The sequence below is a fragment of the Rhinolophus sinicus genome, linkage group LG06, assembly GCF_036562045.2.
Source record: "Rhinolophus sinicus isolate RSC01 linkage group LG06, ASM3656204v1, whole genome shotgun sequence".
NCBI classification, from domain to species: Eukaryota; Metazoa; Chordata; class Mammalia; order Chiroptera; family Rhinolophidae; genus Rhinolophus; species Rhinolophus sinicus.
In genome coordinates this window covers 135,505,363-135,642,660 of record NC_133756.1, presented here as the reverse complement: position 1 = coordinate 135,642,660, position 137,298 = coordinate 135,505,363, and the positions used below count along the sequence as shown (strand labels likewise).

General features: G+C 36.0%; 1 protein-coding gene across 4 annotated transcripts; it reads right to left on the bottom strand.

The window, feature by feature from the left end:
• Positions 1-17,407: 17,407 nt before the first annotated feature.
• ANO5 (anoctamin 5) lies at positions 17,408-91,254 on the bottom strand. Of its 4 annotated transcripts, XM_019742616.2 has the most exons (22): positions 90,606-91,254; positions 84,285-84,331; positions 73,007-73,057; positions 68,067-68,108; positions 65,484-65,597; positions 60,580-60,648; positions 58,876-59,160; positions 53,854-53,967; positions 51,162-51,277; positions 43,618-43,752; positions 43,159-43,264; positions 42,997-43,057; positions 39,474-39,625; positions 38,257-38,331; positions 36,433-36,655; positions 34,546-34,715; positions 33,775-33,872; positions 28,145-28,275; positions 25,729-25,934; positions 23,961-24,139; positions 22,430-22,535; positions 17,408-19,672 (listed from the first exon to the last, which is right to left on the bottom strand). In XM_019742616.2, the coding sequence occupies exons 1-22, from the start codon at positions 90,643-90,645 to the stop codon at positions 19,451-19,453; spliced, it is 2,742 nt and encodes a 913-aa protein (XP_019598175.2). In that variant the 5' UTR covers positions 90,646-91,254; the 3' UTR covers positions 17,408-19,450. The 4 variants fall into 4 exon arrangements, with proteins under 4 accessions (XP_019598175.2, XP_019598176.2, XP_074192241.1 ...); XM_019742617.2 differs by lacking the exon at positions 68,067-68,108; XM_074336140.1 differs by lacking the exons at positions 84,285-84,331; positions 90,606-91,254 and adding an exon at positions 65,686-65,704 and having other exon boundaries at positions 73,007-73,044.
• Between the last annotated feature and the right edge of the window lie 46,044 nt (positions 91,255-137,298).

Genomic DNA, 137,298 nt, shown 5'->3' with positions numbered 1-137,298 from the left:
ATTCTGGGGATCTTCAGAAATGGATGCTATGGAGACTAAGTGGGAAGATGTCATCATTGCCAGAGTTTGCAGAGAGAATTGTGCATTTGGCTCTGTGAGGAAGGAAGACTTTATTAAAAATTGACAAGTTACTTCTAGTCTCTCCTATGTTTTGCCCAGCACGCTGACATCAAATCTGACGGTGTTGCAGGGAAGGAAGATTACAACATATTTGACTTATGTTTGTGGTATTCTGGGGCACCCGGGCTCCCTTGGATATAAAATATATGTACACAAAATGCATAATTATATTGTCCATGTGTTTTGTTTTAGCCTTAATAAAAAAGAAAGGAAGGAAGGAAGGAAGGAAGGAAGGAAGGAAGGAAGGAAGGAAGGAAGGAAGGAAGAGGGGTGATGGAGAGAGAGAGAGGAGAGAAAGGGAAAGGAGAGAGAGAAAGAAAAGAATAACTGTAACCTCAGTATCCGTGGTTAAATAAAAGACAGGCAGTTTAATATATATTCCTCAGAATGTTATGATTCTTCACTAAACTAATTCAAAGCTCACTACTGAAATATCAATATGCTGATGAAATTAGTGGCTATATATTTTGCTTGTCAATAAATAATGATTGATGATATCTTCAAGATTGATTTTAAATTACTTATATTCCTTTAAAATGTGACGTTTTTCTTTGTACCATATTCTCCTAAGGCAGAACTATAGCGAGACATTCATGTATGACTTTTGTGTTCAATATATAGGTATACATCAATGAATGTATTTCATTAAGCAAAGCAATAAAACTATGCTAGCTTAATGTTAACTATTAATGCATTTTACACGAATCACAAATATCTTAGATGCAATTCAAGCAAATGATTACAAAACAGATTGCCCTTGAACCACATTCTCAAGGTTGAAATCCTTGGATTTCATTTAAACCAACAGGGAGAGTAGATTTTTTTTTCTAGGGTCCCCGAACCAAATCTTAGTAGTGTGGATCTAAAGGCAGAACCATGTAAGAATGTTCCATGAATAGGCCAAATAATACAATGGATATGTGTACACAGAATGGATAGCTTTAAAACATTATCAAAGGTAGCTAAAACTATCTGCTATTATTAAATTTGATAGTTGTCACATTATATTTCATTATGAGTTGTCATAAAAAAGAATACTAAAGGCATCTCTCTTATATTGACAAATATGTTATATATATATATATATATATGATACATATAATACCATATATGGATATATAGGTACATATATATATATACATATATCTATTTTATAAAACACTAAACCAGATTTTTTAAAAACTCTGGAATGCTTCAAAATAATATAAATCCCCAAAGGTGATCAAGCATGAGGACAGAAAAAAACAAAACAAAACAAAACCAGACAAAACAAAACAAAACATGGAATTACCTCCTTCCAAACAATGCTTCAAGAGAGTCAGGATATGGCTCATGTAGGTGTTTTTCAAAATATCTATGTTTTTAAAAAATCTTTAGTGACCAAATTCATTAAATGTATTTCATTTTGGCTATCCATAATTTTGAAATTCTTGAAAGTTATGCAAAAAAAAAAAAGAAAAAAAAAAGAAGTTAAATATCTTTGAAGCTGGTATAGTGATATAAAAATGTTTCTCCTAAGCACTTATGCTAAGGTCTCACCTCAAATGTCAAGTTCTAAACTACCTGATAACTAAGTCTGCATTATATATATCTGAAGGGGCATCAAGCAATAAAAATCCAACATGAATGCATTGTTTCTAGAGTAAAATAATTGCATTCACCTTTATGGAAATAAATGTCATCTGAATCTCTCCTCTATTCTCTTAATAACAGGGTGAGAGCTTCAGTAAGAATTACCGCTAATATTGATTTATTAGCTCTAAAAATATTCATTTAGTGTCAAGAGTTGCACTAAGTTCTGGGAATATTCCCTGAAAGGTCTCACAATCTACATGAGAAATAGACAGCTAAATACAATTACAAATAATTATGGGTGAAATTGGACAAGTTAAGTAACCCAGCCTGGGAGTAAAAGCGTACTGAAAAGATTTCAGGAGGTGACATTTCCTTGTCTGTCTAAACCCTTTAGCTCTATGAAGATGATGGCAGCCCAGTGGAACTGAGAGGGGATGAGTGATGGCACTTGGAGAGCATCCCAGCCAGAGGGGACATCTTCAGCAAAGTCATAAGCAAGGGGAAAAATGTTGTATGTGGAAAATTACAAGAATTGTTACTAGGCCATCTGAGACCAAAGAATGCCATTTAAGCTATTCTTAAATTAATAGCTACTCCCAATATAAAAGATATATTCAGACAGTCTTTACTAACCCAACAGATTTTCATCGTGTGTTTCCAAAATCCAAACACTGTGAATGAACTTTTGTGACTTAATTACACCAGATTCATCTTTTTGCAAGGAAATATTAGTAGTTATACACATGTTATTTATTTAGTGATATTGAAAAAAACCTTCCTTTCTCTGGACACTCTCTCTTACCACCAATATGTTCCCTCCAATTTTAACAGTGCCTTAAATTGAATTATTAAACATGTCTTCCTATAGGAGAATTGTTCCCTCATCCCAAGCACTCTTAAACATAAAATCAGAAAGTTTCATTGAATATAACTATTGTGTGTAGCATATTACAATTTATGAATGACTTTCACTTACATGACCTCATTTATACCTTATAATTATTCTTCAAAATAAACTGGTTTAATTTCCATTTTATTCAGGACGAAAATGAGATCTAATGAGTTGCCTACAGTCATGCAACTAGTGATGAAGAAGCAGCAAGCGTTAGTTTCTCACAATTTAAGATCTTGTTAAAATATAGATTTTTGATTCAACAGGTAACCCAAGATTCAGCAATTCTAACAAGCTTCCAAGGCTACTTGTCCATAGATCACACTTTGAATATCAATGGTCTAGAGTACAAAATGTTAAATCACCTGACCTGGGTTTGTTTCCTGGCTCTGATTATCATCCCTGTTAATTTGAATCAATCATGTAACTTTAATAAACGTGTTTCCTAATTTGTACAAATTAATGTTTGTAGTAAATGATCTCTATCATCACTTCCATTTGTAAAATTCAGAATTTGTCATTATTTATTCATTGATGTAAACCATTTTTTTCTTTGTTTCTTCTGCCCAAAGATTTTCAGATTGTATTTGAGCTAAATGGCTAATAATGAATTTAGAAAAATGCCAATAATATAGAGAAATATGCTCCTTTCTGAAAGTTCTGTCTTCTTACATATTTAAATTAAAATTATTGCTTGTGTTTATACTATGAGTAGATATTAAATTTTATATTAATTGTTTAAGTAATTATCTTCATATTTTTTAAATTTACATGAGATATTACCTAATAGCAATGTGATAGGTTTATATTTGTTTATATCCTTGAGTGAGGAAATATTTTTGAGATCACTTAAATGTCTTGCAAATGTTGCCCTCTGGTGGAAGGATACATTACTGTTTTAGAAGCAACTGTAGTCAATTATGTAATTAAAACTACTGTACTGCTTTCCTTCTTCTATTTTTCTTTTTCCACCTCTTCTACCACCTCTTCCACCCCCATATTCCTCCCTACTCCTTTTCTTTATATTCCCCTCTTCCTCCTTCTTTTTGGTACTTGCTAAATTAAAATCTATATAAATGAAGTATCTTTGTGGGCAAGATAGTACTTGCTATCGCCTGACCATGTACTAAATATCTTTTAGAAATAACTTGTTTGTCTGAGAATCCCTCAGTTCACCAAAAAGTTATTATAGGGAAACTTCACTCCAGTAAGATTTAGAAATGGCATGGTAATCATATGGGGAAAATAGGTTAAAGTTTCTCATTGCAATAGAATGAATTGTGATAATTTTATAAATATTTCAAAATAGCAATATGTTTGCTTTTCCATCACTGAGTATGTGTGTGTGTGCACACACACACGCACACACACACACACTACATATATATATATATATATATGTATATATATATATATATATATATATATATATGTGTGTGTGTGTATATATATACATATATATATATGACAAATAATATATAATATTCTTTGGGTCTGATAAAAAAGAAATATATATGTATTTAAGGGCATCGTATGTAATGCTATTCATAAACTATTGCTAAGGTGTTTTTAAGGAAAATTTATTTCAAAAATACTCCAAGTTGTCTAATTCTGAGGTTATTTTGTGTGCAAAAATTTCTATTTATTGCTTCAACAAATATTCACTCAACAGATATTTGCATCTACTGTGACTTAGGTCCTTTTTGGGGGTATAGTAAACCAATTACCTCAGTACAGTTTTATAGGTTTTTATAATAAATGTTGAGAGTGCACATTCCTACAGAGAAATCTGCTTTGAAAAGCTCTTTTACAATACGGCTTTATTTGACTTTGAATTTCTAAATCAATGTGCATGCTAATAATTATACACTTCTTTCACGTTGAGGCTATACAAATAAGCTCAAGGATTCATCTCTGATATTTTTCTTATCAAAGGTTTTTAAGTGGACAGTTTTCAGTTCAGCTTTATTTGACTTTACTTTGCAGTGTTAGCCTCAGAGACATTTCCAATAAATTATTGTTATACAATTTCTTGAGAGCCAGAAATAGAAGAAATAATTTAGTTTGTCTTACTCACATCTGTGTACATAACCTCCAATTCTCTGCACTGCTATATTTAGTGGCCTAGTATAAAATGTCTTTGGGTTTTTCTCTGGTCTGTCTGATTAAAAAAACTGGAAGCAGGGTAAATATACATTGCAGTCTTAAATATATATTTAACTACCAAAAATGTATGTATATAATCATATAGTCAATGTGTCCTTTTTGTGTGTATCTTACTATGTATAATTTATTGTTAGAAAGAGGTATACATCTAATTCCAGTCATTCCTTTCTGCACTCAAGGAAAAAAAAAGACCTATTCACCGCACGCCACTGTCCTTGGGAAAAGTCCAGGGTTTTAAAGTGAATGGAGACCAAATGCTGTTCTTTTAATGACAGAAAAATATTTCTATTTTTGAATCCCGCACTATATACATACACTAATGTGATAAATTAAAGAAGGACTTTGAAAGTATCAGCCTCTTTAAGTAAAGTCTCAAAAATACTTTCTTAAAGTAAAAAGTTTGATTGCATAAGGAAATACCTGGAAAAATTAAGACTAGAAAAGAGATGTAACTTGTTAAGAGAATAAAAGAAATACAAGAAATAAAAGAAATTCAATATGAAGGAGACCAAGGCAGAAATCATCAGGACTTCAGGTATTTAATAAACTAACTAACTAACTAACTAAGTGATAAATAATATATACTATTCTTTGGGTCTGATAAAATCTTGCCTAATTGAAATGTGTCTCTCTCTTTCTGGATCCTATAGGATCCTAATTAGTTTTCATCATCCTGGGTTACTGATTCCCTTCCTTTAGGTACCATATGTTTGTCATTCCAGATTGTGGAATACTGTATTCCTTGAAGAAAAGCATCTAACATTATTGAAATCTCCCATTTGGCTGCAAACACTACAGGTTTTCTGTTTTATTTCTTTACAGTATTTTCTAAGTTACTTAAGGTATCAGAGGCTGAAGGTGGGGATTTCACTTCTAGAATATTTAGAGTGACATTTTCCGGAGTAAAGATCCGATTACATAGTTTGGTAATAGGAAAGAATATTTAAAATACAGAATATGCTACTTTTGTAAGCATACTTTAATCATAATTTTGGAGAAGTAAAAACAACAACAAAAAAGGTAATGAAATACAGTGGTGGCTATAAATATTTCCTAACTGCTGCCCTCTAGTGGTGAAAAGAAGAAAAAGAGTTCTTTGAATTGAAAAGGCTGACCTAAGGCAGGTGGATTTGAATGATTTGAAAGCAAGCAGGTGAATATGTTTCAAACACTATTCATATTATATGTGTGGCTTCTTTCCTACCACAAAAAACCAAAGGGCACTGATTAATCGGTATTTAAAAATTGTGTCACAACTTGCACAATTTTTCGTGCCTGCCTGTGGGGTTATAATGGTAAAAGACTGCTTTATACTGTGGTGAGAACCATCGTGGGTAGGTTTTATTGTGTAAAATGGAGAGGCTGTAGTCGTTCACTGAGACTCTTTGGATGTTAAACGTCAATGCCTCCAGTCATTTATTGTAGAACAACAGAGTCGGAGATTTATCAAACCACACCTGAAACCTGCTCTCTGACTAGACTGATTTTCCAAAATTTTGAGCCAATGAATCCCTTGTGATTAATATTTAAGCCAATTTGAGTTGGCATTTCCATTACTCGCAACTGAGAGAATATTTATATATCACCTCAAAAGTATGTTATGGATGGGTAAATGTATGAGTGGAAAAAAATGGATGAACAGAATCAAGTTTTAGAATATAAATTAAAAACACTGGAAAAAGAGAAGGGTTATATAAGAGTAATCATAAAACAGAATATTAGAAAGATTGAAAGTATTAGCTTCTTTAAAGCCTCAACAGTACTCTTATAATATTTAATATTCTCTGAAATTTTCCCGGTTCTTCCTAACACCTGCTCATTGATCAACAACTGGTCTGAATCTTTCATTCCAATTTGATTTCCCACATTTCCTTCTTGGTGTTCTACATACTCCAACACACCAGAGCACTCTATTAATCACCAAAGCCCCAGTCCCTGCTCTTCTGCCTTTATGATCACCATGACTCTCCTCCCAAGGCTATTCCCCTTTCCCTCCACTCGCCAGTGTCCAATTTTACTTATCATTCAAGTCCAAGGTCAAATGCATTCTTCAATGCAGTTCCTTCCTTTATCCCTTCACATGAAATTGAAGTCCAGCCCTAATTGCCATTGGAAGAAACGTACAACCTTGGAGAAGGTAATTAAAAATCACTGTGCCTTAGTTTCTTTATATGTTAAATGGAATAGGTTATAGCTACCTTTAGCAGATTAAATTAAATAATGCATGTAAGCCACCTCTCACAGTGCCTGAAACATTAAGTACTTAATATATGAGAGCCATTATTATCATGATGGTTCATATTATTATTTTTTTCATATTATTATTTATCTAAACATCTCACATGACACTTGCCACTTCCTACCTTCCAGTCTTTGAAAATGGAGTCCATATGTGGGTCATGTGCATTTTCCATAACTCTTGCCAAAATATCTGACAAACATTATAAACAGTGAACAAGTTTGAATAAATCAACCCTCCTAAACTTTATGACTAGGCTCCCCTTGCAGCAAAAGGTATTTATTACATTAGTTTCCTAGGGCTTCCATAACAAATTACCACATTAAAATAACAGAAATTGATTCTTTCATAGGTTAGGAAGCTAGAAGTCCAAACTCAAGGTGTCAGCAGGACTGGTTCCTTCTGTGAGGGAGAAATCGTCTCATGATTCTCTCCTGGATTCTAGTAGTTGGTGGCAAGCCCTGGAGTTCTTTAACTCATAGATATGTCACTCAAATCCCTGCCTCCACCTCACATTGCTTTCTTCTCTGTCCCTGTGTCCCCTCTTCTCACAAGGACAGCAGCTGCTGGATCTAGTGTCCTCACTAAATCTGGAATGATTTCACCTCAAGGCACAAATTTCATCTCAAGGCCCATGTGAGGTTGCACGCTGAGGTTCTGGGTGCACATGAATTTTGGGGAGACAGTATGCTATGTATAAGGCTCCTTCCCACTAATAAAAAAAAATTATAATTAAGAATATAAATTCTACAGCTGGACTGCATAGGTTTAGGCCCTGCCCTACCCTTAGTGGATATGTGGCTTTGATTATGTTCCTAATTATACCCAGGAAACTGTTCCTAAGTTTCAGTTTCTGCATAAGTCAAATGAGGATTAGAATAATATGTACTTTAAAGAGTTTCCACGTGGATTACAAGAGCTAATCCTTATAAAAGGCTTAGGATAGCCTGGTTGTTATTCATCAATCAATAAATGCTGGCTTCTTATTGTTTTCTTTTTATAGGGCAGGTCTCTCTCTGCCTGGAAAACTCCCCATTCCTCCCACTTTTTACCTGACTCCTTCTCAATATTCGCGTCTCAGTCTAGGTGTAACTTCTTCAGCGAGGCATTCTCTGACATCCTTAAGAAAATCTAATAGTCCTCAATCCTTCTTTTCATTCCTTATCACAATTGTGTAATGACTGATGAATTATGACAACCAAATAATAATTGAATACATCTTAGGTAGTAACATTTAATATCTGGCTCCCTGTGGAGCTCTACACTCCATAGGGACAAGAACTCTGTTTAGTTGGATGAGGACTCTGATTGGGATTGAATCCTGGCTCCTTCTCTCCTCCTCCTTGGGTGAGAGCCTTAATCTGCTCAAGTCTGTTTTCTCCTATGAAACGGCTATAAGAACATGCTTACCTCAAGCAATTGTTGTGCAGATTAAATGAGATCTTGTATGTAAAACAGAGAGCTCACAGTGCCTGGCACATCCTAAGTGCTCAAAAAATTGCTAATTAATATTAATATATTCTTTTTAGTCTCTGGCATCTAGTTGGTTAAATGAAAGAAAGGGCCAGGTTGTTGGCCAAATCTAGGACTACAATCTGTGCCACAGTGTGGCAGTTCAGTAGGTTCCAGTGAGTGACCTTGTGCTCATTAGAGATTTTTCTCTAACCAAAGGAGCTAAAAAAAAACCCAAGGGAAGAGCTGCCTAACACCACTGCCCCCAAATAATTTCCTCTATTATAACCTTCACGATCCCATTTAGAACCAGAATTTAAAAAAAAAAAAAAAAAGTTCAGAGAATTCAATTTGTTTCTAGCTCTAGGGTGGTCTTTCAGAGATGGAGAAAGGCTTCTGGGAGGCAGTGAACAAGATCAAGCTAAGGCGAGTCTGGTTCCTTAACAGTTGAAGTGTGACTCCAGGCAACAATGCTTTAGTGTGAGGGGGATAGAAACTCATCCGGATTTTGTAGCTTTTAAAGGGCTTCTCTATAGTCTAGGGAGAAAACAATGTTGCATGAACATAAACAGGCAGCTTTAAAATTTATAAAGAAGGGGGTCGCCGGTTAGCTCAGCTGGTTGAAGCATGATGCTGATAACACCAAGGTTGCTGGTTCGATTCCCGCATGGGCCACTATGAGCTGTGCCCTCCTCAAAAAAAGAGAGAGAGAGAGAGAGAGAGAGAGAGAGAGAGAGAGAGAGAGAGAGAGTTATTCACTACCCTAAGAATAAACTGGTGTTATGGAGCAAATATGACCATTGATGACCATGCAATATTTATTTCTGCATTGCCTTTACAGCAGAAGTGACTAGTGGCACAGCTTTGCCATCAAGACTGACCCAGTTTAAAACACTGGTGGAAATGTCACTTTTCTTTTAAAGTGAGTCATGAATCACATAGGTTTTAAATTTACTGTTTTGGAGGAGCTGACAGATTCCCTCAGGCCTCAACACCCAGGGATTGTGACTTAGTATTTCAAGGGTGGGTCAAGGATACTAAATTTAAAATATCAGGGCTTTCTTTTTCTTTTCTTTCTTTTTTTTTTTTTTTAATCAGAGGCAATTCCAATGCTGCTGATCTGCAGACCTTACCTTGAAGAAAAAGAAAAAAAAAAGAAAAAAACAGCAAGAAAATTACTGCTATAGACAATTGTTGTCAATATAGAAAAGGGTCTACATGTGTCCTTGTGGTGGACAAGGCTAATTGACTTCTCCAGTGCCAGTTCCAACTCATTTCTCCCTGTGGCCTTCTCCTACAGGGATTTCCCTATGGCGGCCCTGTCTCCCCTGCAGCTACAGTTGGCAATGTGACCCAGTTTTGGCTTCTGGGAAATCTAATCTGTTTCCTGGCAGAACAGAAAGGTACAGGGGCAGACTAATTGCCACTGTCCCCTTACCCTTTGAAGTAGATATTTAACATATTTATGATTGCTGATTATCTTTTGAATGGCCTGCTATAAAGTTCTTGTAACTGGACACGTGTACAAACTTAAACCCCATCTATCAGACACCCTCATGAGAATGATTTGAAATTGGTCACTGTTGGGAAAACAGGTCTTGTAGAGTTTCCATTTGTGATCATAGGTGGTTGATGGTTTGAGGGGTCTGGGTTTTGGTATCGTCAGTGGCAATGGTGAGGTAGGGTGACCTCCCCATCCTGGTTTGCCCAGGGCTTTAACAGTTTGCTGCTGAAAGTCTTCTGTCCCCAGGAACCTGTTCAGTACCAGGCAAGCCTAGACAGCTGGTTACCCTAGAGCGAGGGTGATACAGTCAATGCATGTTTAGTAGTAAACTCAAGTTTCAATCAACCAAGTTGCTGGAATTTTGTGACAAGCACTCACTGAAGTTTCTGGTGTGTTTCGCCATTGGATTTGGGATTTTTTTTCTTGGAACCTGAAATGAAGGTCTTTTCCCCAATGGTTTCATGAGCTGCTGAATACACTGTAAATTACTTTTAAGCTTAAACTAGCAAGAGTAAATGTATTGTTTTCAAAAAAGGTCCCTGACTAATATACCCTCTTTCTGCTTCAAATATCACTATGACAGAGATATAGTAGCCATCTTATAACACGAAGTGATGAAAAGGAGGATGAAAACCACTAGTGATGGATGACAGAGTGGAAGGAAATAATAAGCTTGTGTTTTTGCTGGTATCATTAAAACAATGAGCAAATCTGGAACTACCTATCCATAAGATGTCTTATACCTGATAGAATACACGTCTAGTTTTAAGTCATTGCACTCCAGTTAAACAGCCATCTTAACTGATACAGGCTCATGCTAACTGTGCTAATATATAACCTGCTCTTGTCCTCACTTAAAATACTATGTGACTTCACATAGTATTAACCCTAAATTTCCTTGGATGTCCTCTTTTCCCACAAAGCTGTATGCATCTGTTTTGAACTGTTTTCTAATATTTTTTTGTGATTCTGTCTTGTTGTCACACAGCAGTCTAGCCAACTGTCCCCTCGTACCTTTCCCTAAGGAAAGAAGAGTCTGTGAGACTGTGCCTTCTTGGCACTTTGCTTCATCTTTATGTTTATACCTCATGTCTCTCTGTCCGGTCCCCAAAAGATGGTTTGCCAGCCAAGGACGGGTAAGATTTCTCACGTGAGAAACAACCTAAGACAGGCGGAACTGTGTGCCGAACCCCAATGAGCTACTATGGAAAATATGGGAAGGAGCATTGCCTCCCCTTCCCCCTGCTTAAAGGAAGCCACTGCTGACACTGGCTTTCCCTCTCACCTGATTATGAGAGAAGTTAGGAGAGCGATAATGTCAGCTCTCCCTGTTTAGCTCAACAACAAAGTTTTATCATGAGAGACTTATCCCCAGGAGGGTACACACCTTAAATGAGTCATCATAGGACTTTCTGTTCCGGCTCTTTGCAGACAGGAATAATTGGATTAAATAACCTTTGTGATATGATGGATGAATTTCACAGACCGTAGATCAGATAATTTTTACTCCCTTGTATAATCAATAAAAGCCACCAGTTGGTCTGATTTTGCGCTCCAGTCTTTCATGACTGTGAGACCCTTGGCCCTCTGAGATTCAACTGCATTAAGTCTCTGTTTCTTTCTTTCTTAAAACTTAACCTAAAGCCGCCCCTTCTCGTTCCCTCACTGCCCGTGTTGCGCTGGACGTGACAGTGTCTCACCTTAGTTGCTTGTTAAAACCTTAATAAAACACGAGAATAAAAATATAGTTATATTTGAATGTATTGATAAGCAATAGTTCTAAATTATTTAAAAAACTTGCTATTTAAAAGCTGGTGATAATTTCTGCTGCAGCACAGATTTCTGCACAACTAAGGAATTACTTCATGTCTTTTTTGTTCCTTCAAAACTTTATGTCCTGACTCTGAAGAATTAGTCCCAGAAGACACAGCTAAGAACATTTTATATCGGGGTGGATGGGTGGCTCACTTGGTTAGAATGCGAGCTCTGGGCAACGGGGCTGCTGGTTCGATTCCCACATGGGCCAGTGAGCTGCACCCTCCACAACTAGAATGAAGTCAATGAGGTGCCGCTGAGCTCCCGGATGGCTCAGTTGATTGGAATGCATCCTCTCAACCACAAAGTTGCTGGTCCCCTGCAAGGGATGGTGGGCTGTGCCCCCTGCAACTAACAAAGGCAACTAGACCTGGAGCTGAGCTGCGCTCTCCACAACTAAGACTGAAAGGACAACAACTTGACTTGGAAAAGTCCCGGAAGTACACACTGTTCTCCAATAAAGTCCTGTTCCCCTTCCCCAATAAAATCTTAAAACAAACAAACAAACAAACAACAACAAAAAAAACATTTTATATCTCTTCCAAACAAGGATTGAGACAGTTTTCAGTTATGAGAAGTTGTACTGGGTTGCTCTGATCAGAGGATTAAAAGAGAAGAGAAATAAAAAAAATAATAAAATCAAATTTTAAAAAGGGTGGGGGAGGAAGGAAAGGGAAGGAGGAAGAGTAAGACAAAAAGTAAAGGAACAAAAATAATGAAGGATGTAAGGAAAAAAAAGTACCCCAACTTGAAGGTCCAGTATGAAAAGCAAGTGACTATAAACATACATGACCTGACTTGTTTATAAGCTAAACCCTCACTGTCATCTTATTTAAAACCTCTTTCAGTTACCCTTGTAATTTTTTCCCTGTTCAGTATGTCAGTGATTTCCTAAGAACCAAGGTGACCTCTATCTTCCCAGAAAGAACATTATGCCAAGACAAGAACCTATCAGCAAGCACAGTGCTTCCAGCCCAGGTCTCCCTTTACTCTGGAACCTTCCCGTTGCAAGGACAGTGGTGCTACAGACATCTCATTCCCACATATCAAGCCCTGCTCTCTCAGGATCCATGATTCATCAGAGACTCGTGAAAGGCACTCGCTGCTGACATACTGGAGTTGTGTCTCTGGTACCTGGAACCAGAAGCCACCCTGACCATAGCCCATTAGTATCTTTGCTTCCCCTCAACTTATTCTCCAGCATCCTGCCTCTGCTTTCACATTATTTGTGAGGATAAATATTGATCATTTCTGACCCATAAATCTTCCAGGGAAGCCTTCACAGATTGTTCCATTACAACTAAAATCCCCAACTATGTACACTACTTATTTAGCAGATAACTAGTTCACTTCACCTTTGAGCAGGTTTTAAAAAGGAACAGTGGCTCCATTGTTACATATTTGAGAAGATACTTTATCCCTCTGAACCTCAGTTTTTCTACATGTGACATAAAAGATAGCAATCCCTGTTTTACAAAACAGTATTCACAAAAAAGAAATAGTACATAATATGTAAAGTGCTTAATTTAATGTAGTGCCCAGCAAATAATCAAATGCCGATTTTACCATTCTGATCCCAACTATCCTAGCATTGATGTTTCTAAGAGAGGCTAGGTTTTGCCAGAGTGGAGGAGTACACCTAGAAGTATTCTTAGAACATGTTGTGACAAATAGAGTAGCGATGAAAGACTCAAAGCGTCTGAGCCTGGGCACAAAGAAAATTTCCAGGGCTAGGAGGTGCCATCCCTTAAAATAGCCAACTCTATCAGCAGATAACATTGGAATTTTATCACAGATTCTTATTCTTCAGAAATTCCTCCAACAAAAATTCATGAAAGTGGGCACATAGTGGAAAATACTACATAGTAATTAAGAACCAGTCTTACTTAGCCCTGAATCTAAATCCTGTTTTTGGCATTTATTAGCAATACCTAGCTAGGTTAGTTTACTTCCGTGACTAAATTCCCCCATTAGTTCAATGGGATCATAAGCTATAAAACACAAGCCAGATATGGTGAAGGACACAAAGAAAGACATCCCATCCAGTGGGCTCGAGCTTGCTCTCACTTTTTTTCACTCCAAGGCCAGATCTTCCTGACCAGAAGTGACCCCAAGCCCATAAGTGAGGCTTGGCTGCAAATTCTCAGAAGTGGTAGCTAAACAGAAGTGACGATTTTCCATAGACTTCTCCACTAGCCAGCCTTCCAGTTTCATGCCAGCACTTGTATATCTGTACATGCTCCTATTTGTCCATCTATGGCCGTGTTTCAGGAGAGCCAAATGGTGTCTTTTCTCCAAATCGTCCTTCCAGACCTTTACTTCCCACTTCCTGCTACAATTTCAAAAGGCTTATTTTCTATAATAAGTCCTATATTCTACAGCATTCATAGTACTTTTATTATCCTGATTAAATCCTATGTAAGCATCTATTTGTTTTTTCAAATATTTAGAATGTGATGTTTTTACCTTAATTTCTGGCCAGTATGCACTTTTCTTGAATATATTGATAAAAGCAAGTACATTTTATCTTTTCCTGCCCCCATCTTTCACATTAAGTAGAAACTACAGGGCTAAGGCTTTTAGGGTATAAGATTTAAATTACTTCTGCATACTGCAGAATTAGAACAGTTCTACAGCTTTGGAAATCTTGAGTCTCGGTGACTTGACATACTTCCCTAATGGGTTGGAATGATAAATGAATGTTTGAGAGTTATTACAAAAAATGCTTTAGTCTTATACCCCCAAAGGTAACTCTGAAGATTTTTGTTTAAAGCTCCTTTCCCAGAGGCTCTGTTCCTAGAGATCTAGGATAAGACCAAGGGATATACACTTCTCACAAGTAGCACAGGAAGGTAGTTGTGGATTTATTTTGGGGAAAGATGGGACTAGAAAAACATTCAGAAAATATCTCAACATACTAGTTATTTACTTGGGACTTTCTATTCACCTGTATCACTTCCCAAAGTAGAAAAAATAATGAGGCAAAACAACAAAAACTACTATCATCTTCAAGTTTTCTGGACCATGTGATCCTTGTTTCAAGAAATTTACATCTCTAAATATGATAAACGTAATTTCATGAATTAAACATGTTACATGTAATGCATTTTAATGTTCCTAAACAAAAAAGGATTTAAAAACCTCTTAGATACAGAGAACAAACTGATGGTTGCTAGATGGGAGGGGGGCGGGAATGGGTGAGAAAGGTGAAGGGATTAGGAAGTACAAATTGATAGCTACAAAGTAATCACGGGAATGGGAAATACAGTGTGGGAAATATAATCACTAACGTATGCAGTATAGGGAATATAATCAATAATGTTGTAAAGACAATGTAGGGTGTCAGATGGGTACTAGACTTATCGGGGGATCATTTCATAGATTATATAAATGCCTAACCGCTGTGCTGTACACCTGAAACTAATGTAAAATTAAAAAAACAAACAAATAAGTCATGGATATGTAAGGTACAGCAGTCAATAGAGTCAATAATACTATGATAACGTTGTACAGTGTCAGATGGTTGCTGGACTTATGGTGATCACTTCCTTAGGTATATAACTGTTGAATAACTATTGTGCACACCTGAAACTAATACAATATTGTGCGTTAGCTATATTTTAATAAAAAATCTTAAAATAAACCTCTTGGAACACTAAAATTCAGAAAAATTACATCAATATTTTATTATAAGAACAAATTGAGTTCATATCAAAATAGATGTTAAAATTAATATTACTTTATTCACTGCATGAATTTAAATCTCTCGAGATTCATGTTACTTAAGAGCAACTTTCCCTGCAAACCTGCATACACACCTCCTCACGTGCATGCGTGCACACTCACATTCAAACACACACACATACTCACACACATACAGAAAAAAGAAAGAAAAGAAAAAGCAGAACTCATTTTCTTGGTTAACAGCCTGGCACATAATCACTAATAGGAAAGATATACTTAGTTGAATATTTTGGGGGGATGAGAGCAGGTATCTCACGCAATTGAACCACACTATTCTTTTTAATCTCCTCGTGAATTTTTACATAATGCTGGAAAGACTGACATACTTAAATTATTACACATCAAATAGAAGAATAATAGTCTAGAAAAGGATTAATATAATACTTACATTGAATCATAGTAGCCAACTTCTAAGCCTGGCCAATGGTACTTCTCACGATGATTTTCCTTAATAACATTATTTGACACTATAACAACTAGTTAAGAACAAATTGATGAGGTTTTTTTCAAAACAATATACTCCTCTTTTGAATGAGCCGTACAAATTCCTCACCCTCAACTGGAGTCAATCAATAGAGATCCAGGGCTACACATAACATTTGACACTATAAAATCACTTCGGAATCAGTTTTACTTTTGACACAATAGTTTCCAACTTGAAATCTCTGGCTTTTCTCTCACCCTCATTAGGTGGCTTAGGAAAGAGACATTTCTTTTACACACCCCCCTTACCCCCACGGCTGCACAGAGAGGCTGCCTCACATCTCTCTCCCCAAGGAAATAGGCACATTTGTAAGGTGAGAACTCATTTATCTCCTTCCTCTGTCCCTTCTCTCCTTTATCATCATCTTTCCCTTTTTCCCCTGATAACTTGCTCCACGGCTTACCGTATTTCCCTGAAAATAAGACCTAGCCGGCCAATCAGCTCTAAATGTGTCTTTTGGAGCAAAATTAATATAAGACCCAAAAATAAGACCTAGTCAGACAATCAGCTCTAATACGTCTTTTGGAGCAAAAATTAATACAAGACCCAGTCTTATTTTACTATAATACCAGACTGGATGTTATCTAACATAAGACTGGGTCTTATATTAATTTTTGCTCCAAAAGATGCACTAGAGCCGATTGTCCGGCTATGTCTTATTTTCAGGGAAACAGGTAGATAAAAGAAGAATGCTAAATCCAGGAGGAGTGATGAGATACAGCATTCCATTTCATTAAGATATTTCCTTCTTGATGGATTCCTCTAAAATAAATGTTTTGAAGTGGATTCTGCTTCTTGTGCTCAAAGAAAAACTCATGAAGGCAAGGATTAGAGATGACATTTGCAAAGAGTTATGTATTTTTCGGCTCTTGCACTTAAAATTATTTTTTTTTAAAAATCTCAAATGCTTTCTGAACATTTCTGAAAAAATAACTATGGGTTTGATTGGATGATAAAAACATCTGCCATGCTGATAAATACCAACTTACATGTGGTAGTCAAGTGCTCTTAATTCAGCCCTCTCATAATAGCCAATGGGTTTAATTAGATAAAACAAATCTATCTGGGTCAATTTGGCTTCAGATTTTGGCTACAAGCTTTTAGGAAAGGGATGGATACTTCTATTTCATTTTAAAATCTGTGAAACAAGGAGAAAGTTCTTGGTAGAATATCGAAACATAAATACAAAATATGTATTGATAATATTTTAAAGGGAGACTATCTACCAATCATAGGAACTATTAACTGATCTTAAAAATTATTTCCTCTCTTGTTCTCTCCATGCATCCTAGAAATCCGACATTTGAGTTGGTTTAAGATTGCAGTGTACAGATAACTTTGTGAGATTGTATATTCTTACAATCTAGCTCTATAAATACTGTTAGGCTATACAAATTAAAAGCTGTAAGAAACCAATTTCCACACTCTTATTTTTATTAGCACCCAGGAAGAAAGCAATATGAGCCGTGTACAATGTGCAACATCGTAGTAATGCAGAGTTTAACAAGCCAAAGATACTGCATCTGTGTAATAGTAATACTGACAGGTTTTCTCAACCAAGAAATATATCTCTTCCACAGGTGAAATCATGCTTCAATAATGAAATCATCCCAAATTACACAAGGACATTCATAAAATCTACCCAATGGAGTGCAAATCATTACTGCCAATATTGGGGAAACTGTCTCATAGTTTTAAAAATTCATAATCCTCAGTTCTTTTCCACAAAAATATGTTAGCATCAAATAATGAAACACTGCTTTAAAAAAACAAAATCATGTGATAAAGTTTCTTCTTTCATGTGCAATTAAGAACACTATTCTTTTGGAACCGAAGTGTAATTTGAAACTAGAGATTTAAATAATATATAAATGAAGTGTATCTCTCACTCTATAGTGTTAAAAATATAAATTTTAAAGCCATTTTTTAAAGCAAAGAAAAACAAGAACTAGCGTACATGTAACATAGGACTAAGTATGAGAGAAACTATTCAACAAAAATGTTTTTCATTTAGCTATCAAATTCACCACCTTCTTCTTACTTAGTTGATCCATTTTTGGTATTAAACTCTGTGATTGATGTTAAACTGCCAACTTCTCTAAAGCCGGCTCCCATTGGAGATTTTACATCACATCAAATCAACAACCACAATACCACTTGTGTGTCAAAGGCATAGGGACAAGGCACTAAAACATGTAATACAGAAATTCCAGTTGAACGTGGTTTTTGAATATACTCTTTATGCTCCCTCCTGAAAACCTAATGAAATATTTGCAAAGGAATTTTAAAAAATGGTATAACTCACAAAGGCAAAAATAAAAGGGAGGGAATAGTGATAACAAACTCAAGAGAGTAAAGAAAGGCGGCACTTAAACTTGCAATTGGTGATATGGTGATGGTAGAAACCAACAAGACAAAAGCCAATTTTGAAGGGATGAATCAATAGGAAAGATTGTAAATTCATTAAAAGATTTGAGATTGCTTTAAACAAAGAGATCAGATTTCATAAACAACTTGTACCTAACTTATAAGAAGAGCTAATGCTCAAACAGGCTTTATGATGTAAAACAGGCATTGCAGAAGAAAAATAATTTCTTAAAATAATTCAAAGACTTTTTTATATTAAGGTCAATAAATTAATCAATATACATTGTCTTGCATTCCTTAGCTACTAAGAAGAGACATTCACTCTTCTATAATGTGAAGACCTGAAGCAATCTAATAACTTAATGCTCTGTTCCAGACAAGACAGTCTAGTTTTGAAACTACTGTTACCAAAATGTTATCTTTAAATTACTGACTTGGTCTTTTGTTGAAACCCAAATGTTTGAAACCCAAACTCTCTTGAAAAATCAATTCTGTATTTACCCAGAAGGACCACCTGGAATTCTGATGGAAGTTTAATTTATTCAGGACATTTTCAGAAACAAACCCTCGCTATGATATTTACCCAGTGTTTTAAATATGTGCATTTCTTATGTCATCTGATTTTGGTTTTTCATTTGTGTAGTGTAAAATGGCAGGAAAAAGTGGCTCATTAGGTCCCTTCACTTCTTTACTTTTTGTCCCAACATTTTTCTTGATGGAAAAAGAGACCTAAAACAACCCACTAAAAGACCACGAAAATGTGCAGATGCACTAGAAGGTGGTGATAGGACAGCCCACGTCCAGCGTTTAACTATAAACTGCAACATTCGATGATTTTCCAATATTCTGATTCCACATGCACTTTTAAGAATCATTTACAGAATCCCAGGAAATAATCTCTAGGGAGGGCCCAGCCAATGGAGCAGACAAGTGGTATTCTTCCAACCTCAAAGCTGGCCTCTATAAAAGTGTACAAAAACTTTAAGAAAAAGAAGACGAAGGGATAAAATTGACACATGGCTCTGGCCTCTGGCCCCAACCCAGGGAAAACTGAAGCCAGACAGGCAACCAGCTGCGTACTCATCGTGTTGACTAAATTGTTGATTTAGCCAGCTGTACTTTGTTTTCCTGAATCATGACTTCCTTGGCAAATTCATTAGAATCCATTTGCAAGTTCTCTTTTAATTTGTTAAGCTCAAAGTCATGGATAATCTTGACAGTCATTAACTTTTCTCGCTTGATTCTCTCCAGAACATCTTTTGGAACATCAGGGATCATCCAGGCCAACAAAAATTTAACTAAAAACACAATGTGCTAGAGGGAAACATAACAGAAAATCAGAGACACTGTTAGAATTGTCAAATGTTCAGCAAGAAGTTCTTTCAAATCATTTAATTCATTCAATAAAATGTGCTCAACACAGGAGGTACAAGAAAAAGCAAAATATAGGGTCCCTGTTCTGGAACTTTCCTACAGAGACCAACAAATATTAAATAAATAAATATATACTAAAACATGTAATACAGAAATTCCAGTTGAACATGGTTATTGAATATACTCTTTATTCTCCCTCCTGAAAACCTAATGAAATATTTGCAAAGGAATTGAAAACAATGGTATAACTCACAAGGACAAAAAGAAAAGGGAGGGAATAGTGATAACAGACTCAAGAAAGTAAAGTGGCACTTAAACTTGCAATTGGTGATATGGTGATGGTAGGAATAAAGATATTAAAGGCTCTGAAGGCGTAAGTGTGCGTGGAGTTGATAACAAGAGGATTAGCTAAAAATGTGTATGAAAAGCAGTTGAATTTTCAGAACCTCTTTCCCATCCATTCCCAGGTATTACTTCTCTCCAGTCCTACCCTGGGAGAAACTGAAATTAAAACAGAAACTGTGGATTCAAAAGCACCAGAGATGGTAAAGGACAGATACGTGGCACCATATTGAAAACAGGGCAACTAAGTGAAATTCAGCCTACTGAATTTTGAGATCCTTAGTCCCTTCTGCCTTGCTCAGCTCTCAGAACATAGGCAGCAATGAAACAGTTCGACAGACAGGAGGTTGGAGGATTTTTCCCTGGGGAAAATAACTAGTCTGTGAAATTAGAACTATAGATATCAAAATTTTGTAGGTCTCAAATGAAAAGGTCCTATCTCTACCTTATCACACTACAGTGAAACTCACCCAGCAGCATTCCTCATGTGTGTACACAACGCTTATAATCAGCTTTCATTGCTTCACTCTTAACTATAAGCCGATGGCTAAGAACCACTGAATAAGTAAAAAGTATCTAACATGAAAGAAAAAGACTGAAACACAAAAACAGGAACAAAGAGGAAACAGAGATAACAAAGAGAGCAAATGAACAGTAAAATAGAAAAAAAACAAAGATATAAATCTGTCTGTTTGTAGAAGAGAATATAAATGATAATTAAAATTTCAAAAAAGGAAGTGTAACATCTGAATAACAGAACTTCCAGAAAGATAGAACAGAAAATAGAAGGAAATTATCGGAGAAACAATACAAGCAAGTTTTCTCAACTTGAAGGATTAAGTATGTTTTCAGATCTACAGGGTTTCGTGAGGGTCCAGAACAATCAATATTGTCCACTATAGAGGAACTGCTTTGTGAAGTTTCATAAAAGAAGGACTAGTGAGAGAATTCTCAAAGAGTACGGTATATGAAAGATCATAAACAAAAGACTGGGGAATCAGAATGGTATTGCATTTTATAACAACACTGGAAGCTGACAGAAAATAGAGCAATGTCTTCAAAAGTTTCAGGAATAACATAAATAAAGATTGCTGAGAAATTTTCAGGTTAAAATAACTATCAATCTTGAATTGTATAGCAATTAATCATCTATAAGGAAAGAAAAGAAATTTTCAATATTCAAGATCTCAAAAACTGACCACCTATATTTTCCTCACAAAATTACTGAAAGATATGCTTTCTTAAAATAAGCTAGCAATCTAAGAATGGGAGAAACATAGATTGCAGAAAAAATAGTGTTTAATATAAAAGAAGGTGAAGAGAAGTCTCAGAATGAGGGTGAATCAGAGCCTGGGATGATTAAAAAATTAGTAATAATAATAAATAAACAAGAACAAAACATCAAGATATTCCTAGTGCAATTTACCAGACTGAAAGGTGATCTAAACTTGTGATGAAAAATGTGCGAATGAAAGAGTGATAAATTCATAAAGAACTGAGAGAGAGAGAGAGAGAGAGAGAGAGAGAGAGAGAGAGAGAGAGAGGAAAAACATGGAGAGGAATATTACGTAAGACTGCTTTCTTTTTCATCATGTAGAATTATTTGACTTCTTAAAATTAGTTACATGTATAACCTTAATAAAAATAAAATAAGTTAAACGAAAACTGATTGGAATTTGTGTGTGCTTGCACAGACTTGTCCATTACTGGGCTTTACTGTACAGAGAAAAAGTGTCTTACATTGATTTATCTCTTTCTTATTGGACTTCATGTAGCATTCAATTTGCAGCTTAGTCAAATACCACCTCTTTATTTTAGTATTTGTGCTGCCGAAGTGAGCACTGTATTAAATTTTTTATTGCATGTCTTATATCCATAATAGTACTCGATATTCCACAAGGGAGGAAACATAATATATAGTGGACAGAGCAGAAGCTTGGGAGTGAGTCATCTGGCATTGAAACCCAGGTCTACTATTAGCGGATTATCATTAAACCAAATACCTAATTTTGCTGAGTCTCAGATTCATTTTTTCAAGGCTGAGTCACAAAGTCTAACTTACAAAGTTATTATTATAGCCTCTGGAATCAGTATATAACAGGTATTCAGTAAAATCAGTGGGTCCTCTGCCCTTTTCCTGACCTCAAGGAATGAGGATATCACCCTGATATCCTCCACAACAGTAAGTGAAAAATCAGGCAATCCATTGTACTGAAAATATCCCTAAGCACTTTTTATGACAACAAATCCTTCTGTCAAAACAATTTAAAGATAATGTTAACTTTCTGTTGAGCAGGTACTTTTAGAAACATCTGATGACAGGGAGACGAACTGGAATGAAAGTTAAAGGCTCACCTCCATAACTATGATGAAAGTCATCTTGGCGGCAAGGACGTGCCAGTACTGCATATTATGAGAGTACTTCTGATCATGCTCGGGAGGATATCTGTAATCTCTATACCTGAAAAACAGAAATGCAAAAAATTAGCTATTGCTTCAAACAGAGAGACCTAGCATAAATTCTTATCATTCCTCAAGAGACCCTATTAGTTGACAACAGAAGTCAAGTCACAGTAAGATAATGATTCTAATTATAGTATTATCATAATACTATTATTAAACATTTATCTTTCCTGTATAGATAAAAATCATGGCCAAATGTTTCTTTTGTATAGTGTAGATGTAGCAGGAGACACAGTGGAAACTCCTTTCCTGACCTTCAAAGATAAATCTTGCTATCTCCATTCCCTCTCTTCTTACTCCTTAACATGCTTAGTTCTACCCATCACCCCAGCATAACAGATTGTGTCCTGTCATTAAATTGAAGGGACATTTTAATCCTCATCTTATTTGATCTTTCAAGAATAGAACTCAATATCGTTGACCTTTTCTATTTTCTTGAAATATATATTCTCTTGGCTTATCTGACACTGCATTGTTTTTGTTTTCCCTACCATCTTTCCGGAGTTTTCCTAGTACTCAACTTTGTAAGCTCATTATTTTCTACAAAGTTGCTAGACGTTGATGTTCTTCAAGGCTTTAGTCCAGTCAGGAAGTGATGACACCAAGAAATCTGACACAAGTCTCCATGCTCTTAAAGACTATGCTGACGGCTCTACATGCAAATATGTAACATAACCAGGCTCTATCTACCTGTGTTGCAACATTCTACTGTTTCTTTGTTGGAATCTAACACGAAGGCCTTGGTTTAAGATTTAAGGGACTTTGATGTCCTATCTATCTATCTATCTATCTATCTATCTATCTATCTATCATCTATCTATCTATCTTCCTATGTAATAAAATATAGTAAAATAATTATATCTATATTACATAAACATTATATACATATATTCTTTAAAACTTAGAGTGAAAAGATCCTCACAATACATGAGACACTAAGTGTGGAAACAGTAGGTTCACAAATCTATTTTCACACTCCCTATACAGAAGAAACCCTTCAAGTGGGATGGGTGGTGAACTAATCATGTTTTTACTTCTTTCTCACTCTATCTTTTCTTGAGGACCTATAGTTAAATTCAAGTAGGTTAAATGCATATAGAATACAATCATGCTGTATCCCCTATAGATATTACAACTTGGGATCAACTGGCACTTACTGGTGAGAAATCTTTCCAATCATTTTAGGAAATAAGAAACAATTCAAAGTGATATTATTTACCCTTAATATTCTCTTACTTTCGGACATTTGACTTTTCCAAATCAAAATGACACAATGTGTGAATTCTAGAATTGATGCACTTTATTTATCCACGATTTTTATTACCCAAAGGAAATCTCTTACATTGTAAGTCATGAAGGATATAGAGAACTTAAGGAGTACATTTAAATGGCAAAATGAAAATCTAAGAAAACAAGATGTAACCTGCAAGTGGTGAAGTCTCTTTTCTCCGAAGGCGCAGTGTAGTTTGGTAAATCAGCTACCAGAAATACTGACAGGCTGTTATTGACGTATCCTTTCAAAGGGTCACTGGTATTTGTTGAGTAGGCATATAAGTAAACTAAACGGGGAATGATGTCTGATGTAAATGCAACAATAAAAGCCTAAAGGACAAAGCAAGAGGGAGATTATGAGCTAATAATCTAGGTTTTAGAAATGTCTGATTTGTATTTCTCTCAGTTCTATGTGCGATATGGATGCAAAATGACTAAAACGTTATTACAAATCATGTTAATATATAAGTCTTTGGCCTAAAACATGAAATAGCTCATTTACAGTATACGACAAGTATTCTAAGATTTCATAGCTAGAAAGTGACTAAGTTTAAAATTGAACCTCCAAAAACCATGCTCTTTTCACCATGCCTTTCTATTTCTTACATTTCTTATTATTTCAGAGCAATTATACTGTCTTTAACCAAATTCACTTGCGTAGACGAACTCTAGAGGCTAAGACAGTGTGTATGTGTGTGTGTTTGTGGGGGGCGTTGGTGGGGAGGGAATGGAGAGACAGACCATGTATACTTCCTACAGTTCAGTGCAATTAATTTCGGTATTTGTTCATAGGAATGGTATTTCCCTATCCTTTCCTAAGCTCTAAATAGTATAAATAACATGTTTCCTTCAGGTAGATAAGTCAATTTAAAATCATCTGGCTCTGCCATCTACATTTTCAATGGTAGATTTTAAAAACTTTTAATTTACTTCTATAACTACCAGTCCATTCAGGTTTTCTATCACTCGCTGAATACACTTTGACAGTTTTTATTTTCTAAAAAAGTGACAATTTCAAATAGATTTTAAAATTTATTGGAATAAATACATACATAACAGTCTCTCAATTTTCTCACTTGTATCTTGCTACTCTTTTTACTTTGTTTGAGAGTTTTGGAGTTTTGCTTATTTTATTTGTCTTTTCAATGAGCCAACTCTTGATTTACTTAACAATTATATTGTTTTTGTTTGTCTTCTAATTTGATTATTCTTGATTATATTTTTATTAATTTTTACTACTTTCTACTGATTAGTTTTATGTTTCCTTAGTTTTTAAGTTACATGCTCAGCTCATGTTTTCCAGGCTTCTTTTTTAATAATAAGAGAATTTATTGCTATAAATTTTCTCTTCCTGTGATTTTAGCTGATTCCTATAGGTTTTCATTTTAATTAAGTGCTCTCCATAATTTCCATTTTGTTTCCTCTTTATATAATAATGTTGACTCAGAATTGTGAATGTTAAGTAGTTACTTATTCTTTTTTTTATTCTTATTATCAACTTTAATTTTCATACTATTACGGAGGTGAATATGCATTGTACATTGTCTGCTTTTGGGAATTCAGTTTTATTTTCATTTTTCAGTAAGTGTTCCACAGACATAACATGTCAATGCTGTGTATTCTCTGTTTGTAGTATACAACGATACATATGAGTATAATCAAGCTTTAATATTATGATCCAAATCCTTTATACCATTTTTCATTTCCTGTCTATTTTGTCACATGTCATGAAACTGTATGGTGGTATTTTGATGAGAGTGGTTTTACAATTTTACTTGCATTTCTAAGAGCTTACATGTCACAGATTTCTCTATGTTGTTTAGTGAATAAAAGTTTAGGGGTGTTTTATCTTTATGAATGCTCCCCATCCCCAAGAAAACGAAACAAAATAGTCACCTCACCGAAATAGGTCTACTTACATTAGAGGCAACAGAAAGGACGGCCATTCCATAAAGAATGTCTTGCCAGACACCTATGCTGTGAGCTTTCGCAGCGACAGGTCTCCTGTACTGAGTAGTAAGTTTCCAGGCATCCACACGGATCTCTATAGCATTATTCAAGAAAGCAAGAAGAGGAGCCAAAGGAAAAGAGGCCACGAATAAGGTCACAAATCCAAACTGGATAACTGTAGGGAAAAAAGAAAAATCCGTAAGTTCATTATTGGGGAGGGGAAAAGGGGGAACATTCTGTGCAACTCTTGCCACTTCCTTCCTTTTGGAAGGATTTGCATAAGCAAAACACTCCAGTCCTCTTTCCATGTGTTCACTTCCTCCTTCCCGTAAGAAGCAGAGTGACTTACTTGTTTGCTAGAATAGGAAGGAGAAACAGGGCATGCATAACTCACTTCCGTCATTGGTGTTTCTTTTGAGTTCTGCTTGTCTGAGGAAAGCATCTGTTCTTGTTAGATAAGATAGTCTTCTTAAAGCATAGTCTTTTTTCATAGGCTATGTTTAGGTCTATGCTGGTCTAGCCTTTACATCGTATTGCCCCGTTAGTGGGGTAATCACGATTTCCTGTCTTGCTAATCTAGGTACTTTTTTGAGATCATGGATAATGACTGATTTATTTGCATACTTCCATTGCCGTCCTGTGCTGGGTATGGAAAAGTACCCAACTACAAGCCTTATGAATGAATGTATTATGTAAGATTTGAAGAAACTAACACATAAAACGGTGGCACAAAACAAGATATTTGAAAATAAACCAGAAAATGAATCATCTAAAGTCTCAGAAATATATATAAATTTCACATGGGCAAAGGAAAGAGACGGTTTCTGGAATTTGCTATTTGTTAAGGTCCTGACCCTCTGTACTATCTTAATAGCTTTCTCAATAAGTTTTACTCTCTTTCCTCATTTAGAATTGACACCTGTGTAAGCTGCTTCACTCCCCATTTTTGTTCTTTTGTTTCCAACAATGTTTGGGATAAAAGAGTCATCAACTGGTAGTCCGGCTTCCCACGAGTGAAGAAAAAAATAAAAGAGATACAGGAATGGCTTTCCATTGAAGGAAGGAAGAAAGAATCTTCCACTAATCCTCTAGTTTTAGATGAATCTCAAGTGTTTCTGGATTTCAGCTTTTCTCGTAAAATTTGTTCCTAGGACTCAGCATTGTCATCCACTAAACCAAGTGAACAAATTGCCTCCTTTCTCGCTCTCTTTATTGAACCAAGAGATAAAAAGTTAAAAGGAAGTATTATGCATAAACAGCTTGAATTATCCAGGATCAAATTCAGATCTTTACCTAAAACCTTTGTGGACCATGGCAAATTAATTAACCTATCCACGTTTCAGTATCCTCTAAAATGAAACATAGTGAATAATGACTACTCCTTAGAATGTTTCAAGATTAGAGATAATGCATGTAACACATCCAGAATAAATTAACTCTTAGCTGTCTCTCAATCAATGATAGTTAATCTTATGAAATCTTGATTTCATCTTTTAATTTCAGTGATAATCTCTGATGGATTTATATGCAAATTCATTTGAAACTTACACAATTATTTAAAAAATTACAGCCTTATCACCTCATAAAGCAAGGACTACCTAATTTTACAGCCATCTGTACTAACAGACTTCTTTCTATTTGTCCTAAATGTACCTATTGCAAACCACGTATCATATGTATGCATTACAGTGGAGAATCATTAATCCTCAGGTCTTCCCGTTCATGCAACCATGATTTTATGTGCCTTAAGAATAAGCTTAAGACATTGTCCTCCATTCCATCCACGCAAGGTCACTGAAAGGAAACACTCCGAGTAGACCACACAAGCTGTCCCCATCATTCTCTCTCCTAAAATTTCACCTCAAGTTCTTTTCTGTGTTCAGTCCTTAGAATATCTTAACGCGTTTATTGTGTTCTGTTTGGGTTTCCCCTGAATAATTAATTTTAGTCGTCTTCTTTTCAGCCTGAAATAACAGACATACACTAAAAGTATGTAAGACTTTGGAAATGTTTTTCAACTCATTCTCTCTCTGAGATGTCAATGAGGCAAACAAAAGGAGAAATTGGCTATTTAAGCCAATTTGAGACAGGTATTAAAAAGTGATCCTTACTTCACTTGGTTCAGCAATATTAGCATTCATTTGATAGGAAAAATATCTCGAAGACTGGTACTTTGAAACAAAATTTCATTCTGCAGTCTATTTCATGGGTAATGTAAATGTTGAACCAATCTTTTCTATATCCTTCCATCTACCTTCTCATCCACCATCTGATGATTTGTTGAACACCTACTATGTACAAGGCAGGAAGAACTATTAAGAGCTGAAAAAACACTTATTTTACTCAGCCTGACTTTATGTTTCAATACAAGTGATTGAAAATTACCTGTTTCTAAGTATTCATAGAATAGCCCAAGAGATCCAAAACTTTCAAGGTCATGATCCTGCTCCCATCGACTGTATAGCTTTTCAGAGTTGGTCCGAGCTTTTCGGCGTCTCCACCAGTTCAGAACAAAACTATTGGAAGTGATAAAAGTAATATATGAAATAAAGTTTTTAGAAAAGGTGTGTGTGTGTGTGTGTGTGTGTGTGTGTGTGTAGGGGGTGTCACAGTTGAGTGTTTGATCTAGAAGTTGGCAGTAAGAGAGGTTACATAACCTAAGATCACAGAGCAAAGCAGAGACATGGCTACAGCCACAAGTCCACATTAAGTCTAATATTCTTTTCACAATACAGGCTGAGGTCAAAAGTTCTTTATTGAGGTGATTAAGAAAATAAGACAACTCTGAATCTCCCTATAGAAATATATTTACCCAGAGATAGTTCTGTTAAAGTGCATGTAGAGGAGAGGGTCACCACAGGATGTTTTTTTTCTGTTTAATTCACTAACCTTTAGGTTCTCATGATACTAAGAAGGACACTCAAGGAAATGAGAAATTGGTTACAACAGAAATTCATGACAAAAGAAATGCAGAAGCTTATCTAACATATGAAAATAAATGCAATAATTCTAAACAAAATATTACCTAATTTCCACATTATAAAAAAAGTAGTATATTAGGTTGGTGCAAAGGTAATTGCGGTTTAAAAGGTTAAAAATAATTGCAAAAACCGCAATTATTTTTGCACCAACCTAATATCACGATAATGTTGGATTACTTTTAAGGAACAGAAAGGATTTTTACTAAAAAAAGAAAAAAAATCAATCAATGTAATAGGCTACATTAACAAATTTAAGGAGCAAAATATAAAATCATGTCGATTGCTGCAGAAAACTACATTTGATATATTTCAAGCACCTATTAAACCTTTACCAAAATCCTGGGCAAATATCATTCATAATAGGGGAAAGTTCCCTATTCTAAATAGCATTCCTTTCAGAATCAAGAACAAAATGAGAGTGGGCATGATCAAATTTAAGTCTTTACTGGTGATCTTAGCCAGCACAATAAGATGAAAAAGAAAAAAGGAAAAGAGTTGGACTTGAAGGGGAAATCAATGATTAACAATCACATGATTAGATTATCTGCATAGAACACTCAAATGAAATTAGAAAAAATTATTAGAAGTATTAGTAGAGTATATCAACATATTTCATTCCTATATACCCACGGAACACAGGTAGAAAACATAATTTTTAAAAATATGCCATTTATAATAGGAACTAAAATTAAAAGTACTTAGAATCGGATTGGACAAGATATTTATTTGACCTATATCTGGAAGCTTAAATCTTCATTTAAAGTCATTAAAATCCAAAATAAGTGTTCATGAATAAAAAGACTCAGCATTATAAAATTATCAGTTGTTTTTATTGAAACTGTAATTCAATTTTAATGAAACACATGTAATTTCAATAAAAAATATTTTTCCATGTCAAATCTGACAACACGTTTCTAAAATTTATAAAAGACTGGATAGCTAAGATATTTCTATAGATGAAGAATAAGTTGGTAAAACATTCCCCAACAGATATCAAGATTTATTATAAAGCCATATTAAGAGAGTGTAGTATTGGTGCAGGGACAGACACATCATGGAACGGAATGAAGACCTCGTAATAGCCTTGCCCTTGCTATGTGGCATAAATGGTGTTATAGATCATGGAGAGTGGGGAAGAGAAACTTCTCAATAAATGGTAACCAACAATATATGTGTGTGTGTGTGTGTGTGTGTGTGTGTGTGTGTATAAAAGATTAAATTTCAATTTCATAGCAAACACAAAATTTTTTCCTTATACATTAAGAATTTAAAAGAGAAAGATAATAATGTTAAAATGTTTAAAGAATTAAGAAATAAATATATGAGAATATCTTTTTGACCTTGGGGTAAGGAAGGATTTACTATAAGCCCATAAAAGATTAATAAATTCTAATATATAAAAAGTAGGTACTTTTGTCCATCTACAGTAGTGGTTCCCAACTGGGAGTGATTTAGCCCACAAGCATACATTTGTAGTATCTGGAGACATTTTTGATTGTCACACTGGGGAGAAGGTGGGCTACTGGCATCTATCTAGTGGGTAGAAATCAAGGATGTTGCTAAATATCCTACAATGAAAAGGACAGACCCCCACAACAAAGCATCTACCTAAATGCTTTGGACTGAAATAAGTCAATTAGTGCTGAGGTTCAGAAACTGTGATCTAAAGACACTATTGAAAAATAAAGACAAAACTTATGTTGGGATAAAATATTTGCAACACCTATAACCAAATAAACAAAAACAAAATAACCAGAAGTTATAAAGTATTCCTACAAATCAATAAGAAAAAGACAGACAAGTAGAAAAATGGGTAAACAACATGAATAAGCATTTCATTGAAGAGGCAAAAAAAAAAATGCTCATTCATGTTATTAGTCAGGGAAATGCAAAATAAGACCAAAATGAGATTTAATTTATACTCTCCAAATTGGCAAAAATTAACAAATGAGACAATATAAGTACTGTAGCCAATGTGGATTAAAAAGAACACTTTTATACTGCTTAGATCCAAACGACAATACAAAGAGATAAAAGAATGCTGAAAAGGAAACAGAACACCTGAGAATTTTGAGAAACTATGAAACAGATGGGCATCGGAGACCACCCAGGTCAAGAAACAGGACTTGTCTAAGATTCCCGAAGGGCGTCCATGTGCTCCATTCCAATCAAACTCCTCGGTCCCCACATAGTAACCACTATCTCGAATTTTATAATAATCACTTCCTTGCTTTCTTAAAAATGATTTATCATCATGATTTATTTTTAGTTGATTTTTGAATGAGAGGTAAGATTTACATCAAGTTTCGTTATTTTGCATATGGCTGTCCGATTATTCTAGCACCAGCTGTTGAAAAGACTATTTTTTCTTTAATTAATTGTTTTTGCACCTCTGTCAATAATAAAATGGCCTTATTTGTGTAGATTCATATCTGTAATCTCTACTCTGTTCCATTGAGCTACCGGGGGTGCCAAAAAAATGTATACAAGTGGACACTTTGGTCAACATTGCTCAAGCAGTAGTTCGCCATAATCAGAAGTGTCTGGACGTTGATGGTAACCACTTTGAGCACCTCTCGTAATTGCAGAAGTCAACGTGACTTGTAGTCATCTTTTGTTATCAGTACATATTGAGTGTTACAATTTTAATAGTTTTCCTTTATTAAAATGTGTATACATTTTTCTGGCACCCCTTGTATATATCTATCCTTTCACCAATTCCATTGTCGTGATTAACATAGTTTTACTGTAAGTTTTAAAACCAAGTAGTGTAATTTCTCCAATCTTATTCTTCTTGATGAAAATTGTTTTGGCTATTCTAGTTCCTTTGACTTGTATATAAATTTTAGAACCTGCCTGTCTATGTCTATAAAATGCTGCTATTTTGATTGGAATAACAATCAAATATATATCAATATATAAATCTATATATCAATTTGGAGGATAATTGGCATCCTTCCTATGTTGAGTCTTCCAATCCACGAACACTTTTCTCTCCATTTATATAGACAGAACAATTTTTTTCATCAGGATTTATAGTTTTCAGCATATGTGTCCCACATATTTTTTAGATTTATACCAAAGTATTTCATTTTTCTGGAGCTAAAAATTTCTGTACTGACCAATGTTTTTTGCATCCCACACTTTTATTTTGTGTTCTTGCTCAAGTACATCTTACATTATTCTTCCAATGAGGGTCAGGTCTATGAATGTAAACTCACAGTTCTTTTATGTTTAAAATGCCTCAATTTCCCCTGCACTTTATACAATAGTTAATCTGGTTCTAGAAATCTAAGGTGAACATGATTTTCATTCAGAATCTTGAAAGTACTCTACTGTTTTTTGCATCTAATGCTATTAGTGAGAAATCTGTTGATAGTGTAGAATACATTTATTTTTCTTTGGAAAGACTTTAAGATTGTCTGTTTATCTCTGATGTTCTGTAGTTTCACCATAATGTACCTGGGTGTGAATTTTTTTTTATCTTGTTTCATACTCAGGATTCATTTTCATATCTGGAACTCATGTTTGTCTTTGTTTTTGGAAAACTTTCAGCAATTACCTAGTCAAAGAAATTTTTTCTCTACCATTTACTTAATTTTTTTTCTGGAACTTTCTACATAGTAGTTAAGTGGAAGCGTATTAACATAGCCTCCTGTCACTTTAATCTTTTTAATCCCATTGTCTCTCTATTGCAGTGTACAATGTGGGAATTTCTCAGTACTATTTTCCAATTCACAAGTTCATTCTTCAATTCTGTCCAGTCTGTAACTGATCCCATCTATTGTACTCTTTATTTAAAGCATGATTTTCATTTATGTATAATTGATTCTTTTTCATATTCATGTGTTCTTGTTTCATTTATATCTGTTTTCATTTATTTCCTGATCCTTTTAAATGACAATATCACTTCCTTTTATGTTTTTAGGTTTTGCTAGAATCTTTTAGCTAGAGTGAGTTCACTTTCTAAAAATGGATTTTCTTCGCAGCTTTGGTAGCATTAAATCTCATCATAAGTTTTGGAATATTGTTTTGTAGGCTTAATTTTACTCATTTCTTTTTTTATTTTACTTCCCGTCTCTTTTCCTCTTTTTGCATATTTATTCTCCCTCTTGTGTTTGGGTGTAGAGGTTACCTCCATTCTGCCCTCCAGGTTCTCAATCTAGATCTAGGACTTAAAAATAACAGTTTGGAGTTATTTCTCTGTGGCAATATTAGGTATGTGGTGTATCAAATACTATGTGAAAGGATCAGTCTATGTTCTTTCTTTGTCACCACATGAAATACAACCAAAGGAGCACTGTGTAGCTGTGGGGGTAGGGTGGGAGCAGAAGGGAGGGTTTCAACCTTCTTTTATGAATAAGCCAAAAATAATAGCAGTCCCTGGTTTCAAATACAGTTAAACTGGCCAGTCACCTGTCTTAACGAAGCACTTATAGCCCATTTTACACTGAAGGTACTAAACCCTGACACTGCCATTTCCTCACTTGGAGCCCTGCGGGATTACAGGCTTATGATTCTTTCTCTTTTTATCCACGGGAATTTTCATCTTATATTTGAGATCAACCGTCATTTTGTGTTTTTCTTTTTATCATGTATTCATTATTGCTATGCTTTTGGAACAATCCCTTCACGTACCAGCATTTCATTCATGACCAATTTTTCTGCCTAGATGTGTCCATGAATAATGGATACTTTTTTACAGAGTTTAATTTTTTGCTATCTTGAGAAATAATATGCAACATGTAGAAAATGTAGAAAACATTTATATTTCCCAGTGGAATTTTCCCAGGAGAGGGGAATAATTACCTTTCCCTCAACTTCACTCAAGCCACAGAAATTTAAAAGCCTGTGTTACTTTAATACATTCTTGACTGCTGACTAAAAGTGAAGTTACTTTTTATGTTGTTGTTTGTTTGCTGACTTAAATATTTGCTAATAAAGGTATCATGATAACCAAAGAATCCCATCTTCTTCCAGAGAAAACCTCTCATGGATACTTAAATCAAGCAAACACTCGTCAAGAATACATACGGGTAAATGGCTTCTTTAATGTTGCCGAAGATCTGTTTCCCAGTCATTATGATGGTCAGTTGTGTTGTCAATTCTATTAGACATCCTCCAGGATCACACTAGTCAGAAGTGAGCAGACAAAAAGTACATGATGAGAGATGGGACTTTAGCAATAACAAAAAAATCCCAATTCAGATCAGAATCTGAACATTTGGGCTGGAATGGCTATTAAAGGGACATAAAGGGATATTTATCTCGACAGGTCCAAGCATGCTAACAGATCAGTGCCAGCCTAGCTTCATTAGGTTCATCTGTGTATATATTATTAACAGATTCCTTGTTCTCATTCTTAGAAAATTCTGCTTCTTTATGTCTGGGTTAGGGCTGGAAGCTGTTATTTTCTCCATGTGATTTAGATGCACAGCCAGGTTTGGAGACCACTGATTTGGTTTAACTCTTACCCATGGCAGAGCCCTTTCTGCTATGCCTCCAGAAAGCTATCATTCATCCTTTGCAGGAAGCCTTCTGGAATATAGAACTTATCACATTTCACAGCTCACATTTTACTACCAAACAATAAGCACAATATAACTTCTTGCCCAAAAGGACCTGAAAAATCTATCAGATGACAGGATTGTAAGTCCAGTATTCTCTGTGGACCTGGTCAGCGTCTTAGACTTCTCTTGCAACTTGAGAAAATCTGAGTTAGTGCTGACACACACACACAGAAAGGTATTTATTTAACACCGAGTTACTGAAACCACAAACCTTACCTCTCAAGAGAATTCTTACCTCTTCACTTCTCCACACATTAAACATATATGTGTATTTTCCGGGATAGCCCACAAACTTCCCTTTAAAGAAAGCTACGTAGAAGCAGGATGAGTAAAAATTTACAAACTGAAACAGGAACATTTTCAAGGTCAGACTGCTTTCATACTCCTGGTACGTTCGAGGAATTTCTGGGTAAGTAAAAAACACCAAGGTTTAATAATGCACCTTCCTGTTTCTCCTTAAATTTTGTAATCCCTGGGACAAGTGGCTACCTAGTCATATTATCCTGAAAGCCTGTTGCAATGCTTCCTGCTCTGGTTATAACAGGCCAATATTAAGTTAACTGTAGATTTGTGCTAGGCTTTCCACTAGAGACTTTGTGTTAATTTCATCACTGGAGACACCTAGGAAGCAGTCATTATTACATTTACAGGGAAGAAATACTTGCCTGGAGTCACACAGTCAAAATCAGCCTCACATCAGACTGAAGAGCCTTCTGCTCATCCCCACACATTATATACGATATCCTATAAACACATCAGCTATTTCTCTCTCTTCCTTTCTGTCTCTCTCGTCTGTCTTCAATCAGGTTTAAACAAAGTAAACTCATATCAAAGGCAAAGGATGATTTCCAAACCAAATCCTGCTTTCCTCTCATGAATTAAATGGCTGTGTTAATTTTGAAAACAATGTCATGCAAACGGTGGCAGTAATAATACACATTTTCCCTCTCCTTATCATGATCTATCAGTTAATGAATTCCAAAGCTACGAGAATATTAGATTCTCTTCACACCACAGTAAAGCATCATAAGGCAGAAAATAGTAAAGGCACTTGTTTGTCTGAGCTGATGATCTCTCAATAGCACGAGCTGACCCAACCAAATCCATGAAATTTGTAGCAATACTGAAATAGTAACACATATTATTCTAAAGACACAGATAACACTTCCATTTTAGTAAAATTTAGATGCATTCCTACAAAATCTCTAAAGTGAATTTGAGTGATTTTTCTCATTGAAGAAAGCTGCAATTTTTTAAAGCTCTTTACTTTTAGGTGTCATCTGCTATGATTTTTTTTTTCCCCTGTGGCTCGCAGAAAAAAAAAAAAAGAAGTAAACTTGAAAGAGCAGAACTCCAAATTGGAGGATAATTTTTAATTAAAGTTGCTTCCCAGGGCTTACTCCAGTGCTGAGTGAAAAATATACTCGTTTTGGTTACACTGGGCATGCTGTCACTGCATGAATTTAGAGGCGAAGCTCCCGGAGAGAGCACTCAGAGAAGCTGAGGCCTTGAGTTGAGTCTCTGCTCTATTCCCAATTTGCTTAGACCAGAAGCAACTGTGTGCTACTCTCCCTGAGTCACAGGTGAGTCTCCCACTTCACCTGTGACTCCTTTACCTTCCCTTGTGGCTTAAGGAGAAAACTTAATATTAAAAAAAAATAATAACAATCCAGGTTTTTCAGACGTGGCAACTGAAAAGAGAAGCACTAAATTTTAGATTTATTCAGGAGAAGCTGATTGTTCTATTTTTCTCGTGATGGTTTTCAAAACCAAATACCTTGTAAAAACGATACGCAAGAAATAAAAAGTATCTGTGCCTTGTGAAAAGTGAGGATTTTACTTAGGATTCAATTAACCCCATCAAGGGAGGATAAAGAAAAGAATAAAAAAAGATCTACAGAGTTCTAATTCTTCTTTTTAGACCTTCTTCCCGCTTCTACTAGGCCTGAATGTAGCTGTTAGGGGATTTTCTCAAGTACCAGGCTATGGGCCTTCCTATAGGGCAAAACTATCTTAAAATGTCCCTTTAAAAAATCAACTCCCTTGGTAATGATCCAAAATGAATGTATAGCATTGGTAGGAACCCTTTTTCAGAGTCCCACTAATGATTTGGCCGGCTTACCCATTTTTGTAATCCAGGCAGATATCTTTTCATAAAAGAAATTCAAGATCAAGATGACAATAAAGTTCAAGCAGGATCCAGTGAGTGATGTGGTGATCTGAGGAGTGAGGATACTTTTGACATGCTTCAAGGATGCTTCACTTTCCATAAAGCTGGCAAATGTAGCAAAGACTGCCAGGCGGTATACAATCACGGACACCATGCTTGCAATGACAAGAGCCATCTGCGGAAGAAGACACAGAATCAGTCACTCTGGTCTCTGGAGTTGTGTGCTGCACACACGTCTGAGACACACTGCTTTCTTCATCTCATTGCGTTTAGCAGCTCTGGCGTGGAAAGCACCCCAAGTCAGTCTCTCTCGCCACACATGTCAGGAAATGAACACCAGTAAGTTACAAGGGTTAGAGATAAGGCAGAGGGTAGCAGCTGGGTAAATCTAAAGCAGGAAAGTACTCATGGCCCATCCGCCAGGCCCATCCTAGAGTAAGAGTTAAGAAAACTAGCTAGAAGGCTAAATCCTGCCCATGGCCATACTTGTGTTGGCTTGGCCCTCGAGTTAAGAAAGTTTTTGCACTTTTAAAGGTTGTAAAGAAAAATAAAGACAATGACATGTCAGAGACTATTTGTGGCCCACAAAACCTAAAATATATCTGGCTCCTTTAGAGCAAATGTTTGCCAATGTCTGTTCTAGATTATAGTTAAATATGTGTTATGAAGATTACTTACTTTCCCAAGAATACATTTAAAGATTGTATTTCACTCCCCTTCAGAATGTTGCCATTAGTGGTCTGATAGGCGTGATAGTTTAGACATTTGTATAGATTTGCTATAAATTTTATACACTTCCCATATTATAAAAACAAAAAAATCTAGGGATGGCTTTATCAATGACTGGAGAATTTTATTCTGAAAGTTGAAGAACTGCATCACATTGAATGAATACTAGAAATAAAAGAATAATGTTTTTGGGATCACACGCCAGAATGTTTCTCAAGAAGTGTCCTGAATTGATTATTATCCTTTATTCCATCTTCTCTCCTCAACGACTGTTCAATCGTCTAAGAAAATACATATTTAAAATAGAAAAATTAGTACCTTTAACAAGAAATGTTAAAGGTAAGAAATTATGGGACAATATGGATTGCTGAGGTTCAATTATGGTCTATAATTGCTTATTTTTTATACTTCAACATGCTAAACTCTCAGAGGGTAACATTACCTCTTTTCCTAAAATTAAAGTCCAACTATAAGAGGTCACCAATTTGGAAACGGGAGGGCAGAAAATAGATTATGGTGACCGAGGAATCTATTAGCTAAAAGGTATGGCTCCCTCACAATGGGATATGGTAATTAAATTCATCAAGTAGAAGAAACATTTTCTTGTTTATCTCCGCAAGAGAATGAACTTTAATAGTGTGAGGGTTTTCCTTTTCATTTTGTGCAGATATTTTAAGTGGAGATAAAGATAAAGTAATGATTTTGAAAAAACTGACCAAATTATCTGCAATCAAATTGTTGTTAAACTGGTGTGCTTTCAAGTTATTACCTAATTGATGAAGAGTTGGCAGAAGGGAATGGGCGGGCTTTAAGATAAAACTCCTCTTTCTCCCTCCGCTAGCTATTTTTCCAAAGTTCAATTGTGGCATATGCATGTAAATTACAACTGATTTCACATAAGAGCTCTATCAAGATAAAAAGACTGTGGAAGGGAAGGGAAGGGAAAGATGGGACTCAAGAGCCATTTCAGATACAACTGTTGATATAATCCTAATACGACCGACCACACGTCCAAGAGACGATAACAGTTTTAAAAAGAATGCTCACCCATAATGTCACCGTGGCTCCTGATAAGAAGTACCATGGAATACGACGATGTAGAGGCAAATAAGGTTCCATCTCCTGTAATTTTGAAGAAATCACAACAAAATTCAAAATCTACCCTCAAAGTTGGGACTTCAAGCAGTCACCAAAAGCACAAAGCCCCATTTAAGTGGAAAATCTCTCCAAAGGGTTCACTGTAGCTCAAGGCAAGCTACAGCCTAGCAAGGATGGAGAGCAACTGCTACCCAAGTTGTTAATGTATTTTCTCAGGTGTTTTCCCCCTTTATTCATTTACTGAAGTTTTTGCAATGTTTCAATGCAATTTAATAAATGTTAAACAAATGCGTGAGCTGTATAAAGAATGAGTATCATACTGCAAGAACAGTGTCCTGAACAGAGTAGGGCATTCTGCTGAAGAGATTGTGTTAGAGCCACATTCTAGTCTCCCTGTAACAGCATCCGGTAGCTCAGTGACTATAGATTATGGAAAGGGACAGACTCCAAGGATATGCAGCCAAGGGTCTGGTTTTCATGGCAAAACACCTTCCCTTTTCACATGCAAAACAACTGAGGCCAAGAAGTCAAATTACTCAGTCAACAGCATGTAGAATTTCTTAATTAACTTCTTAGCTAGCAGTCCATGCCAATTAAGGATCCCAAAATAAAGACTTTCACTCCCAGACAGCAAGGCAATGATCTTCCCATTATAATCAATTAAAAGGGACTCATTGAATAAAATTTGGTCTCATAAAACAGTGACTCATAAGCACACCACCTTAACACAATACTAATTTAATCTTTGCATATTAACTTAGTACCATTCCCAAGGAAACATATTTATATATACAAAGCCCACAACATACACACTGTTTTCCATTTTTCTTTTATATCGCTTAGCATTAAAATGATGTATTTCATGATACGATGCCTTGGATTTACATCAAAATAATCTAGTGGCAAGGAGGCTTATCAGTAAAAAGACTGTCCATGAATTAGTATTAATTGAAGCTGCGTGGTGGTCCATCCTGGGGTTCATTATACTTTTCTATTTACTTCCGTATGTGTTTGAAATATAGGATAGAAACATGGGAAGAAGTTTATATAATTGGTATGTTGGAGAATATTTTAAAGGCAAATTAAAATATATATTGTTATTTGAGAGGTAACCTGCAACAGCATGGCCACTGAGATATGCTGCTCGTTTCAGTTCCCTAATGTACCTTAGTCACTGGATTCATTTTCCTGTGTTTACACATAGCTTCAAATTCAGGTCTGAGCTGCAGCTGCTGCTGTTCTTCTTCAAAGTCCACCAGATCCCACTCATATTCCAGTCTGGCTTGTCGCTGTTTCCAAAACTCCAGAAACAATGTGACTGCAGGCAAATAAATGTATGAAAACAAATATAATCAAGTGACGGAGAAATAGAGTAAGAAAATAACTTGAGTTTTTCTTCTATTTTTAAATATCAATTTGGTTGTATAGTGGTTCTTCCATCACTATAATGTTGAATGATAAAATTATTAATCTTGACATAAGTACGGAATAACATTGAAATAACTCATATATAAAATTTCAAATTAATTTCTTAGATAGCATTCTATGCCAGAAAAAACTTTCAGGTTCATTGCTAGTCTCTCTTTTCTTGAAGATAGTTTGAAGTAATATTTAAACTTAACTTTTTTACTAACACATAGATTTTGTTTGCAAAATCATTCTTTTACCGATATCATTCAAGCAGTTATACCTTAGTGAACTTTAAGAAAAAATTTAAGTGCCATTCTATAGTATATTCTCTCTCTCTCTCTCTCTCTCTATATATATATATATATCTATATCTATATCTATATATATATAGATATAGATAGAGAGAGAGAGAGAGATAGATATCTATACCTATATCTATAGATATCTATAGATATCTATATCTATATATATGTATATACACATGTATATACATATATATATAAAGAGAGAGAGGTTGCCAAAAATATGTATACACATTTTAAGAAAGGAAAAAAACTATTAAATTGTAATACTCAACATATACCAATAACAAAAGATGAATACAAGTCATGTTTGACTTCTGCAATTACAAGAGGTGCTCAAAGTGGTTACCATTAGGGTCCAGACACTTCTAATTACAGAGAACTACTGCTTAAGCAATGTTGACCAGTGTCCACTTGTATACATTTTTTTGGCACCATATATATATATATATATATATATATATATATATAGAGAGAGAGAGAGAGAGAGAGAGAGAGAGAGAGAGACAGAGAGAGAAAGAGACAGAGAGAGAGAATATATATTCCATGTTCATTGCCGCATTATTTACAATAGTCATCCATTGATGGATGAACGGATAAAGAAAATGTAGTTTATATACACAATGGAATATTATTCAGCCATTAAAAAAAAAGAAGAAAATCTTGCCAATTGTGACATGAATGGACCTTGAAGGTATTATGCTAAGTGAGTGAAGTCATATAGAGAAAAACAAATACCGTAAGATCTCACTTATGTGTGGAATCTAATAAAAAACAAAAACAAAACTCATAGAAACAGATTGGTGGTTGATGAGGTTAGGGCAATGGGAAGGTGGGTGAAAGTGGTCTAAAGGTTCAAATGCCCAATTATAAGATTAATAATTTCTGGGAATGTAATGTATAGCAGGTGACTATAGTTAAAAATACTGTGCTGGATATTTGAAAGTTACTAAGAGTCAATCTTAAATGTTCTCATCATAAGAAGAAAAGTTTGTAACTATGTGAGGTGATGAATATTAACTAAACTTATTGTAGTAAACATTTTACAATACATAAATATACAAAATCATTATGTTATACACTTTAAACTAATAAAATATTATTAGTGAATTATATCTCAATAAAACTGGAGGGGGGTAGAAAACACATAAATGTCCAACAATAGAGAACTGGTTAGATAAAGAGTGATAAATTCATAAAAAACAATTGTATTCAGTCTTACACACACTTACACACCCACACACACACACACACACACACTCCTTTCTATAGAAGGAGTCCCATCATTTATTGTTTGTTGAATAAAAAGGTAGGTTTAAAACTATGTATAATATTATACCATTTATGTAAGATTATATGACTACACATGCCCACACACAGAGAGTAAAAGATTCTGAAAAATTATGGCCAAAATAATAAACTCTATTTCTGGTCATTTTATTATTTTCTTTCAGTTTCTATGTGAATTTGAATTTCCTGTGGTAGGTGTATATATTTGTTCATCGTAAAGAAGCCAAAAAGTTAAAACCAAACCAAAAAAAACCAAACCCATTTGTACCCAGTACAAAGCATAGCATACATTAAATTCAGTTCTCAGTCTCTTGGACTAGTTTTGTCCTTTAACCTGGAATGCTTTTCCTTCACACCTACTCTGCCAACCCATCCTTTGATTCAGCTCAATTGTTTATTAGTATTTGTACTAAAACAAATACCTTGAAGTTCTGTTCTCATAGAATTCGGCCAACATCCTCAATCACCAAAGCTAAATCAAGTCACTGCTACAATACACTTTTCTGAAAGAACTAACTGATGGTAGCACGTCTTCAAAACACTTACAGTGTTGCTGGGTGTTCTACATATGGTTGCTCCTCTATTTGTGATGAAATACAAGGTTGGTGTTGCTGTACAATCTCTCTCAGGGAAACAATGAAAAAATACTAGATTTGTTTTAATTTGTGCACTTATCATTCACTTCTGATTCCAATTTATGCTGAGGCAGGATTTGGCAGTCATATGATGAAGAGATGTCCATACACCAACTTACCAAACTTGGGGTTGTTGGAGAATTTGTTAGTAAGGTTTCCCTGTTCTGTTCTTTTTGAATCTGGGCTGTTCTCTTTAGACGACAGCACCCAAGCAGAAGTGACAGAAACTCATACGTTCCTTTGCTTCACATACACACCAACAAGTTTTGTTGTCTTTTTGTCTGGATCAAGCTACCCTTGCCCTTTGCTCAGTTTTTAAATGCACATATTTGTATTTGTTATACACTTCATTTTTTTAATTGGAAAGAAAAAAGTCTATTTTCCCCAGAGTCCCCTGAATTTTGGGACACGTTTTAGAAGTCCTTAGGCCTCATCTTGCTGAGTTACTCTTACAGAAGATGTTTTCCTCACTGATGGTAGGAGCAACTTCCTAACACGTCTACTCTCCATGCGAAATGATAAGAATGAAAAACTTGGACATTTCCAAAATCAAGGGCAATTCCACTTTACATGGGAGACTTTTATCAATTGGAACTGGAAGGTGGAATTAGCCACAGGGAACTCAGACTCAAACGTTGATTTATTAGCCCTCGATCATTTATTTTGGTTTGTATTCCAGTTTGTATCCCTGACTCCGTATCCTCTAGCCACCAAATAGTGATATTTATTCTCTCCTGAATTAAGTACTTATTGAGCCTGTTTCTCACCAGAGTGCTGGGAGACAGTGTGAGCTGAATACATAGGAGGTTTCAAAAATTATCTTGTCTCTCAGAGAAATGAGCAGATGATTAATAGAGGCCTTTTGTGGACCAAGGACGAAGACTAAAGAACATGTTAGTGGACGCCATGAGGATGCTGATACTAGCAAAGACACAGAGATCTAAAATCACCTCTGGTACAGAAGACATGCCATCTGTGTATGTGGTACAGATAGATGTGCCATATAACACGGAACTTGGACAAAGCTGTTTTTTACGTGACTATTTACTCACCCCAAATTCCCATGAATATTGCAAAGAACACTGTTGACTCATTATCAAATAAATGGGAGACCTTTAAAAACAAAAATAGCATCACAAAGACTATTTAGTTTCAATGTAATACAAAAGGAGGGAAATTCTAAGTCTCTTCAACATACCAAAATACATACATACCTTTGAAGCCAAACACGTAGAATTTAGCCTCCAAAACTCACATACTAGATCACAGAGTGGGCACATGATAATCTGACCTCCAATCTCAGGGTCACAGATTTCAGTACTGCAGAGGGAACAGCAAAGTTATTTTGAAAAGTGATGTGTGTTTGCGTGAAAGTGGAAAGCTGTCCCTACCAGAACAACTGTTTATACAGCTTCTCACATATGGCAGAAGAGGTAATGAAGCAGCAATTTTTGTAGTCGGTCAAGTCATGCTTTGGGGAACAGAATCTTTAGAACTAATCATTACAAACAGATTTTCCATAAAGCACCAGGTGAGGGGCAGCTGGTAGGGTCTTTCGGAAATACCTGCTGCCACGAAGAAGCATTCTGAAACCAATGTCAGGAAAACAACACCAGTTTCAGTTAGCATAAGATCAAGACGTTTTCTCTATTAGGCAACTCAGTGGCACTTACCTTCTTGTGCTACTATGCATTGATAATAAGCCGTAAATGAAACAAGCTAAGCCAACTATAGCTGCAAACAACAGCATTTCTGTGTAAAATCCAAGAAAGACAAAATAGATGCCAATTTTTTCTCCATAATAGTTCCTATAAAAGAAGATAAAAATAGTCAGAGGTTGGAAGAATAATACAGTCCAGACAGCCTTGTTTTGTATTCAGACAAGCCTGTACTCCAATTTTGGCTCTACTGCTTTCTAGCCGTATAATTTTGGTAAAGTTAATAAACACTTGAAGCTTCAGTTTTCCCATCACAAAATGCAGGATGATGCTTATCCACAGAATTGGTGTAAGGATTGAAAAAAGATAACACATCTAACTAGGAGCCAAATGAGTGAAATTTAAGTTTTAATTTTGAAATAAGAAGGTAATTTGAAAAGCTTCCAAACGTTAAGAGTTTCGAAATAAACTGCAGAACATTCTGCAGTGTAACTTCTAGCAATTAACTTAACAAACCAAAATTACATTCACAATCTGCACAGACTTTTGCTTTATTTCTCTTTCTAAAATTGAAGAAGGTACTCTGACCACATTGGGCGAGAGTGGTTGTATGTATAAAATTCCATCTTCCTCCAAGTTTGGATGTCTGATGGATACTTACAGAATTGTAAAGCAGGCAGCACACCAAGAAATTAAAACTGACTGCTTAGTAAAAGTTCCATAAAATATACAGTCTTGCTCTTGTTTACAAAGAGTTGAAAAGTAACAACAGTATTACTTGGCATAAATGTTTAAGTCTTACAATCAAGTTTGGGTTGTTTTTTTTTGTTGTTGTTGCTTTTAAACTTACTACCCCTTAAGGAATCCCTCGAGGAACAAGGGAATATAAGTTTCTCTGCCTCAGAAAACCAGAGGGCGTTTTTTGTTTGTTTAAACCATCTTAATCCTCCTCCTTATTTATATAGAGCTCACCTCAGCAAATCTGTAAAGCCTTCCCAGGGTTTCCTAGGCAGATAGATGTGATCCCTTTTCAGTACTAATAATAGCATGCTATATATAAATCTATTATAGCATGTAATATTAAATTGTAATTTCAAAAAGGAGGCAACTCTGAACATAAAGAGCATAAGCTTCATTTCCCAATGAGAAGATTTTAAAATATTTTCTCATATTCAATATTAACTTTAACCTCCCATTCTTCAGTTTTCAAAATTTCTAATCTTTTCTAATTAAACAGACATCTTACTACTTTTATCATCTTTCATTGTTGTCAGTGGTATTTTTGCATTGCTGTTTCCCCTTATTCTGCTCTTCAAATCACTATAAACTTGACATTAAATTACAGTTCCATCATATTCCTGTTAATTTGCTATTCACGGCTTCCTGAGGTTCACTCACACCTAGGATGAGTGAACTTGCTTCTCCCCCCAACCCTTTTTTCCCTATTTGCTGAAAAATACAGCAATTAATGTAACACTACATAACCTTAGATTTTTAAATAAAGAAGAAAAAAGATTTGCTATTATGGGCTTTACCATTCATGATGTTTATTTCCATTTGATGTTTTAAAAATTAAAGAATCAATTTTTTAAGGTAAAACATTAATAGTATTGCTATAGGTTTAACCTAAAAACTTTTCACAAATTCATAAACTGGATAATTCAACATTAGTTTTAAAGAATTACATTTTTCTCCCTTTCAAATAGCAAGACTCTTATTCCTTGAGAATTAAAAAAAAAATGTTCCCAAGAACTCCAGATCTTTAATTAGTATTAAAAAGGTTTTCAAAAACAGAAATTTTCAGATAAGCATTTATTATATATGGAAATATAGACTATATTTTACTAAACTTTGGACTTGGGAGCTTAACAATAACAGATTAACAACTCAACCATCTCTTAAAAGTGCAAAAAATAAGAGGCAGGTTTAATATTTGTATTATGGTAAAAATGTGTACATTATTGAAATAACATTAAGATGTTAAATTATCTTATTATTCATAACAAAGCAAATTAGAAAAATCTAATAAAATGAGACACTCTATAGACTCAAATATAAATAAAACCCTTTGAGTATTAATTTTTTTGAAAAATATACCTTGTAGTTACACTTATGGTATTTTTTAACCTGTCCATTTTACTTACTAGACATTCAACTCATCTGTGTCCCCACACTATCTAATATAGCATCTGATCAGTAGAAGGCATTCACGAATATTGGTTGTGAGATTTTTATAAGAAGTCATTGGTCTAATTTTGTATTCCCAGGACTTAGTACTTAGTCTGAGACACAGCAAATAATCAAAAGAGTAATAGTAGAACTGAACTGAAGACAGGCTTGAGGAATGAATGAACAAATGCAAACATTTGGTCTAAAGAGATTCATTTTTACAGTGAATTCATGGACATCTGAGAAACTTAGCTATTATATTATTTTGGCATTTTAATAGCACCATTATATTAACCTTAAATATATTTATTCTAAACTATATGTGATACAGCTTAGTATATCAATTTTATTTCTAAGTATAAAGCCACTCAAAATTGGTGATATCAAAAGAAAAATTACATGGAGATCTTAAATTGGAAAGAAAAATTGGGATCAGAGGGTATATAAAATTGAAGACTGATAAAACAATGATGGCAACTTTGGTATTTCCATCTTTCCTGGAAAAAAAAATTAATATGAGAAAATGATCAGTGCCCAAAAGGCAGTAAAAATATTTGGATATGAAACTTAAAATTAGTATAAAGATAACATGAAATATGTGAAATCTAGGAATTCGGAGTATTATATTCTAAATCTCTTTCTAGGTACCCCAAGTCATCCTGTCTTTGTTTATTTCTTTTTATTCACCATATCTAATCATCCACTAGATTCAATAAATTCTGTCATAAAAATCTGTTTTTTAATCCATAGTCTCCCCTTTCATGTTTCCAGTGTCTTGGATATGATCTTCAATATCTGTTACTGGAAAGTTTCAACAGCCTCCTAAGTTCCCTGACTTCAGTCTTGCATCTTTCTAAACCATCTTGTTTCCAATAGCGATGTTTCTAAAGAAAAAGTTCAACAATGTCCTTTTCCCCCTTCAAAGGTTTTGTCCTTTCACCTTAGCAGTGTTCTTCATAATTTTGTTCCTGATAACACTCAAATCTCACCTGCTATGACTCCTTCATGATAAGTGAAATGCACAGGCTATTTCTCAGCACAGAGCTCTGTACTTGTTTTCCTGCTGGGGATATTCTTACCTAACTTTTTTTACCTAACAACCTATTGCTTATCTCTCACAACATAGCTCACAAATCAACACTATGAAAGTTTCCTTGAGGTTGTCAGAAAGGTAGGTGCCTTTTTCTCTGTGCTCTGTTCTTTCATGAGTATCATGCTGCTGTATTATGTATTTGTGTGTCTTCCTGAAAATATGTTCATGTTCATGTTCATGTTCATGTTGGGAACCATGTCCTAATATCTTTGTAGCCCGAGCCTATTGCCTGATCTGGAGTGATGTTGAATAAATGCTCATTTAAGGAATGGATGGACTGTAATTATGCATGCATGGACAATTGCTTTCTCTTTTTTAGGATATTTTGTTTTTATCAAGTCTTCCTATAAAACCTTTCCTAAAAACCATAAAATCAACAAGGATAGGAAATAAAACTACACCCGATACAGGCCTTTCAGCCTCATGACAAAGAACACCATCACCTTCAAATTACCTCTTAAGTAAAAAAATAAGACCAATTCTATCAGAGCACCTGCCACCTGCTGCCACAAACCTGAGATAAGGAGAGCAGGAAAGATGCTTAGGAAATTCTAGGAAAGAAATGTAAAGTAGCATGGAGATGTTACACTAACACAGACAAAACAACCCCTGGAAGCATATGTTGGGACTTGGTTAATTCATAGCACAAGCTAAAAGGAAAGGATCTAAAAATGAGCAAGATGGGAAGTGGCAGCCTCAGAGAAGCATTGCTTCTGAGTAAGAGTTAGATATAAAAGGTGGTACTCCTTAAAAGTGTGGCAGTAAGAGAAAGAAGAAAATAAGAGGGATAGTTAGGATCCTGTGGAAATGAAAGAAATGGCACGTGGCAACCACACACCGTTGTCCATAAAAGAAACTGCATGGAATAGGAAAGAACTAACAGAAGCAGGCAGTCTAATGCTAGAAGCTCTGCGAATTAAGCACAAAGAGAAAAAAAGCAGACCATAGCGACACAAAGCTACATTTACAAAAAATAAATAAATAAAAATTTGAAATAAATAATTTCAGCTAATGAAAATTCTCCCAAAAGAACATGAGGAATACTGTAATAAAGCACTATAAACAACAAAATGTTCTCAAATGAGTAATTACAAAGAAAACAACAATATAAAAATAAAAAGAGAAGTGGAGAAAAATAGGAATAAAATGAGAAGTGAAAGAATTCTAGAGAAAGAGGAAAAAGAAAAGTCATATAAGATCATATCAGAATAGAACGGATGCTGACATCATGAGGTATTGTCAAGCAGGGTCTCTAGTCCTACTCCCTGCATAAGAACGCAGGATATGGTGAGGCCAAAAAAGAACAATGGAGCCATAGACAGGGGAGTCATATCACTATATCCTCGATGGCAGCTGGTCGAGACACAAAAGCAAACATCCGCCAGTACCCCAACAAGGGGTCTCCCTGCACCCCAGTCTTGCTGGCGGCCTGGCGAGACACAGGCAGTAGGATCAACACGATCCACAATCCACACTCTGCTTGCTGACCGCACTTGCTGGCCGCAATCCGCCATCTGCTTCTCTGCCAACCCACCAACCTGCTGGCATAGGCACGGCAGTTATATTAGTGGCTAATGGCTAACCGGTAACAGCTGATGGCCAACCAACCACAGCAGATGGCCATCTGATTACAGCTGAATCAGCTGTTACCGAATCATCCCCTTTCCATGTGAGGCAGAGAGCCTGGAAACTGCTCTCCTGGCTCCGTCCCCACAGGTATTCAAGAGTGAATGATGGGGAAATTAAGTGAAAATCTAATAAGACACTAAGAAAAACAGGAAACCTACCCAAAGAATAAACATGACATAGAGAGGTAAACAGGGTCTCAGAGAAACTGTGCACTATTTAAAAGTAAGTTGATTGAATACATCATGGTCCTTTGTCCCTAAATCTTCATTGTCTATTCCTAAGAATAAGCATATTATCTTACATTACCACTGAAAAGGAACCCTACGGATAACAGCTGTTTTTTACAATTGCTAGCTCTGTGATAACACAGTGTTTCCTTTTTTTACTTTACAGTTACTTGGTTTAACACTTTACACCTAGTTATCAATTGTTTACATTAAATTTTGTTAAAATTTTAAATTTATTAAAAATGATCTCATTATTGAAATAAAAAAGCAGTATAACTTGCTATAAATGGAAAGTTACTTTAATAATAGGATGAAAAACTTTAAAAGTTGTTAAACTTAAGCTTGACACTGTCATCTCATGAAATATCTGAGATTCCACTTTATTGTAAAAGGAAATTAGCAAGTGCTAACAAGGCATTACAGATACACCTGGAATGACCTGAGATGGAATGTGTTCACATGTATCTAGGGTTGTAAATATAAACCTTTGGAGAACATTTAAATTAGAAACACCTGCAGATAGTTAAAAATGTTAGATTAATAAATACTCTCAATGCATTTTAACAACATAAAATATGTAAACCTTTATTCTGACAACATTGCTCTTTGAAAGTATACTATGAAAATATTCTCCATGGGCACAATGTCTGCAGATGTTCTTAGCAGACTTGATCTTATAGTGAAAAATTTGGGACAACCTAATGTTTTTCGATAGAAAAATAGATAAATGGATTATGCAAAATTTATAGTATGGCACTGTGGGGACGGAGCCCCAGAAAGTAGTTTACAGGCTCTCGGCCTCACGTGGAAGGGTGCTGGCTCGGGTAGTGGATGGCTGTCGGCGGTGGCTGATTGGCCGTCGGCTGTAGCCAGTTAGCCGATTGGCCGCTGGTATAACTGCTGCGGCTACGGAGGAGAGTCGAGGAGAGTGGAGGAGAGTCGTCGGTCGGTTGGCGGAAAGGCGGCCGGCAGGTCGCGCATCCGGTGGGCCCAGCCTCCAGTGAGACCATAGTGGTATGACTCCCCTACCTATGGCTCTGTGGGGGTTCCTTTTTGGCCTCACCATATCCCGCATTCTTATGTGGGGAGCGGGACCAGAGACCCCGCAGGCCGCCCCGCACGACAAATGGCGCAGCAAGCAGGGTCTCCCACATTGACAGCACTCTGTATTGTGTTAAAAAGCATTTGGATCTGCATGTATTCATTGAGTACCAATAATATATTATTTAGTGCAAAAAAATTAAGCACATAATAAATAAAGATACCAATGCTCTAGGGGAAAATGTATTTGTATATTTTATTATGCATGCACATAAAAATAAGATTGAATGGATAGTCCCAAATCAAGAGTAGTAACCTCCACAAATTCAATGGAAATGGAATTTCACTCAAAACTTTGCACAGCTCTTTATTAGTTGAAATTTCTTTGACAAATGTGCTACGTTTATAATTTAAAAAATTAAATGATCATTACTCAAAAACAAGTAAAACATCCATCCAAAAAAGAGTTCATATAATGATTTACAGAAAGCATCATTTTATATACTTCAGTTGCCTTTATTTATTCTTAAAGTTTCCCCTTACTTGCCTTAAAAAAAAAATGTTGATATAACATTTCCATTGATTTGGACGTATGAATCAAAATCAGTCTCCTAAAAAAGATGCCATGATGCTGTGTAAGCATCATAGTACAAGCATGAATCACCAAGTGAGTTGTTCAAATCTGATTATTCCTTTACTGAAATCAGAGCAGGAGTCTCCCAACATCCTGTACGTATGTAGTATTGCTATAGTTCAAAGCAGGAACCTGCGGCCATAGTCAGCTTGCTTAGCTAATAAAACTGTCTACAGAAATTGTCAGAGAGCATGGGACTCAGACAGGGTCAGACATTAAGCTTGTCAATTGCCTGAGCCAAAAGATAAAAAAAAAAAAAAGAATTGAGGTTATAGGACAATTGTCCTCACAAACATCCATATACAACCTTTCTGCTATGTTCTAAATTTCTGGACTGAAGAAAGCAAAAGTATTATGTATTAAGCACTAAATGCTAGCCTCTATGCTAAAAAATATACATACCTCATTTAATTATCAAATAACCCCATAAGGAAAGTACTACTGTTATCCTCATTCTCAAAGAGGTTAAATAACTTGAAAAAACTTAGTTTCTAAGAGGAAGAACTTGGATTTGAACCCAGCCTACCTAAATACCCAGCCCCAACCTCTGAACCAGCGAGCTATCTCTGCAGGGTGGTCAAGAATATTCTGTCAACAGCATTCTGTTCACAAATGAATGACTAAATGGTAATGTAGCTACAAAATTGGGAAGGTGTAAACTATAGTCGGTAAGAATAGTAGTAAAAAAGAATGGAATATGATGCCATTGTGCATGAAAATCACATTGTCCAGTTTTAGTCAGGTCGTTCCTCTGTAAGAAACTTACCTAATCAAATCTAAAGGCTGCTCCTTGTAAAAATAGGAAAACCGAGCCCAATTCTGGCAAAGCATGTACCGTTCATTGACAGGATGAGAAGGTTCTGATGGCTTCCAATACTGACCCTACAGATATTCAAGAAGAAAATATGTGAATGACGAAGCAAAAGACAAGGGTGCAGTAAGCCAGGACTGCTTTTATGAGGTGAGTGAATGAGGTGAATGTTCTCTTTTACTTTTAGACTTGGATTGTCATATTCCAGTGATGTGAAATTATTCACTAAAATCTATAATAAACGATAATAACAGTGATTTACTTATTAAATTCTCGCACCCAGTTATTTAAAAATGCAAGTTAAAGTTTGAGACTTTGGCTTTCCTCAAGCTCTCCCTTTCACCTGGAATGTCCTTTCTTCTTTACTTAAATCGAATGTGATATTCACAGCTCAGGGATTCATATACTTATATAACTGGCTGTGACTTTAGAAATAAGCTAACACTTTTATTGTATAGATTGAAAAATTAAACCCCAAGTGAAGTTAAGTGAATGACCCAAAGTCATACTGCTATGACAGGTATCTCATCTAGGGAACTTATCTTGTCCTCACTGATATCCATTTCCCAAAGAACTTAAAATATACAACAAACTTTGGCACTTAAGAGCCTCAGTATTGTTTCATGCGTAAGTTATTTTCCTCACTATTAGGTACTGAGTAGCTTTATTAACACCCGGTCAGGACCTAGCAGAACACTGACAACACACAGCTGTTCAATACCTTCTTTTTAATTGTTCGCCTAGACAAGTGAACTACTGAAGATAATATTGAATAAATATCCAATTTAAAATTAAGCACACATGAAAATCTCTATTTGATAAGATATGAGGTTGTATATCATCCAGATTCCAACAGTTATCTTCTTAGTGCTGAATCTTGAGAAATGAAATAGAAAAAAAAGAAAAAGAGCAGCAGCCTATTTGTAGATCTGGAAAAATGATTCTTTAAAGTACATAAGGGAAAATCTAGTACCTAAACTTGAATTGAGGAGAAAAGAAAGGGAAAAAAGTAAAATTAACAGTTCATTATAGCTTTCGCTAGCTCACTAACAGTGATTTTCCAGTAAGCACCAGGACGCTACTGGAAGGCTAGATGTACGGATTACAATTTCCGGTGACTGAGATACTTGGTCATTTTCGTTCGGATTCATAACCTGGTAATAGAGAGAATTAATACCCTAAAAACAAACAATCCTCAAAATCTTTAAAAAAGGAATGAGGCCTTCTGTGAAGAAAGATTGACAAGGAATGCATTGCAGTGTTTATTAACCTGCTATAGTCTCTTTACCAAATGGCCATGGCATTATTTAGAATCCATAATCTCCTAGAAATTCTTTTGTCCCAGGGAAAACATAGGGGGGAAGGAAAAAGGGCATGGATTGAGGGCAGTGGAGAGGATGGTTTCTCTAACACATAAGCTAAATTCACCTGAATTGATACACTTGTTGAAAACTGCCATTCATTTTGGAAAATTTTGCTGTACCCTTATAGGAAATATATCAAAGATAATCAACTAACCAGTGTTGAACAGACTGGAGTCAATTACCATCCTGTTGAATAAATATTGACAGAAGAAAGCTGGCATAATAGTTTAAGTCCTAGAAAAGAAAGAGTTTGGCTTTGGACTTTTAATAACTATGACAGCAACTTTACCTTCAAAATAATGGGCAATGATTTAGATGCCACTTGTTTAAATGGAAATACTTGGTTCTTCAACATTCCTAAGGAAAGTGTTTCTCAAAAAGAGAGCACATTATCAAAAAGTGTTTTATAAGTATCTAAGATAAAACAGGAATAAAAGAAACGAAAGTTCCAAGGGACGATCTTAAAGTAGTTTATATACATGTAGTCGCATGATGTTCACTGCCAACAGGTAATGTCAATATGGAAAACACTGAATTTCCAAAAGTAAAGGCTTCCCTCAGAAACCCCCAGAAACTAGGCTGTCAAGCTTTCAGGCTTGGTTAAATGGGTGCATCACATACATAACTTCTTTGTTAAACTCATAAAGCCAGTAGTTTTGTACAATGATCCGCCAGACTCAAAAAATCATTCTTCTAAATCTCAGTTATTTGTCTCTTAGGACTGAAGTCTTTAGCTTGTTTTTCAATTGCACACATGCATTATTTCCCAGAAACTCCTAGTCTGTGAGGTTGGATTCATGGTTATGATCTAACAATACCTAACAGAATGCTTTACATATAATTAAAACCAATTATGCCTTTGATGAACGAATGCATGAATGCATTTAATGCATGCAGGCCATTTAAGTCCTTTAAGGCTTCAAAACTTTATGAATGAGAAAAGATCTGATGAATTCAGATAGAAATTTCCAAATATTACATTCTAAAATGTTCTTTTAATAGAACTGCTATTTTCAATGTGGGTCCTAAAGAAAAATCACGTGCAACTGTAAATAATTTTTTTCAAAGTGAATTTCCATTAAAAGCTCAATATGAAGCTGTCTTAACTATGTGTTTCAGCACAGCTGGTAAAGCTCTCAGGGATTTTCCCAACATGTGAGAGAATTAAACAAACTGTTAAAAAAAGAGGAAGCAAATGGAAGATTCTTTCTCCTAACAAGGCAACTTCTGAATGTGGAAGAAGGAAAATAGGCTCAATATTTTAAAACCAAGATTATACTTACATCATGGAGTGGATAGGCAGATGAGTAAGTGTGCGAAGTTAGCAGTCTTTCAATCCCAAACTTTTTCTTCCCTTCTTCTACGCCAAAAGGACACCGTGAGAGAATATAATAAACCTACAAGATAAGCAGAAAGAGACACACATTTCAAAACTTTACGCTTCCCACACTTTTTTCAATCATAATTCAATAATGTCTACTTCGAATGTAGATCGAGGCTCTGATTACAGAGGGAACGTTCCCTTTGTTATTTGGGGGAAGATGGAGAAGGTGAGGCTCTGAGGAGTTTGCAGGTATTTTAGCTCCTGGGTATGAGAGCTCCATATTTCTTTGGGGAGAGAGGAGAATGAATCATAACTTATTCTCCTGTCCCAAGCTCCTCGGAGTCTCTTGTGCCAGAATTTCTACTATAATCAAGGCTTCAAGTTGGAGTTTAATATCACTGCTACTGATTCAGTTAAAAGAATATGGAGTAGAATTGATACTTGGGCAAGTGGTCTTGAATACTTTTTTAATTAATTACTCTGATAATTTATATGGGGCTTTTTCCTGATACGTGAATTTATTAACTCAAGATGATCATAGCTCTACAACTATTTTGCAATCACTTATATCTTTATATCCGTTGTCTCCTCCATATAATTTGGGCTTTGGTGTCCTCTGCTCTTATGTTTCTGTCAATTCAATCTTACCTGCTTTTCATGTTCCAGCAACTTTGCAGAATCTCTGCTTGTCTGATTGCTAAATTTGGTCTTTTTAGCATTGTTTTGGCTATAATTCCCTTCCCCCCTTTATAATATTTCATCATTTAAGGAATTGTTGACTGAAATGGTTGTTGTCTTTGAACCACCATTATCTAATCTGGTTATTCACTGGAACTTACTATTCCACCTTGGTAAAAAAATCATAATATATATAAGGTAGCTTTATAAATAATGTGATAAATATTGTTTCCTTAGGAAAGATTTACCAAAATAAGTTGTATTGGGATATTTACAAAGTGGAAAAATTTTACTCTTCTAGATATTAAAACTTATTATAAAGCTATGGTAATAAATACAGCATGGTATTGTCAAATAAAAACAAATCCAGGCTTAGGAAAGGATTTCATTCAAAAACCTTATTGTGAGAGGGTGATAGGAACTATTGGAAGAGGGAGATCTGTTAACATCTGCACAGTTAGGCAGAAAAAGACTTTGCCTTTACAGGGAGAAGTAAGCCAGGCTCCCAGAGTGTCTTTCTTTGTGTTAAGGAAGGGCTATTCTACAAGCCAACATTGGCTCAGGTTGGAGTAGATCAAAGTTTAGGGTCCTGTAGAGCAGAAAGAAGTTTAATTAAAGTTTGGTCAATTCAGCTAACAAGTTTTTATAAATCAATGGGGATAAATAATTCAGCCAAACATTTATGAAACAAAGAATGGGAATGTGGAGGGTCTGATTCTGACTCTTATTACTATAAAGTAATAACAATGGGGAAAAATTATAAGGGTTACTATAGATATAAGAGAACTGAAATTTATCTTGTGCCAAAAGGGAATGAGAATTCACCCAACTCCCTTTTCTTAGAGCATTTCCCACAGAGAAATTATAATTATAAAATCTTTCTCTATCCCTTTGAGAGGTGTGTTAAGTCTTTTTGAAAGCTAAGTAAGCCTCTTGCCAATTTTACACCCCAGGAGTGCTTTTCTTTAGTTTTCTAGGAGCTGTCTCTTTTAAATGTAAATCTCAAGAAAGATGGCATTCCTATCTGCCTGTCTCTATGTGAGCGTAGTGCAGGTACCTGGATGTAAGTTGTAACTATCCGCTTGACACAGAGATATTAGAAGTTTTATTTATTTTTTATTTTTTTGGATAAAGACAACAAACACTTCAATTACCAGGTGAATTTGGAATGAACTATGTGGCAAACAGTGCTGTAAAATCAGTCTGGGGCGGGGGAGGGGGGGTTGGGGGTGGCGCAGTTATCTATGAATAGGCTTTAAGTCATATGGAGAAGGGTAATTCTTCATAGTAAGCAGATTCCCAGAATGAGAAGAGTGGGGGATTTCTTTAACTGTCCCTGTTTTCCAGGACTACAAGAACTCAGGTAAGGTTCAACATTGTCAGTATTGACACAAAAATAGGCAAAGAGATCAAAGCAGCAAAATCAAGCCCAGCAATAGACTCGTGATGATACAGATACTTGAGTTATGACAAAGAAAGAATTGTAGAACAGTATAAAAAAGTATTAAATGTTTTCAGTAATTGGTGCAAGTTGAATAACTACACATGTGGGCAAAATATGGCCTCCATTTCAAACTATAAAAATTAATTCCAGGTGGGTAGTAGTTTTCAATGTAAAAAAGCAAAATAATACAACACCTAGAAGATAATACAGGAAATTAACTTCATGATCTTGGTCGTTGTTAAAGTTTAAGAGCATTATTCATAAAGTAAAGGCTTGAGAAAGTTGACTACAGTAAAATTAAAAACATCTGTTTATCAAAAGAAACCATTAAAAGAAAGAAAAGGGAAGCACAAAGTAGAAAAAGATCAGTAAAATAGATGATGAAAAAAGGGCTCATATAAAAATATATACAAACAGTTCTTACAAATCAAGTAGGGAAGACCTAACTGGAAAGCAGACAAGAGACTTTAGCCTGCACTTCATGAAAGTGCGTCTCTAAATGCCCAATAAATATGTACAAGGAGATCAATCTCATTCACACCAGAGGAATGCAAATTAAAGCCACAATAACACACACACAAATAAATTTCCATATGAAGTAACACAAGTGAATGAACAAAAGCACATACAGAGCAAAATTCATCACCCAAATAAATGCTGAGCCAAAGCCAGACTCTAAAGAATGAATACATGCTGCACGACTCCATTTTTATAAAATTTAAAGCAGGCTAAACGAATTGCTGCTGTGAGAAGTCAGAGTCGACATCTGCTGAGGATGATGGGAATAGTGATGGCAAGAGGCACTAGGGCTTCTGGGTGCTAGGAAGGTTTTCTCTTTTGATCTGGGTGGTGGTTACATGGCTGGGCATTTTGTGAGGTGGTAATTCAGTGATGTATACACTTATAACTTGTGGGCCTATCTCCACTTACGTTACTAGGACTCTAAATTAGTACATGTTTTTATACAGTGTGATAGTGTAATCTATTATCTACATATCTATATATCTACATTTAGATGTATAGATATACACTTTTAAATGTGAATGCCTTTAGATTCAGAAATTTTATGTGGTATCCATTTTGTAAAAAAATTTACATAGATTCTGAAATATATAAATATCGGGTTGTAAACTGCAAGATTCTTTGTAATATCAGCAAAGTTGGAAACAAACTCAATAGCTGTCAGAAATTGAAATGTTTAATAAAATTATGTTATATATATACAAGACGTTACAAAATATGTATCATGAGGTACATAGGATGGTTGTGAAGATGCTTTGAAAAGTACAAAATTTTATACTAATGTAAGATGCTCTTGTAATATTGTTTAATCTGTACATACATAAACCACAGGATAAGGATGGGAAAGAAGGAAGTGTTATATCGTAATCTTCCAAATAACTTCTTCAATAGAGCAAGAATAGAATTGCCCTACCGTGAAGGAGGGAAATTGTTGTGTTTTAATGCTGAATCAACCTAAGGTATTGATACTCTTTACAAAGAACAAGTAAAGATAAATGAATACTGACATTTTTATTGCTGATCAAGTTCCTAATTTGTTCCTACAAGTTCACTGGTCTTTAGTCAGCAACTTTTTAGTGTTACAAGTATATCTGAAGTTCTTAACCGTTTGCACAGTGTCTCCCATACATTTTTTCATTTGATTCTCCCAGTAATGCCAGTATTATCACTATCTCTATTTTAAGACAGGTTATCTTATTTAGAAAGTAGCAGAGTTATGACCTGAAACCAGGATTTCTGATTCCATGTCATGTGCTCTTTATTCCCTTATAGGTTGCCTCTTAGGTTTGTTGTTGTTTTTTAATCCTGGTGAGAAAAGGGAGACACTTTTCAGTTTGTAGATTCACATTCATATACATAAATTCCAGGCATTACATTTTGTTTAATATTCCTGTCAGTAAACTTTTAAAAAAATAGATGTAGGAACTAGAAAAAGTGATTATTTCAAAATCCTTCTAAGACACTTAAGAGTACTGAACCTAAAGGGAATGACATCTTTAATTGCTCAAGGAAAGAGAATAAATAAAATCAAGGGTCTTGTGATTGTTAGAACCTTGGTAATTACATTAATAGGCAATAGATGGAAAGGGTAAGAGCAACAAAGATCCTGAATTTTTTCCTCTAAAATCAGATCAATAATAATAATAATATCAACCACTTACTAAGTACTTACTTAGTAGGTTCCAGAAACTGTTCAAAGCCTTTCAAACCTTAACTCATTTAATTCTCAGGGTTAACCTAAGTGTATGAGGTGAATTATTCCTATCTTCACATGAAGAAACTATGGCACAGAAACTGTGATTCTTTAGAAGGTTTTAAGTGGTAAACTTAAAGATCCTAGGACTACAAATGGAGAAGAAATATTATTATTCAAAAGACTGAAAATGGTTTTAAGTGAAAAAAAAAAAGTCCTGAGGTTCCTCAAATGCTATCTATATACAAAGAACTTAAAACATTCCATTGCCATTTGGAATGACCAATAGTCCTCCCACACTGCACTAAAATTATAAAATCAACTCTAAGATCATAAAACCACTTTACAAGATCTTATAAAATCAAAGTCTTGTCTTTCAACTAAATGCTTCCCCAGGATTGCACGATGCCTCTCTTTCTTACTATGTCCACAATGTCAACCATTCAGTTTTAAAGAAATAGTTTGAGAAGCAGGGAGGTTAACAGGGTTAAGTAGTCCAAGTGGACTTTCAAACTCATCCAACACCACTAAATAAATTATCAAAAATCTACCTAGAATACCTTGCAGACATAGTGTTGCATATGCACACGTATAAAATCACACACAGGCACATATCCCTTAGCCCGAAGGTGTTCTCTACCTACAATTCTGTTCCTTGATGAGGATGGAAAGAAGCTTGACTTGTCATCAATGAGGAAGAGTTCCTGGCGATGTCTGGTGAACTGGGCAGTGAAATATTCAGGATGAGGATGCTTTACATTCCTTGGGAGCTTCAGAGGCCCAAGCATATAGCTAAAGGGGACTTTCTCAGGTCGGGGAATATCACTCTCCTTAATAGGCATTTTGATTCCCAACACTTCGGCATAAGTAGCTAATACCTCCCAAGGGGCATGGATCTTGACAAAATAAGTTTTTCCATCTTCAGAGTTCTGTATAAAAAGGAAGCAAAATAACGGAAAGCTTATTGATCTGTTTGTTACTGAGCTAATTAAAGAACAGAAACAAAATTGTATAAAATCTCAAACAAATTAAAGATGTCACAGGAATTTCAACATATTGAAATTTTCAGCAAAACATTTAGAACAGCAAATGCTCAAAACAGATACTGTGTTTCCCTGAAAATCAGTTCTAATGCATCCGTTGGAGCAACAATTAATATAAAACCCAGTCTTATATAAGACCTGGTATTATATTATATTATATTATATCATATCATATCATAATATACCCAGCCTTATACTATATATAAGATCTGGTATTATATTATATTTTATATTATATTATATTATATTATATTATATTATATTATATTATATTATATTAAAGACCTGGTCTTATAGTATAGTAAAATAAGACGGGGTCTTACATAAATTTTTGCTCCAAAACATGCATTAGAGCTGATTGTCCAGCTAAGTCTTATTTTCGGGGAAACAGAATATATACTATACATTATACTTACATATACATGTATGTATATGTATTTTATATACGTGTGAGAAAGAGAGACAGATACAGAGAGAGGCAAAGAGAGAATATTTTTAAAAATATATTTCAGGGTCAATGTATACTAGTGTGAAACCCATAGATACGTTGTTCTGGGCAATCTAAGTGTTTAGCAACTAGCTATGCACAAAGAATTAGGCTTAGGGTATATGAGGGATACATGCAAAGTATAAGATGCACTCACTCTTTTACCCAGTCTCTACACCTAAGGGAAGAACTTTAGATAATAAGGGTTCATTAAACAGGAGAAGGACTATGTTATAGATTATGTGATGTGACACATATTTATTGGTTCAGTAAAAACAGGAAAAAATAAGAACTAGAGAGTATTGATTTAGAATGAGAGAGCATTAGAGTTTCATGGACAGAGTGAGATCTGAAATAGGTCTTTAAAAACAATTTTGAAGGAAATTCTAGAAAACTTGTAAATGACAGGAGGTTAAAAAAAAGAGAGAACATGGCATATTCATGAGCAGTAAAAGTGCCTTGGCTTAAATAGCCGTTGTGTGACAAAGCAGCCAATTTAACCAGCAGTTAAGGTGCCGGGTTGCAGGCAGCCTTCAAAATGAGACAGATGTAAAATAAAAACCACATCTTCACTTCCTTTGTATCCTGAATAGAATTATTTATGTCTATTTTTAAAGTGTTCTACTCATCATCTTATATTTGGAGCGAAGATCAACTTCCCTGAACAACCACAGGCATTACCATCCCCAGTGTACATATCTGTCGCCAAAAAATATTATTGTATTGCTCCCAAACACAAAGTTTATCCACTCAAGCACCAGAGAGGAGAAAACACTTCAAACACCAAGATTCTGGTATAAATTCACAACTACTTTTACCGTTTTGTCTTCAATTTCCAACTCAAGACCTGTTTTTCTGAGATTATGTTCAAACTCTTTTCTTCTTTCCTATGGAAAAACAAATCAATAGAATTATGTAGAACACTATTCACGCATTGATAAATACACTTGTCACACGATGACTGTGCCCCTTGGCTTCGTATGGTTGCACATGAAAGTACTCTATATAGTATTCCCATCCTACTGCCATATACTACTTTTCACCTAGACTATAATTCACAATATGACTATAAAAATCCAATACATCTTAGGAATAATATTCAGGAAATGTGCAGGATTTCTATCTGAAAACATTTTACTAAATAACATGTATGAAACCTGATAAACAGAGAGCCATATCATGCTCCTAGTTGGAAAGACATAGTATTACAAAGATTATCAGTACTCTTCACGTAAATTATATTCTTAATGCAATTTTCAGCTAAAATATCATCATGACTTTTTAATCTTGAAGAACAGAATAGCTTCACTTATGAAAAGTAAAATTAAATAATACAAATAATCATTACTTGTGGGCTTCAAAGCAATGCTTTGATGGTTGAAAAATCTTTTGACTTTAATTATGATTTAAGTGTGAAAAATTTCATAATAACTGCAATTTTAAAAGGCTTCATTAAGATATTCTAGGACTCTCATCTTCAAATGCATATGTCTACCTTGAGATATCTTCAAACTTCACCAGGAATAAAATATAATTTTAATGTGTTCTTTTTCTCTCCTTCCAATGTTTACTATTACACATATAAGAACAGGTATATGATAATGGTGTAAGTTCTCCTTTCTCAGCGACCCTTTCATAATTGCTCTTCTCCTACGTTACCAAAATAAGGCAGACAGGAAACCAAAAAAGGTGGGAGAGGGACATTAAAAATACTCATCGGTACTGAAAAGTAACTCTTTTCACTGTAGTAACAAATGTGTTTGCAAGTCATATAGTTGCCAATTCTCTGAGTTCCACAATAGGGCTAATAGGACTGTTAGTTCACAGATCACTAAACATTACTTTTATGATAAATCACTTTGTAATTTGTGTAACTCAGGAGCTCAAAAAAGATTAAAACTGCTAAAATAATACTTTTTCTAATCTAATTATTTATCTGAATAAGCTTAATTTACACTAACATATATAACACTAACATATATAGAAACAAAACAGGAATATATTTGAAGCTGAACCATCTCATTCTTGGAATAATTCTCATTCATCTATGAATAAAGAAAATCTTTTTTTAAAGCCCTGCTGCCCATCTCATTAATTGATGCATTTATGATGAGTTTACTTTTTGTTTGATAATTACTTGTCAAATTTGTAATAGGTTTATGATATTTTCTCAATTATGTACTTGTACGATTGTAAAAAAACTCAAAACAAAGGAAAAAGTTTAAGCCTTAGACTGTTATAGTTAAAGGAAATAAAAGCATTTCAATGTAAGTGCAACTATTTGTTGTAGAGACTTACAACTGAACAAAAATAAAAGACTACCAAAGATAAAACATTTACATTAAGAAAAATTTATGTGGGGAAAGTGGAATGGAAATTTTAGGTGGAGTAAAAATAAATGATGTAAAATTTTAAGTGTTGAAGGGTTTATTCATGTAATTTATTATTTTAAATGAATGATGTTGGGTATCAAATTTCCATGGAATTTACTTTCTACGGATATATGCCAAAAAGTGATTTAACTGGACCACTTACAATACAGTGTAAATTACATCCTTTGGAACTATTGAAATGTATGATGAATAATAGTAGATGGGAAGATTTTGAGATAGTTCAGGCTTTTATGGGAAGTTCATGAATTCATTATACACCTGCCAACTCTGAAATGTCTGTAAAAACCCCAAGCAGAGATGCAGAATAGTCATATAGCAGAGAAGCATGGACTGAAAAGGTAAACTTTGGAATTAGCACAGGCATATGTTTAAAACTGTGAAACACGATATATCTCCAAAGAAATCAATGTAGGTTAAGAAAAGAAGAGGATTAAGAACTGGATCCCGAGGCACGACAATAATAAGGGATCATGGAGAAAAAAAGATTGAGACGAAGGAACTAATGAAATAAAAAACAAGAGAATGAGGAGTCCTGGAAGCCAAGTGAAGCACACATGTAATAGAGAAGGGAATGATAAACTGTAGCAAATGCTGGTAATAGGTCAAGTAAATGAGGGCTGTGACTTAATCATTGGATTTATTTATATGAAGATCAGCAGAGCGGTTGAGCTGAAGGCCTGATAAAAATGGTTTTAAGAGAAAATTAGTCAGAAAGGAATTTGAGAAATGAACAGTAGCTGGCAATGAAATTGAGATCAAGAGAAGGTTTTTGTTCTTGTTTTTTTTTTTTTTTTAATATGGAAGAATTAACAAGCTGTTGAAAGAAACATCCAGTAAAGAACAACACAAAATATAATTTAGGAGAAGAAAGACTTGTACAAGCAATATCCTGAGGCAGGCATACAGAAAAGTGTTAACGTAACAGGTTTGAAACTGCTATCCTTAGAAAGGCCTGCTTGCAAGTTTGGCTCTGGTGTCTAGCAACCTGTTTTGGGGAGGGTTCCCACCATTACCAGGAGTGATAATAGCCAGTCACTTTACCTTAACTGGTTGTACAATGTGGTTTATGCTAAACATCTGCTTTCCTTCGGGAACTATGAAATGTTGGTAGGTGCTAGGCAGAAGTTGACAAGGTGATCAGCTCCCAATAAAATCCCAGGGCACTGTGCGTCCTTAATGATCTTCCCTGGTAGATAACACTTCACCTGTTACCAGAGGAATTAAGTACATTCTGTGTAACTCCACTGAGAGAAAACTCTTTTTGTAAGCTTGCTCCGAGTTTCCTCTGGACTTTGCCACATGCATCTTTTCCCTTTGCTGATTTTGTGTTGTATCATTTCACTGCAATAAAACGCAGCCATTGAGTCTGACTGTATGCAGGGCCCTATGAGTCCCTCTAATGAATCACCAAACCTGGAGGTAGTCTTGGTGACCCCTGAATAGTAAGTAAGAAGAAATGGGATGGTGGCTTTTGGTAGAAGGATAAATAATTTGTCTATGTTAACAGGAAGAACAGTAGACTATACAACTAACTGTGCTGGTGGATGGACAGTTATGGTGATGGAAATTTAGAATTTTTCTTCTACTTGCTTCAGTTTTCTCAGTGAACTAGAAAGTCTGATCAGCTAAGCTTGAAAATGGAAGGAGGTAATGGAGGTGTGAGAAGAGAGAAAAAGTTATAAAACAGTCATCTCACAAAGTGGGAAGCAGAATAGAATAAGGAAATAAAGTATGATTGCCAGACAGCAAAGCATTAGGACCCAGCTGAGGTCCAAGGACACAAATATGAGGTAAAATCAGCACATGAACTATATGTTTTTCTTTCTGCATGGTTCTGGCATACAGTAGGTGGAGAGTTGGGTTTAACTAAAACTGTTGTTCTGCCAAGTAAGTATAATTGAAAGAAGGGCATGGGATTTGATGGCCTGTGTAATAGAGTGATTACATTTGTTGACATGAGATTCAAACTGGATCAGTCTAGAAAAGAGGTAGATATGGAGCAGCAGTAAAGATAATTGTATCTTATCTGGTCCTGGGGCATTGGAAGGAAGGAGGGTATTGGTCAGAAAGATTTGAGGGGTTGGTCAGACGGATGGATGGATGCCTGGAATGAGATTATAAAGAGTTGAGTTTTAACTAATGATAAGCTCTAGGGGAATGAATGGCTGAGTTAGAGACTAATTAGAAAAGGGAGTGCAAGGAACAGAGAGATTAGGATGCCAAAATAATCATCGAGCTATATGCATGGGATTATCAATGATTAAAAAAGAAATATTAGTGGAAAGAGTGATAGTGACCCAGGGGCAAAAATTGTTGAGAAATAAAAGGGAAGATCCAGGGACAGATTCATGACAGCAACAATGCAGGGTAGTGATAGCTCAGATGAGATTTAAAGGTCAGGAATTTTAGGGATGAGGAAGGGAGAATGGACTGTAACCAACTATGAGACAGGGCAAGCATTTGCTCATCTCCAGAAAAGGGCTCTGTAAGGAAAAAAACACCATTACTTGAAAAGATTGTTGGGGAAGGCAAGGAACTTCAATGAAGAGACAGGTGTGAAGGTGACTTTCAGAGAGGAGAAGAAAATGATAAAAAGGAATAAATTTCAGAGGACCTGTTGGAAGGGTACTTTTTCAGGGAAAAGGGAGAAGAAAGGGACAATAATAAGGGATCATATTTTATATGATATTTATTTCTTATGTAAGTATGTGAGTAAATGTGTGGATATGCTTACACACATGACTTAATATATTAATTATCTGAAATATCTAATATTTATTGAGCATCCATTATGCTCTAGCCATGGTTCTAGGCATTTGGATATATGAGGACAGCAATGAACAAGGCTAAGTCCTTGGTCTTATGACCTTAATTTATGGTGTTTGACAGAGGAAACAAGTGAAAAAAAATTAGTAAGTAAGTAAGTTCAGAAAGTGATACATTATAATGAAAGGAAAATAAGGAAGAGAGCATAATGCAAAGGCTATTTCAGATAGAGTGGATTAATGAAAATTGCGTATGGAAAATATATATTATATTTAGATATACCACTCAAATTTTAGAGGTCATATTTAAGGTAAACTATATAAAAACATACCAGTAACTTGGAAGAAGAAAAAGAAGTTAGTGTTCAAAATGTCCAAAAAATAAAACTGATTTGACACATCCATTCTTAGGTTGCCCATTTTGTAGTCTTCTCACTCAGTTTCCGCTTTCAGTAACACTTCAGAAGCTTCTGACTTTTACAACATAGTTCAGTGGGAACATCCCTGCAAACTACAGAATGTGCTGCTTTTTATTATTCCTGTTTCTCTCAGATGGGTACTTACCGCCTTTAGGTCTCCCTCTTTCTTTATATCATCAACATAGGAAAGCACAAAATCAATTTGCCTAATCCCGTCTCGGAAGAAGATAGAATCTTTGCTTTGTTTATCTTTCTTAAACTGCAGAAGACATGAATGACACATGTTTAGATTATAGTTTTATTTTCAAATGGCAAAAAATTATAAGAATTAGCCAAAATTTGGTTACCATCTAATTTTTTTCAGTCCTGAATGGCAGATGAAGACAAAGAAAGAGTTTTCATCAACAGAAAACTATGCTTATTTTAGAAAATGAAGTTCCATTAACCAATAAACACTTAAGATGAAACAAAGTATATTAACAACATGCACACACAACAAAATGATGCAATTATACCAAAACATAAAATACATGTATACATTGATCCACAAATGCATATTCAGAGAGAGACTTGTTATCTTCATTAGATAACATGCCAATTAGTACAACAAATAATTCATGGTCACACACTACTTTGGGGGGTAAAATTAATTATAGACCAACGAATGAATTGTACTCTAAAAAATAAACTTGTGATTAATGCTTATACTATGATTTCATAAAATGGCCACTTTCTAATTCAACCTTTGAAGAGTTAAAATAACATCAAGGTGCGGTTAAAAATTAGGAAGCAGGTAGCTTGCCACTGGCTTCACTCCAAGAAAACTCTCATGCAAATGTCCTTTCAGCACCAAATGCTTAGATGAGCTGAAATTAATCCTTTGTTTACATTTGAGTTTATCAATTCTTTCAGTATAATAATCAAACATGTAAATTCAACTTTCACATGTTGTATAGTACATTTGTTCTTTCCCTTTCAAAACTACAAAAACACTAGAGAGTTTCAGAAAGAAAGGATTTCATGTTTGACTGACTAGGTTTGCTTCGCAGCTTATATGTAACATATAATACTTAATACTTCACTAGTTATAATGTAGACAACTTTCTAATTCTTTAATCTGTGAATGGGGAACTGGATGTTTTAAATTTTTGTAACTGGTATTTATATTAAGTTATAAGTTTCTTTTATGGTACTCTATGCTGTTTTTTACACAAGTCAGGCCTGGCAAACCCTCCCATAAAAAGGAATGAATGTAGAACAATCATATACAAACAAGACAAAGATCTCATGTATGATCTGTGGTCTATGAACAGAGTAACTGTATTTTATCTATATGAATGCATAATTGATGTGTCTCAGAAAGAAGTAGCTCCCAATGTACGGGAGGAAATCAGTAAAAAAATGGACAAAGAAGTGAAAAACATTCAGGGAGTCGAAAGACTGAATATCAAAATATAGCAACTGAAACATTGTGTCTGAGTTCTCTGTACCCCAAGCAAAGGACACAAAATCATCTCCCTCTCCCTAAAAGCAAATAAAAGAACCTGAGAAAATTCAAACTGTTCTGTTTTACCTTGATTATAAATCACTAAAAAAGATAAAAGTAAATAAAACAAAAATAAATCATTTGAGCTATCTTGTAAATCATCATAGCATTAACATATGAAACTCATCAAAACTTCTGGAAGCCAATTGGGGCAAAAAAAAGAATACAAATTAGACTAAATATACTCAAAGCAAAAAATGAGAGGAAACAACAACAATAATCCTGTACTATAAGACTATAACAGCCATATTTTACCTGGTAGAGTATTTTATAAAAAACAACATACATTTACAAATGCTCTTACTGTTTGGACAAGCTAAATCTAGGTCCACAGAGAGTTCTGGTGACAGAGGATATGCACATAGAAATCAACAAAAATCACACTCAGAATATTTGACTATTAAGGAAAAAACAGTACTTAGAAGATTAGTGACTCCAATTATTTTCCTCAGTGTTCTGTCAATATGGTTTTATATATATATATATATATATATATATATATATATATATATATATATATATAATATCGATTCTCCTGAAAGCCAAAGTCTACCTAGGAAAACTCAAACTTCTATCATCATGTTGTGCCATTAGTATAAATTGTAACATTTAAAAAAAACAAAACAAAAAAAACGAAAAATCACTGGCAGCCTCGTAAATCACCGTGAGGTACGTGTCAGGATTGTTAACCAAAACCAGCTGAAGCCAAATGGGGCAGAAAAACCTGATAATTTTGTTACATAGAACTGAATACAATTAAAAGCTATCATTCTTTTGTTTTGCTCAAGACATAACATTAAGATCATACTTTGCAGTGTGTATATGAGTTTGTGTTTATATTTGCTCTTGGAAATGCCTATTTATAATGAGGCAAACATCTGGGTGGCTTCTCTTTGAATGAGGTAGTTATTCTCAGGTTCACGAACCTGGATTCCAGAGGTTCATCAACCTCTGAAATTTTATGTAAACTGCATGTGTGTGTGTGTATCACAGAGGTTTCTCAGCTTTAATCAGATCCAAAAAAATATTTAAAATCACCATTCTAAAACTTCAATTGCCTGGAGAATAGGAATCAGTAACAAAGCCCCACCAAAATCTATACTAGTCATTGGAATAAAAATGACTCAGACTGTGGCTTCAGCCATTCAGAGCATAAGCAGCATCATTCAACACTGGTTTTACCAGAAGACGCCGCCTCAGGAACAAATTGTATCGCTTTGCAGGCTGTGAAGCAATCAACAGAGAGTTAGAAAATCCTGCCCAGGATTATAGAAAAGATTCCCCCAAAACAGACACCCGAACAAACAAACCCTCATTATAATCACTCAGGTGAATGTGTATGTGTGTGTATGATACTGATTGGAGGGCTGGAGAAGTTAGAAAGAAGGAAAGAGCAAAGAATGGAAGAAAAGAAGAATAAAAGAAAGAAAAGACTTCAAAGTAAATTTCTGTCCTTTATAACTTTCAATAATTCATATTTGTGGAACAGAATTAAAGAAGAAAGGAGATAAAAGAATAATGAAAAACATGGGCGTAACAGAAATATAAAGTAAACTATAGGCATAAGAATGCCTGTATATATATATATATATATATATATATATATATATATATCAGGCAAAGAAAGCAAAATTACTACAATTATACTGGGTCTATGTATGGTATGGAAAGTTTACCCAATAGTATAAAATATTTCAGAGCCTCCCAAAATTTTGGGGGGGAAATGGAAAAGTCATTCAATTATTTAAATGCTGGGTTGTCTTTAATCTTCAGTTACCATTGCCATTATTTTTAAAACACCAAGGTAATTACCTTAAAATATCTGAAATAATCAATAGTATTTAAAAGAAAATCAAACCTATGGCACAAAAAAGCACGTATTGTATTTATTTATATTATAATGAAATGATAAATAATCTAATAAAATTTTCAATAAATGGTTTCAGTTCTTGTCATGCAAAGCTTTGTTCAGACTGTTTTCCTGGAATAGGCTAAAGAGACCTAAGCAACTGATGACTACCACAGTGAAAATCCCTGCTCTGCAAAGTGATGAGCCTACAATATACAGATGAGTTAATATTGCTGTTATTTAAAAACACAACAGATACAAGGCAGATGTTGGTCATTGCGTAAAGCATATTTTAAACTGAATTCTTCTGTTGCGTTCAAATTTTTCACATCGACACTTTGGTTTTCTTGGGATCTTTCATGTGATACACAAGTTACTGTTTTTCTCCAATGTCTTCCCTAAATTAATTACGGAATTATTAAGGTAAATGAACAAGTTGTACACTAAGGGGCCATGCCCACATTATGACATCCATTGGGTCCCGGCTTGTTTGCCTTCGTGGGCCCCTTCCTCCATTAAAAACAAACAAACAAATAAACAAACAAACAAACAAAAATACACACAATAGTATATAATGTATAATAGTGTAATATATATTAATAGTATATAATATAGTATCCTATATACATTTTTTAAATTCTGATTTTTAAAAGAAATTAAAATTAAAGCATTTCCATGGTCTCCAAAAGTTATGGTTGGCCCTAGGAGGCACTATGTCTACTGTGACTAATGGACGTTGGCCCTGGGGTTAGGGTTTAACTAAGTACCACCGCATTCAAGAGCTGCTGAGAGGGCAGGGTATAGAAAGTGATCTAGATGATTGGTAAAAAGCCTTCTGTGATAAATACATCTAATATCAAGTTAATATGCATCTTTTCCAATATACATGATATCCTGACTATAAAAACCAATGGGCTCAACACCAGTAGTTGGTCCTGAAATAGTACTGACCCAGCAATCCTTCTCCTGGGTATCTACCAAAAAAATCTGAAACATTTATCGGTCAAGATATGTGTACCCCTATGTTCATTGCAGCACTAGTCACGGTGGCAAAGACATGGAAACAACTAAAGTGTCCTTCGATAGACTGTTGGATTAAGAAGATGTGGTACATATACACAATGAAATATTAGTTGCCATTTGTGACAGCATAGATGGATCTTGAGATTATCATGCTAAGTGAAATAAGTCAGACAGAAAAAGTCAAGAACCATATGATTTCACTCACATGTGGGATATAAAACTGAAAGCAACAAGTGAACAAGACAAACAAAAACTCATTGACACAGACAATAGTTTAGTGGTTACCACAGGGTAAGCGGGGAGATGGAGTTGACGGATGAGGGTAAAGGGGGTCAAATATATGATGATGAAAGGAGAACTGACTCTGGATGGTGAGCACACAATGTAATCCATAGATGATGTATTATGGAATTGTACACTTGAAACGTATAGAATTTTACTAACCAATATCACCCCAATAAATTTAATAAAAATTAAAAGAAAAAAACTTGATTTTAAATATATTAAATGCATATCACAAAAGGACTTCATTATAAAAAGATAAAATTAAAAATCTGTAGACTAATAAACTTTTAGAATAACATTATACATATATTTCTATTATGTGCTAAATCTGTTCATTGCTATAATAAAAGATGATAACACTGAAACTAATAAAAAGGTATTTTAAAAATAATTCCTATTTCCTTGTTACCTCAGTAACTACTAGGTGTATTTATTTGTGGTTTTGTCTAAACACTGAATTTTTTAATCTGGTAAGCAATTTTATTTAAGGTATACCTTTTTCTTGCCTTTTTCATAACATTGCCATAGTATTAAAATTTTTCTCATATATAAGAATCTTTTCATAAACATAATTTTGTCTGTATAATTTCAATTAGTTAAATGTAATCTAATTTATTTGTAAGAATGTAATTTAGAGCCCCCTCTCTAGTAATAGAGTTGAAAACCTATATCATTGCTACATAGTAGAAGTTGTCAGTAGCATCTTACTCTTATTATATATAATTTTTAACCACTCTTTTATATTCTTCTTCCTTCATGTATTTCTTTTTTCTCACACTCTTCTTTGGCCATTTTTTGACGTCTTCAACAGGCCAGCCATGACCAATAACAGGCACTATGGTGCTGTATCTGCAGGCAGCAATTAAGAGGTTGCTGACTCCAGCTCCTGTCTCAGCTAATAGATTCTTAGATATTAGCGAGGAAATCCATTATCAAACTCGTAGACTTTTCCAGATTGTATATTCTAAGAGCATGGAAATCAAAATAATTTGTGGAGTCATACCATAACTCATTTGATGCTCTGAACTTCTAAGTAATAAAAGTCCAATTGTTCTTGAGACTTGGATTTCATATTAAAATCAACATTAACCCTTGATGTAAAGGATGTAGATATTCAATCTACAAACTATAAAACCCGCTTACCGAGTGAACCTTACACTAGTCCTAAATTTAAACAACACCACAGAAATTAAACAGCAGTAAGCATATCTTGATTTCTTTGTGCTAAACACTGTGTACTCAGTATGTTTAATAATGTTATCAGGTAGGTCCTGTTAACTATCAGCAAATGACAAAGACAGACAACAAGCTTGGTACACGACACGCTAGGTAGTAGGAGCAGTGCACCATTGGTGCAAACAAAAATAAAATATTAAAACCAATAAAAAGTCAGTTACCAGTAAATTAAAAAAAAAATCATTGATAAAATGATCCTAAATCCTAAGGAATTGCTGACTTTCTCTTGAGTTTTAATACTCTATATGTAAGTTTTAATTTCGTAAATGGAAGTTAATTTAAAGAATCCCCAGTATGTGTGACCAGATCCTGATACACTGATGCTGTGGATTCAGCAATAGACTTCACTTTGAGAGGCTCGATGATCTTTCAGTATAGCCCACATTTAAGAATTGGTGGTTATGCTCCACCTCGCTAAGGGTAAATGAATTATTTGCAATTCTTCTGGATTGGAGATTTGTTTCTTATTCATTTTTTCATTATTTATGTATATGCTACTTGTGTATTTATTTATGTATTTATTTATATCAGTGTGCACTCATAGATATTTTTATATTTCGTGTTGTAAACCCCATACGACTTTATTTTGTTGCTCAAATTGTTCTAGCTTTGGCTCTTGGGAGCTTTTTTGATTGACCCTTGAATCCCTTTGTATACCCCTATTAATTTTGTTTTGTTTTTAGCATTTTCTTACATTCTGGCACTACATGATGCTCTAAGCTCAACTTGTGCTTTTCCTGTGTCAGTCCTAGGATCAGCCATTTCTCCAGGGACGTTTTCTTTTAATGTCACAGAAATACCACAAAAGAAAAATCTGTATCAATTGCGGTCCTATTATAAGGCATACTCAAAGAAGGATAATTGAGGAGGATTTAATAAAAACAAAATTTACAAATATGGGGTGCAAAAGAATCCCAGTATGCAGATCTAGTAATCATGAATCTATTATTATCCATAGAACTGAAGGGAATGGGGAGAGAACAGTTACTAGAACCCAGAAGAGAGTCATGTACTTAAGACATTCTTGAGAGGCTTTCTTGGATCCAACCTCAAATAAATAAGGAACCAAAACAACAAACTTTAAATTATTATAATTTGATCAACCCCACGACCTTCATTCTGGAACACTGGATCACTGCACTGGTGAAAAGCAAAACATCATTTACATTAAAATTGTCAGTATAAGAATATAACTCTTTCCCCATATTCCCAAATAGTATCTTTTATTTACTAAGCAATTAATGAAAAATTTTGAATCCCTTTACTAACCTCTTAATTGATATTCAAATTTGATTTTTATATAAATTGTACTTATTCATGGTTATTCTTAGGCATGTACTTACAGGCAAGAAAAATGATATATGGAGAAAGAATGCTGAACTAGGCCTCAGAAACTTGAGCTCTAGTCCAAGATCCTCCCCTTAAAGATCTGGAGAATTTTGGTCAAGTCATTAAACCTCTCAGACTTGTCATTTTCTCATTTGTAAAACTGAGAAATTAATTTGCAAGCAAAGTGCTATGCTTTATGTATCATTCTCATCAACATGTCTGATGTTACTTTTTTCCCCAAATGAAGCTATTTATTTTGAAAAATAATAAATTCTCAAAAATCATGTAGGAGGATCTGAAAAATAAATGTGAACTGAGAAAGAGAGCATCACCATCCCTGAACACAAAAAGATACCCCACTATGTCCATGCAAGAAAATATAGTACTTATCACTGCTTACCAATGTTTCTTCACCAATGAGCAAGCTGGTCTCTCTGCTGCCCAGGCTCGGCTAATAGCACCATGGGGAAGATACAAGGCTGTTAATGATAATGCAAGTGGGGAGCACACAACTTTCAACAAAAACTCTAGGTTCTCCATACAGAAACACTAAACCTGCAATTCAGGGGAGCTATGAAACATCTGAAATCGAATGCAAGACTATATATATATATATATATATATATATATATATATATCTATATCTATATCTATATCTATATCTATATCTATATCTATATCTATCTATCTATATATATCTACATATATATATATATATATATGTGTATATATGCCTCATACATATGTCTGTGTATTCATGCATGTGTGCGTGTATATATGTGTATGTGTGTGTGGAGGAAAAGCTGGAGGGAGTATAAGAATTTTGGAGGCAGCTTTATCAAATAGTAAAATAAAAAAATCTAAGACACGAGAAATGGTTAAGAACTATTATATTACAGAAAAATAACGAGGAGCTCCATCATTTTAATGATGTTGAATCCTGAACAGGAAAAAAAAAGGGCAGAATTAACTGGCTATTTTAGGCCTTTGAAAACAAACATATGATGGAAATTATTAAAGTGAATACCTTGGAAAACGAACCACCAGAATTCTTAAGGATTTGTACTTATAACCCAAGAAAAAAATGATACTTGGATATAAATACACACAAACCACTTGTAATTGAAGCAATAGTGATGCCTCACTTGGTGTATGGTGGATTTTAAATCCTCATGGTCCAGGACAGACGGCACACCACATCACATATTCCTGAGATCACTTCTTAGCAGTTTCTAGTGATAGGTAGAGTAGCGTGCTATGGAGAGGCAGCAGCTAGGAGAAATGACCTGAAATACATGCCTGGACTGGGAATTCACTTACCTGGTTCTTGGAATATCACAAACAGCATCTCATTACACCCAGGTGATGCTGGGGAAATCAGTTTTGAAAAGAGGAGATAAAATGCGCTATGGGCATATTTTTAAAAAAGAACTCAAAGGGCATCTTGGAAATATATCCAATGCTATAATAGTTAAGTCACAGAATGTGCCACAAAAAAACAGTAACTTATCTGTGTTCTTAAGGAGGACAAGAAAGAGAGAATTTTGAACACGTATCTATTTTCACACTACATTATTCAATATAAATTCCATGAAAAGATAAATGTCATCAATGGTATTAAAGTTATCCTGAAACACTGGGGAGAGCTGTAGAAAAACTGTCTATGAGTAAATAAATGCTCAAAATTCTATTTCACTGATAGGTGATTCTATCTCCCTGTGGACCTTGAATGAATTGCATTAACTCACCTAAAAATGTTACATATAAAATAAATACCTAATATCTTGATCATTCAATTCTGAAATAGCAACCTCTAGTAATTAATTGTGTATCTGCATTTCTGCCTTTAATACAATATGTGAATTTATTATAGCTTCACATTATACTGACTCCTCATAATATAAAGTTTTTAATTATCCTGGAGAACAGTCAGTTATTTCACTTATTACCAATATAAATAAAATGTTCCAAAAGCAATCAAGCTAGACACTTTACAATCTCTAACTTTAGGAAAAAAATGAACTTGCTGCAACTTTCCAACTAAAAATGGGGGTTATATCTTCAGGTTACAAAATGTAAAACAAAATAACATAGGTTCCTTCATACTTTTTGCCGAGTATTCCAGTCTCATTTCTCACTGACCTTCGTCTCAAGCAAGGAAAATCTGTGCTGTTCTCAATTTTACATTTCCCTTGTCAGTGGCCATGGTTTTCATGTCTCAGGCTGTGTCTTTCCCTGACCCAACCATTAAAGAATAGAATGAAATGGTACAAAATGGAATGAAATGAATAAATGGATGAGTGAATGACACAAACTTCCGCTAGCAACAAAACATGGCAATATTCAGAAGACCTATAAATCAACATGGAAACTGAATGGCCATCCTGAATATTCTAAACATAAGTAGCAATGATTTGGAGATTGAAATTCAGAAAAAAACACACACAAAAGAACTTTTAGGCAGGGTTCTTAAAACCGCATTCTTAAAGAAGTAATATTGTAGAGTGAATAAAAGAGCAAGCTCTAGAATTAGATTGCCTGGGTTCGGAATCCCAGCACCAACACTTTGTGGATGTAACAATCAACCAATTTACATAGTCTCACTTTATAGATTCCTCATAACCTGTTTCTTCAATTATGCATGTATGTAAACTTGAGAAAGTTAGCCTCTCTATGCCACAATTTTTTTACAATGAGATTAAATAAGATAACACATGGGAAGTTCTCAATAAATGTTGGCTTTGTAAAAATTAATTTTTGCTTAATTTCTAGTGATAATATAAATATATTTATCATAACTTTTAAATTCACATGCATTTTCTGGATCTCCAATATTATATCAATGTTCAATGATGATCTATATTAATTATAAATCAGAGGTAACACTAGAATTTAGTCCTTTTAAAGTTTAAGCAATCATCAAAGCACAAGCTATCCTTTGAAAACATAAAACACTTTTAAAATAATGAGCCTGAAAGTTCTACATATTTAGCAGTCTTGCAAAAGGCCCAAATATTCATCATAACTATAAACTTGCTAATGGAATAAAATGAATGATTCCAGTCATCTCTGCCTCAATCCAAAGCTTGAATGGATATTCTGTTATCAACATATCTTTTTTTTAAAAATTGACTGCAATGTGGAGTGATTTTTTTCCCCCCCCGGCATTAGAGTGTAAGGGAAAATCAAGTTGACACTGAAGAATAAAAATTGCATTCACATTTTTGTTTTACTTTTCATTTTGAAGTAATTATGGATTCACAGAAATTTGCAAAGCTACTAGAGAGATCCTATGTACTCTCCACCCTGTCTCCCCCAATGGTTACACCTTATATAACTACACCATATTTCCCCGAAAATAAGACCTGGCCAGACCATTAGCTCTAATGCGTCTTTTGGAACAAAAATTAGCATACGACCTGGTATTATACTACATTATATTATGTTATATTATATTATATTACACCGGGTCTTATATTAAAGTAAGACCGGGTCTTATATTAATTTTTGCTCCAAAAGACGCATTAGAGTTGATGGTCCGGCTAGGTCGTATTTTGGGGGATACACGGTAGCGCAATGTCAAAACCAGGAAACTGACATGAGTACAATATGTGTGTAATTCTATGTCATTGTATCATGTGTACATTTGAGTAAGATCCAGCCCAATTAAGATAAAGAGCTATGCCATCTCAAAGATCTCCCCTGTGCTACTCCTTTAAAGTTATATCTACTTTCCTCACCCTTAACATCCGTAACCCCTAGCAACCAACCACCAAGTTTTCTCCACCTCTATAATATTGTCATTTCCAGAGTGCTATAAATATAGAATCACACAGTATGTGGCTTTTTAAGGTTTTGTTTTGTTTGTTTTACCCTTCACTCAGCATAATGCCCTGGAGATCCACTCAAGTTGTATATATCGATACATTGTTCTTTCATATTTGTGGGTAGTAGTCCATGGTAAGGTGCCACAGTTTGTTTAACTAGTCACCTATAGGACACTTGGATTGTTTCACTTTTGGCCACTACAAATAAAGCTGTTATGAACAGCTTTACAAGTTCTCATTTCTGTGTGATAAATGCCCAAGAGTGTGATTACTGATTCATATTGTAAGTGGATGTTTAGTTTTTAAAGAAACTGTCAACAATTTTCCAGAGTGACTGTACTATTTCACATTCACACCAGCAATGTATGAGAGATCCAATTTCTCTGCATCCTCACAAGTAGTATGTGGTATTGTCACTACTTTCCATTTCAGCTGTTCTAATATGAGTCCAGTGATATCTCACTTTGGTCTTATTTTTCAATTCCCTAATGGCTAGTGATATTGAACATCTTTTCGTGTGCTTATTTGTCATCCATATGTATCTTCTTTAGAAAATATCACATCATGTATTTTACCCATTTGGATTGGTTGTTTTTAAATACCATTGGGTTTTGCCATTTGTTTATATACCATTTGCCATTTCTTTAGATACAAGTCATTAGTCAGATACATGATGTGTAAATATTTTCTCCCAGTCTATAGCTTGTCTGTTCTTAACAGGATCTTTCACAGAACAAAAGTTCTTTAAATTTGATAAAGTCCAATTTATCAAATTTTATTTTTATGAATCATGCTTTTGTGTCATGTTTAAGAACTTTTCACCAAGACCTAGTTTCTAAATATTTTCTCCTATTTTTTCTTCAAAAAGGTTTATAGTTTTATTTAAATATTTAAATCTATGATCAACATTGAATTAATTTTTGTATAAGATGTGAGGTTTGGGTTGAAGTTCATAATTTTGCCTATGGATATTCAAATGCTCCGGCACCATTTGTTAGAAAGCCTATCCTTCCTCCATTGTATTGCTTTTGCACATTTGTGCAAAATTATTTGACTGTACTGTGTGGGGCTATTTATGCAGTCTGTATTCTATTTCATTAATCTCTGTCCCTCTCTTTGCAAATACCACAAACTCTTAACTAGACTGCAGCTAAAAAATGAGTTTTAAATTGGGCAGAGTCATTTCTTCCAATTTTTTCAAAATTATTTTATCTCGTCTACTTCTTTTGCATTTCCCTATAAATTTTAGAAAAATCTCGTCTATATCTACCAAAAGTCTTGATGAGATTTTGATAGGAATTGTATTAACCTGTATACCAATTTGAGTTTCCATGTGTTCAATGTTCATATATCGAAACGCAAATAATTTCTGTATTAAATTCATTTCTTAGTTTTAGGAGAGCCAGGTTTTTTGTTTGTTTGTTTGTATTGTTGCTGTTGTTTTGTTTTTTTTATAGATTTCTTGGGATTTTCTATTTAGATGATCATGTCATCTGCAAATAGGAAGAGTTTTATTTATTCCTTTCTGATCCATAATCCTTTTATTTTATCTTCTTGCCTCACTGCAAAAGTTTCAGTTCTACTATGTTTAAGAGGAGTGGTAAGTGAGGACAGCCTTACCATGTGTTCCTGATCAAAGGGGGAAAGCATTCAGTCTTTTACTATTAATTATGTGGTTACTGTAGGAGTCGCGTAGATGTTCTTTATCGAGTAAGGAGTTCCTCTATATTCCTAGTTTTCTACGAGTGTGTATAGTTCTAGGCATTGAATTTAGATAAACTTTTTTTTTACTGAAAAAAACAGATAAAATCATGATTTTTTTTTTGATTTTTTTTTTACTCTTTAGCCTTTTAATATGATAAAGTACATCCAGTGATTTTTGAACAATAAAGGAGCCTCCCATCATCGGAATAAACTTGATTTGGTCATGATATTAAATTTTTTTCATATTCTATTTGCTAATATTTTACTAAGCATCTGGGTGTCTATAATCATGAGGGATATTAGCCTGTATTTTTTATTTTTGTGCTGTCTTTGTATGATTAGTACAAGGGTAATGCAAGTCTCTAAAATGAATTGGGAAGTGTTTATTCCTATTCTATTTTCTGGAAGAGACTGTATAAAATTGATATTAATTATTCTTTAAATACTTGATAGAATTCTCCAATAAACCATTTGGGCCTAGAGATTTCTTTGGGGGAAAATTTTAAAGCACACATTTAATTTCCTTAATAATTATAGGACTATTTCCTATTCAGTGGGTTGTGGTCGTTTGTGCTTTTTGAGGAATTTATTCATTTCATCTAAGTTGTAACATTTATGTGTGTAGAGTTATTCTTAGCATTCCTTTATTATCTCTCCTTATATGCACAGAATCTAATGATATGCCTTGTTTTATTCCTGATATTGGTTATGTGTGTTCTCTCTTCTTCTCTATTTTCTCTTTTCTTCTCTATTCTCCTCTCCTCTCCCCTCCTCTCTCTCCCCACTTCTCCTTTTCCTCTTTTTTGTCAGTCTAGCTAGAAGTCTGTCAATTTTATGATCTTTTCAAAGAACCAGGTTTTGTTTCAATGATTTTTCTCTTATATATATATAATTTTTTTTTTCGTTGTTGTTGTTGTTGTTTTCAATTCATTGATTTCTGCTCTTATTTTTATTGTTTTGCTGTTGTTTCTTGAGATGGAAGCTTATTATTGATTTGAGACTTTTCTTCTTTACTAACATACATATGTAGTGCTACTAATTTCCCTTTCATTGTTTTGGCTACAACCCTCAAATATTAGTATGTTACATTTTCATTTTTATTCAGTTCAATGTTTTGGTTTGATTTTGTTTTTCCCTTGAGACTTTGATCCATGGATTGTTGTTTAGTTTCCAATTGTTGGAAATGTTCCTGTTATCATTGTTACTGATTAGTTTGATTCCATTGTAGTCAGAAGAACACACTCTGTATGATTTCGATTATTTTAAATTTGTAGAGGTTGTTCTATGGTCCAGGATATGGTCTATCTTGGCATATGTTCCATCAGTATTTGAAATGGATATGTCTTCTCTTCTTGCCAAGTGGAATAGTTATAAATGTCACTTATATCCTATTGGTAGATGGATTGAGTTCATCTATATCTTTCCTGGTTTTCTTTTTAGTTGTGCCATCTATTGTTAAGAAAGAGGTGAAGTCTCCAATTGTAATTACAGATTTGTATATTACTCCTTTCCATTCTATTACTTTTTTGCTTCACATATTGTTATGATATTACTTGGTGCATACTTCAGCATTGCTATGTCTTAATGTTGTGGATGGATCTTTTTTTGTCATTATATAATGTCCTGTTCTGCCTACAATTTCTTTGCTACAAAATGTACTTAATATGACATTAATTTAGCACTCCTGCTTTCTTTTTATTAATGTTTGCATATATTTTCAGCCATAATGGATATTTTTAATCCTTTTACTTTCATGTTTTTAAATCCACTTTGCAAATCTGTCTTTCAATTGGTGTGTTTGGACTATTTACATTTCATGTAATTATTCATATATTAGCAATTAATTCTGCCATTTTATTTATTTTTTTTGTTTTCTGTTTGTTCCCTCTGTTTTGTTTCTGCTTTATTTTTCATGACCTCCTGTGGGTTACTGGGACTTTTTTTTCAATTCTATTTTGATTTATCTAAAGAGTTTTTGGGTGTATCTCTTTGTATAGTTTTTTAAATGGTGGATGTTGATATTACATTATATATGCATTACTTACCACAGCCGACAGTGTGTATGTTTTATCTGTCAAGTGAAGTATATAACTCTCACTTCCCTTTACAACCCCAAACCTCTTTATTTATAATTTTCTTAAATATTTCTCTACATAGAGAACCACATCAGACATTGTTAAAATGTTTACTTCAACTGTCAAACATAAATTTTGAAAACTCAAAAAGAGAAAGTCTATCGTATTTACTTACATTTTACTTTTTCTACTGTGTTTTCTCTCCTTCCCCATGTTACAAAATTACTTATTTTATCATTTTCTTTCTGTTAGAAAACTTCCTTTGGCCAATCTTTTAGGGTAAATGTGCTGGTAAAATTTTTCTTTAGTCTTCCTTCATTTGAGAATGTCTTGATTTTCTATTCATTTCTAAAGGATATTTTCACCACTTATAGAATTCTAGATTGGCATTTTTTTAAGCACTTGAAACAATTGTACCACTTCCTTTAGCCTCCATGGTTTTCTTGTCTTTAGTTTTCTTAACTAGTTTGACTGGTGTAAATTTCTTTGGGTTTATCCTGTTTGTGGTTCCCTCAGCTTCTTGAATCTGTAGGTTTATGTCTTTTGACAAATTAAGATATTTCCAGCTATTATTTTTTCAAATAATTCTTTATCCAACTCTCTTCTCCCCCAGGGCTACAATAACACAAATACAGTATCTGTTGTTATAGTCCCACAGGTCTCTCCAGCTCTGTTCATTTTCTTTTTCTTCTTTCCCTCTTCTGTTTAGAATGGGTGATTTCTATTCTAGCTCCAAATTCAGTAATTCTTTTCTTTATCCATTCCACTCTGTTTTTCATTTTATTTATTATATTTTTCAATTCTAACATTTCTAATGTTTTTCTTTAAACTTCTATTATATTTTTGCTGAGACTTTGTATTTTTTGTGTGTTTGTTTCAAGAATGTTCACAATTGCTCACCGAAGCATTCGTATGACAGTTGCTTTAAAATCCTAATCAGATAATTCTAACATTTGTGTCACCTCAGTATCAGTATCTGCTGATTGTTTTTTCTTTTCTCATTTAAGATGATATCCTCCGGTTCTTGATGTTATATGTGATTTTTCTATAGAAATCTAAACTTGCGGGGTATTATGTTACAAGACTCTAGATTTTATTTAAGTTTCTTGTTTTAGCAAGTCATCTCTGATACCACTCTGGTGGGAGTAAGTGGAGTGATGCCTTACTACCTGGTGGGGGTAGAATTCTAGTTGCCCCACTCAGCCTATGTGGATATGAAGATATGGTGGGGGTGCTGGAAGGGTTTCTAATTACTGTTGGGTGAGGGTGGAAGTTCAAGCTTACTATTAGGCCTTTGCTATTCCCAACATAGCTGGAAAAGGTAAGGGTGTCTGCTTACTGCTCCCTACATGGACTCTACTGTCACCATGGCAGGGAGTGGTGTTGGGGTGGCGTCTCTACTTCTAGACAGTGGTGAAACTCCTGGCTTTCCACCAGGCCACTTCTGATACCAATCCAGCAGAAAAGGATTGAGTACTTTGTTACCACAGATGAGAGTGAAAGTCCAGGCTGCCCACATGTTCTCCACTGACACGATGCAAATGTGTGTGGGAGGGACATGTCTTCATCCAGTGGAGATGAAAATCTTGGGCCCCCACCCAGCCTTTTCGATATCAACTCTATGGGGAGTTGGGCATCTTGTTACAACCAGGCCAGGGTGAAAGTCTACTCTCCCCAATTGAGTTATTTTTGAGGGGACGGCGATAGGATCACTTTTTTTTTCCCCTATGGTGTTATTAAGCAGTTATTAACTGTAAGTTTTCTGTATTCCTCAGTCACCCCTTTCCTGGTCCATTAGTCAAAGAGAGTAGGCTTTTCCTGGTGCTTTATTTGTCTGTGCCAGTTAGCATTTCTGTGTTACTGGCTTCTGTAGCAGTCAGTCTGCACTATATGAAGCAAAGAGAAAACCCAGGGAACTAACTTCAGTGTGGTCCCTTGAATCCTGAGACTGCTAGCCTGTTTGTCTTCTCCCTAACTTTCAAATTCTCCTTATGTTTGTTTTAAGTATAACATCTAGGTGTTTTAGTTGTACTTAGCAGAAGGAATAGGAAAAACTTCGTCTACTCCATCATTCTGGAAGCAAAAGCTATAGTCATTTTTAAACTGATTAATTCAATAATATATTAATTTAATACTCTAAACTTTATCAGTGATTCTTTATCACTTTATCAGTAATTCTTCATCTTTGTTTCAGACAGGTGCTGTTTTTACTCCAAAGCAACCTATATTAAAAAAAAGACATGCTGGACATAAGTCTAGGTTGAGTCTAAAGGAGAGTTTGGTATGACAATGCTATTCTCCCATGGTTTAATCCATTCCCCTGTCACCTGTCACTTCTTGCCTTCCTATGGAGGTGGGGGGGGGGGATCCAAAAAAACTAAAACCTATGACATATGATATTTCTAAAATACTATAGTTGAATTTAAGTAAATAAATGTCTGAATTTGGCAAGCCAAATGTAAAGACTTAGAAATTTGAGCAAAATTGTTTCAAATGAACACCTGAGGTTGAAGGCAAGGAAGCAGTATCTAATGCTCTTGAAATGTGCAAAGGGATAAGGAAAAGCATAATATGACATGAAATTGTTTTTCTCTTAGACAAGTTTAAGTCTGGAATATACATAAATATGAAAAATAGCAAAGAATGTGGACGGCTGTAATTGAAGTTAACTTGAGCAATACATAAAAAGATCTGTGGAGTATATTATTATGTCAACATGAACAAAATGAAAATGACAATATATTCTATTATCATTTAAATTGGTTCAGTCAATCTCATAAGACAAATCTTTCCTCAGTCTTTTCTAAAAACATGAAAGCTTTAATTTTTCATGTTCTTTATTTTCTAGAACACTGTCGATTCATTTACTCACTCAAAAAATATGTTCATTGTGTTACATGACATTACTTTAGTTGTGGAGACTCTATTTTATGACAGCAGTTTTCAAACTTTAATAGTAGTAAGAATCACCTGCATGCCTTTTTTAAGTCATGACTCAACCATATCCCCAACGGTACTGATTTGTAGTCTGAGGTTGGAGTATTCAGATTATTTCTTCTGAAACACTTTCAGTCTGCTTATATTCTATATACAAGTCAGTATTTTTAAGAACTTGTTCATGTCATTCTTATTCAGGTGATGTAAAAATTACACTAAAAATTACTGGACCAACTGTTTTTCACAGTCCCTTTGGTTCTCATAATCTGTTTCTTTCAGCATTTTCATCACTGAACTTTTAAGGGAATCTCAGAACGTCTGAGAATCTTAAGTCACCCAGTTTATCCAACCAGTTTATCCAACTAACTAGCACACAGCCAACCTATTCTGATAGGTTGTTTCCCAGGGAGGAAATTTCAGTCGTTCCTAAAAAACTGTTTTTAAAGAATCTTTTTATATCTAGGTGGGCACCCCTAACCCAATTCAAGAACATGTAACTCCATGAGTACTGCTCTGGGTCAGTTAGAGCCTACCAGAAAGATGATTTTATCTGAAACACTTTCAGAATGCTTATATTCTATATATAAGAAATCTAAATTGTTAGTATCTTTTTACAACTTTATATAAATAAAATAAGGCTCCTGGTTAAAAAAAAAATTGCATTTTTACAAGTATTATTTAATTTTATTACTTATCATTTTTTAATATATTTACTTAATTCGGGGTGAGTCACTTGAACCCTGGCACAATCATCAATAATTATTAATCACATACTAATAACTGTAACATAAAAAGCTGTCACATTTTACCTGTATTATACTCTAGGAGAGTGTAAGTCAATCTTGCATATCAAGTCTCAGCATATCTGAGTTTATTTCACGGGGAGCCTCAAAACAAATCTAAGTTTGTGCTTGCTCCCTTGTAACATCTAGAAAGGTCCAATATTAAATCTGTGTGAAACATGGAATTTGCTTTACTTACTAAAGAAGGAATAAGTTAAAGGACAAAATAGAAAGAATGTAGTATGAGTAAATAACTGAAGTGCAAAGACCTCAGTATCTATAGGAAGTCATTTCTAACCTAGTTTCATTTTTTTTGTTCTGACTTATAGGAAACTAATATACATTTAACTTACCTCATTCGTTTCAAAAGCATCGTCTGCGTCCCTACTACCTCTTCTCTCTAAATTAAGTAAGAAAAAAAACATGTTAACATGGCCAATTGATCAAAATATGTTAAAAGTCTGAATACAGATAAAATAGCAATTCAAAAATCAAACAAAAAAGTTCAAAGGAAAATATACTGGAAGGAAACACCTAAGATCTTCCTGGAGCTAAGTTGTTCAAAAGGGTCTCCAAAAGAAGTATCAAAAACTGTCTATAATCTATGGGAGAAAACATCAAATACTGATCTATAGGATACAATCTTACCAACTAACAAATAAACTTAATTCTGATAAATGCAGGTAGTAATCAATAGCCACAAATCTGTTGAGAGGAAAACATCTAGCAGGGATGTCCATCGCTATCTCTTAGTTCTTACCGTGTAGATTTAATATTCTTTCAGTTTTTGCTGGAGTTGACCCAAACTGGCTGCAAGTAAAGCAACTTAACAATATGACATAATTCAAAGCTATCAAATACCATATAAATGTCATTAATGTTTATGTCATAATGTTTGTGCCAGCATTAAATAAGATAATGCATGTAAAGTACTTCATGCAGTCACGGGCACAGAAAAGGTCAATGAATGGTATTTTTGTTGATGTTATTAGTATTAGGATGGATGAATTCTATTCTTTTGTTAATGTTCAAAATTGTTTTAGATTCTTTGGGGTAAGTTTTAGAATGTCAGAATAAAGATAAAAGAATTTCCTTCATATTCAGATCTTTTTGCTACAAGAGCTGTTAATTTAAAAGTTAATAGATATTATAAGCAAAGCATGAAAACAGACTACCTACAGCTATAACTTTTCTAAGTGCAGCCTTTTCCATCTATAAGATTAAAAATATAAGTAAAAATTATTTGAAAAACATAAAACATCATACGGTACTATCATGAGTATTGTTTAGATGTACAGCTCAAAATGCCACAATGTCTTGACCATCTCTCATTGGATTTTTTTTTTAATGAAAAGGACACCAATCTAGCAAACTCTTAGAATGAGTAGATAAAGAATTGGATTCTAAGAAATACATGCTTTGTCTCTCAATGTACGGTATTTGAGAACTGATATAGGGAATATTTCGTCTTCCTTGGGGACAAAAAAAAAATCACTATTATGCAGAAGAAATAAATAGAGTTCCAAGTACAGAGCAAACAAGTGTCGTTATAGAGTATTTTATAATTCTGTTTTTAGAAGAGAAAGTTGAAAACTGCAAGCACTAATCCCTCCTTCATCTAGTTATTTTTGCTGCGCTTAACATATAGTTGAAAAATATTTTCAAGCTGCTGTCAGGACTTGATGCAATGTGTTCATTTGAAAATGTGGAAACGGGACCATATATTTCCTCCAGATTATCGCCTATCCATGCTATTTCTCTTATGTTCTCACCGTTCAATGGTTGCTTCCTTTCCCTAGAACTAACAACTATTTTCTTTCTAGGCGAACTATTGCTTATTTTTCACGTTATATCAGTTTTGATATCCTCCTCTCAGTGCTCGCCTGAAACCTCCTCATCTGCCTCCTGGGTTAGCCTTCTACCTGCTCCCATGTCACCCTGAATGTAGCCCTTTCTGGATGTCTAGCCCAATTAAACCTCCCTCCACAAGACTGCGAGCTCCCTGGGAGCCAGGTGAAGCACACTCTGTAAACTGAGCTCTTTTCTGAAAAGCAGAAAGGCTAAAGAGGATAGATGTATTTCCTCAAACACGGTGCTACCACTCACACAGTGTTCACTAGCTCTCTCACAGACACAATCAGATGTTCACACATGCCCGAGACCCAGACACACTTTCACACTCACTCACAGACTATAAGGCTGTGATAACTATGCATAATCACCAAACTTCTGTCAAAACAGAGGCCTATCTGAAGAGGCAGGATTTGAAGCCCCAAACTCTAAATCAGCTTCTTTGTATTCTTCCAACTTCCTCTAAAGTCAATGGAAATGACTATACACTTCCTAATGGGCTAGAAGCCAGAGATATGGAGGGTTTAATACAAATCATTGTGGAGATCCATAAAATGAGCTAAAAGTAAACCCAGCCCAAAGACTGAGCTTTGAGTTTTCACTGAAAGCACATTACTAAGAATACACACTCCAGCAAACCCAGAGGCCAGAAATAGCCCTTGCATTTACCAGATGGTCTTCTCAGTTTACACTCCTTCCAGCAGCACAAAATAAAATACCGCTGACCCTTGAACAACGAAGGGAATAGGAGCACTGACATCCCCGTCCCCACAATCAAAAGTCTGCATATAACAATCAACTTCCCAAAAACTTAACTACAAATAGCCTACTGTTGATAGGAAGCATTTTACCAATAACATACACAGTAGACTAACACATATTTTGTATGTCAGATGTATTACATACTGTATTCTTACAAAAAAGTAAGTAAGCTAGAGAAAAGAAAATGCTATTAAGAAAAACCATAAGGAAAATACATAGATAGTATTTATTGAAAAAAGTCTGCATATAAGGGGACTCATGCAGTTCAAACTCGTGTTGTTCAAGGGTCAACTGTAAATGCAATCAAATATTCACATTACCAAAAGATAGATGGTTTGGTTAAATGCAATGTTTAATATAGTTGTAAAGATGCAGACAACTTTACATTCAACTTTAAAACTGCCTTTTCCTATGTTAAACCCTTAAACGGTCTTTCCCAATACTAAATGTGTCACAAATCAGATAAAGAATGAATATTTCAGATCAGAACTTCTTTATCATGTCAACCAGTCAATAGTTTAATATCAGTAACACCGACATTTTACTAGCAGTATTTGTTTACATTACTTTTTAAATGTTCTATTACATTTTGCCCTTGGAATTTCATTTAAAAAAAATTATTAGTGGGAAAACAGCTAATTGGAAATCACTGATTGCTTATATGTTTAAGTATCAAGAAAATAAACTGAGAAAATGTAACATATCCAAGAAATATTAACTACTATGTCTAAAGGCAGAATGTTAACATTCTCTCTCTGGGAAGAAATCCTATCACACGTAAATCAATTGTTTAACTTTTGCATATTCACTCTTTAAAGGTGATTTAGGAAATACATAATATACAAGATCTAGGCTTAACTGTTTCAGTAAATTTATTGTAAGAAATCTGTTTATATTTTAACATACAGAACTAAAAGTAGCTCTTAAAATTTGATGCTATGTAACCCAGTATGTTTCAGGCTCTTCAACCAACACTTCTGTTTTGATAACTGTGTCCTTAAAATCCAGGAAGAAACATACTTGTATATTTAGAACTGGGCTTCCAAAATCCATTGGATTGTCAATGTTAAAAAATACATCCTCATTGTAACACACTCTTCACACAGCCCTAGTAATAACAGAGGTCTCAATAACTGGCAATAATATCAACCCAGCAAAATAATTGATGTAATGAAAAATATTTAGAAATATAAGTGTCATCTGAGTGGCCTGGACCATCCTGCTCCTTAGGCCCCATTCTCACTAATCCACACAGCCCTGCTGAGCTTGGATTTTGGATCTATGAACAAAACAGGAAACAGGAATTTGGGGAGGATGCAGTTACCAGAACCAACCATCAAATATACCTGGTATTCTACACCAGTATCTTTGTCTCCAACCTCCACCCAAATCAAAGACAGAGCTTCGCTCACAATAGGGAAGGAATATAAATAAATTGCAAAGACCTTTGCCATTTGTCGTAGCAACTCTGTAAATATACTAAAAATGATTCCTTGTCAAGAAAAGGGAAAACTGAAATTCTTTTGGGAAAAGTTCTAAAACTTTCCTGGACTCAAGCTGCAGTAATATAAAATTACTATGCTGAAGTAATACTAATTTAAGTATGTATTTTAGGAAGTAAAATTATCCCAAGGCTAAATTAGATCATATTTCTAACATCTGCAATGTCAATCTTTGCAATGCCATATTGATATATTTTTTTTCATTATATATAGAAAATTACATATTTCCATTTGTTTCCTCCACTTTTCCTTCAATGAAGGATATATTTCTGTACCTGCTCATAGCTTTACTTCAGAAGGAGTGATTATAAGGAATTACTGAATACTTTAAATGAAAAAAATATATATCTATTAAGAACTTCGGGTTACTGAAATTACAAAAAAATTGATTCTCAGCAAAGGAGGAAACCATTAAATGAGTATAGAAAGGGGCTTCTAATTTTATACTTTTGATTTCTTTTGTACCACTGAATACCAATCATTTATTTAGAGAATAATAAATAAATTTATTACATCATTTAGCAAAGCCATTAGTCAAAGCTGAAAGTTTTCAAGAGTTTTTTCCCCCCCCCCCTCCTTAAATTATTTTTTTACTTAAAAAGGGGGTAGTTGCTTCAAGTGACACCATCAAGAACATGGAAAGACAGCCCAAGAAATGGGAGAAAATATTTGCAAATCATATATACATAATACATAAAGAACTCTTACAATGCAATAATGAAAAAACACATAACATTTTTTTAAAAATGGGCAAAGGATTTGAATTGACATTTCTCCATAGAAGATACATGAATGGCTAACAAGCACTGGAAAAGACATTTGACACATTAGTCACAGAAAATACAAATCAAAACCACATTGAGATACCACTTCATAACCACTAGGATGGCAATTAATAAGAGACAATAACAAATGTTAGTGATGATATGGATAAATTGGAACTCATATGTTGCTGGTGGGAATATAAAATGATGCAGACACTTGGAAAACTGGTAGTTTCTCAAGATGTTCAGTATAGAGCTACCCTGTGATCCAGCAACTCAACTCCTAGGTATATACCCAAGAAAATAAAAACATCTTAAAAAAAAAAACTTATACATGAGCTTTCATAGAAGCATTATTCATGAGAGCAAAAAAAGAAAAAGAAAGAAGAAAGTGGAAAGCCAAATGTTCACCAACTGATGAATGGATAAATGTGGTATATCTATACAACGGAATATTATTTGGCAATAAAAAGGAATGATGCACTGATATGAGTTACAACATGGTTACATTTCAAAATCAGTATGCTAAGAGAAAGAAGCCAATTACAAAAGAGATCACTGATTGCTTATATGTTTAATTGTCAAGAATTGTTATATATAAATCTGTTTACATGAAGTAACCAGAATAGGTAAATCTATAGAGAGAGTAATTAGTAGTTGCTTATAGCTGGGGGTGAGGTGGGGTGGGGTGGGGTCGGGTGTGGGATGGGAGGGTGGGGTTGGAAATAGGATGAAGGTGGATGGGAGATGGTCACTAAGAGGTTTCTATTTGGGGTGATGTAAATGTTCTAAAATTAGACTCCTAATAATTGCAAAACTCGGTAAATATACTAAAAACCATTGAATTTTACACTTTAAATGGGTGACTTATAATTATGTAAATTACAGTATATCTCAATAAAGCTTTTAAGAAAGTGAAGGAGGATGCAATAATGCATTGCATTTCTTGGTGCCTTTGCAGTCTAGTAACTAGTAAGACTGCTTAGATATTTTATCACTTAAAAAAACTGTTTCCATGTTTAGATCTCATATTAAACAAGACATGAAAACAGAGTGTCACCTAGGGAACTGAGTGTCACTGAAGGTCCTCGAGGTAGTCCCAGAAAAATATGTGCATTTTCAGGAAAAGGTGTGTATTCAACCAGATCGACAGAATATAGGTATGTGTAATAATAGCTTTATCAAACAATGAGCAAATAGTTCTCAACGTAACTCAAGATTCAATGAAAGCTGGTACAACAGCAGTGTTCCCAAGAATCTCAAGCTGATAACCTTAGGGTAGGCCACTAACAAAATTAACAAGGATCTCAAAGCTTGAGCAATAATCTGAGAACAAAGAGCGGCAAAAGCATTAAGGACCAGCTCCCCTACACACAGATCCGTTGTCACGCACCCTAAGCTGTGACTCTCTGTGGGAGACTTTCTTCCTCGTGCCCAGGTTCATAGGCCCAGGGACAGAAGTCCACACCCCCAGCCCGCTCATCTGGCCTCCCTGCATTATTCCACCTCCATAGAAGCAAGGAGGGTGTTCTCGGAACCTCAGCGGTCATAGGACCGAGGTCCCGGGCTCGCCCCAGCAGTAATGGAAATCATGGGGCGCCAACACCCATCCACCCACGCCTGGCAGGAGCTGTTCGCCGCGCAGTCCCTGCCTCGCGCAAGGCGCGCCACTCTGTGCGAACGTCCCCCAGGTCCAGGCCGCAGGGCCGCCAACGTCCCTCGGGGTCCCTACGCCTGCGTTGGGGGCTCCGCGCGGTGTCCGACCCTCCCCGCGCGCCACCCCGCGGGCTCCTACCTTCATGCTGCACCATTTCCAGGACGTCCGGGTCGCCCATCTTCGCCAGCTGGTTAAAGAGACTGGGCGAGTGGCTCCAGAGGTCAGACCACAGTGACTGGGGGACAGATCTGCGGCAGATACTGAATCTGATCGTGGGCCGATGGACCAGCTGCTCGGCTTCCCTGCCCGCCGAGGTTTCCTTCTTCTCTCTGAAGAGCTCGTTCTCCTTGGTCTCCTCCTGCCTCGGAATCTTCTGCCGGTCGGGCTTCTCCTCCAGGGGATATTTCCCCTCGACCTGCTCCGTGCCCTCGGCCCTCTCCTGAAGCCTCTCCCAGGAATACTCCCGGGACGTTCCGGGCTGCGGGTCTCCCGGCTTCCCCGCCTCGTCCTCGGGCTTCCCCAGGTCCTTCCCACTCTCGCTCTCCCGCGGCTTTCCTTTCCCGTCCCTTCTGTCCCACTTTCCCCGCCCCTCTCTCCTCCCGGCGACCGCGGGACCCGCCGGGGCCCCACCCTCGTCGGCCGCCGCCTCCCTGCCCCCCGGCCCGACTGGCTGGGCGCCAGCCTCGTCGTCTCCGCTCTGGCGGTCTGAGTATTTGGGCTCCGGCTCTGGCGCCTCCTCCCGGCGGGTCTCTCCCCTTCCTTCCTGGGGACCCGCCGCCCCCTGGCTCTCTTGGCCCGTCGGCTCCATTCTCAACGGGCCTTGCTGGTCTATTCCACCGGGTCGGACCACGTTCAGGACTCCTAGTTCTCCCGGGGCTGCCGCCTATCCTCCTTCCCAGCCCTCCTCCTCTTATCCCCGCCGACCAGCCACCTGCTTCCTCAACCAGTTGTCCAGGTCCTCTTCCATCTGCCTAGCCCTCCGCCTTCAGCAGGTGGCACTGGGAAGGAACCTCCTCCCAGTTGGGTAGTTATTTTTTTGTCGGGTGAGAAAAGGCCCCCTTTCTTAACGGGACCCCATCCCTTAAGGCCAGCGCGTGGCCAGAGTCGCCAAGGTTCTCGCAGCCCCTTCCATCCTGCGTCTGGCACGTGGGTATTGACCTTTCTCCTGGTAGGGCCTGCTTCCTGGTGAAGGAACTGATCTCTGTCTAATGCTTTTGTCCTGAGTTCGAATTCAGCCTCTGTCCTTTCAAAGTTGGGTGGCGTTGGCCAACTTTCTATAAGCTTCAGTTTCCTTGTCTTTAAAATGAGGACAATAACAGTACCCACCTCCCAAGGACACGTGTTGTAAGGAGTTCAGTAGAGAGTGCTGGCATAATGTGGTAAAAATTTAGCTGCTATAATAACTAACCCATATTACTTTGAGCCCTGCTCTACCTCAAAGTGTCTCAGTGCCTTGGCGACTTCAGCCTCAAACAGAGCAAATAGCCCCACCCTTCAGAGGGTCCTCTGAATTCGTTTTATGTTGTTGACATCGTAACAGCTGTCACCTCCCCAATAATTGGGTGATCTGAAGAACTAATGAGGGAATAATATTAAGTGATGATGACCTTGGTGTGAGGTAGAGGTCTGAGCTGAGGGCCTTGAGATTCGTACTCAGAATAGAGTGACTTTGAGTCACTCTAGGAAGGGGATGATGTAAAAATAAGGAGGAGATGACTAAGGAAGACTTGCCCTTTCTTCCTTTGTATGTGCTTCTACTTTTCCTTTCTATTGAATTTTTAGAACTAAGAATTATCTTTTACAGATGAGGAAACTGACCAAGAGAGGTGTTTTGGTGAAGGTCATGGTTAACTGGAACTGGAAGTCACCATTTTTGTTTTGTTTTGTTTTTTTTGCTTTATCTTGTAATCTGTACTTTATAAACCTCTAGGACTGCATCAGTTCTGGTCAAGTGATTTGAGACAAGCAATTCCTTGCTGGATGCATTTTGGAATTGTGTTTGAAATGTGAGTCAAGCAATAGACTTACATGTAATTATAATAAATCACTAGTTATGATGCAAATGTTTGTTTTTGAACTCTTATCAATCACTGATAAAATGTTTACAACATGGTTTGTTTCATGTTCTTCCTGTATACTGGGTACTCCGCTAGGTGCTGTGGATATTGTGATTTAACAGATGAGTACAATCTTTGCTTTATGTAGATTAATTAAAAATAAACAATAAAATTATTTTTCTATGATTTTATATAATTATCAGTTTTATATTTTTTGATTTTGCACCATGTTTGAAGTGACATATATGAGAACACATTTAATATGATTGACTTTGCACAAAATTAAATGGAATATTTTGATGCTGAATTTGCTGATATTTTATCAACTTCTACTTAAACTTTGTTAACAAAAAGTTGAAGGCTCCCTGTGTTCTTTTGTTAAAGGTCTGTATCATATCCACAATTCTTTAGATCTTGAGAAAATTTCTCTGTATTCTTGTCATTATAATATTTTATGTTGTTTATCCAATCATAATTTTAGGATGTATCCATTTCCTCCATCACTAGACCCTGCCTCTTTAGATACAATCTCCAATCATCATACATTTCCAGAATTATGTCCTAAATAATGAATACATCTTCTTTTAGTAATGAACACACAGTTTAGTACAGTAGCCCCCCTCTTATGAGATTTTGCTTTCTCTGATTTCAGTTACCCTCAGTCAAACAAGGTGCAAAATATTAAATAGAAATTCCAGAAATAAACAATTCATAAGTTTTAAATTGCTCCATTCTGAGTAGTATGATGAAGTCTCGGGTAATCTCGCCTGGGGCGTGAATCTCGTACCCGCGCTGTTTATGCAACCTGCCCATTAGTCTCTTCTTAGTAGCCGCGGACTCTTGAGGTATCGCAGTGCTTGTGTTCAGGAAACGCTTATTTTACTTAAAAATATCCCAAAGTGCAAGAGTAGTCATGTTGGCAATTCGGATATGTCAAAGAGGAGCCATAAAGTGTTTACGTTAAGTGAAAAGGTGCAAGTCCTCAACTTAATAAGAAAAGAAAAGGAAAAAAAAAACACCTTTGCTAAGGTTGCTAAGATCTGTGGTAAGAACAAATCTATCCATGAAACTGTGAAGAAGGAAAAGGAAATTAATGTGAACTTTGCAGTCACACCCTAAAGTGCAAAAGTTAAGGCCTCAGTGCTTAATAAGTGACCTAGTAAAGATGGAAAAGGCATTTCCAAAAGACATTTGCGAGTGGAAGCCATAAACAGAAAACGTGTTCTGACTGACATCTATGGGTTGCACCAGAAAGCAATGAGCCTATACGGAGACATCAGCAAGGGATCCCTTGAAAGGAGTGACACCAAGCCGTTTACTGCAAGTAAGGGATGGTTACAGTAAGATATTTTGAAAGAGAGATCACACTCACATAACTTCCTGACGGTATATTATAATTGTTCTATTTTGTTAATAGTTGTTGTTAATTGCTTAATGTATCTAATTTACACATTAAACTATCATACTTATGTATGCATAGGAAAAAAAGACAGCATATATACTGTATAGGGTTTGGTACTATCTGCCGTTTCAAGCATCCACTGGGGTTTGCCAGATAAGAGTGGGGGTGAGGGTGGGCTTCCTGTATTGGATTGGGGCCAAAAAGTTGTCTTTTTTAGCCCTTCAAATGTTTAGCCCATCCTTTGTCTCAATGGTATTATATTCATCTGGTAGTGCCTTTTAAAAGTATTTGCCTTTTGTGTCTTATACTGAGGGTGGATGCAAAAATATTTAAATGATAATAGAAACACAGCTATAAAGATGTAAGTATCAATGCTTTGGAAACAAAGTTGTTAACTGGAAGCTTGAAATACTTGTTTGCCAACTGATAAGTAAAAGTATAAATTTGCTATAGGAAAGGCACGTTAGGGCTGTCAGTACATAATGTGTGAAAGCCTGAGCTGCATGAAAGTTAAATGTATATGCTTCAGCAACACCTGCACAGGAATACTTGTTTTATATTAGCAGAGGGATCAAATACATGGATTTCACTTTGAAGAGGGCAAGTTCATGAGCTAGACTCTGGAGGTCGGAAAAGCCCTTAGAAAGTTATCTAATGAATCGTTCTCCCTCCTGCTATTTCAGGATATAGCATCCAGTTTGTGGTCTGGATCAGTCTACTTTCTTGATTTCTCTGTATATTAAGGCTTTAACTCCTAACATAAGTTCTTTCCTTTTGGGTTACTAAGCAGTCATCATATTTTAACCTCCCAAATTTTATTTATTCCATGTATTTTCAACATCAGGAGTCAAACGATCTGCATTCTATCCTTGTCTCTGTCCCTTAATCAGCTGAACAGCACAATGACCTTGAACAGATGACTTTACTTCTCGGAGCCACAGGTCTTTCATCTGTAAATATTAAGGTTCTTGCCTGTTCCACTCATCTCCCACAGTTGTTGTGAAAGTCAAACAAATAATATGTATGAAAGGACTTTGGAAGCAATAGAAATGTAACAAACATGAGAAAGTTTTATTGACTGACAGAGGTAAAGTTATAGGTTTACCAGTAGTTAAGGCTACTAGTTGTGGATGCTATTCACCCCCTCAAAATGCCACTTCAACCATTTCTCTGAAATTTGCAAGCACTTTCTGACCCCATACAGATTCCTCACTTCCCACCCCCTGGTTTCAGAGAAGGGGCCAAATCTCTTTATTTGCAAAATGGATCGCTTTGAATTCTGCCTTTTTTAGGTCCTGGGCCTTCACAATAAAGCCTAGTCCTGTTCAGTAGCACCTTCATCACTTGCTACCATCTTACATTCTTCCTTCTATTAGGAAAAGCTCACTTTGCAGGTTGGCCTCTGGAGCCATTGTGGTCATCAGAAAAGCCAGTTCAGCACTTAGCGCTCATGTTCATACCATTTCCCAGAAAATAAGACCTACCTGGACCAGCAGCTCTAATGCGTCTTTTGGAGCAAAAATTAATATAAGACCCGGTCTTATTTTACTATAAGGCCCAGTCTTATCTAACATAATGTAATATAAGACCAGGTCTTATATTAATTTTTGCTCCAACAGACGCATTAGAGCTGATGGTCTGGCTAGGTCTTATTTTCGGGGAAACACAGTACTTGATATTTGCCTATATAAATGCCTAGGAGGGCATGTCTACTCTGCTTTGTTACTAGAAAAATGGCACTGGTTCTTAGACAAAACCATGGGAAACTGTATCACCAAAAGGAGCAGGACGTGTTATTCTCTCCCATGCCTGCCTGTGATAGCAGCTGAGGTTACAAATGACACTTTTCTGCTTGCAATCTGCCAAAGGCTTTCTATCACATGTAAGGGAAATTCGAAATACCTTTCTAGTCAAGAGGATTTTAAGGCTACCTTTACACGAGCTGGTTCTGGCTAAATCACATTCCAGCCATGCAGTCTTGCTGCATTTCCTGAAACCTAGTAAGCGCTTTCCCATCATTTCCCCAAGTGCTTTGCACTTGCTGTTCTTCCCATAAAAATCTTCACACAGGTGCTTGATGGTTTACTCTCTTACATCATTCAGCTTCTATGCAAATATCACTTCCCTGGAAGGAACTTTGCTAACCACCGTAAGACTATCTCACATCACTATCCTCTTACCTAGCATTATTTTTTTCTTCCTCACTGTTATCTCTTTCTAACTTCCAATATTTATTTGCTCACCCATATTTATTTGTATATAAACTCCATAGAGATCTAGGTTTTGTTGGTTCTCTTCGCTGTTTTATCTATGACAATTAAAATGGTGCCCAACACAGAAAGGTTCTCAATAAGTATTTGATGAATGAACGATACATTCAAGGTCTGTAATCACATTTTTACGTCCTGAGTCAGTTGCTGACTCCTCCAAGGTCCCTTCATTTCTAGCAGCTGGAAGAGTAAGTATATTACTCACTTGCTGAGTGGCCTGTGGCTCTGAAAGTGCCAAGTGCCATTCTGAGGCATAATTTTCTAGTTCTGAAGAAACTGTAAAATTTTCCTAAAGAAACTACTAGAAGCAACTGAGATAAAGACAGTAAATCAGGATTTTGCCTCCCATCTGAGCACCAATCTCAGAGGATTTTTTTTTTTTTTTTTTTTTTTATAATGAACCCATACAGTTTACACTGGCTGCATCAAATAATAAGCATGTAGATCTTTGGCCTTGAATGGATATATCTACTGTAGGGACGGAGTCCCAGAGAGCACTTTCCAGGCTCTTGGCCTCACATGGAAAGATGCTGGCTTGGGTAGTAGATGGCCATCAGCTGTAACCAGTAAGCCATTAGCCACTAATATAACTCCCGTGTCTATGCTGGCAAGCACGGATTGCGGCCAGCAAGTGTGGTTAGCAAGCGGATTGTGGATTGTGGATCATGTTGATCCTACTTCCTGTGTCTCACCGGCCGCCAGCGAGACTGGGGTGCAGGAAGTCCCCTCGTTCGGGTACTGGCAGATGTTTGCTTTTGTGTCTCGACCAGCCACCATCGATAATATAGTGGTATGATTCCCTTATTTATGGTTCCATTGTTCCTTTCTGGCCTCACCATACCCTATGTTCTCGTGCAGGGAGAGGGAGCTAAGACCCTGCATTATACCTATATTACTATATTTCCCTTTCATCTTTCACAGGTAAATTTTCCATCAAGGAGTCTATACCCACTGGCTCTACATTTTCTTTACCATCAGATTTTTTTTTGACTCTCATCATGCCCCTTAAAGAACTGTTCCTTTAAAGGTTATCCTTCACTCCCTTGTACCAGTCATTCTGTCCAGTGTCTCCTTCGAAAAGTACACAGTGATTACCAGGACCTGCACCATTCTGAGTCTCCATCCATATTTCTGATTCTCCCATTCTTCAGGAAGTTTCATGTAAAACGCAGCATGCAAAGTAGACCATTCTGGGTTAAGCAAACCTGCCCCAGGTCTGAATCCTCACTCAGCCACCTACTGGTTGCATAGCGTTGACCTCACAAGTTAACTTCTCTAAACCTTAACTCATTAATATATGTAATGGAAACAATCATATCCACCAAATGGTGTAGTTATGAAAATTAAATAACGATGCTAAGTCCTTGTCACATACTGTAGAAGACATTAAATATAAGTTAGTTTTCATCTTTTTTTTGTGTGTGTGTACTCTATTTCCTTGGCTTTTTCATCTTCTTTCAGCAAAATCTCCCTTGTTATTCTCAGCTACCCTTTTTTCCACTAACTATCCTTTCTTTGAGGCTCACTCAAAGATCCAAGTCCACACTTCTCATTGAAAATTTCTAAATTCCTAACAAAATTTATGTCACTTCTATGTTCTAAAGTTACCCTAATTTGATCAAATTCAAGGCTAAATCAGTCTTCCTTCAAATGAATTCCAACTCCCCAACTCTCCCATTTAGTCACCAGGACTATCTCAAGTTAGTGATTAACAATTATAATAGTTGCTATAATTCAAATGTGTATTCATTAATGTGCTTTGCATATATTACTACATTGATTTCTCATGATGAGATAAGTACTTATCAGACACTTCTTGTGGGTGCCCCAGAGCTCCTTGGTTCACCCTTTCTTTTATAATCAACTCTATTGAGGTATAATTTATATTAATAATTACAATTTATATTAATAATTAAAATCACAAATATTAAGTGTGCAATTAGATAAATTTTGTGACATATATACAGTTATGTAACCATCAGCACATTTACAATATAGAACATTTTCCGAAACTACTCCACGCATTTGTAGTCAATCCCCTCATCCCATCCACTGGTGCCTGGCAATCACTGATATTCTTTCTATGACTAGTTTTTTGGCTCACCTTTTTAATTCCCATTTTTACTACAGCAATTAGTTGTGCACGTATATAATGTGAAAGGATCTTGCCTCAGCTCTACTGAGTATCTCATGCTTTCTGCCCAGGGTTTCTCCACCACCATATAGTGGGTTTTCTACGGATGTCCACACTGGTATTCTGACACATGTGCAAGCCTTTAAGTGGGAGGAAGTTAGCACAACATGAGGCAACTGTGATCAATAGGAGACAATGGATTAATATTCCCCTATTCCATTTCTTGGAGGAGTAATCCAAAGGTGTATTTAACACAGCTCTTCAGGGGTTCCCCAGAGGGACCAACCCCCATTTGCCCTTGGGTTGACTTTTCCTTCCTTTCATGTTTGACTTTTCCCAGGCCTCCCTCTACCCCAACCCACTCCTCTTCCTTAGGATCACTTCCCAAGATAATCTTCTTGTACATAAGTCTTATCTCAGGCTCTGCTTTTAGGAGAAATCCAGGCTACAACAGAATTATTACTGTATCCCTATGTTAAAAACTCATTTAGGGAACAGACTAAAAAGTTAACTGCCCAGAATTGCATCGCTATTAGAAGACAGAGCAAGAGCTTGGATCAAGAACAGCCTGACGCCACAGTTCATATTCGTAATCACCATATAGCCTTTCAAGGTGGAAACTAAAATCAGCTTTGATTTTGTTCAATATTTGTATAATGCATATCTAAATGACCAGTTTTCTGTCATTTCTTCTTTTGAAATGTCTCCCTCATCTGTTATTGCAAATTATTTCATCTAGCTGGAAGTCAGTAAGTTCCCACTGCTGTCACTTTAGCACCTCCTTCTGTGATTCCTACCACGGCCTGTAGTTGATTTTCTTCCTTTCCATCAGGCAATATTGTTTATGGAGAAGTGTGTTAACATTGGGGTTGAGGTAACTAATCTCAAATTCGAGATTACTTAGTTCTTAACTGTGTCATATGTAGTGAGACTCTTAACCTTTCTGAGCTTCAGTTTCCTTACTTATAAAGAAAATAATTCCTACCTCACAGGGTTGTTTGGTACAATAAGTGTAAGAACTCATGTGTTTTCACTTGTTCAAATATTAAACCATGGGATGCCATTTTCATTTTATTGCATTTGTTTTTGTTATTGTTGAGTTGATTTTAAGTGGTAGAGTTTTAGAGAAGCTGGAGTCTTTTATTGTCAAATGTATATTCATCCCTTTAATTTTCATGAAAGGATTTATTTCTATTCGTTCTGTAATACTTCTAGTAATTTGTGAAGCAAACCCACAGATTCCTGGACTTTGAAATCAAGTACATGATGCATAAAAATGTCAATACAAATAGTGCTTGAAGCAATGGAAGGAACTCTTAAGACCCAGCAGACTCATATATTGATTAAAGTGCTCCATTATATAGCATTCAGATATTTAGTGCTGTGGCAATGAAATAAAAGCTTCTGAGAAATAGTAGGTTTCCATTAAAAGATGATTTAATGTTTGGATGCAAATATGCTGTCAGCCAATTCGTGTTCTCTAGAATATATTATACTCACTACTGAAATTCTAAAGGAGACTTTAAAACTTGGATTAAATACAAAACCAAACTTGACTGAAATAGGAGCTTCAGCTTAGTGAAAGCATACAATTATGTACACTAAAATTGGTCAGACCTTTTATAAAATATGTTTACGAAAACATAGTCTATTTTCAAAGTATCTAATTTGGTTATAATTTCAACCATGAGTACAAAGAAAATGCAATTAAAGAGTTTCAGTGACTCAGAAGTTACATCTGGGGTTTTATCCACCAAATTAAATCCTCTTTAGTCTACTCCACCCAGTGGTTTTCACCAGTAGCATAAGAAACATCAGAATATACTTGACTCCCCCCAGATCATGAGCATACTTGTAACTGAGCCTGTTGTGGTTTGTAATTTCACATTTCAAGGAGAAAGTTGTTAATTACATTCCTTATTTAGTTTCCCCAAGCTAGATAGTTATTTGTAGTTGCAAGCAGTCACTCACAGAGAAATTGAGCCCACCCTGCTTAATTACATATTGGCTTTACATTAAGGGGTGGCTCTAACCCTGAATTGCCAAAAAAAGTCATCTTCAAAGACAAAGAAACAGGAATCTGTAGAAGAAAAACAGACTGCTTCAAAAATGAACTGACCAACATCCACTCCACTGACAGTAGAGAAAGCCCTGCAGATGGACCCCAGGGCAGGGTCTGCAGAACCAGGACTTGTCCAAGTAGGGTGTTTACCCAGAAGAGAAAATTTAACTGATAGGAACTCTGAGAATATATTTGACACCTGCAATTATGTAATTATTTGTTAACTGTTCTCCGATCTGTTGCTCTGTGAGGACATAACTGGAACCATTTCTCTTTTACTCATCGCTATATAGGCCAGAGGCAAACACAGTCTTGACATACCATATGAATATTCATTGATTGATGGCCTGGTGAAGCTCTCCATCATTGTTTTGCTCTCTGACAGCTTCTTTTGTGATTATCCTTTCTCCCCAACTAGACTGTAGTCATCTGACTGCAGAGACCATATTTAATATCCCTCCAAAATCCATCTCAATGAAGTTTCATTCAGATCAGTGTCGATGCATACAGGATAATAAGGCATGACTTTGAGAAAATAAAGGAAAAGATTGGGAAGCAAGAGTGATAGTAAAGAGTTGTGATGATTTCTGCACAACGCATCTCTAAGTATACACTGAATTACATGAAATTTCCAAATTTGACCACATTTAATCTATAAATTCCATATTAATTTCAACAGTTCCATCTAATTACTAGAGAGGGATAAAAGTTGAGAAACCAAAAGAAACAAATGACATTTTGGGTGGGCAAACTGGAGTTGAAATCCTAGCTCTGCTACTTACTACCGTAGTAATCTTGCACAAGCTTGCGGTTCTTGTTGGATCACTGTTTCCTCAGTTGTGAAATGGGCATTAGGACCTTGTTGGAGGATTCTTGTGGAGATTAGGTAAGCTAAGAACTTAAGTCTGCCTCTACCCCATTACAGATACTCAATAAAAGGATCTCCACTCCCCAGTCATCTTGTACAAGTGTCTTAACATTTTCTTGTCTCAGTGTGCTTATCTGCAAAACAGGCAAAACAGATAAAAAAATTAAGTATGGCTCAGAGCTCATGCTCGTAATTGCTATACTATACAATACTGTACTGTACTATACTACGTTTTTAATGGCTTTAAAGTAAACTTGTATAAAAATTAGTAGTCCTTCAGACAACAAAATACAGAGCTAGTGTAGGAGACAGAAAAAAAGGAGAAAGCGTGTGGCTACAGATGTCTGTGTCTGACTTGAGTTATCTATTTTTCTTCTCAATGCGTGAATGAGTGACTAGTATGTGTCATACATCATTAATCTTTGTGTGCCTAACCTTCATTTGGTGGGAGCATGAGGTGTTTATCTCTGAGTCAGAGTTTGCAAATCTGCTCATACTATAGCTTCAGCTGTTTTGAATAAAAGTAAGTTAATAGCGCAAGAATATGTATCATTTTCTTTATATTTAGGGATCTTCCTTTTCATCATTTTAATCAACTGATTTCAGTTTGGACTCTGGCACTGTTCTAAGCACTTTACATACATTAACTCATTTAACCTTTACAACAACCTTGTACAATAGATGTTATTCTCCCTCTTTTTTCAGATGAGGAAACTGACATACAGAGGGTTTTAGTAACTTGTCCAAGACCACACAGCAGGTAAGTGGCAGAGCCAGGATTTTCAAGGAGGCGGTTCCAGAGATCCTGCTCTTACTCTGCGCTATTCTAAATCTTAATGGTTTCTTAATTTTATACACTACACCTGAAAATGTACTGCCTAGCAGATATATTATAGGCAAAAGTGATTACCAATTATTGTTATGGAATGCCCCTGAGGGAGGTCCTGACATAGCTAACTCTTGAACAGCCTCTAATTGCACCATTAAAGTTTTATTTACTTGCATTACAAGTTACCTTCTTTAAGATGCTTATGGTGGGCAAGAATGTGAAGCTAGGCATGGGGAGAGGAGAAGTAGAGAAATGAGTCCTGGAGCATCGGAAAACTGCGAGGAGATGAGGCCTGGATTTGGTGTCTCAGTGAGAAGAAGGTGGAGGGGAAAGAAGGAACTTCCCTGTTACGTTAAACTGGCACAGCAATGAGATTTTCATCATGAGTCCCAGTTTGTGAAGGAGAAAACTGAACATCAGAAAGGTTAAGGACTTCCTGTGGTCACATAGCTGTTAAGCAGCAGAGCGTGGATTAGAAATCAAATCTAAATGACCCCATATTTAAGTGCTGTTTCCTCCATTATCCTGGGTACCTTCTAGGGAAGTGGAGAAGGGGAGGATGTATATCCAAGGCCCTAAAAGTGGAAATAGGAGAGGATGGAGAAAAATCACCCTCTTTCTAATTTTATAAGGTTGCCCTACTCCTTAACTTTTTTTGTACCCTTCATTATGAATTCTTGTCAACCTGTTAGCCCCTATGTTCTGCTTTAGTTGAAAAATAAACTTTACTGATTGTTTGTGATGTACAAAGAACTGTGCTCACTGCAATGTATGTCTTTAGTTGGCATAGAGTGGGGGTGGGATGGAGACATAAATATTTTAGCCTCTAAATCTTCAAGGAACTAATGATATGGTTAGAGAAATAATGTGCACATTTTCTCCCAGATAAAGCCCAAATTTCTGAGCCTAGAACACGTGACCGTTCCTGACTGGACCACAACCTTCTTATTGCCCTCAAAGCTCTCACCTTCTCTTCACCTTGATCTCCTTTGAGAACATCCAACTACTCACCATGTAGGCTCATGCCTTGGAGCCTTGGTAAGGACCATTTTTTGGAATGCATCTCTCATTTGGAGGTACTCCCCTATCTCCTAATATACTAGCTGATGGAATAGCAGCTAAAGGGCCGTCACATGACCTAGATTTTGCCAATTAGATGTTCCCATTTTGTTCTTGGAAACTTGAGCAAAGGACACAAAAACAAAAGAAGATGTGAATTCATTCACCATGGTGGTAGGTAGACTATAACAGAGGGACCATGCTCAGGCATGCCACAATGGTAGCAACCATATTTAGATAGGCAGGGTCTCCTGGCCGAACCATTCCTGCCAGAAGATGGTTATTGTCCTTCTTGTTCCTGGGTCCTTTGATACTGATTTGATTCCTGTCTTTTCCCTCTGTCTGGCCTTCCTGTGAAATGATGACTCTGAGTCCCGACAGTCTTTCACTAAGTCTCCTGATGCTGCAACCAAAACAAGCTTCATTGTTAGTTTTCTGTCCTCAAACTGTGATATCCTCTCCCAAGCATTTTCTGGTATCCTTGATTTGAATTAAATAGTATAGTCTCTTTTTTGTGAAGTATGCCAGTTACTATGTGAGGTACATTGAAAAAATACAGATAAGTAATTTGAAAGAATATTATTCTCTATGAGTATAGTATAGCATAGTATAGTATAGTATTACAGTATAGTATACAGAGGGTAAAAATAAAATGTATACACATTTTAAGATAACATCTCTTAAAATGTGTATACATTTTTTTAGGACCTCCGGTATATTAGGTTCTTTTATAGGACAAGGAAGAGATATACTAAGAACTTAACCAAAGTTAATTTTAAGTATATAGCAAGTGACCTTCTTGGATGCTCTACCATTTCTCTCTTTCTCGCTCTCTTTTCTCTCTTCATTCATTTATTCAACAAATGTCATTGCATCTTCAGCGTTGATTGGCAGGCATTGTTCTAAGGTCTGGGGACACAAGAGTAACCAAGAAAAATAAGGTATCTATTCTAATGAAACTTCTAGTGTCTGGCAAAGATATAAATAAACAGGTAAAAAATTAAAATGATCATTTCAAAAGGTTATAGGAACAACAGCAGAGTAATGTGAAAGAGAATTATCGGGTTGGAGGCATGAGAGAGGTTACTTTATATATAGTTTATAGAAGGACATCTAGGAAGACTTCCTTGGGAAGATGATATCTAAGCAAAGGCCTGAATGATGAGAAGAAGCTATTTGCAAAGAATTGAATGCAGAGTAATCCAGGTAGAGAAAATGGCATACACACAAGCCGTGTGGTGTGTTCCAGTCCAAGAAAGAGACAGTAAATAAGGTGTGAATATCAGGAAAGGAGGTAGAAGGAGAAAGCAGGGACTCTTTTATTAGGGCCTAAGAGCTCACTTTGAAATGTTTGAATTTTACTTTCATTTTTCATAGAATACCCCCCAGCCCCCATTCTGTGTCTCTAGATTTCAACCTTCTCAATTATGAAGAATCTAATTGAATAGATTTCTTATCACCTTAGTTGCTTATATTAAGAGAATGCTTACCCTCCTGACACATAATTCTCAAAATCTCCATGACTTAATTCTAAATGGAAGAGAAGTATATTTCATATTCCATTAGAGTCCAAAATGGTATTCCTGATCAGTGTTGGAGCTCTCTTTTACTTAATCATTAAGAGACCCAAACTGATGGATGATTCGCTGTCATCAACACATGGCTTTCAAGTTTTCCCTGAATGTAGATATCCAGACTGGGGTAGGTTAGGGAATGTGGGGATGTGTGATCTCATGAGGGGGTTTGATGGGCCAGCAGGAAGGGATGAGCAGCGCTTCTGCTCACATCCCTTTGGGCAGAATTTAGTTGTATGACCACTCCAAACTGCAAAGGAGAATGAAAACAATGTAATCTGCATGGTGCTCAGGAATAAAGAGAAATAGTTCAGTCAATCATGTCCTGTGCAGTAAATTGCCTGAGGCTGCCTTTCTTGGTAATATCTGTAGAGCACAGTGTAACTACCATGTTTCCCTGAAAATAAGACCTAGCTGGACAATCAGCTCTAATGCGTCTGTTGGAGCAAAAATTAATGTAAGACCCAGTATTATAGTATAGTATTGTATTATATTATGTTATGTTATGTATTGTATTGTATTGTATTGTATTGTATTGTATTGTATTGTATTGTATTGTATTGTACTATATTATAAAGACCCGGTCCTATAGTAAAATAAGACTGGGTATTATATTAATTTTTGCTCCAAAAGATACATTAGAGCTGATTGTATGGCTAGGTCTTATTTTCAGGAAAACACGGTAGCAGGCATTTTGGGGCTTCCTACCTGATAGGAATGGGAGGTGGGTAAAGATAGAATGTACTCTGAAAAATGAAATTCAAGTAAACATGATTTTTTTTTTTTTTAGAAAATGAAAAACACTAAAGTTTTGATAATACAAACTACAGAAAATAAATCTGGGCAAAATTTTCTTGCCTAGTTGAAATGAGAAAAAATATAGTGGTTCTCAATGGAAGGGCGACTTCTGCAGGACAGTGTAGCAGGGTCAATAGTGTATGTCCAAGTCCTAAACCCTATACTATGAATTTGACCTTATGTGTAAATAGGATCTTTGTAGAAGTAATTAAGTTGAGTATCTTGGGATGACATCATGCTGGATTTAAAGGTCCCTCTTCATGAAAACATGAGGCAAAATGAAAGTAGATTCCCATCTTAATATTGTCCCCAGTCAATATTTCCATAGTATTCCCACACTGCCTTGCCCACCAAATTATCTCTCTTTACTATTTCTAGGGATCTTTAAAGAGGACCTGTAAAATATGCTCAGCTCACCACCGCCAGCAAACCCCTGGGTAGCATCTGCTGCATCTTGTTAAGCTGTCCCTTATCAAAATCCAGTATTTCACAGCTGCTTGATGGAAACAGCGTGCCTATGGTAACACACACATCCAGTGGAGCAAATGCTGCTAAAGTCGCTGGAGGTCAAAGCAGGGTATTTTTAGGAAGAGGTAAATGATCCTCTGCTCCCCTTTCTGGCAACTGAGACTTATAGTGGCAGTGCCAGTTCCTAGACTCTCACCAGGTCCCTCATGATGTGTTCTGTCATGCTCAGATCCTAACTCCTCGCTTGTCCAAGGCTCTCATATGACCCAAGGGGGTTGGTGGGCAGCAAAGTTCATCCCATTGCCTCTAGTCTTTCCATCTTTTCCATTGCCTTGGCACTTCTTTCTAAAAAAAGAAAAAGAAAACACTCTTTGTTCCTCTAGCCAAAGCAAAAGCCTCATGTATAACAACTTATGTAAAGAGAACCTTTGTCTAGAGGGGGCATGTCACCTAACCACACACACTCCTCTCCAGGTATCACACTTATTGCATAAGGAAAAAGTAAAAGGAAAGGAGAGATTTTTGGTATAGAGCCAAGTGTAAGGTTGTCAGAGACGAACAGCGCTTCTCCCAAGGCTGAGCCTATCATGCTGATAAGCCATCAAAGACTTTGAACTTATACTCCAGCTTTTGTGTGACTTGGTGCTATTTCCAATGCCATAGGGAAGGAAGTTCACTTCTCCAAGTATTGGTGGGATATTAGTTAATGATACGTTTATAAGTTGTAGCTGCTGGGCTTTGGTTCAATTCAATCACCGGATTTGGGTTGAGAGTGGAAAGGGTGGGATTTGATGATTGCATTAGCCTTGTAAAAGGATTATCAGGAAAAGTGCCAGCATCCATTTAGATCTGTTTGTTTTGTACATGTAGAAGCTAAAAGCAGGCCTAATGCAAGAGAAGGGAGCCAATTACAACTAAGGAAAAAAGCCAAGAATAATCACAGGAAAAAGAAAGTGAATTAGATATAAGAGTTGAGTTCAAGGTCAGAAACAGAGAACAGGAAGATGTTGAGGAATTAAGTGTTATATGACAAAAATATAGAGATAATAGTGTACTACTTTGCTGGGGCTTTCCATCACAAAATACCACTGACTGGGAGTCTTACCAGAAATTCATTTTCTCCCGGTTCTGGAGGCTAGAAGTCTAAGATCAAGGTGTCAGCAGTTTCAGCTCAGTTCAGTTTCTCCTGAGGATTTTCTCCTTGGCTTGCAGATGGCCATTTTTTCTGTCCTTACAGGTTCCTCTCTCTGTGCATCCATGCCCCTGGCCTTTTTCTGTACCCAGATTTCCTCCTCTTTAAGGATACCAGTCATATTAGATTAGGACCCACCGTAACTGCCTCCTTTTAACTTAATTATTTCCTTAAATGCCTTACCTCCTTACATCATGAGGTTTTGGAGGTCAGGGCTTCAACATATGAATTTGGAGGCAGAAACAATTCAGCCCATAATGAATATATATTCAGCATAATGAACAACATGCTATTTTACACAATTGAAATGCTAATTCATGTTAGTCTTGCACTGTTCTGGAAACATTTATTTAGTGCAGGTAAATGTTTCCTGACCCTGGATGGTATTTGGAAGGAGTCTAAGGCCTTTTTGTTTTCAAAGAGCTTAAAGGTTACATCAATTTACAAAGCAGTCTGTCAATTCAGTAATTAGGATGTGATCATTTGCAGATATTAATCAAGTGATTCAATCTTTATTGAAAAGTAAGACTTCTTACCTCCCTCCATACTAAGGTCTGCAGATGGCAGCTGCCTGCTTACAAGAAAGAGGGTATGGGACTGCCCCCTCCTCTCTTTGCCCCACTCATACCTACTTGCTAGCTGATGTTTCTGGCTTCTATCGGCAAGAGAACAAAGGAAGTAGAAGGGAAAAAGGCACTGTCTTAGCATGGGCTGCTGTAACAAAATACTATAGACTGGGTGGCTTAAAAAACAGACATTTATTTCTCTCTGGGTCCTCTTGGCCTTTCCTGGATGAGTGTGGGTGGAGAGATAGAGGTAGAGGTAGAGGTAGAGGCAGAGGCAGAGGTAGAGGCAAAGAGAGAGAGAGAGAGAGAGAGAGAGAGAGAGAGAGAGAGAGAGAGAGAGATTGTCCTCTCCTAAGAGCACTAATCCCATCATGAGGCTTCCACCCTCGTGACCTAATCTAAACCTAATTACCTCCCAAAGACCTGACCTTCAGATATAGTCACATTGGGGTTTAGGGCTTTAAAATATGAAATTTTGGGGACACAAATGTTTAGCCCATCACAGGCACAGAGGCTTCCTGACTAGGCTGGATGACTTTGTGATTTCAGACGCTGGCAAGCGTTATTGGATCCTTAGTGATCACCACTGATGAACACCTCTCTCCAGCAACTCCCTTGACCTGGGTAGATGCTTTCTCATTCCAAGTGGTTGCTTGTAGCTTATTTTTTAGAGCCCAAGAATCTACTGACCATATTCAGCTTTTTGCAGTTAGGCCTCCTCTGCCCTTCTAGACAGCTCTGTTGACCAGGACCTAGGAAAACCCACTACTGCCTCTTCCTCCTGATGGTTTACATCCGGTTCATGGGAACACTCTTCATTTCCCTTGCTTCAACAGAGTCTAAGCATTCAGGCCCATCCCAATGTAGCCTCTTCTACTTTGTTGCATTCACACACACACACACACACACACACACACACACCAGTTACTAGTTCTCAAGTGTTCTTGACTGCAAAAACACATTTTAAGTCTTGTGAGTGGGCCCGTGGGAACTCCCCTGCCTGGGTAAGTTTCAAGTAAAGGTTTATCTGGGGTGCAATAAAGTGAGGAATCACATTGTAGAAAAAGCTCTCTGCAAGGAAATCTCTTCACTAATTCTTCTGCCTACTTTCCAATCCTTTTGTATTCTCAATTTGCTTGACACATTCAAGAGTCAGTTAAAATTTCACATCTATTTATTTTGGGATCCCGATCAAATCACATGCACATTTACCCAAAGAGAGTCAGTGAATGTGAGAGAGAGAAAGAAATATACTAAAAATGTTCAAAGAGATCAAGATAGAAATAGAGGGACAAGTAAGGAGGGAGGAAAGATGGAACGGGGAAAGGCAGGTAAGAGAGGAGAGGAAGGAATATGCTAAAAGTATTAAAGGGATTTATGTAGAAATGGTACAAAAGATGATTTAAGTATTCCTGTATATGTTTTGCATTTTCCAAATATTCTGCGCTGATTTTTAAAATAAATGTTTTATTTTAGAATAGCTTTAGGTTTGCAGAAAAATTGCAAAGCTAGTCGGGAGAGTTCCCATATACCCTACAACTAGTTTAACCTAGTATTGACATCTTACACTAGTACAGTGCATTTGTTGCATTAGTGAACCTAAATTGATACATTGTCATTAACTAAAGCTCAAATCCCCTTACTTTTTACCTAATGTCCTATTTCTACTCCAAGAAATCAGCTAGATACCACATTCCCTATAGTATATCATGTCTCCGTAGGCTTCATTTGGCTGTGATGGTTTCTCATTCTTTCCTTACTTCTGAATACCTTCAGAGGTTTGAGGACTACTGGTCAGGTATTTACTAGAAACTTACTCAATTGAGGTTTGTTTAATGCTTTCTTTCCTTTTGATTAGATTGGGGTAATATATTTTGAGAAGGGAGATCACGTAGGTAAAGTGCCATATTCATCCCATCATTTCAAGGGTTAAGTGCTATCAACATGACTTATCACTGTTGATGTTAACCTTGATAACCTGGATGAGACTGTTTGGTAGTAACTATACAGTTATTCTTTTAACCTCCTTTTCATACTATACTCTTTGGAAGGAAGTCACAATGCACAGCCAACACTTAAGGAGTAAGCAGTTATGCTCTACCTCCTGGAGGACAAACTAACTACATAAATTATTTGAAATTCTTCCACATGGGAGATTTGTCGCTTGTCCACATTTATTTACTTAATCATTTACTTGTATCAGTATGCACTCATGGATATTTATTTTAAACTTTGGGTTATGTGATGCTTTTCATCCTCAGAAAAAATAAACAATGTAAAAAAAACTAAGTAAGTGAAACTATTTCTAATTTGGGATCACATTGAAATGCATTAATACGTCCAAAAGAACCTTCAAACTAGCTTATATACATAAGCTAAATTTAACCAAATATAATCATCTTTGTGAAAAATGATTTTTCAAATAATATAACCACACTAATGGGGATAAAAGAACTAACCAAATATATATATTTTTAAAAATTTAAGCCAAATAACTCTTGAGCTATACCCTTATTCTAAGGCAGAAAGAAATATAAACAAATCTTAAATTCTATTTGGTAAGCTTGTATTTCACAGTAGCATGAGTGTAGCAATTCTGAAATTACTCTTTGTGTATTGCAGAACTGAGTGAATGAGTATTCACCACCCAGAGTCAGTTCTCTTTCCATCACCATATATTTGACCCCCTTTACCCTCATCTACCTCCCCCCTCCCCCCTTAACCTCTGGTAATCACTAAACTATTGTCTGTATCTATGAGTTTTTGTTTCTTCATTTGTTTGTCTTGTTCTTTTGCTGTTTTCAGTTTTTTTTATGCCACATACCAATGAAATCATATGGTTCTCTACTTTTTGTCTGACTTATTTTGCTTAGCATTATAATCTCAAGATCCATCCATGTTGTCACAAATGGCAGTATTTCATCTTTTTATGGCAGAATAGTATACCGTTGTGTATATATACCACACTGCTTTATCCATTAATCTATCGAAGGGCACTTTGGTTGTTTCAATGTCTAGCCACCGTAAATAAAGCTGCAATGAACATTGGAGCACATATGACTTTATGGATAAATGTTTTCAAATTTTTGGGGTAGATATCCAGGAGAGGGATTGCTGGGTCATATGGTAATTCTATTCTTAATTTTTTGAGGAATCTCCACACTGCCTTCCATAGCAGCTGCACCAATCTGCATTCCCACCAACAGTATATGAGGGTTTGTTTTTCTCCACAGCCTCTCCAACACTTGTTACTATTTGTCTTGTTAATGACAGCCATTCTATCTGGTGTGAGGTGATATCTCATTGTGGTTCTTATTTGCATTTCTCTGATGATTAGTGATGTTGAGCGTTTTTTCATATGTCTATTTGCCATTTGTATGTCCTCTTTGGGGAAATGTCTCTTCAGGTCCTCTGCCCATTTTTTAATTGGATTGTTTGTTTTTTTTGTTGTTGAGTTCCTTATATATTTTGGATATTAGCACCTTATGGGAGGCATAGTTTGCAAAAATCTTCTCCCATTCAGTTGGTTGCCTCTTTATTTTGTCGACAATTTCTTTTGCTGTGCAGAAGTTTTTAGTTTGATACAGTCCCATTCATTTATTTTAGCTTTTACTTCCCTAGCCTTTGGAGTCAAAATCATAAAATGCTCTTTGAACCAAAGGTCCATAAGTTTAGTACCTGTGTTTTCTTCTATGCAGTTTATTCTTTCAGGTTTTATGTTTAGGTCTTTGATTCATTTTGAGCTAATTTTGGTACATGGTGACAGTTAGCAGTCTATTTTTATTCTTTTGAACATGGCTTTCCAATTCTCCCAGCACCATGTATTGAAGAGGCTGTCTTTTCTCCATTGTATATTTTTGGCTTCTCTGTCAAAAATTATCTGTCCATATTTATGTGGATTTATTTCTGGGTTTTCAATTCTATTCCATTGGTCTTTGTGTCTGTTTTTCTGCCAATACCATACTGGTTTGATTACTGTTGCCCTGTAGTACAAGCTAAAGTCAGGGAGTGTGATACCTCCAGTATTGTTCTTTTTTCTTAGGACTGCTTTGGCTATTCAGGGTATTTTGTGGTTCCATACAAATCTGGTGATTTTTTATTCTATTTCTTTAAAAAATACCATTGGGATTTTATGGGGATTACATTAAATCTGTTTATTGCTTTGGGTAATATGGCCATTTTAACTATGTTGATCCTTCCAATCCATGAACATGGAATGTCTTTCCATTTCTTTGTGTCTTCTTCACTTTCTTTTAAAAATGTCTTATAGTTTTCAGCATATAGGTCTTTCACATCCTTGGTTAAGTTTATTCCAAGTTATTTTATTCTTTTTTGTTGAAATTGCAAAATGAATTTTTTTTTTAAATTTATTTTTCTGGATTTCATTGTTAGTATACAAGAATGCAATGGACTTTTGTACATTGATTTTGTAGCCGGAAAATTTACTGTATTTATTTATTGTTTCTAATAGCTTTATGGTGGAGTCTTTAGGATTTTCTATATATTGCATCATGTCATCTGCAAAAAGTGACAATTTAACTTCTTCATTCCCAATTTGGATGCCTTTTATTTCTTTCTCTTGCCTGATTGCTCTGACTAGGACTTCCAATACTATGTATGTTGAAAAGCAGAGGTGATAGGGGACAGCGCTGTCATGTTCCTGAACGTAGAGCAAAGGGCTTCAGTTTTTCACCGTTAATTATGATATTAGCTGAGGGTTTGTCATATATGGCCTTTATTATATTAAGGTATTTTTCTTCTATATCCATTTTATTAAGTGTTTTAATCATAAATGGATGTTGTGTCTTGTCAAACACTTTTTCTGCATCTGTTGATATAATTATATGATTTTTGTCTTTTATTTTGCTTATGTGGTGTATCACATTGATGGATTTGCATATGTTGAACCATCCTTGTGCCCCTGGGATGAACCCCAGTTGGTCGTGATGTATAATCTTTTTAATGCATTGTTGCATTCGATTTGCTAGAATTTTGTTTAGGATTTTTGCATCTGTATTCATCAGAGATATTGACCTGTAATTTTCTTTTTTTGTGTGTTATGCTTACCAGGTTTTGGTATCAGGGTAATGTTGGCCACATAAAATGAGTTAGGGAGTATTGTCTATTCTTCAATTTTTTGGAAGCATCTGAGTAGGACAGGTATTAGATCCTCTTAGAACGTTTGTTAGAATTCACTAGTGAAGCCATCTGGTCCCGGAATTTTGGTTTTTACAAGGTTTCGGATGACTTACTCAATTTCGTTACTGGTGATTGGTCTATTTAGATTTTCCAATTCTTCGTGATTCAGCCTAGGAAGGCTATATGTTTCTAAGAACTTGTGCATTTCTTCTAGGTTATTGAATTTTCTGGCATATAGTCCTTCATAGTATTTTTGGATGACCCTTTGTATTTCAGTGGCATCTGTGATAACTTCCCCTCTTTCATTTCTGATTTTGTTTATTAGTGCCTTTTCTTGTTTTGTTTTGGTGAGTCTAGCCAAGGGTTTGTTAATTTTATTCATCTTTCAAAGAACCAGCTCTTTGTCTCACTAATTTTTTCAATTGTCTTTTTGTTCTCTATTTCATTTAGTTCTGCTCTGATTGTTATTATTTCCTTCCTTCTGCTGACTTTAGGTTTAATTTGTTCCTCTTTTTCTAGTTCTTTAAGGTGTAACATGAGGTTATTTATCTGTCATTTTTCTTATTTCTTGAGATAGGCCTGTAATGAAATAAATTTCCCTCTTAAAACTGCTTTCGCTGAATCCCAAAAATTTTGGTAGGATGTATTTTCATTCTCATTTGTTTCTGTGTGTCTTTTGATCTTTCCTCTTATTTATTGTTTGAGCCAGTCATTCTTTAACAGTATGTTGTTTAATCTCCACATATTTGTGTTTTTTCCTGCTTCGTTTTTGCAGTTAATATCCAATTTCAAAGCCTTGTGATCAGAGAATATGCTTGGTATGATTTCAATCTTCTTAAATTTGCTGAGGCTAGTTTTATGTCCCAATATATGCTCTATCCTTGAGAATGTTCCATGTACACTAGAAAAGAATGTGTAGTTTCATGTTCTAGAATGAAGTACTCTATAAATATCAATTATGTCTACTTCATCTAATGTGACATTTAGGGCTGATATTTCTTTATTTATTTTCTGTTCGGATGATCTATCCATAGTTGTCAATGATGTATTTAGGTCCCCTAATATAATTGTGTTTTGGGCAATTTCTCCCTTTAGTTTTGTTAATAGTTGCTTGATATACCATATTTCCCAGAAAATAAGACCTAACCAGAAAATAAGCCCTAGCATGATTTTTCAGGATGACATCCCCTGAACAGAAGCCCTAATGCATCTTTTGGAGCAAAAATTAATGTAAGACCCGATCTATTTTCAAAGAAACACGGTATTTCGGGGCTTCCTGATTGGGGGCATAAATATTGATGACTGTTACATCTTCTTGTTGTATAGTCCCCTTTATCATTATGAAATGTGTCTTTGTCTCTTGTTACCTTTTTTATCCTGAAGTCTGTTTTATCTGATATCAGTATAGCTATACCTTCTTTTGTCTGGATACCATTTGCTTGGAGTGTCAATTTCCACCCTTTCACTTTGAGTCTATATTTGTCCTTGTAACTGATGTGTCTCTTTGAGGCAATATATAGTTGGGTTTAGTTTTTGATCCAATCTGCTCCTCTGTGTCTTTTTCTTTGTGAGTTCAGTCCATTTACATTTAGGGTGATTATTGATAGATGAGGATTTCCTATCATTCTATCTTTGGTTTTCTGGTAGGACTGTGTCTCCATTGTTTCTTTGCCTTTTTGTTGCTGTCTATTGTTTCAGTGTGGTGGTACTCTATAATTTTTCCTTCTATTTCTTCTTTTATTATATTATCTATTTCGGTTCTGGATTTTTTTTTTGAGTTTATGTAAAAGAAAGTTTCATATTTAGAGTATTCAATTTTCTTCAGCATGCTTACTTTGTCTATTCCCTTATGCCGGTTCAGGCCTTTACTCTCCCTCCTTTTATGTTTTTGTTGTCACAAATCATCCCTATTTGTGCTAGTCAAATAGCCTCCTTCAGTATTTCTTGTAGTGTAGGCAGTGTGTTAGAAAATTCCCTCAGCTTCTGTATGTCTGCAAAGGTCTTTATTCCTCCTTCATATCTAAAGGATATCTTTGCTGGATATATTGTTCTTGGCTCATAATTTCTCTCTTTCAATAGTTTCAGTACTTGAGTCCGCTCCCTCCTGGCTTGTAGAGTTTCTGCTCAAAAATCTGATGATAACCTAATGGGCATTCATTTGTAGTTTACTGTCTTCTTTTCTCTGGCTACCTTGAGGATTCTTTCTTTGTTGTTAATTTTTGACAGCTTCAGTACAATGTGCTTGGAGAAGACTTGTTGGGGTTAAGGTAATTAGGTGTGCTATTTGCTTCTTGGATTTGAGGATCCACTTCTTTCTTAAAGGTTGGGAAGTTCTCATCAACTATTTCTTTGAATATACTCTCTGTTCCCTTCTCCCTTTCATCTTCGGGTATGCCCATTATTCTTATATTGCTCTTTTTGATGGAATCAGAAAGTTCTTGCAGAGTTCTTTCATTTCTTGTCTTTTTTTTTTTTTTTTTTTAGTTTAAATTCACTTATTAGTTCTAAGAGTTTTTATCTTCAAAAAAAATTTTTTTTTTAAATTTTATTGGGGAATATTGGGGAATAGTGTGTTTCTCCAGGGCCCATCAGCTCCAAGTTGTTGTCCTTCAATCTAGTTGTGGAGGACACAGCTCAGCTCCAAGTCCAGTCACCATTTTCAATCTTTAGTCACACTTTAGTTGCAGGGGGCACAGCCCACCATCCCATGCAACTGTGTTGTTGAGAGCTAGTGCTCTAACCAACTGAGCCATTCGGCTGCCCTCTTTCATTTCTTTTAACTCTCTAGTCTCTCTCTTCTTCCATCTTTGTCATTTCCACATTTTTGTCTTTGATGTCACTGATTCTTTCCTCCATTTGTTCAACTCTATTACCCAAGCTGGCTGTTTCATTTCTTTTATTGAGTTCTTAATCTCCAGAAATTCTATTTGGTTCTTTTTTTAAATTTCAATCTCTTTGGTAAAATGTTCACTTTGTTCTTTGATTGTGTTTCTGAGTTCATTAAATGACTGACTGTTTTTCCTTGCATCTCATTGAGTTTTTCCAGATCTGCAATCTTGAATTCTCCGTCATTTAAGTCACATATTTCCATGTCTTTAAGTTCATTTTCTGGAGACTTTTCATTTTCTTTCGGAGCTGCCTTGTTACTTTGGTTATTCACGGCAATTAGTGAATTATTATTTCTTTTCCTATGCATCTACAGGAGAGGGTTCTGCAACAGCTTGGTAGGAAGAGGTCTTTCCTTTGCTTTCCAGTGGGTGTTGGTAGAATTCTTTATGTATTCTTTCTAACTGCAGCCTTTAATTCTCTCTCATGTTGTAGTGTTATAGTTTCTCTGCATTGTTCTGGCTTCTCATACAATGGGGGGGATTCCCCGGAAGCTGGTCTTCTCCTTGTGAGCAGGTTGCCTGGGTCTCAGGGCACTGCCTCCATTGCGGGATGTGGAAAGCTTCTGAAGTTCCGAAGCTCTTCCTGCACCAGCTTCAGGGCCTGTGTGTTTCAGCGGCTCTGTTTACCTCTGCAGGGATCCACCCAGATAGGTGGGGGTGGGGGCTGGGTAGGTTGTGAGAGGTGGCCCAGAGCAATGGCGACAACCAGTAGCACAGCCAGTCCTACACCCAAGGCTCCCTCCTCTTTGCCAAAACTAGTTGGGCTGAAAGTCTGTCGCTGAGGACCACAGATCTCAGAACTGCAAAATTCTGTTATTTTGATCTGACAAGGGTACTGTTCTTCTAACACTGGGAGGGTGGGAGTGGGGCGAGCTCTGGGAAGGTAGGGAGGGGGTGGCTACACTCTTGTCTATGCCTTCTGTCCTCTGCTCGGCAGTGAGGGCTTAAACTGCTGTTTTCACCCTTCTTCCCTCACTCTGCTCCGAGGTCTCTGCCATGAGTGTTGGGTTCAGCCATATTATATGCTGATCCCTCAGGTAGGACTGTGGGCCATAAGCAGAGCCCTAGCAGTCTGAGTTCTTCCCTCTCCCAGCTGCAGTAGCTCCAGAATGCATAGAGCTTGGAGCTTCAAGCTAGGACTGCATCCTGTGCCCTCACAGCCAGCATCTCCACACTTCCCGCTTCCCTCCTCCCCTGCTAGCCCCATATACCCACCTTTAGATGATTTCCGTAGTGCATCTCTTAGTCTTGCCTGTGCTGTGGGGGGAGTCCTTCGTGGAATTATAGCTGTTCAATTCGTTGTAAATTCCAAAGGAGACTTTAAGAGGCTCACCTCACACTGCCATTTCTATGACATCATCTGGGATGTATCTTTTATGCTGAACATTTTCAGTTCTTTAAACTTACCCTAATAAGAGCTGTTTTTACTATTCTTCTATCTTTTTGAAAACTCTGATTTTTCTTTAAAATAAAAGCTAAAAACATATTTTCTCTAACCATGAGATTGATATGTTGCCCATTCTAGAACATTTAGAAAGTATGAGAAATTTCAGAATAAAATAAAAAATATCTTTAATCCTACTACGTAAACTTAACCACTATTAATAAAGAAAACTTTAAAAATATATTTGGAACATAATGTGTATATAATTATATTTTATTTAAAAAATACTACTATATTAAATGTCATTTAATAATTTTTGAAGACATAACTTTTCAAGAAAGATAAAATCCTTTCTACCTATAGCTATAACAGTAATTTATTGTACAATTTTCTTTATTGTAAGGCATTAAGTTTATTTCCACTTGTTTAGTATTATATTGCTCTGGCAAATACATGTCTTTGTACATGCATATTTACATATTTCTTATGATTTTCTTAAGGTAGATTTAAAGAGTTAAAATTTTTCAGTTTGAAAAAAATCTATTTTACTATCTCTATCTATCTACAAACATGCATCTCCACATTGTTTTCTGGTAGATTTTTTTAAGTCAATCATTACTCTTGCCAGTGGTGTATGAGAATGCCTATTGTTCTATATGCTTACTAACATTGAACACTATAATTTTGATTTGTTTAATATTGCAATACTATATTAGTATAGATGAATATTTTTTCCATGCTATTTCTGTGAATTCTGTTTTCATGCCTTGCTCACTTTTCTATTCAGATGTTGGAGGGTTTTATTATTTGCTTTATGTTATATCTATATCTATAGATATATAAAGGTAAAAAGCTAGACATCAAGGTGTGGAGATGGAGATAGACATAGAGGGATAAGAGGGAGGGAAAGTGGAAGGAGAGAGACAGAGAGGGAGAGACAAGATAGCAATGATATGTATGATGTAAATACAGGTTCTCCATGACTTTACGATTCTTGAGGAAGAGATTATCTTTTCTGGTTGATTTTTATTATATTCTTCCTGATAGTAATATGTTTCTCTAGGTTAAAATAATGTGTTCCCTTATCTTAAAGAAGCATAGGTATATTCCATTAAAGAGAATTTCTTCAAGAGTATACAGTGTAATATTTTAATTTAACTTTTTCTTTGCTCCCTCTAGTGAGCAAATCTATTTATGTACACTTTGTAAGATTTCTGACTTCTTTTTTAGTATTTAGTGCCCTCTGGTGTTTGCAAAGAAGGGATAACAATATATTTTGCCTCCAATTTGTGTTCTGCTTATTAGAATTCCTTGGCAAAGGAGAAATGTATCTATATAGATTGAGATAATGTTTGAATATATTCAAATTTACTTCAGAAATACAAATGGCTCACAGTCTATAGTTATTTTGGGAGAGTTCTGACTTTTAAAAATATCTGGGATTTCCATGTGCAAATGAGAATGAAAACTGCCTGGGAAACTTAGTTACCAGAATGGTTCTCCTTTTCAAAGTCAGAAAATAAAATATTCACATTTAATCTATGAAGTCCATTTTTTGATAATGTAGCAAATATTATGAAAGTAACAGCAGCAAGAGGGAAAGGGAACTTCCAAGGAGAAGAAAGAAGAGGGGAAGGATATATATATATATATACATATATATATATACACATATATATATGTATATGTATATATACACACATACATATATACACATATATGTATATATATGTATACATATATATATTTAATCTAATATGAAGATTCTGTATTAACCACCTCTGCAGCTTGCAGTTATTTCACTTATTTAATGTGGTTATTTCCCTTATTTAATGTGGACTTCAGTTTTCAGTCTATTGTACATTGACATACCTAGTTCAGTAAACTTCAAACTGTTTTGAGTGGGAAGAGGAAGAGTAGGCACTTATTCAAGCAAAGTAGTCCAGGGAAGTCTAACGTAAAACACATGGAAAATAAAATTTAATCTGGTTCAAGTGGAGCAGAGAGCATGGGAGGGGTTTTGATTCCTTGCCACTTAACCTTCCCTCTTGTTTATCTCCCAGTTGACGTCTGGATCGCCTCTGAGGCTTCCCAAGTTCTTGAGAAACACATTTTGACCAATAAGGGCAGCAAAAGAAAAATTTACAAAATGCCCCTCCCCATGCATGGGTAAATGTTACCCTCAAATGCTGAAAGTCTGCTTTCTGTAAATGATTTTGCATTTCAAACACTAGTAAAATCTCTTTCATTTATGTACTTACCAAATACTTATTGATAACCAGACATTGTGCTAGAGTCTGGTGGTCCAAAAAAATTGATGTTTCCTGTCCTCCATAAGACCTATAGGGGAGGTAACAATAAAGGAAATGATTATATCAATAAATATAACATTATGAAGGTGAAATATTTAATGAAGGAGAGGCAAATGTTACCATGAGAGCACAAAATAGGAAGGTTTGATCTAGACTGGAATCTCAGGAAGGCTTTCTCTGGGGGGTGATGAGTGAAGCAGGATCTAAAGATAAGTTAAGAGTTACCTGAGGAAAGCAAAGAACTAGGAGTATTTTATGCAGACCACAGGGTAAGAAGCAGCAGGGCACTTCAATTAATTGAAGATGGTCAATGTGGCTAAAACAAAGGAAGCAAGATGTAGGGGAGGATGGGGATGAGCAAGGGTCGGAACAAATAGCGCCTTATAAACTCCTTCCAGATTTTTATTTATATCTCAAGAAAAATAGAAAGCTACTAACGTGTTTTAAGAAGAGATGACATCATCAGATCACTCTGCCTTTAGCACGTTGAATCTGTTAGACTGGTGTGAGTAAGAAGAAGTACAGATATGCACAAGGATATGTGTGAGGAGACTTGTTATGTCTGACAGAGAGATGATGGTGCCTTTGACTGGGATGTGTCCATGGAGATGGAAAAAGTAGATATATTTAAGAAATTCTTAAGGGGTAAAATTGTCTCAACTTGGTGATGGATTGGATATAGGGTATATGGGAGAGGAAGATATCAGGGGTAAATCCCAGATTTCTGTCTTAAATGAATGGATGAGACATGGACCATCACTAGATGGTAAAATGTTTGGTGAAAGAAGGGGAGTCATGAGTGTGATTTGGATACATTATGTCTGAAGCTTTTTTTGAGACCATTTGTCAAGTTGGCTATTATAAATTCATACTGAAAATACAAAGGAGCTATCTAAGCAGGAAATACAGATTTGGGAGTCATCTATGTTTAGGTGCAATGGAGACTGGAGTATGGATGATTGTTCCAAGAAAGAAAGTTCAAAGTGACAATATGATAGGGTCTCTGATAGAACTTTTAGGAGTTTCAACATTAAATGGCCAAGTAAAGAGGGCAAAATCATTTAAAATGAGTAGCTATAGATATAACCAAATCAAAAGAATATTATGATTATGTCCTGGGATGATGGGGAAGAAAGTATTATAAGAAGGGAGGAGTGGTCAATAGACTCAAACAATGCTTAGAAGTGAAGTAAGGTCTATAAACACCCACTAAAGTTACAGCAGGAGGTTCTGAGTGCCTGTTTGATAAAATGACAGAGGCCAAACTCCAGACTAGTATAGTAATTTGGAGTAAATTGGAGTAAATTGAAGACAAATTGAAACATTTCTTTATATATGTTTGGCCTTAATGGTGAAGAGAGAGATATGCTGCTAATTGATGCAGGATATAGCATTGAGGAAAAGATTTTTATTTTTAAATGGGCAAGACTTAGTGTGTTTAAACACCAATGGAACAATCCAGGAAGTTGTTGCAATATATAAAAAAGAAAAGAAATAAGAGGGATAATCAATAATGCAATTTTCCAGAGAAGAGTAAAGATGATGAGATTGAAAATATATAGGGAGTTACTGCCCTTAGATAGGCAAGGGGCTGTACATACACTTTAACCAAGGAGAAGCGTTGTTAGTTTAGTTGGGTATGTAGGGCAAGTTTGAATATTTGTGGCAAGTGGAGGAGACATTTGTGTGTGTATGTGCATATAAATACATAATTCTTGTATTTTGTCTGTAAAGTAAGTGGTGACATCATGTGCATAATTTTAAAAATAAGAAGGGAGAGTTAAGATTTGAGGTTAGAGTATTAGGTCAAAATAATAGAAGAAGAATGAGTTGACTAGATATCTACATACAATGATGGACTGGCAGTTTTGAGTGTATATCAAGGTTGGTTACCATGAATTTATGGGTAACCAATCTGCTTTCCTTGACTGACTTACCTTTATTTTGTTTTGCCTTTTACCACATACAGTTTAGCTGGAACAAATATAATAAGAAGGCAACCATGGGAATAAAATTTTATGTCTGTTTCAATAGTCTGCCATTCACTATATATAATAACATTTTGAAATTTCCTGGAGCCATTCCTGATGTAACTGAATATGTACAAATGTAAAACATATTTGATCTAATCATTTAGAATATAAAACCACTTAGAACAAGAAGAAGATAGATGAGACCACATCACCATAGAATCTAATGAGGACAGTGATATTTTAAGGACAAAATATCACTGAGTTGAGGAGGGATGAGAGAGGCACAGAATAGTTTCTTCATGCTTTCTGAGGCAAGCATGTGGCATGAAGTATGCTAATGTACATAAATGAAAATTTTGTTATATGAAAGAAAGGAAATGAAGATTTAATGAGACTAATCTCACTTCTAAATCAATTTTTCATGCCATTGCATAAATCCTTGGGTCCTAAAGCTGAAAGGATGGGTAAAAAATGATGAGGCAGCAGATCTTACAGCATTTTGCTGCTGCCTTTTCATATATATGCAGTCTATGAGGTGTGATCAAACAATACGGTGAATGTTTAAATACAAAAAAAAAATTATTACAGTAAAAGATACATTGCCATTTATCCCCCTCAAAATACTCCCCCTCGCTTCACACACACACTTATCCCATTTCCTGCCACTTCCTGAAGCAGTTCTAGAAGTCCTCTTTTGTGAGTGTCTTTAGTTGTGCTGTTGTGGCTGCCTCGATGTCCTGAATCATTTTGACTTTGGGGAAGAGCCAGAAGTTGCACAGTGCCAGATCCTGTGAATAAGGTGGATGAGGACACACCATCATGTTTTTATTTGGCAGAAATTGCTGTATACCAGGAGTGATGTGTGACAGGGAATGTTGTCATGATGGAGGATGATTTACAGCACACTTTAAAACATACCTTCTCTCAACCATAGCTCACACCCCACTGACTGCTAAACAAGCTGAAACTTGTCACACACTGTTACTAAGGTTCCATGCACCACTTCCCATATTGAAGATTCCTACCATTCCATTGGATGGCACTTGGCAACAGCATTCACCATATTTGTTGATCACAATCGAAAGGCCCTGTGTCACACGTCGCTTCTGGTATACGGCAATTTCTGTCAAATAAAAACATTACAGTGTATCCTCATCCACTTTATTCACCAGATATGGTACTATGTGACTTCTGGCTCTTCCCCAGAGTGAAAATGATTCAGGACATGGAGGCAGCCATGACAGTGCAACTAAACACACTCATGAAATAGGGCTTCCAGCACTGTTTCAGAAAGTGACAAGAATGATGGGATATGTGTGTTTAAAGCGAGGGGGTGTATTTTAAGGGAGATTGATAACAATGTATCTTTTACTGTAATTTTTTTTGGGTAATTTAAACACTCACCGTATTTTTTTATCACCCCTTGTATTATCCTTTCACTGAGCCTGACATTATGTAAGCAATACAATCTGGTTTTAGTGTAATAATTACTATAGCTTCTTTTACTTCAGCTCTCCAGTGTATTTGGTGTATGTGTAGTCCGGAATTTAGCCTGCCAAAAGAGAGTTCTGGTTTTTGTTCCAGATTCCTAGGAGATAACAACTAACTCCTCAGAATTTCCTGAGTGATAGGGGTATCATTTTGTTATTCATGAAGCCCCTTAGATGTCACCTGATAATTTATGTTACCTGCTATCCAGGTGGCTCATAGTGGACCCCTCTGGCCCATAGAAAGTTAGCCCAGGGAGGAAGGGAGTACTGGAGACTGAGTTCAACCACATAAGCAGTAATTCAATTTATCATGCCTACATAATGAATCCCAATAACAACTCTGGACACCAAAGCTGGGGTAAGCTGCCCTGGTTGGTAATACTTATGTGTATTGTCATACATCTTGGCCAGGAAGAGGTAATGCTCTCTGTCCATAAATCAGTAGGGAGAGGAGGACTCATGGACAGAGCGCTCCAGATTTGGACACCTTCTAGACTTTACCCTATGCTTCCCTTCCTTTGACTGGTTCTAATTTATATCTTTTCTCTGTAATAAATGTGAACTCAAGTATAATGGTGAGTTCTGTGAGTCTTTCTAGTGAATTATCAAACCCAAGGGTGGTTTTGGGAACCCCCCCAAACTTGCAGTTGGTATCAGAGGTCTTGGCAGTCTGTAGGATTGTGTCCTTAACATCACAGTTTGGCTATATCTTGGCTATTCAGAAATCAATCAAAGCTTTTGAATGTCCCCTCTTAATTATTCAGATGATTTTGGACTCTAAAAAGCATATATCTTTTGCATCCTAAATGAAGTTTTATCCGTCCTTCAAATACGGTTCTCTTCTAAACACCTTATTTTCCTCTACTGACATCTCACTTCAGAACCAATCCCCTTCTGGGAGGCTTAGCAGTGAAATTAGAAGACCCTGTTCCTAATAATATCACCTCTGAAATCAGTATTTCTGGGTCTCAAAATCTTAGAGCTGTGTATCAGTCCATGTCTAATCAGGAAACAAAAACTCCACAGTATTGAATAGGGAAAATTTAATTTAAAGAATTATCAACCATAATGTGATTAGAGTAATGAGATTTTAGTGAATAAGAGGTAAAGAGAGCTCCAAAGAATAGAAGAAAAGCAGATAAAAGCATCAGCCAGCATTTCTTGGGCTGAAATACAGCACCCAAGGGAAATCCTCCCCTCAAAGCAAGGACTGAGATCCAGACCTTGTTGAATGCTCTGTGGCTGGCTGGATGGTACAGAATTTGCTGTGGTGTCTCACTAGTGGAACTTGCTGGAATGTGCCCTCTGAACTTGCAGGAAATTCACCCTCTAGGGGCTGGGGAACATTATTCACAGAAGGTTGTCTTGCCTGAGGCAAAATATGCAAAACTGCCTTGGTGAGAGGATTCTGGGAGAAGCTGCTACCCACTGTTCCCTGCAGGAGCCACACTTGCTACATGAGCTGGGTGCTGGTGAAACAATGTGTGCTGCAGGAGGGAAAGCCCTTCTTTCAACAACGTTTCTCCAGTGCCCTCTACTGACATAGCTTAACATTGTGCCAGTGGCAAAGAAACAAATGTTTAAAAGGTCCAAGTTCCATTTTCTCATGGCAGGCAATAAATTATAAATTTAGATATGAGAAAATAAATTCATGACTGGCAAAAGCTTAAGGCTATATGATAGGCTATTTTACTATCTGGGAGGGTAAGGGACTTGACTAAGGTTACACAATGAGGAAATGGGACAAGGTCCCATCCAGTGTAGTGTGTGTGTATTTTTACCATGAATTCATTTAACTGAAAATTGTTGCTTTTTTTTTCCCCTTCCAAATTATCTTCTGGAAGGATTTTTGTCTCTTTAAAGTCAGAGCAACAAAAACAATGGCTATATTTATGGGGCAGAAGCTATCTACTTACAAAGACCCAGTGAAAAATGTAATATTATCCTCATTTTACAGATGAAGAAAGTAAGGTTTAGGGAGATCAAGTGATTTACTTAATGTCAGACAGTAAGTGACAGAGTGGTTTGATTCCAAAACTTTGTTCTTCACCATTATGAGAATTAAATCAAATATTTTATTAATTACAGCCAAGAAATTCTTACTAAGTACAATGGGAGTGTTCCTAGGATTAGGGGAAAGGAGATAATTTTGGAGCAATTATGGAAGGAAGAGACAACTATAAAGCAAAAGCTATAACAGCATGGGTGGGCTGCTTACTTGTTGATGGAGGGGTGGGAATGAGTGATGCACAGGTTGTAGACAAGTGTAAGTTGAGGGAACACTGATTCTTGGCATCTGGGAAGAAGCTGGAGGGCAGTGGCCAGCTGGTGTTGGGGTAGGACTGCAGAAAGCAGGAGAACTTTACAGATCAGTAATGCCTCTTTCACAGTTGGTTAAAAATACAGGTTTCTGCTTGGTCCCTTCACCTGTGTCTGATCCAATGATCTGTGATAAGGTGTGGGAATATGTGAGTGAGTGAGTGTTAATCTCTCTCTTCCTAGTCTCATGCCCAGCTATGTTTGGGAACCACTGAGCTGGCCTGACCCCCTCATTTCACCAATGAGAAACTGAGGTCCCAGACAGCAGACATGATTTGCCCCATGCCATAGAGGGTCTTCGTGAAATGCATTTTCTTCCTTTGCTCTGGGGCAAAGAAACCTAATCTATAGGACATAAATTCAACTGAGTTGTAGAGTTTCTTCTCTCCTTTTTGCCTTGATTCTTTAGGTATGTGCTATAAATGTTGTTTTTATATTTGGAAGTGGGCCACCTCATTTAAGTAAGGGCAGGGTGTGGATTTTGGTTAATTACTCTGGTGTTATAAAGCCACCACAAATCACATTCTCAGTGCGGAAGGATCTTGAAATTTTGCCAAGACCATCAGAGTACATGCTTTTTCACAGAGCGTAACCAATGAAATGTTGTTTTATTTGTGTCCGTGGTTAGAAACTAAATTTTCAGCGAGATGAATGAAATGTCATTTGAGGTTGGGAAGAGAAACACTTCAATATTCTCGAATCAGCTGTATTTACATCAGCTTGTCCAATAAAGGCAGATCTCCAATTCATTCCTAGTTGGGGGACTCAAGTTGGCAGTTTCTGAGCCTCTGAAGTGATCTGTGCATGTTTACCTAGGAGGTGCAAACAGACTTTCTTGTGAATTTACGGGGAAAAAATATACAAATTTGGTAAGCATACTTAACAGAAGAAAGAGATGAGAAAAACAAAAGCACTGTATAATAAAAACTATAAAATTCTACAAAAACTACAGTTCTACCAGACATTTGCAGAATAATAGAATTGGGAAATATCTCAGCTATATTGTCATCAAGTCTCTTAATTTCACAAAAAAGGGACCCGAAAGTTGTTTTTCCTCTGATAGACAACTTTGCCTTCAGAAGGTTTTTAATCATGCAAATATATCACCACAGGATATAGCACAGGGACACAGAGTTGAAGTTGTAATTGCAAAAACCACCTAAGCACAATCCACAAGCTTAGAGCTAAACGGGACCTAAACCTCACTTAGCCTAAACTCCTCATTTCTCAGGTGCCAGCACTGGTAACGTGGAGGCCTCTCCAAACAAAGACCCTGAATGGTTTGTCCTGTTTTTCTGTTCATAGCTCTGCCGTTTGCTAAATGTAAGACTTCAGGCACTGTCATCAGTGACCTTCACTTACCTCCTTCGTAAAATTGGGATAAACATTCTTTATAGGATTATTGTGAGGATTAAATGAATTCAGAGCTAGAAAAGTAGTTCCAAAATATGAAGTACTATGTAGTCACATAAGCAAAAACGAGTACAATGTATACAAATATATAAAGTAGTATAACCTTCATTGTTTTTATTATTTCAAAGGAAAACCCCTAGATAAATGTAAGCACTGAGTACAGCTTTTACTTTCATGCCAGGAAACGCAGTTTTTAGAAGAGCTGACCTCCAAAGAAAACAGGCAGCATTTAAGGCCAAATCCACAAAGTATATGATAGAAATTGATAGGAATAAGCATTGCAGGTGTGAAAAGTCACTGTTCTTGTCTTGAAATAAATGTGCCTAAGACTTTATCTATTTTGGTGATAAATGGCAGACTGTTGATCACTTTAAAATTATCTCACCAATTAATCTGTTATGCTTACTATACCTTCTATTGTCATGGCAGAAACTCATTTGTCAGAGCAAATGGAATACAGGACATGGTTATTGTGATGGAGTCCAGCTTGGGCAAACTGTGGAAAAGGGCCTGGTAGGGTTCTACGTCCTTCTCATCATTTCTTCCTCTGCCCTTCTCTTCTCCATTATCTTCCCTTATTTTAGCACTTATAACCATTTCATATATATTTACATACTTGTGGTTTTTTTTTTTTTTTTTTTTTTTTTACCTACCCAATAAATGTAAGCACCTTGAGAACATAAAGTTAGGCAAACAAGAAGGGAGTCTTGACATACTGGCCGCTTGGTAATCATTTGTTGAATGAATGCTACAAGTTAGACTATGGGAGAAATTGAGGAGTCAGATGTAAGCACTAATTATTTAAAACATTATTTTTGGAATCCCAAACACAGTCTTTACTTTCTGTGTTTTTGCTCATTCCATTTGACAGAACTTCAGCAACCCTTCTTCTAAGATTTGATGCCACTTCAGGTATGGCTGCATAATTCAATTGCAGTTCAGAGTAGGTTTCACTTTATCCTTCCATTTACTTAGTGAGGATTGAATTATTTTAGGAAGCCAAGTATAACTCTGGGCTTATAGCGAGTTTGAGTCAATTGAAAGTTGGAAGTTTTATGTACCCGAAACGATGTTAGGTAAAATGTCTATATTCATGAAATGTGCATCCATTTTTCAAATCCACGTACAGGATTTTACCCTGTTCCAATTGCAACTTGTCAAAAGCTTTTCTGGTCCATTAGCTGTCTTTCTGTAGTGGATATCTGTTGTTTCTGTCTGGAATTGAGCCTTTTTGACACTATGTTCTCAGTTTCCTCTCATGTGCTTCCTAAGTGCAAAAGAATAGCCCCTGACCAGGAAAGCCTTAATGGCCCCCGCCACGTGACTAAACTTTGGACAGGTTTATTCCTGAGGCTACATCCCTGACTTCCATTTTCTTAGAGTATTTACTTTAGAAAATGTGTACTTTCCCAGCTCCTTTGAGATGTAAAGATTTTAAACAACTTATTGCCAGTATTACCACCCAAAAGTGACTTTCTCAAGGATGTGAGAATGATTTCTTCCAAATGTAATTGTCCAGGAAGACTGGACTCCTATCTCTACGTTTCTGGAGGAGGGTATAGGCCTAACTTCAGCTGATCCCTTGCTCCAAATTGTAAAACGATCTTGTCATGAAGGTACAAGAAAGTTTTCTTTTCCTTTGAGTAAGGTCATTTTGCAAAGACAGATAGCCTACTCCCCCACCCCAGATATTAAAAACTCTCTAGCTCTTTTTCTTACAGAAGTTGAGTATACGGATTTGGTCTGTGGTCTCTAACCCATTGCTGATAATGGTATTGAAATAATATCAACTTCTCTCTGTTCATCTTATCTGGAGTGATTTTTCTTAAACACTCCTCTTTTCTATACTTGTTTTCAAAATCAGCACTCATTTGAGTGCTCTGTGTAGACCCAAATTGGGATTTTGGACACCTCCCTTGTTTCTTCCTTATAATAGATAATTGTATGGTAAAGATTTTATTCCTAGAAACGTCTTGAACTTATTTATTTTTTTCTTTTGGAGCTTCCTGCCATGGCACTATAGCTATAGCTGAGTGTTTGAAGACATATTTCATTATTATTCTCATTGACATTGGCAATGACCATTTAATAAAATAGTTACATTTTTCGTAGTACTTTCATATAGTATTTTATATAATGCTTACATACACAAATCTCTTGAAGACTATGCATATGTTCAATGAAATTCATGAAGTATCACTCAATGGCCGTCTTAGTATATTGATATTTTGGGGGGGACAGTTGTCTGATTCATTTTTGAGTAAACACAAAGTTTTTGGAAATGTCTAATGGTTCAGGAATCTTGTAGTCTAGGGTAATTCCATTCCTATGAGATAATTTGAGAAACAGGAACCATATAAATCACTATTTGGTGATTACTTCCTGAATCAGTGAAATGGCAGGAAGTCACACTCTTGGCAAAAGACACCAGGGAAGTAAGCCTTGTAAATAATACTTTTCCTGGAATTTTGCTGAATACAAATATAAATAACATATAAGAAAAGGGAAAAGTAAACTTCAATTACAACACCCCCCTAAAAAAAATGCCCAGTTTAAGTGTTACTAGTTTTCTAGTGACATTGTAAATTCTTGGTCTCAAGAATTTTGCTTACCTTTCCTTTTGTTCTCGCCTCCCACCCCCCCACACACACCTAGAGCAATATTTGGTTAACAGTAGACCCTTATTAAGGGAATGGAAGAGTTTCTGTTTTAATCTCATTTTAAATTCATAGCTGGTGGGACTAGCACTAAGGGATTCATTAATATGTTTTTCTTCTAATGATACTAAATAACATATTGTCACCTGGAGAGTGATGTACTAGTATGAACCTTAGCTTTTTCCCTGAAAGGTAGTCACTATACAGTTATTTTTTTGGGAAAAATTCTGTTATAAAAATATAATAGTAGTAAACATTTACTGGACACTTACAGGTGCCAAGAGCTGTGCTAAATACTTCATGTGAAGTGTTGTGTCATTGGAATTAACCCCTGGTCATTCACAAAATGTGACCAAATTCACAGATTCAGCCTGAAATGAGGAGAGTAAGGAAGTAAGTTTATTCAAGAAGAAAGATGCAGGCATCGAAATTGCTGGGGCAGACAACCTAACTTTAGGTTAGCTTTTTCTTATATAAGAAAAGGTAGGTAAATTTCCTTACAGCAGGAGATACGTTATATAGACTGAGGTCATTTGATTGACATATGTTGGTTATATAACTACTTTCTCTCTGTGCGTGCTCTTACCCAGAATGCATGCAGAAAAACCCACGGTAGGGGGGGGGGGGCAAGCCTTAATGTTCATTTTATTGTAATTGTATTATAATGAGGCTTGTGTTCAACTAATGGACAGGTTTTAACAGTTTGCGCATGTGTGAAGAAGCAGTTAATACCAGTGGGTCTTATCTCCTCCTTTTAGGTGTGTTGGATATTTTGATTTATGTCTAGGGGATGAGCCTGGGAAGTTCCTGGGGAGGGGATGCAGGCCTGGGCAGCCCCCCTTCAGGTTCACTTTTATTAACCCTATTCTGCCTCATCATGAAGTATTTCCTTTTAATCTTCATAATGACACTACACATCTAACCTATTATTACAGAAGGTAATGCTCTGATTATTGTCTTATCCTAGATTATATCATGGATCATCCCTATTTTTTTCCTACTGTAACCACCCAAGAACTGGAACTGATAAGTCTAAGAAGGAATACAAGAAGGAAGAAACAAGATTAAGCAAGGTAAGAGGTTTTACCAGTTAGAAACTTTATCAAAGATGTCAGAAACTGAGAGCTGGTTAGTTTTGGTAGCGTGAGAAATTTGGATTAGAATTTTATGTCCCCTCCACCCTCCTAACATTTACAATTAGAACAGACTATAAACATTCAGATGATCTTACAATAGAAACTTAATTGGTTTGCTTTTCTTGCCTTTTTCTTTTTTTTTGGTAACCTGTAAGAATTGAATGTAAATGTTTCTCTTTACCCCCTGGATAGTTTGAAGATTAAATCCTCTTTTCCCTCAAAGAAAGGGGATAATTTAGGATCTGACTTTAATGAACCACCAAAGTCCATTGGGAAAAATGAAAAGGGAAGCTATGTTTTGATGAAAGAGGCTAAAAGAATGGGAGAAATGGAAGGCTGACAGGGCTTCCGTCAGTCCAAGGCTAAAGGAAAGAGAGGGAGTGTTGAGTATTGGTTTAATATGATTTCAAAGTCATTTGTTTATGACTTAAGTGAAGCTGTTTAATCCACTTGCAGATAACAAAGAAAAAAGTTGTTTTTAGAAGTAAAATTGTTTTGATGTAAGAATGAAGTCATTTGTGTCAGGATGTCATCATCTCATCTGTTGTCATTGATAAACACTTAGTAGGCCCCACTGGAGGCTTATCAGTGAGAACATTTAGAGAAGCAAATAAATGAGAAATTTAAATGAGAAATATGAGAGTTTGTGAGAACTATTGAAGAGTTTCAGTTCGGGCAAGGCACACTTTGTTGACCTAAACATTCTCCAAAGATCTTGAGACATTTAATCCTGCTGTGGCCAAGGTGACTCTTTGGTCAGCAGTAGTGCTGAACCCTACAACAGTCCCTGGAGTGACAACCTTTGGAGCAGCCTTAGTCTGTCTGTCAATACCTAGCAGCGTGCTCCAGCAACAGTGGACTTGCTTCTGTTTTTCTCACCAGCAGCTGGAAGTCAGCCCACAGTTGGTCAAGACTTCTGTCCCCTAAGAAACCAGACTTCTATATAAAGGTACACCTGTTAAATTTGGGCTTTCTTCCCTTTATCTCCCCTTGCCTAGAACAATAGTGTGGTTAATCTATCGTTTGTCTGGAGTGTGTTTTTCATTGTTTGGCATAGTAAGATATATTATCCTATATGCCATTGACCAGTAAAATAATTATAATTCCCACAACAAACCTGTGTTAACGAAGTGCCTGGTAAAGACAAAATCAGTCTCTAAGCATAATTCTGCTGCCCAAAGCACAAATAAAAGAAAACAGGTATGTGTGAGTCCTGGGACTGTGGAGATCCAACCTCTGACTCCTGGGAGTGCCCTGGAGAGGAAACAAACCCCTGAGAGGCTGTGTGATGAGTCTAGGGAGGGGAGAGTCAGTTTTCTTTTGTGTCCTCTAACTAGGTAGGTAAGGAGTGAAAATTCCTCCCTGGGTCTCCATTATGTTAAGTTTAGCAAGAGAATGGCTTTGCTTTTCTTAAGCCAAAGTGTTCAAGGAGGTGATGTAAGAAGCAGATGCCTGTGGGAATCTGGTTAAGAAGCAGTCTCTCCACCCCACCCCAAGGGGAGGGTGAACCCCAGGACCTCTTGGGCAGATTCCTCTTGGGGATGTTTCTTCCTGTGACCGATGGCCACGATTGGTGGGTCTAAGTTTTGTTTTGTTGAAATAGTTTTATTTAGTCCAATACTCTCAGGAAGGATCCCCGACATGACATGATGTACCTACATTCTGAATTTAAGCTAAATATGTTGCTAGTTTATTAAGATTCTTACAACTGAAGGTTCCTGGTTTTTTTGTTTGTTTGTTTTTTGGTTTATGGCTGTGGGAAGCACTGAGCTAAAAATAGTATTCTCTGTGTTCTGAGGGAATCAAGAGAACCAGATTCTAGTTCATGTTCTGCAATGTACCTGCTGTGAGGCCTGGATAGGTGACTGCCCCTCTAGGCCTGAGATTGTGGAGTGTGAGCAAGTTGCTAGATACAGACACTTCTGATGATTGTGGATCCCTTTACTCTAGTATACGAGTCATGTTATGCAAATATTACCCACAAACTGCCAAATGAACCAGCTAATAAAATTAAAACGTAAAATGGTATTTAGAAATTGCCTTGGGGATCAGTTCAGATTGAAAAGAGAGTAGTAAATCCCACAGAACTGAATATTGAAGTTGTTAATTTGGTGACTTCTGCTGCTGTGCCTTCCTGACTGACTTTTTAAATGATAAGAAGGGAATGAGAAAGTGAAGCCTGGGGAGGTGAGTGAGACACCAGACTAGTAGGTTGTATCTGCTGTTTGCTTGCGCCAGTACTGTCTGAGCTGTATGAAAAAGCTGCCTCCTCAGCTATATTTGGAAGCAGTAGGGTCCTCTTGAGCACTGAGGTAGCCAAATACCCGTGGACTAAGAGAAGAAGTGCTTCATTATTATGAATACTGAAAGTAACCGGTTTACCATCTGTTGAGTACTGAAGTATATGCCAGGGACGTTTGCTACATGATCTCACTTCATTTGCATAGCAACCCTGTGAAGTAGGTATTTTTAGTCACTCTATTTTAGAAACAGGAAAACTGAGACTCCGGAAGTATTAATGATTTCCCCAAGATGACACAGCTATGTATGTATTTATGTGTTTTTATAATGGGTAAAGAAGTTAATGGGCATCATTATGGAAGGAAGTATAAAGAAAATGGCCATCACATCTCTGGTTTACCCCCGCTTCTGCTCTCCTGAAAATCCCTTCAATATTGAAAAATGAAATCAGATAAACTGTATCCAAGCAGCAAGTAAGGTGAAGGAAAAGCCTCGAAGGGGTCACAGTTTTGAGAAGGTTTCTGTAAAAGTGGAAAGAAACAGACTTCTTGATGAAGGGGGCGAGGGAGTGCCACACAGCTGATTGTGTAGGGACATTTAAGACAGATTTTTTTTCTTATTTTCAATGTTATTTCCAATTCTGTATCTTCTCTGACACCAGTCCCAGTAAGTACACGATGGTTTTCTTCCACTTCAGCAATTCGTCCTACAGTGTGGGAAGGCTTTGATTATAAAGTCATCCTAATACTTGAGGAAAGAGGAGTGGGCCATAAATGCTTTCAAGAGGCAAAGTCGGCTTTCTGATTCAGTGGATTTGAGGCAGAATTTCTACCCCTGAATATCTATCTCTCTTCTACTGCTTCCATCTCACCTTGCTTAAGGGATTGAAATAAATTTAGCCTTCACCAAGTGTCAGTGAAAAAGATAAATTCAGTATTGCATATTTGAAAGTTGCTTAGAGAGTAAATTTTAAAAGTTCTCATCTTAAGAAAAAAATTTTGTGACTCTGTATAGTGACAGATGTTAACTAGACTTATTGTGGTGATCATTTTGTAATATATACAAATATATCATTATGCTATACATCTGAAACTAATATAATGTTATGTGTCAATTATACCTCAATTTAAAAAAAAAAAGAGAAAATTCATAGGTGAGGGTGAGGTGGTAGGAGGGCTGGTTAGCGCTACAATCTAAGTCTTTATATACATCTTAGGCTAACTTTCCCAAAATGCATTCCAGAAAATACTAACCTCACAAGTTCTCTAAATTAAAGGCTCTGTGGTCAGATTCCTTTGGAAAATGTTGTGTTCTCTGCCAATGTCAATGAGAGCCTACTAACATTTAGGGTCAGACAATTTTTGGATGTGTGGGATTATCCAAAGTATTGAAGGATATTTAGCATCTGTGCTACCTGGCTTTTCAATGTAAGTACAGGTCCTCAGCCATCATGATAATCAGAATTGCTCTAATACATTTATAAATGACCCTTGATGAGAGGTACTAAATCTCAAGCAGAACAAATGAAGCTATCATTTTAGGCAAGTTCACAGAGCATATTGTATATTAGTATATGAAAGCCTCTGAGACGAATTCCTTTTTTAAATGTTTTCATTCTACTCACTATATCCTAAATAAATATAGACCCTCTCTATTCTCCACTCCCCTTTGCTTTTCTTAGAACACCAAGTGAATTCCCCTTGGCATACCTTTTGAAAAATGCTGCTTTAGCACGAAGGACCAGGAAGGGAACATTAGCATGTAAAGAGATACTAATGATCATCTAATACCTGGCGTCCACTATTCACCCCAAGAGCCAGATATGTCCTACTTGGCCTTGGGGACTTTTTGAATTTTTACTTTAAACATGATTACCACTCATGATCTTTTGAGCCATTGGGACCCAACGATCTGTTTCTCTATGAGATTGACTGCTTTGGTACTAAGCTAAGTGGCTTGGATAAAGGAATTATTTTATTTGATGATGATAGGAATTCGTTATACAGTTTGAGCTGTTCAGGTTTCATTTTACTAACATTTCATCATAAAACAACAGGGATTCTTATGAAAGATCCCTGCCAAAAGGAAAATAGATGTGAATAAGGCCTCCATATGCACTTTACTCATGTTTGGGTCATGTATAATTCACATACACTGTGGACCCTTTGGTTCACCTCTGTCTTCAATTAAAAAATGTTAAACTAGGTAAACACATGTACATAGAAGACTAATTATATAGTAGGTACCAAAGAAAAGCAAAATTCATTTTCCTATATTATAAATTCTGTATTTTGCCAATGGGAGAAACCAGCCCAGAAACTGGTCAGTGACAGAAATGTGATTTGTGCCCAGATATCCTGAGTCCCAGACAGGACTGTTTATCTTGCTACATTTTGTGATCTCTTAATAAAAGAACTTCTGAGATGTGGCAAATGAGGTATTTTCAGTGAGAGGTAGATGAAAGAAAGAAACTGAACTTGATGGGAGGGACTTATCACAGAAAAGTCCTCAGAAAACCATTATTTAACTGTTGCAGTGCAAAACCAAACCAAACAAAAACAAAAACAAAAAACACTCATTTCATGTTCCGTATAGGAGTAAACTTAACAACTGCTTTGGTGAACCATGAGCTCCTGGAATCGTTATTACCAAGGAGCAGTGAGACCAGATGCAGGTTCAAGTTTCTTGGGACCACATAATAATAGACAAAATAAGGCTTTGCTTTTATCCAAATGTCATGTAAAAGGAGGTTTGGGTTTCCCAAATCCCAGCCTGTCTAAGGCAGGTCTTGGCAAGATTATATGGTCTTTACTTGAAAGACCTCAACTATTCCTTTCATTCCTTTCTCAGTCACAGTGCATTTTTTCTTCTGCTATTTAACTCACAAAGTTTTCTGGATATTACTCTCTCTCATCTCCCTTGCTGTAACTGTGGAAATGGATTCAGAAATGAAACGATATCTCTAAATCATATTCTTTTGATAGTTTTTCTTCATTAAGAGAACTTTCTGTATGTACTCTTCTCGTGTTTAATCTCCAAGTGATAAGAGCTATCTCATTATAATTAGTTAAGTCCTGAATTACAGTTTTCATAGTATACTGTCCCCCCAGGGATGCTATCCCTTTTTATGTCAAAAAACAAAAATAAAAACTTAGCTTGAAAGGGATGAGGTGTGAGGGTGTAGAAGAATTAATAGTAGTTTTTAGAGAAAGTGGTACTTTATTTACGTGCCAAAGCAGAATTCCAAGAATCAAATACCTGGTGGAATCTGGGCACAAGATAATAATGAGTGAAATGGGCCAAGTGTATGAAAAATAACTGCTCATGCCTAACGATAATGGGCAACTGACATTAGGTCAGTGTGGATCAGGTCAAAAGAAATACCAGTAACTACAGCAAACTACAGAGGATATGCTCCACCTAAGAAGGTCAGAGACTGCTTACCACACCCATGGGGTAATTTTGGCTCACTGTTGTCAGCCTTTCAAGGGAAACTATATATCTAGGTTTTAAATACAGATAATCAATTTAGAAGAACATTAAGGGGATGAACTGTCGAATAGGATGGTCTAAGTCTCATTGGTTCTTGGCTTAAGTAGACTTAGTCCTATCTTCATATCTCTCTGCCTTTGCCAATAAGAATCTTCCAGTGTCAGACACCATTCTGATACCTTTCTTCTCTCTAAAGTTGGTTTTCAGTGTACAGGTATAAAAGTGTTTTAGCTTCTGATTCTAACAGTTAAAGAGCCAGCAGGGGGAACCCACAGACTAGAAAAAGGACTAGATTAAAAAAAAAAAAAATGCATACATAGAAAAAAAAATTAAAGCAATGTTGAGGACCAGCAACCAGCTTTTAGCTGTCTGGCTAGCAATTTGAATTTATCTTATATACCAACCCTTGCTTTTGTCTAATAAAATATTGTTATGCCAATCATCATTTGTACAACTGGAAACATTGAATGCAAAGTCTTTTCTGGAACATAGGTTAGCATATGGAATGGGGCTTAAATGCTGAAATTAAGAATCATTTCCTCATCTGGATTTGTCTGAGGGTTGGCTCAGTTGAGTGAGTGGGTGATATGATCTGCCATATTCATTTTGACACAAGATGGACTTACATCAACCAGAATTGTATTAGTGAAATTTCACTATGAGTGGAGCAATGTACCATGCACAATTGCAGTTACAAATTTTTATAATATTGATTTGTTGCCCTCAAGAAATATTAGGAATGTTTAGACTAATTCTGAAAGCTAACACACACACAGAGAGAGAGAGAGAGAGAGAGAGAGAGAGAGAGAGAGAGAGAGAGAGAGAGAGAGAGAGAGAACTGGCCATATTAGGATGGTCCGTCCTATGGAGAAGGCTTAAGTAAAATTCCCATAGGCAAGTACTTTAAAATTTTCATTGTATAATGGCATATGTAAAAAATGATATTTGTTAGCCCATTGGGGACACTTAAAGAATATAACTATAAAAGAAGAACAGCTCTGCAGCTCTGACTGGCCCAGGCCGCGTATGGACATGAGGAAAGCTGCAGGTGGACATCAGTATCTGGGCAGGCCTTCAGCACACGTGGCATTTCAGGATTCTGCAGAAC

Coding starts and splice junctions, on each gene's coding strand:
- ANO5 (XM_019742616.2), bottom strand. CDS start 90,645: ATGGGCGACCCGGACGTCCTGGAAATGGTGCAGCATGAAG. Junction 51,278..53,853: donor CTGCCTATCCACTCCATGAT/GTAAGTATAATC, acceptor GAATATCTGTAG/GGTCAGTATTGGAAGCCATC. Junction 33,873..34,545: donor ATGTGTGGAGAAGTGAAGAG/GTAAGAATTCTC, acceptor ACTTCTGACTAG/TGTGATCCTGGAGGATGTCT.